This window comes from Amaranthus tricolor, chromosome 5 (genome assembly GCF_026212465.1).
Source record: "Amaranthus tricolor cultivar Red isolate AtriRed21 chromosome 5, ASM2621246v1, whole genome shotgun sequence".
Taxonomy (NCBI): Eukaryota; Viridiplantae; Streptophyta; class Magnoliopsida; order Caryophyllales; family Amaranthaceae; genus Amaranthus; species Amaranthus tricolor.
In genome coordinates this window covers 11914509-12058687 of record NC_080051.1, presented here as the reverse complement: position 1 = coordinate 12058687, position 144179 = coordinate 11914509, and the positions used below count along the sequence as shown (strand labels likewise).

At 34.3% G+C, this 144179-nt stretch overlaps 5 protein-coding genes and 1 long non-coding RNA gene across 6 annotated transcripts in view; 3 read left to right on the top strand and 3 right to left on the bottom strand.

Annotated features, from left to right (window-relative positions):
- LOC130814226 (TATA-box-binding protein 2) overlaps positions 1–5650 on the top strand; it is a 20133-nt gene extending 14483 nt beyond the window's left edge. Inside the window, exons 5-10 of the mRNA XM_057680306.1 lie at positions 209–259; positions 369–413; positions 558–650; positions 4336–4437; positions 4512–4585; positions 5414–5650. Of these exons, the coding sequence (XP_057536289.1) occupies positions 209–259; positions 369–413; positions 558–650; positions 4336–4437; positions 4512–4585; position 5414 (366 nt within the window). The 3' untranslated portion in view covers positions 5415–5650. The remainder of the gene's footprint in view (positions 1–208; positions 260–368; positions 414–557; positions 651–4335; positions 4438–4511; positions 4586–5413) is intronic.
- Positions 5651–62301: 56651 nt separating this feature from the next.
- Positions 62302–84394, top strand: LOC130814224 (uncharacterized). The gene is made up of 12 exons (XM_057680304.1): positions 62302–62547; positions 62698–62848; positions 62968–63045; positions 65382–65497; positions 71672–71725; positions 72439–72526; positions 72650–72742; positions 82208–82248; positions 82360–82413; positions 82502–82665; positions 82804–82873; positions 83754–84394. The coding sequence occupies exons 1-12, from the start codon at positions 62449–62451 to the stop codon at positions 83877–83879; spliced, it is 1134 nt and encodes a 377-aa protein (XP_057536287.1). The 5' UTR covers positions 62302–62448; the 3' UTR covers positions 83880–84394.
- Positions 84395–85012: 618 nt separating this feature from the next.
- LOC130814225 ((+)-neomenthol dehydrogenase-like) lies at positions 85013–98430 on the bottom strand. The gene is made up of 5 exons (XM_057680305.1): positions 98194–98430; positions 97836–98079; positions 86335–86412; positions 86055–86240; positions 85013–85511 (listed from the first exon to the last, which is right to left on the bottom strand). Exons 1-5 carry the CDS (start codon positions 98217–98219, stop codon positions 85134–85136), a joined length of 912 nt encoding a protein of 303 aa, XP_057536288.1. The 5' UTR covers positions 98220–98430; the 3' UTR covers positions 85013–85133.
- Positions 98431–120285: 21855 nt separating this feature from the next.
- Positions 120286–120768, bottom strand: LOC130813430 (uncharacterized). The gene has a single exon (XM_057679264.1). The coding sequence runs from the start codon at positions 120766–120768 to the stop codon at positions 120286–120288; it is 483 nt and encodes a 160-aa protein (XP_057535247.1).
- A 20-nt stretch (positions 120769–120788) lies between these two features.
- LOC130813429 (uncharacterized) lies at positions 120789–121825 on the bottom strand. Its single transcript, XM_057679262.1, has 3 exons — positions 121672–121825; positions 121107–121610; positions 120789–121027 (listed from the first exon to the last, which is right to left on the bottom strand). Exons 1-3 carry the CDS (start codon positions 121823–121825, stop codon positions 120789–120791), a joined length of 897 nt encoding a protein of 298 aa, XP_057535245.1.
- A 9638-nt stretch (positions 121826–131463) lies between these two features.
- On the top strand, positions 131464–131833 carry LOC130814223 (uncharacterized). Its single transcript, XR_009042335.1, has 3 exons — positions 131464–131482; positions 131556–131705; positions 131796–131833. It is a non-coding gene; the product is annotated as an uncharacterized LOC130814223 (long non-coding RNA).
- Positions 131834–144179: the final 12346 nt, after the last annotated feature.

Below are 144179 nucleotides of genomic sequence, written 5' to 3'. Positions count from 1 at the left end.
TTTTTGATATCACTCTTCTGGAGCTCATCTTTTGACAGTTAGGGGATGTTTGTTCGCATGGGGATTGTTCTTGTAAGCATGTTGCTTGGTTTTCATTATTGTCTAAATAACATTGAGGACTTCATAAAAAGTTTACTTTTATGAGTGTTAATGTGTTATTTAATGCTTAGTTAATGTTTAGTTGATGTGTCATTCTCTGTCAATTCAGGTATGCACTGGAGCGAAGAGTGAGCAGGACTCAAAACTAGCAGCTCGTAAGGTAAGCCGTTATAGAGATGAAAAGTTAGTTCTAGTGTCTATGTACTTGACTATGGAATTTTTTGTTTTTCCATCGGCTGTCTCTCTATTCCATGCTGTTCTCTTTTCAGTATGCGCGAATCATTCAGAAGCTGGGTTTTCCTGCCACTTTCAAGGTTTATTATATTCTCTATATTTGCACGTCCTCTTGCCTCTTTACATATGGCACGATTTCATTTGCATCTATAAATAATCTATCATTTCGTAAAAACGACTCTTGTATATGCAAAGTAACTTACAGTTTTGGTCAATTTTTGCAGAATTTCAGAATCCAGAACATAGTGGCATCTTGTGATGTTAAATTTCCTATCAGATTGGAGGGGCTTGCCTATTCTCATGGTGCCTTTTCTAGTGTAAGTAATTTTACTTTTTTGTGTTTAATGATTAAATTGAACGCTTAGTAACAGTTATATGGCTGCAGATGTCATGGTTTTGACCATGGTGATTTTGCTTATCTATATAATTTCCGTTCGTGTTGTTGTTGTTAGCCTAGAGGAAAAAACTGTTACTATATTCTTTTTCTCTTGGTTTATCTTCATAATGTCTCTGTATTTAGGCACAATGATACCATGCTCTTAGAACATATAGGCAAACAGGCGGGCTAGTCAATAAAAATAGATGCTAGCGTCCAATAGTTATACTGGTTCAATTTGGCCTGCTGATAAGGAAATTCTTATCCTTCATGATACTGTGTATAAGTATCTGACCGTTTGAGATGCTAAAGTTATCAAGAAATTTGTGTGGTATGCTTTGGTGTTGATGAGTGGTTTATGAAACCTGTTGATGCCAATTCTAATTTCTTATTTATTGTTGAAGACTTGAAGTCACTACCTAGATATATGTAGCGGTGAAAGTTCGGAGTACGGTTTGTACTTTTCACAAAACCAAATCAAACCTTATTTAATTCGGTTTTCAGTTTTGCAGTCCAAATCTAAACCTTATTTTTTCGGTCACCAAACCACATTTTATTGGAGCAAACCGAATCCAAACCGCTAAACCAAATTACATAGACCACATTTTGCTTACTTACACCGAATTAACCATCTTAGAACAAATTCTGAAAAATTTAGGCAAATACTTGATTTTTAAATTGAAAGTAAGACATAAATTTGTAAAATACGAAGCCTACAGCAATTAATTACAATAAATCGAAACTTCCAAATACAATTAATATATTAGCTACTAACAAGTTCTTAATATCAAAATTTTTCAAATTGCACGATAGACATCAAATAAATTAGAACATGAACATCCTCTTCTACTATCATTCGCTTTCCATGAGCATCCTTTTTTTTAGGTCGTTGAAAACTTGAGGTATCTGACTTCAGTACAGACTGAAATACAAATTAGAACAAATCTTAACTTCGTAATTTGAACAGATCTCAACTTCGTATGTACAATCGTGAAATACAAAGGATCATCAACTTCTTAAATTGAACAGATCTCAAATTAGTAGACTGAAAGACAAAGGATCATCAATTAGAACATATCTCAACTTCGTATTCAATATAATTGTGAAATGCAAGTACAAATTAACAAAAAATGGGAAAAAAAACACAAATTAACACAAAAAAAGGAAAAAAGAAAGCACAAAAACCAAAAGCATAAAAACAGAAGAAAAACACGAAAGAATACAGATTATAAACGTGAAGATTAAAGAACACATACAAGAAAAAACATGAAGATTTAACAACACATACAAGATTAACAACACATACAAGATTAAAAATACGAAAAACTTAATTTTAATCAAAAAAAGAACAAAATAACGGTTTAAGATGAATAGACCTTTAAGAGTAGAAGGACTAAAAATCAAAGGTGAAGATGAAGAGATTGGAAGATAAATAAGGAAGAAATGGTGAGTTTAGATGTGAGAAATAAGGTATGAGTGAGAGAGAAATGATAGGAGTTCATGAATTAGGTTTTGGGGAGAGAGAAAACTAAATGAGGGAGTAGGGGCAGAGAGAGGATTAGGGTAAAGGGAGTGTGACTGGGACGACTAGAGTTAGTTTTGGGCCAAATTTAAAAATTAAATGGGATGGGCATATCTCTAATCTCGGCAATATCAATTATTTCGGTCCTACTATTTGGTTTTCAGATTTCGAAATTCCAGACCTAATCCAAACCTGATTATTTCGGTTGTTGAATTTTCAATCCTAATCCAAACCATATTTGTTATTCGGTGAAGTTTCCATTACTGTTTCCAGGAAACAGTAATAAAATTAAAACATTAGATATATGGTGATGTAGTTTTTTTATGGTAATGTATTTGGATAATGTTGATGCAATCAACTACTCATGAAACATAATGTTTTTAACTGTATTTATGACTTACGTAGATTCAATTGAAGGTGTGAAATATTTGCATTGACAAATACTTTATCTCATAAAAAAGATTTAAAAAAGCAAATCACTGAAGACCAGAACAACGTTGTAGAACAGTCTGGTCCGGCCTAGGGTGGTGCTTTAAAAGATCAGGTGGTCGGTGGTCCAAACCAGAATTTTTGGCTTGGTTTTAGTGCACCATGTGCTCTAGGATGGTAACTTAGTATCAATCCGACCTGATTCCGGAAAATAATCGATTTGAATCCGAGAAAAAGAAGTCCGACGTTGCATCCATTTATATAGTCCGACTTTGAGTAACGATTTGAATCTCGGAAGAACTGGACTTCGACTAAACTACGATAAAATCTTACATCTGATTTCGACTTGTTCAGATGTATATATTTTTTTATCTAGTTTATTTCAAACAAATTTATATTTTTAGGATTGATTTAATCTTATAAATGTACCATTTTCGAATATTATTTATGTGTTTTTTTATTGGCGGTAGAAATATTGGATCTTATCATAGAAGGATTTTCCCTGAAACTTCAACATTTTAAAACTCTGTTGTGCAAGTTGATTTGGTTGAACTATATGTATATGTTAAGTAAAATGTGCGCAAATCATAACCTATCAAAAGAGATTATTTCTATTTATGTAATGTTAAAAAATTGTTTTTTTAAAAAATTTGTCATAATCCGACTTCGCTGGAGATTCGAAATCCAAGTCGAAGAAAAGCCAGAGGACATAAAATCGAGTCCAAGTCGGAGGTGGGGGTGAAAAAAAAAGTCCAATATTTATTCAGGGTAAAGTTGGAGTACGCATAATCCGATCTGAGTCTAACCCTTTGCCATCCTTTGTGTGCACCCAGACTTGAGAAAAATTGATCCGAAGGGTTGGAACCCGAAAATTTTGACCTGAACCCAAAAAGTTACCGAACCCGAGAAATCCGTTAAAAATGGATTGGTCGAGTCAGGGTCGGGTTGGACCATTGGGTTGTGCAGCTGTTTAAAAAAGGGGATACATTTCTCCGTTTGGGCGCAGAAAAGAAAAAAAATTAATGTTTTTTTTTATTTTACATGTTCTTTACTGTTGTACTCTTAATATTTAAATTGTTCTTATGTTTGAGTCATTTGGATATTTTTTCTGTACTATGATGCATTTTAGACTTTTAAATGTTACATAAATTATTATTATTTGATCGTCTAAACATTGTGTTGCTATTTTATCTTGATTAGGCTAGGAGCCATACTAAATAATTTTTTTGAAAAATGATTTATCTATTTTCAAATTCGATGATAAAATAAGAAATTCAACAAATATTCTTAAAGTTAACCTAGTGAAAAATAAAATGGTAACCCGTAGGAGTCAATCCGAAACCGTGCAAACCCGGAGTGATCCGATCCAAAAATGACCCGACAGGAATTGATCCGACTCAAAACCTGAGCGATCGACTGTTTTCCCAGGTCTATGTGCACCCCTAATTCACCTAATTGACTTGGAGTGTGGTTTGGCTGGAATTGTTGGGCCTTTGAGGTTCCTGCCTCATTAATATGGCCAATATTATGATGGTATTAACAAAAATAATGAATTCCATGAATTATATCATGAACAAAAAAGGACATCCATGATATGTTGTGTTCACAAAAAAGGAATTCCACAAAAAGTTGTACTAACAAGTCGGGAATTCCATGAAATGTTTTTGATTTACAGTACGAACCAGAACTATTTCCTGGTCTGATCTATCGAATGAAACAACCAAAGATTGTGCTGCTTATCTTCGTCTCTGGAAAGATAGTTCTTACAGGAGCTAAGGTGAAATTTCCATTACTGTTTCCAGGACTAATCCCATGCTGTAAGTTTGGCTTACATTGTCTGATAATATGCAGGTGAGAGAGGAAACCTACACCGCCTTCGAAAACATATATCCAGTGCTTACTGAATTTAAGAAAACTCAGCAATGGTACAGAAAACTTAATCTAATACTTGATATGTGTTATTTTTGCTTTTCATCCCCAGTTTGATAAGTATCTGTATTCAACTTGATTTCTGTTCTACAGAGTCTTGAAATCTCGAGGTTTATAATAACATCCTAAATACTAGAGTGGTATAGAACAACTTTAACTTTTCCACAAGTTTTGTACGTTCATCCCATCTAAGTTTTTCTTAAAATGAATCCTGTAGGATTTCTCCGAAACCCTGAGAGGCTGGGGTGGGGTTGGGACGATGGCATGTATCCTCTGGCCAATAGTGAAAGTGAAAAATTAAAATAGTGGCAACATTCCGTTACACAAATGTTATTAAGTTACTCCTGCCTAGGCTCGCAGCTAAGAGATGGATTGGGGGGGAGTTTTGTTGTACACAAACTTAACCCTTAGAAAAAACAACATTTGCTACTTTCTTATATACAAAGTGCATATGCTTTATTAAGTCGTTTTAATATAGAAAATTGAAACAGATTTTGAGTGGAGCCGGAACTAAGCATTGGGTAGGTAAGCGTTCTGTAGTAAGACCCCTGTACATCATCCCCATAATTGAGAGAAAAAACCCCACAAGTCCGTAAGTTATCCTGCACTTGGAAAAAAAAAAGTAGGAAAAGGAATACATATAGTGATAATAGTAAATAGGAAAGAAAATGAAAATAGAATTAGTTTCTTCGTGTTTATATATAAGAAAATGATAAACAATATAAAGAAACTACAATTATGTTGTAGAATAGCATGATTAATACGTTTTGTGCTATAGTGTTGGTGTTTTTTCTTCTATTGAAATTGGTTTTCCATGATGGCAGAATTGGTCATAGAACTCTGGCTGGCGTTGTGGGAAGTGTAAGGTCTACAAGAATTTGTCTCCCATCCATGGATAATGTATCAAGATTCTTAAGTTGTAAAATCAGTGCTGTAAAACGAGTGTGCTACAGAACCAGAAGCTGCACATCTGAATTTTGTTTTCATGTTTCTTCTACCCTTCAATGTTGATAAAATATTTCTTATAACAAGTAAAAAACTGGTTATTGAATATCACAAAAGTTATTTCTATTATAAAATCTTATATATTCAACAAAATACTTTAATATTTAATAACTTATTAAATTTTTCTCAAAAATATTTATATAGTAAATAAAACGTTTTTTAAAAATATGATAGTGGTTCAATGACCTACGAGTACTTTTGGCCATTTTTTAAATAATTAACATAATCACTAAAAAATAGATTTTTTTATTTAATGTAACATTCAGGATGAGTTTTTGGATCAAAATGATGTATAATAACAATAATTTAAACATAACCATACTTAGGCATGGCCACGGTCCGGGTTGGGCCGGTTCCATCTGGTTCCGGTTCCATTTGGAACCTGTCGCGACTGGTTTCGGTTTCGGTTTCGAGCGGTTCCAAACGGTTCCTTGGCGGTTCATGAGGCGGTTCTGGCGGTTCCAACTCACGGGACGGGCGGGTCGGACCATCGGTTCCATTTTTATTTTTTCTTTAAATATTTATATAATAAAAAAATACTATAATATTGCGGACGTACCTTTGATAATTACTTGATTATTAGCGAAATTCATTGCTTGTCAAGTTGTCATCGTTATTAAAATATTTACTAAAAAGAATGAAAAAAATAAATTAATAAGAAACGAATCAATGATAATGTCGATAAAGATGATTAATAGAAAAAGAGGGAGAAAATGGACTTGAACCTAGTACCCAAAGGAATACTAAGCTGCCTACGTATCCCGAAAGAATCAAAGCCCACGTAGTTCTGTCATACCTTTTATTTATAGTTGTTGAATGTTGATTTATCGTTGTCCGATTGATCCTATTCGTCTTCGTCATCATCATCTGGTTGGTTAGATGCTTCCGCTGACTCTCCTCCTGACGATGATGCAGATGTATCCATCATCATCCATGGATCATCATCATCGTCTTGATCATCATCATTCCTTAGTCCTTGTGTTCGAATCTCCGCTTGATCCCAATCTTTCTTGCAAAAACATATTTAAATACTATGTGGAGCAAGACGAGATCTCTTTTCGTCTAAAACTCTTCTACCTGCACTAAAAGCAGACTCCGACGCAATCGTTGACGCAGGAATTGCAAGGATATCCTTTGCAATTCTTGATAAAATGGGAAATTTTACAGATTTTTCTTTCCACCACTCTAAAATATTATAGCTACCTTGGTCAATTTCAAAGTGGTGTTTAAGATAATTATCTAATTCTAGATATGAGGTGGAGGGTGAAGAAGAATATGATCCTACAAAACTATCATCTTGACTCATTATATTAGCTATTACCGAATTATAATAAGAGGGACGTGCCGAAACGCTAGCACGCCTAGACGTATTGCGTTTTGGGTTATATATATTAGCATAAAAATCATAGAGTTCTGCTAAATATTTTTACATGTTCCAACATAATTATGTACATCAGTAGGCGGGCGATCTAACGATTGGTAGTAAAATCCTATTACTTTAGTAAGGACTTCAGTTTTAAAACATGGGTCTAAAATGGTTGCAATTCCATAAATATAAGGAAAATCGGAAAAATATGCCTTCCATTTTTCCATCATATCTGCAAGAATCGGCTTCAAATATGGGTTAGTATCATCATGCGTATGTTTAAGGAGATGATAAAAAATAGTAATACACTCACTTATTACTAAGTGAACGTTCGGTTCATAAACATATGAAAAATCTTAGTTGCGTGGTCATACGCTTCTAATATTTTATGTACACCTATAGCTAATCCCAAGTGTCATCAGCTATATAGCTATCTGTACACTCACTATACAGTTGTGTTATAACTGGACGATAAACAATCGCCTTTCTTAATAAATCGTTGGTTGAGCCCCAACGTGTAGCAGTATCTAATGACCAATACACTTTTTTTAGTTGATATTGGTCACATAATTGTTTATATCGTCTCTTTATCTTTCCAATCCTAAGCCACTTCACTATATCTCTAATTGGATCTAATAAATCGCTTAATTGTTTTATACCTGCTTGGCAAGATAAGTTAACTATATGCGCACAACAACGTATGTGTAATAAGCTACCCCCAAGGATAAAACTAAATGCAGGTTCGTTATACAAAAGTTCTATACATTTAATGTTAGCGGTTGCATTATCAGTAGAACAACAAAATATCTTATCTAATAAGTTCCATTCTCTACATATCTCTACTAATCTATATTTTATGTTTTTACCGGTATGTCTTTCTGGCATTGTCTCAAAAGCAATTATTCTTTTTTGAATAATCCAATTTTGATCTATCAAATGTGCTGTTACACACATATAAGATTCTAAATGTGGGGGAGCAGACCAAATGTCAGTTGTTATGCTAACCCTACCATTAAAAGATTTAAACATTTCAACTAATTCATAGCGCATTGATTCATATAATTTAATTGTGCGTCTTTTAAGAGTGCTCCTAGGGATTGCTCTATATTGTGGTTGCAAAGTTTTTCTAGTGAAACGCTCGTGTGCCCTACTTTCACTGTGGTTAAAAGGCAATTCATCACAAATTACATACTTAGAAAATTCATCAATCATATCATTACGATTATATTTAAAAGGCATACCTGTGCTGGGAATGTCCCACTGTTGGCTTCCACTTGTGGTCCCGCTGCCGCTTGCTACATGAGTTTCTTTTGTGATTTCATGCTTCTTTGCCAAATGTTTGTTAAAAGATCCCGTACCACCACCTAACACATATTCACAAAACACAATAAATAAATTTTTATAAAATATGAATATATAATGTATGTATAAAAAACTTAAAAAGTATTTACCTCTGGCGAAACTGTATGCAACTAAGGGCTTTACTCCTTGACTTTCACAAATTTGACAAGTGCATAAGAAAACATCTGGATTGTCAGTTGGTTCTTTTGTAAAATACGACCACACATGTGAAACAGCTCTACCACCAGGAGGTGACGTTGTCGGAAAAGGTTGTCTTACTGGTTCATGTTCATCTAAATAAATAATTTAAAATTATAAAACTATAATTAAATAAATCAATAATTTAAAACTTAATTAATTTGAAGAATAAAATTATAAAACTAACCGATAGTTTGGAAATTGACTCGTTTACCACGAGTTTGTCTTTGTTGTTGTTCTTGTAGTTGTTCTTCATGTGATCTTGTTGATGATTGTCGAGATACATGTATCCCACTAGGGGTCGTTGGTTCCTCTTCTTGTTCTTCTTCTTTATCAATTTGTATTTCTCTTTCCACTTCTTCTGCATAATTATGTAATTCTGGATCGTACCCTTCTGGATAATTTGGTTCATAATTATAATTACTAATCGAAGGTGTTGTTGATACCGACGGAGTAGAAGTGGTCTTTCTTTTGGAGGACCTGGAACCTCCCAATGATTTTGCCACTTTAGTAACTTTTTTGAGGCTTTTTTCAAAAATGAAGACATCATTGATAATATTGTAATAATAATAGAATTAAGAAATAAATAAATAATTAATAGACTAATTATGTAATTAACTAAATTAAGAAATAATTAAAAGACTAATTATGTAATTAAGAGAATAATTGCGTAATTAAAGAATTAAGTAGAGAGAGTAAGTAGAGAGAGTAGGAGAATAGATGAGTTGTGAATGAAAATGATTGAAAGTGGTGGGTATTTATTGAAAAAATTGCAACGGCTAGAACGGCTAGTTAACGGCTAGTTTATCACGGTTCCGGTTCCATGGAACCGGAACCGGTTGGCCGGTTCACCCGGACCGGTCCCGGTTCTGGTTCCGGTTCTGGTTCCATGGAACCGTTGGACCGGTTCAACCGGACCGGTCCCGGTTCCGGTTCCATGGAACCGTTGGACCGGTTCACCCGGACCGGTTCCGGTTCCAAACCGCGGTTCTTAGGTCCGGTTCATGTAGTTTTTTTCCGGCGGTTTCACGGTTCCGCGGTTCGAGGCGGTTCGGAACCTAGCGCAAACGGTTCCGGTTCCAAGCGGTTCGGGACCGGTTCGGTTCCGGGTAACCCGCCCCGTGGCCATCACTAACCATACTTAATAATAATATATACATAAAATAACACACAACTTATTAAACTTATCTAAAGGCTAGCTATTGAAAATAATGTGATTATAACATTCTCAAATATGATGACCTTTATAATATAACACATAACTCATAAACTTTTCAACTTATTTTATGAATTTATTACCTATTCTTATTGAAATCAGATCAGATCATATTAGATATGTCCAAATTATTATTATTATTATTATTATTATTATTATTATTATTATTATTATTATTATTATTATTATTATTATTATCATCATCTAATTAAGAAATTAATTAATTAATATTGTTAATTTTTAATTTATTAATTAAATAATTAATTAATGAGAATATCATTAGTATTATTATAATTATTAATTTCTTATTTATATATTATGATTAAATTCATTAACTATTTAATTAATAAATATTGTTAATTAATTAACTGATGAATATAATAATACTATTATATTATGTATATTATTAAATATATTATTTATATATTTATTTTTTTATTATTTTATTAATATAGTAGTTAATTAATTAATTAATAATAATAAAAATAATAATAATAATAATAAAAATAATAATAATAATAATAATAATAATAATAATAATAATAATTATAATAATAATAATAATAATAATAATAATAATAATAATTATTATTATTATTATTATTATTATTATTATTATTATTATTATCATTATTATTATTATTATTATTATTATTATTATTATTATTATTATTATTATTATTATTATTATTATTATTATTATTATTACTATTATTATTATTATTATTATTATTATTATTATTATTATTATTATTATTATTATTATTATTATTATTATTATTAATACTACTACTACTGCTACTACTACTACTACATAATAATAATAATAACAACAACAATAATAATAAGTAATTATTATTTGATTTGATCTAATTTGGTCTGGTTTGATATGATCTGATCGAGTCTGATCTGATCTGATTGATCTGATCTATTTTGGTCTGTTTGAACTAATCTGATCTGATCTAATCTGATCTGAATTGATCCAATAAGAATAAGTAATAAGTTCAAAAAATAAGTTGAAGAAAACAGGGCCTTGATGTCCTAATTAAACACAATAACATATTTAGTAATTTGCATATTATTATTTAAATATAATATAAAATTCCACATGAAGAGTAAGTTAAAGAATTATACCATATATGACCATGAATTAGTACAAAGTACTAATTAGGAATATGAATAAGAATAAGATCTTCCGAAATAATGTTCCAAAATAAAGTTTTCCAAACCTAAGAGGACTCCAAAAATGATTGTCTTCTAAGCTCTCAATATAATTACCAATTCCAAAATAATGATCTTCTAAGTATCCAAAACAATTTACTAACTCCAAAATGCAAGACAAATGATAGTTTATGCTCTTTCTTCTTAAATTTCTTCAACTAATCCAATTAAAATTTTAGTAAGTAATTTTATGAAGTAAATTTAAGAGGAAAAAGTGAAGATAATGCACTAAAAGTGCATGGCTAAGAGGGGGAGTAATTCATGGTTTTTGCTCCTAAAAGTGAAGAATTTGGATAAAAAAAATCATGCTTCATATTTAAGTCCATAATCATCCAACATGATGGTAAGGAGAAATTTGATGTAAGTGAATCATACAACCTATTAAATATACTATAAAATGAAAGATGTCGTTTTTTACAGCAACCTAGCCAAATGAAACCTTCTTATTAAAAGAGTTGTCTATGAGGAAGAATTATTTCAGATCTAGTGCTTATTAGGTTAATCTATATATTTTAATCTAAATTCAGTATTCATACCTCTTAAATTGGGTAATAAGTAATTATTGATTCACAAATTTTAGATCAATCTATATCAATTGATTCAGAAATATGGTATACATACATATATATATATATATATATATATATTACTTTCTTATGTTAATAATAGTTGATTGATGCTAATTTAGATCAAAAAAAAAAAAAAAAATCTGTTTATATCAATTCAAAATTGAGAATATTGGTACATCGATTGATGCGGTTAATCTTAAATTAGGTAAAAAATAAAGCGAGATAAAACAGACTAGATTCAATATTCTGATTTTTAATTCTCTAATTTGAGTAGATCCAATATCATGTATACAATAATTATGGGCATGCTCTGTCATTATAAATCCTTGATTAATACTAATTAAGATGAAAATTGTTAGTTCGTTTAATTGTTTGGTTATTGTTTTATTTTAATGTTTAACACACAATTCATTCAATTTCGTGGAATTAGAGAACATATCAGGTCATAAGAAGCTCCTTTTTATTTTAAGTATTTATTTCACATACATTATACAAATTACACATTCTTTTTAGTAAAATCTTAAACAACTACATGTTTAATATTATTGGTTCTTGAGGCTGATTCAATGCTGGAAGATACAACTGACTTAACTCCACTTAAAAGACAAGTTGATTAAGTAGACTCTAATAGTGCAGAAATGTCTTCAACAAAACAACCAAAACTTGAGAAGTGGCGTTTACAAATTAAATTTCAGTTGAATTATATTTTATTTTTTTAAAAATTGCTTTTAAAAAGGCTAATCTATAGCTGGTCTACAGATAAAGGGCTAACTTTTAGTTTATTCTATAAAGAGCCAATCTTTACCTCCTATTTGCAAAGAAAGGGTTATTTTGCTGGTAACCGGGAATGTCTTTAATGAAAGCTCCTACCTACCCAATATATTAGTCAATACTGTAAAACTAAATTAGAAATTTATCACTTCTTTCTCTCACATGCAAATTACCTTCTTCAATCCAAAAACTTCTATGATCAACTTCTTAAACCTTCTTCAATGGTGGATCATCATTTATGGGTTTGAAGTTCGGTTAAGATAAACGATTTCGTGGTTCTGCACAGTAATTTTCGAGAACATCCTTACTACAGTTACAACTACTTGCGGGGATACTCTTATTCCATTCCACCAATGGAAGGCCCGAGATTTTGGCCAAGAGCTGTTGTCGCCCTAAAAGCTATATTGTACCTCTAGCTTTGAATTTTGTCTTCATTTCATCTTCTATTGCATTGAATTTTGTCATCTTCTCAACCAACAAACTACATTGTGTCTCTAGCTCCTCTAATCTGTGCATCAAGTTGTCTGACTTATCAGGATATATGAGTTCCTTTTCTCATTCAAAAAAGCAACAATCATCGTTCTACAAAGCAAATAAAAAGAAAACCGGTAATTATAGGTAGCTGTTACTTGAAAGCCTTTTTTTTGCAAATAGGAGGTAAAGATTGGCCTTTTGTAGAATAAACTAAAGGTTGACCCTTTATCTATAGATCAACTATAAGTTAGCCTTTTAAAGTAATTTTTCCTTTATTTTATTTAGCTAAGTTAGACAAACATCGTTTTGTGTGTTTAGTTTTTTTATTTAGTACTTTGAGTGGAAGCATTGTTTTTGTTTACACTAAAAGATGTGAACTAATTATCATAAAATTATTTGCACTAATATTTAGCATTACAATAATTATTTTTATTGTTTTCTCTTTTAGATATTTAGCACTACAAAAAATGCTATTTAGTACAAAAATAAGGATATGATTTAAATTTAATGAGTTTATATATTATTACTAATAATAATAGTATAGATTTTTTATATTAAAACATGTAATAAACTTACAGTGTTATTCAACTAATAAACCAAAACATTATTGTAAACATAGCCAAATAAGTATTTTAATTATTTACTTGGCAAATAACTAATTAAACTAAAACAATACATGGTATACATAACTAAAATATTTTTTTTTTAATATTAAGTAACATAGATTATATAAGGAAGCATATCAATTATTTACTTAGAAAATAAATCCTTTTTTCTAGAAGCTGTATGTTCCAAAAAAAAATTTATTCTTTCCCAATACAAAATTACTCATAATTCTTAATCAAATGACTCCAAAAATAATCTTGAGACAACCTAACCAAAGGAACATTATTTTTTAAAACCAGTTATTATCATAAAAGAACTAAATTTTTTAAAAATGTAAATTTTAAACCTTGAGTACAATACGTTATTCCCTCAAAAAACTGGGTACAATATTTTACAAACAAATAATTTAAATATTTAAATTAGTATTTTACACCAAATGACTTCAAAATTATTAATCTTACAATTGTCATTTTTTAAGAATATTATTTTTTTATATTCTACAATGTTCAATTTTATCTTTAATTTTCTACAAATAAAATGTAAAAAAATTTCATATTAACTTTTGTGAACAGATTGTGTAAGTAAAACTAAAAGTAAAAGATTTTATAAATAAAACTTCTATGCATTAATATTTAATATGGAAGTTAATTGTTTAATAATCAGTAACATATGCATATCACATATATTATACAAAAAATTATCTCATATATCTTCTTAACAAATCAATATACAATTTCTAACATTGGTTATATTGTCAAATATTATTTAATATTTTACCTAAAATATTTGATTCTAATTAATATTTACTTTAGTATTTAAGGATATTAACTTTGTCCATAATCGAATGTCTTATATAAAACCTAAGATACACAACTAAACCCAACATGCATTATATAATTCAAATCAAATTATAATCATAAAACTTTTAAGTTCTTATTACAGCCCCTACATAAATTTGTATAATAATCTTAAACAAATTTCACATATATTTACATAGAATTCTATGGCAAAGGTATTAGAAAGGTACTTAATAGTTGTGTTATGGTAACATTTATTTATTTAATTATAATTGTAAAATTACTTGAATATCCCGTCACTACGAAAAAATGACACAATTTCGACTAAAAGTTTCCGACTAAACAAAACAGTTGGAAATTTCCGACTGATTTTTCGACCGACAAGCGTTAGTCGGAATTTCCGATTAAATTGCTACTAAATTAGTTTTAATTGGAAAAAAAGGAAAATTTTAAATGTAATATTTCCGACTAATTTCCGACTGAATTTTAGTCGGAAAAATTTTCCGACCGAATTCCGACTAAAATTCAATCGGAAATGTTTTTTACAATTTTGTGCGTAAAATGGTTTGTAATGATTTAGTCTGTAACTTGTGTTTGCCAACTTATTTTGTCATGGGTTTGTAAGTTCATTTGTTTAGTTAATTGGTTTTATAATTTTTGTTTGTAATTTTCTTATTTTTTATTTTTTTTTATTTTTTGAGAATTTTGTATTTATTTACTTTGGTTTGTAATAAATTATTTATTTTGTTTGACTAAAATGCACAACTCCTATTTATTTTGTTTAACTTGTTTTAATAGTTTAATTTGTCGGAACTCGAAAAGTATACTTTATTTGATTAGTTTAATTTATCTTGTTTGACTCAATCTCCTAGTGTTTGTGTATTATTATTTTGTCTGTCATCATTAATTCACTCTAATTAATAATAATAATACTACTCTAGTACAACTAATTATAAATAATACAACTAATAAGATACTTATACTACACTAATACGACTAATAGTATACAAATACGACTAATAGTATATTAATAATGCACTAATACGACTAATAGTACATTAATACGACTAATTATATACTAATAAGCTAATAATACACTAATACGACTCATTATATACTAATACAACTAATAATATATTAATATTAATACGACTAATTACATACTAATACTACACTAAGCCTAATAGTTACGACTAATACTACATTTAATAATAATAATAATAATAATAATAATAATAATAAATAATAATAAGAAAAATGATATATGCAGTCTTAAGGGCTGTGTATAAACAAGAATCTATATTTAATTTATATAATTTAATAATATTTTTGCTTTGGAAACATAAAGATTTAAATATACTTTATTATTTTATTATTTATTATTTCTTGGAAAGTTAAACTCATTATATAAAATATTAATTGTTTTTCAATTTCTAGATTAGATTCTCTTGAAAATTTAAAATTGTTAATGATAAAAACAATTTGTAAATTTTTATGTACAGCCCTAAGGGTTGTAAATATCATTACCCAATATAATAATAATAATGATAATAATAATAATAATAATAATAATAATAATAATAATAATAATAATAATGATGATTGGACTAATACGAATATTTACATACTAATACTACTAACAATACACTAATACGACTAGCTAATACTACACTAATACAACTAATTACATACTAATACTACATTAAGATGACTAATTACAGCTAATACATACTACATTTAATAATAATAATAATAATAATAATAATAATAAAAATAATAATAACAACAACAACAACAACTAATACGACTAAATACCTAATAAATTACTAATAATGCACTAATACGAGTAGTAATATACTTATATAACTAATAATAACACAACTAATAATATACTAATACAACTAATAATAATACTAATACTACACTAATACAAAATACTAATACTAAGATGACTAATAATACTAATACTATTCACAATACACTAATACGACTAATTATATGCTAATAGTACACTAATTTGACTAATTATATATACTAATACAATTAATATTATACTAATAATATACTAATACGACTAATAATGCACCAATACGATAATAATAATAATAATAATAATAATAATTATTATTATTATTATTATTATTATTATTATTATTATTATCATTATTATAATAATAATAATAATAATAATAATAATAATAATAATAATAATATACTAATACGACTAATAGTAACTAATTCGACTAATATGGCTAAATAACTAATAAAATACTAATAATCTACTAATATGAGTAGCAATATACTTATACAACTAATATTATACTAATGATACACTAATACTAAAACAGCCCAAACCAACGTAAACAATATAATAATATTGTCTACAAAGCATAGCGGAAGACTTATAGAAGTCTGGACTGAATCCAACCTGTAACTCAATAGCCGCAGTAAACCAATATCAAAGTATTTAAAACTTTTTGCATAATTAAGTGATAATTTACAAAACATTATAAAATCATTACAATTTAATTATACAAATATCTAATTTACAAAATGTATTTCCAAAAGAAGTCCTCGCCTCGTCCGAAACACATAATACATGTAGGCATCCTTTCCACCAAAGAGTTAACCTGAAAATGGATTACGGGGATAGGCCCCATCAAAGACTGTCAATAATTGAATTGTTGAGTAATCCAACAAACTACTATATTTTGTATACAAGTCGTTAACATACATCTTCAATTAAATTTTTTATTTGCTCAATTGGTAACTCTTTATAAAAGATTAATTTATAAAAACTCAAACTCTTTTAAAAGACCGTTTGGTATTGATGTAAATACGACTAAGAACCTTTGGTTCATAGTGAAATCAAAATACGGCTATAACTTTACAACTTAATAGCGAAAATCAAAATGCGGCTATTACTTTACAAGTCAATAGCGAAACAATACGACAAATGAAACATATGATTTCATTTGCGAAACAAACAAAACTTTATATGCTAAACGTATTTATTCAAATCTCATATTAAAACAATGATATAACAACACTTAAAAATGTGGGAATATATGGACCGTCAGGAAGTAGGCTTGATCAAAATCCTGAGAATGCGGGTGATCGTCATCACCGAAAATACGTTCTTGCTAGAACGAAACGGGATCAGGGGCTTGAGACCGATCCGAATAACCATTACCTATTATTAAGCTATAGGATTTCACAATAATCCGGATATAAATATCCGTTGCCAATTCCCAAAAACGGACATTTTTCAATGTCGAACATTTCAATATAAAATGAATCAATAAATCACTTGATTTTCTTTGAAATCAATAACCATAGCTCGGAGATCTACAAATCTTATGAAGACACCAGAATCCAAAAATAATCACAACTGACCTGAAAATGGCCAAAACAGAACACTCAGTTTCTGTCAATATCCAAAATACTAAATTTTATACTAGAAACCAAATAACCCAATCAACCAATACTAATCAACACTAAAAACAACCCAATTACTAATTGAATTCATATACTCATCTTAAATTTAAGTTGATTCTTAAATTTGAATCAAAGACCCAAATTGAATCACAATTACTAAACTACTTTAAAACATTCAATTAATACTTAAATGGAATAGTCTGTGGATTACCTTTGAGCAAGATTAATTCCAAACAAAATTATATTTATTAGTGTCAATTAAATTAATTTTAAAATGAAACTAAATGAATAAAAATAGTAAAGTTGCTTACCACAATATCATCCAATAGAGAGTTCTTCAAACCCTCTGGAACCTCGTTCCATGCGTACAATATGAAAATCTTACGGATATATATGCCGATTTGTTTTCCATATTGCCTACGCCATTTGCCACAAGGTTGACCCGATGCATTGTATTCCAAGTGCATGGGTTCTGTGATTTTGAGGCTTTTCGTAGGACCTTGTCCTTTTCTCTTCTTAGAACCAACGCTAGTAGTGGTAGTGGGAACATCCATTGGTACTATTTCTATCTCCGAGGGATATGGTGGGGCGTCTTCAGCCATCCTCTCGTGTCTAACGTATGGGTCGTCATCCTCTTTGTCATCCCTCTCTTCGTCATCAATTATGTCCTTCTCCATCTCGGAATCATAGTCCTTATCCGACTCACTATGATGCTCATTATCAGAAATATCAATCTCGGAGACAATTTCATCTCTAAAAAGGTGCATTGTAGATGAGTACCTGAATGAATGTGAATAGAAATATATTAGAACATAGGAATGTAATTTCAATTCTAACTATTTCAACACAATAATATATACCAAATAGTGTTGTGTGCCAAATTTCATGCAAAACAAACCAAGTTGAAGACTTTATGCAAAAAAGTGCCAAAAAAGTTTTAAAAACCTTAAAAACGTAATTTAGCACGTAATATCTAGCATATGACTATTGTTTTCAATTCTAACCATTTCAAGGGTTTAGTGAAGAAAAATATGAAGAAATGAAAGTGTTTTAGTTACAGTAACTCATGATTTCATAGCTTTTATTTGGCTTTGTTAGTTAAAAGTTAGTTACAGTTCTATTTTGTTAGTTAAAGATTGATAGTTTTAAATGTTTGTTAAAGTTAGTTAGTTGAGTTGTTTTGGCCGGAAAGTTTGTTATGTTGGACTCTTATAAATAGTCCTTGTATTCAGTTTGGAATTCATGCAATAATAATACAAACATAATTCTGACTTCCTAATTCTCAATTTCTCTCTAACTCTCTTCTCTGATCTCTTCTTTCTTTCTTTATTTCTCTCATCTCTTCCTTCTTATCCTGGGCACTGCCTGAACTCAACCATTGAGTTCACTACAGACCACACATTGTAGTTGCTGTTCCATTGGTATCAGAGCCAAACCGTGGCCAATCTCTGATCCCAGTTAATTCCTTGACACATTTTGGTGTAGTTTTGATTTTTACCACCAAGAATTCAGTCTGGCTCCTGCCAAGGCTCATGCTGCTGCTCTTAAATGGATTGCATGGAGGAAACTATCAAGAATTAGAGGAAAAGTATGATAAATTGGTCAAGATGATGAAGCGTATGGAGGAGCAGGCAAGCTCTTCAAGAAATGCAGGAGAAAATGGCATTCTTGGTCCTCCACCATCTACTCAAAATCGAGTAATGGGTTGTATACCCAAACTTGAGTTTCCTGTCTTTGATGGGAAGACTCTTAGGACTTGGATAAGGAAAGCCAAAAAATACTTTCACTTATGCAAAATTCAAGAAGAACAAAAAATGGACGTTGCTTCTATTCACATGATTGGTAAGGCAGAAGCTTGGTTTGAGGGCCTACATGGCTGCTAGAACGCAGGTTGATTGGGGTACTTTTTGCTTGGATGTATGTGTTAGGTTTCAAGATTGTAGGGGAAGGAATGTAGTTGAAGAATTTAATAAATTGAATCAGGAGGGAGCATTGGAGGATTATCTTGATTGCTTTGAAGAACTGAAATCCTTAATGATTCAAGAAACACTCCAAATCCCTGAATCTTTCTTTCTAGACAACTTTATTGGTGGGTTAAATCCATCTCTTAAGCACTTTGTTCGAGCTTTCAATCCACAAAGTTTGTATTCTGCAGTTGAGTATGCAAGACTCAAGGAAAAGAATGATGAGGCCATGAAGGTGCCTAATTCCAGCAAACCTTCTGTACCACAGCTTGTTAAGTAACCTTTTCTTGACTATAAACCTTCCTTGGACAGAAGCTCTCAAGGAACTGGAAGGCCACAAGGGTCTACCCCACCTAATTTTGGCAATAAAGATTACTCTAATATGGGCAAGCCACCTATGAACTCTAGTAGTTCCAATACTGATGGTTATATGGGAAACAAAAGGAGTATTAACTTGTCTGATGTAGAGAGAAGGCAAAAACAAGAGAAGGGTCTTTGTTACTTTTGAGACAAGCCTTATGAGAGGGGGCATGTTTGTCAAATTAAAAAATCACAAGTATTCACTATAGAGATTCCTGGAACAGATGATGGGGAGTTAGAGTGTATAGGTGATAATCTTACTGAAAGAGTTTGAATGCCTTTGCTGTTCATTATTCTTTTGAGCCATATATACATGTTAGAATGTATGAATATATATTCTAGTTTTGTATATATATTTTTGTATATTTATTACCTTTATTAGGAGATTGATTTACTCTGATATCAATCCCATAATTATAGCTAGTCCATTGTATTTTTGGATAGTGAATCCTGTATATATGGACTAGCTATAATTATGGGATTGATATCATAGTAAATATATTTACTGTGATATCAATCCCATAATTATAGCTAGTCCATTGTATTTTTGGATAGTGAATCCTGTATATATGGCTCAAAAGAATAATGAACAGCAAAGGCATTCAAACTCTTTCATGGTATCAGATTAAGGTTTCGACCTTGGCTTCATTATCTCCCTAACAAACAGCCTATCCTCTTTCTTCCTTCCGCTGCACTATGTCTTCTCTTCCTAAATATCATCCTGCACTCACAGTCACAAATGTCAAATCACTCGTTCCTGTCGAGTTAGACACCGAGACTGGAATGTACCATTCATGGGCTGCGTTATTTAAAGTTCTTGTTAGGGTCCATGATGTGTATGAACACATCATCCCTCCTACGTCAACCGAGGAGGTTGCTGCCTATGAGACATCGAAGGCGGCCGATTTATCACTATGGAAGCGCCTTGACGCTGCAGTTCTTCAATGGATATACGGCACTATATCCAATAATCTTCTTCTTGCTATTCTTCTTAAGGTAATAAATATACAAAAATATACAAAAATATATATACAAAACTAGAATATATATTCATATATTCTAACACTTACCTTGGATTCTGAAGGGGGTCAAGATGAAGAAGTAGTGGAGATGAAGCCTTGTATATCATTAAGTGCATTAAATGAAATTAATGGATTTCATACTACGAGAGTAACAGGATATGTGGGAAAAAGACCTATCAACATACTCATTGACTCAGGCAGCACTCATAGCTTTATTGATGAAGCTTTGGTGAACACATTGTAGTTGGTGAAAGAATCTATAGTTCCTCACTCTGTGACTGTGGCAGATGGCAGTGGTTTGCAATGCACATCAATTTGTAGGGGATTCCAGTGGAGTTTGCAGGAAGGAAGATTTCAGTCAGATGTTTGGGTGATTTCTTTTGGAAGTTGTGATATGTAACTAGGGATCCAATGGTTGAAAGGCTTAGGAATGGTGAACTGGAATTTTGCTAATCTCATTATGGAGTTTGAATATGACTCTAAGCTTCATGTTATTAAGGGGTTACCATCTCAGAAAAGCAAAACTTTGACTCAACATATTAACCCAAAATTGATGAATTCGCAAGTCAAATGTTCATGCTGCAGCTTATATTACCCAACTCAGAGGAAGTCAACAAGGAGAAAATGTCACTATTAACCCTTACAAATGATCAGTATCATGGGGAGGAAAACATTGCTGGTTTACTCAAGAAGTTTCAAAGAATCTTTAAGGAACCTCCTTCTAGGGGTCACCTTGATCATAGAATTCCCCTACAGTTTGGTGAAAATCCAGTTAATGTAAGGCCTTATAGGTATGAAGCAAAGGGATATCATTGAAAACTTGGCTGGGGGAATGTTAGAATAAGGCATCATCCAAGACTCTTGCAGCCCATTTGCATCACCTGTGGTGTTGGTTGGCAAAAAAGATGGTTCATGGAGGCTGTGTGTGGACTATAGAGCATTGAACAGCAAGACAGTCAAGGACAAATTTCCTATTCCAGTTGTGGATGAACTCAATGATGAGTTGGCTGGAAGTTGGGTATTTAGCAAGATAGACCTAAGAGCTAGTTTGCTAAGGAGGATGCGTACAAAATAGCTTTCAAAACCCATAATGGCCAGTATGAGTTCTTGGTCATGCCATTTGGACTCACAAATGCACCAACTTCATTTCAATCTTAGATAAATTGTGTTTTCAAACCCTTCCTTAGGAAGAGTGTCTTAGTGTTCTTTGATGACATATTAGTGTACAACCCTAATATGGAAAGACACATCCTCCATCTAACACAAGTGTTTTAACTCATGATACAACATTCCTTAATTGCTAAGATGAGCAAGTGTTATTTTGGTAAAGATAAAGTGGAGTACCTGGGTCATTTCATATCAGATAAGGGGGTGGAAAGTGATCCACAAAAGATTGAGGCTATTCTTAACTGGCCTACCCCAAGAAGTGTGAAGGAATTAAGGTGCTTCCTAGGGCTTGCAGGATACTATAGGAAGTTTATTAGGAGATATGCTTGGATTAGAAAACCCTTAACTCAGTTGCTTAAGAAAGGAGGGTTTAATTGGTCTGAAGATTCCCAAGTTTCTTTTGAACAATTAAAGAGTGCCCTTAGCTCCACCGTAGTTTTGGCTTTACCGGATTTCAGCCAACCATTTGTCATTGAAACCGATGCTTCACAAGGGGGAATAGGGGCAGTATTAATGCAGCAGCAGCACCCCATATTGTATCTCAGTAAATCCTTAAGCCTTAGGCGGTAGAAGCTTTCAGTATATGAGAAGGTATTGCTTGCTGTGGTAACTGCAGTCCAAAAATGGGAGCAGTACTTATATAGCCAACATTTTGTGATAAAAACTGACCAAAAGAGCCTTAAGTGGCTCTTGCAACAGAAAATTTCAACACCATTCCAACAATTTTCGCTATCCAAATTGATGGGATTCTCATATGAAATTCAATACAAAAGTGGCACTGAAAATAAAGTGGCAGGAGCTCTCAAGAAGATCAGGGGCTGAATTACTCACTATGGCCCTTAGTGTCCTACATTCTGATCTGCAGAATAAGATAATAGCAAGTTATAATTTGGATATTAATGTGACACAGCTGATTCAGAAGTTACAGCAAGGGTTGGTGGTTCCTAATTTTGCATTTCAGGATGGCTTGTTTAGAAGGAAAAATAGAATTGTTGTAGGGCCAGATGATGAATTAAACGGCTATATATTACAGTGGATGCATATATATTTACAAGGGGGCCACTCAGGGAGAGATGCTGCTCTTCAAAGGGTGAAACACATATTTTACTGGAAGGGCTTGACTACCTTTGTTACAAATTTTGTTAGACATTGCGTAGTTTGCCAAGCCAATAAGAGTGAAAATGAAGCCAGCTACTAGACTGATGTATAGACTGATGAATCAATGAACTTTATTACAGGTTTGCCCAAATCTGAAGGAATGGAGGTAATTTTTGTAGTGGTGGATAGATTGAGCAAATATGCTCACTTCATGGCCTTATCTCATCCTTACACAGCTACTAGTGTGGCCCAAGCTTACCTTGATGGGGTTTTTAAACTGCATGGGTAGCCCAAATCCATGGTGTCTGATAGGGACTCAATCTTCCTCAGAAAATGGCGATTGACAGTACTATGCGCTACTCTACATGATCCTCCTATTTTCTCCATTTGCGAATACTATTCACCAATGCGTGTGTGCTTTACAATGTTTCTGTCAGATTGTAGTTTAGTATTGGTCTCAGGACACCAAACACAACAAGATCAGCTAGATTAGGTTTCGAACCACCTATTACAAGCAGATTTCACACTAACCAAAACATCATATACATGTTGATTGTTAATTTTCAAGAAACATATAAATCTAGTCACTCGAACTCTTCATTTTATTTAAGTATTCATGTTGGGACCTCAATACTCAAACGTGGATAGTACACTTTGACACTTCATTTTTGACTAAATTTGGAATTTCCCCAAGATTTAGCCGAGTATGTTTCTTGTGTCGAATGTGAGCTCGAGTGTTCGGGTAACATAGGTGATTGGAATGTCAATTGTTCATGGAAAATAAAATGAGTACCAGGATGTACTTAGTGAGAAAAGGTTGGTCCTTTAGGGCATTTACCCATTGTTTCCGCAGCTTTGTACGAGGATTCATGTTCATCAGTGATGTTATACTTTTTCTTCAGTTTCTTGGATACAAAATACATGGTTGTAGCACGAGCATACTTGGCCATAATTCTCACCATGAAGTCAAAGTTCCCCGCACATTATACAAACGATTTAAAACCCAATATCACAGAAAAAATAAAACATAAAAGAAACTCTTAACAGCCCACGATTTCCCTTGAAACAAAAGTCGTTGGAACTTGGAACTCCAGTGTTGCCTCATGCAGTTTCTTAGGATCTTTATGGTCATCATTACTCCAAAAAGATGCATCTAATGGAAGATTTGATCTCTGTAATCGCAAAACAGAAAGTACATTATTTGACATAGAGAACCATGTTTCAATCATACAACATTGGTGAAAAGGCAGAACAATTTTACAAACCCAATTATTATTTTTCGTCACCCTTTTCATTTTATCTCCACCCCAAATAAAATTACGAATTTGCCCCTAAACGTAAAAAAATTACAAAAATGCCACTGCACTTAAAACCTCTATAAAACACTTCAAATTTACTCGATAACACTCTTATCACTTCCAAAATTTAAAAATCTTCACATAAAATTAATCGGAGCTAAAGTTTTGCAATCGAAGTCATTAACAAAAACTCGAGGTAATTTCTAAACAAATTCATTCGAAATTTAAAAAAAATAAAATAAAATATTTTCAGTCGCACAAAAAGTGCGACTGTACCTAGGTGGAGTCGCACTTTTTGTGCGACTGAACCTAGGTACAGTCGCACTTTTTGTGAGACTGGTATGAACAAATTTTTGTTTTTTAAATTTCGAATGAATTTGTTTTGTTTAATTAATTTTTTTTTAGTTATTGTTATTTAATAAATGTTGTAATATATTATATTATGATAATGCTTTTATAAGAAGTATTTTTGAATATAAATTCGAAATTAAACAAAAAGAAAAAAAAAATTCAAATCAGTCGCACAAAAAGTGCGACTGGTTTGAATTTTTTTTTCTTTTTTTTAAATTTCGAATGAATTTGTTTTGTTTAATTAATTTAATTTTTAAGTTATTGTTATTTAATAAATGTTGTAATGCATTATATTATGATAATGTTATCGTAAGTAGTTTTTAATTTAAATTTGAGAAAAATATTAAAAAAAAAAAATTTAATTCCAGTCGCACAAAAAGTGCGACTGTACCTAGGTACAATCGCACTTTTTGTGCGACTGGAATTAAATTTTTTTTTTTTAAATTCGAATGAAAAATTAATTTTTTTTTAAATTTTTTAATTTCGAAAGAATTTCTTTTGTTCAATCAATTTATTAAATTTTAGTTTTTTAAATATTTATGAATATAATAATTGTTGATTTGTTTGTAATTGTGAATTATTTTGGTTGTTAATAATTTATATGATTGTAAGTGTTTATATTAAATTAACTTAAATGTTTATTAAATTAATATTGTAAGTGTAATTAAAATGAATATAACTTAAGTTAATTTTTTATGCTTTTAAATTTTTATTAATAGTAATTAAAATATGAAAATTGTAGTAAATGGCTGGAAATCAAGGAAAAGGAAAAGAGTTTTTTAGAGGGTTATTGAGCGGCAATAGCTCTAGACCGACTTTATTGAGAGGGGATCCCCATGAGAGGGGGGTCCCCATGAGAGGGGGGTTACGGGATCTGCAAGGCGAGCAAGGCAAGAACAGGCGGCCAGACATAGTCAGGCCCAACGTTCAACTACCCTAGACCATGTACGTAGTCGCTTTGAGTGCCAGAGTAGCCTGCATAGTCATACGGTCGGCTCAAGTGACGATGATACTGATTACGAAGCATCTGTTAGTCGAGAAGAGTCTGTCGGTCAGGATGAGTCTACCGGTCATCCTGTTGATTGGACGCTCGTCAGAGGGCATGCCGGTTGTTAGCTACATTTTATCTTTATTTTTACCCCTATAAGTGGCTTGTTTAGTGTGAGTAAACTACATGTTATTGCATTGGTTTATTGGATTTTACGCTTGTTTTGTTGCTTTGGTATTTTATTTCATTTCAGGATCTAATCATATACACCGAGCACAAACTAGCCCCTCTAGTTGCATACATTGCTCACCTAAACACCGAGGATTCAAAGAAGCAACACATCATGAGCCAAGCCACAAGAACAAGCCAAAATAGATCCGCTCGACCAGTCGAGCAAGATGGCTAGGGTCGAGCGAAGTGCATTCACATTTCCAGAAGCTTCTGATCATCAGCAGGATTTAATTTAGGAGCACAGTACATCTGCTCGACTGGTCGAGCACAATGGCTCGGGTCGAGCGGAGTTGATTTTTACTTTCTGTCCCATTCTTGAAGTCTCTGATGTTGAACCTGAAGGTGGCTCGGCTGCTCGAGCGGGATTCGCTCGGGTCGAGCGAAAGGGGTGGCAGCAACATGTGCGATCTTTTTAAAGCATAATTCGAGGTCCAATTATATTTGTTGCTTCTAATTGCTGCTGCCAAGACTGCCAGCCACCCTACCCTATCCACTAGGGGTGGCACCCCCCTTCCTATAGCCTAGGGTTGGTGAAGCAATCATGAAACCACCTCCCCCCACTTGTTTTTGAAGCCTATAAATAGAGAAGAGGAAGAAGAAGCTTGCATCTCAGTTTTCAACCTTTCATCTTGAGTAATTTATGTATTCTTCATAGTCTTGCTTTCATTTCAATTAAGAATTAGTGTTAGCATAATTTCTATTTCAATTCAATCTAGTATTTTCATTTTCCAAATACAATCTTTACTTTATCCTTTATTGTAATGTTTTGCAATTTGGGATTCTTCAACCATTGATGTACTATTATTGAAGCTTTTGGAAGGTATTACTTTGAATCATCAATTCATCTTGTTCATCCTTGGATTGAGCTCAAAAGAGTAACTTCTATCCTTGCTATATTGTTTTCAATTCATGTCGCTTAATCCCGTTGATTGTTTGCTTTAGTTTCATATATTCATGCTTGTAGTTCTTCAACTTATATTAATTCCATCTCTTTAGGATACTCTAGCTTAATTTGTTCATTCACGATTCTTGACTTGCTGCATTCTACAATTTCATTATGAGTATGAGTAAGTAGTTTGTTTTGGCTTAGGCTAGGCATTATCACCATGAATGTAGTTTGAATTGCTTTCTTTACCTTTGGTTTGTTTGTGTTGTTTATGGTTTAAGATGGATTTTGCTATCATGTTGTAGTGTCGTTGAATTGAGGGCGAGAGTTGATTTTTAACGATAATCTATGCTTAAAAGTTAAGACATCTCCATGAGAATAGGTAGATGCTTTGATTGGAAATGTTGAATGTGTGCTTCATGTCTTAAATCATGTATTAGCTCCATGAGAATAGGTAGTTGAGTATGGTTAAGAAGCTTTTGTTGCTCGAAAGAGAACATTAGTACTTATGATACGTTCTTCCCCATAACAAAATATCCATGACCTTAGGTTAATGTTTAGTAAACACTACTTTGGTGCGAAAGCCTAGTCTATGCCTCTTAGTTTTTTTTGATCATTTTATCCTTGCTTTTAGTTCATTGTATCCTTATTTACTTTGTTAATTTGTTTTGATTAAGTTTCTTTTTTTTATTGCTCATTTTAATTTTCTTTTAATATCTCCAAACATCATATTATACGTTTTCGAACACACTAATCGATTGAGAAACTATTAACTTAATTCCCACTCCTTGTGGATTCGACCCGTACTTGCCGACGTACTACGCTACGCCGTGCACTTGCGGTATTACTATTGAAGGACATAAAGTCCCGATCACCGGTCAGTTTAGGATTAGAGGGCATAGCGCGGTTAGCACTTCTAATCACGCAGGAGTCGGCCAAGTTAAGGATGCGGCTCCACGGGGAAGGAGGCGCTCACAGTCCACGGACATGGTCTGGTTGATCACATCACCCCAACTCGGGGGCACTGTTGACACCACTTTAATACCCAACTACAGTGGGCACGTAGCAAAGGTTATATTTGAGGGATCGGAGCGCACCCCTTCGAGTTTGGAATGTCGTCCTAGGAAGAGGACGTTGGATGCAATCATCAGACTTCAGGACATGTCTGATGAACTGTACGGGGTGTTACCTGCCACTCCTCTTGGTCGTTTGCCGTATATAATGCACCAGCACATTGATAGTGCTCTCATTACGACATTTTTGAAAAGGTGGCACCCTGATACCAACACCTTCCACATACCGTGGGGGGAGATGACCATAATGTTGCACGACGTGCAACGCATCTTAGGAATTGGCATTGACGGTTCACTTCCCGTTGAACCTGCTGATCGTGGCAGCTTGGCCTAGCCGGCTTGTTTGGGGAGCCATTGTTGGAGCTGCGTGGGAAGGGGCACTTCACCAGCGGCAGCATTAACGTTGGTGCACTGTTGCAGCTATGCCACCGTTCTCAGTCTATGGAGACTCAGGCTACTGCGTACTACATGGCTATAGTGGGTTCCACGTTGCTCGTGGATAAGACTAGAGTCGGGATGCGGCCTCACCCTGTTGTTGCTGTCATTGCTTCCTCGCCCCCTAACTCTGTGACGGCAATAGCTCTAAATCCACAATTACCGTTACCTATAACATCAATCCAATCAAACAGATACGGCGGAAGAATAAACGGAATGTGATTTGACCACGGAAACAGTGAAAAATCACGACCTGCTGAACCATCTGAAAAAATAACAGTATATTAATATCATTCAATTGATCTAAAACATATATGACGATCTATTGTACTCAAACGCACTTTTGTTTCTCCTCAAGGTTCTGCTTGTCGTTGGTCTTCCCTTCCTCGGTGGACTTGCTTGTGGCTCAGGTATATCGTTAATATCAGAGTGTAGTTCATGTTCAAGTACCTGAGACACGCGTCTTACAACTGAGGGGTCGGCTTTTAAAACTTCATCCACCAACGATTGAAAGTACTCTTTATCATCGGCGTTTGCGTGCCGTACTTCTTCGTTGGCGTCTTCTTCTGCCTCTAAGTACTTTAACGTTTTCCATAATGGATGTATATCGTCCAAGTACAAAGCACCATGAGACCTGATTGACAAGTAACAGTAACACGCGCATGGTAATCCGTGGTTTTTTGAATGACACAACCGTATTTTTCAAAAAGACAACTACCCAAGTTTAACATCCGGTTGTGCTCCATCATCAATTGTTCCAAGGAAAATATGGAAACATGACGATACAACGGTCTTAGAAAATTAAGTCGCGACGTACTTGAAATGGAATTCATAGATTCCTCCAGAGCTTGTCTTATCCTCGATTGCTGATTCGTTATTTGTGCGTGTGCCCTTTTAAAGAGCGTGTCGAATGAGCTGTTACCGCTACCCAAGTAGTACTTGAACGAAGAGTGTTGGCTTTCAACTCTACTGGTAGTCTGGTTACCCAAGTGCATACAATCATTCGTCCACACACGCACAAATTTCTCTTTGTGAAGAATCTATGTTCCAGCCAAATATCGCACGACCCTCCTGTTCCTAGTCGACCAAGTAGACACAATCCCTTCCCATCTGTTTTCAAATTCAGGGATCGTCAGACTGTTAACCAAGGGGTTCCATTTTGTTTGCCTGAATATCTGCCCCTGTTGATTTTTCTTGCCGTCGCACAATTTATCGACCATGTTCTCCACGTCATTGCTAATATGCCATACGCATAATAAATGTCGTACATCTGCATTAAACATAAATTTAAAATTAATTGAGATATATATATATATATATATATATATATATATATATATATATATATATATATATATATATATATATATATATATATATATATATATATATATATATATATATATATATACAAAAATATAGATCGACAATAATTAATAATTAAAACCTGTTTGCCTGGAAAGACAACACGAATAGCTGCAGACAAACCCTCATCCCAATCCGTTATGATTACATCGGGCGTCTGGACTTTGCCGTAAATATCCCTCAACCTCTCCAACACCCAAGTATAAGACATAGCCGCCTCATCTCGCATCAAACAAAACGCAACCAAGAAGTTATGATACGTTGGCGTCATTCCAATGATTTCGCAAAGGGGCCACTTTTGCTTATTCGTTTTGTACGTTGTGTCTATCAACACAACATGGGGCCACGAACGTATCATCTGGATAGATTTTGGATTCGCAATCAATAATCTACTCAACTGCCCTTCACTATCCAAATCTGTCCAGACTACATAATTATGCTCCGTGGCCATATATAGACAGTGTTCAAGAGGAGTCCGACCATCCATCTCTTCTCTCCTTATTGATTGTCTTACATTGTAAATTTGATTCATACTAGCAAAAAAACCAAGAAAATTCTTTCTAATTGAAGTCATTATAAACGCTAGTTGCATGCCAGTTGCATTGAGATCTTGTATGTGCTGCCTAATATCGACAGTCATCTTATTTACTCTTATTTGACCATCTCTGTACATGAAGAACGGGTGGTTATGTCTTCCTTTTTCACCAGGAAACACTCTAACCGTCCAAGGTCTTTCCCCTGCTTTACGACTACTTCCTATAATCATAAATTTACGCCCACAAGCCGTACTTTTGGAACCAGGTCGGGCAGCATTGTCTAAGTAATGCAAATCACCCCTTGTATTATCGTAGCGGTGACATCTTAATTACAAACTCACTCTAGAACGTCCTTCCTTTTGTTTGTATGAAACACGTGTAAATTGAAAACCAATTGTTAGTGCTATCTCATCAGCCCAAGCATGTAAATCATCTACAGAATCAAATTCTCTATCGGTAACAAATCTATCAGAATAATCTACATCATCCAAGTCCTGCAAGTAATAATTATAATAACAATTATCGTAATATAATAATATATTAAAGTATATGAGTAAATAAAATCATTTACTTTAATATTTAATAAATAATAATAACTTCAAAAATACTTATAACAAATAAGAAGAAATAATTTTTCAAAAAATAAATTAAACATTTAAATAAATTAATCCCTCCAATTCAAATTTAATTATTATAATAACATTATCATAATATAATAATACATTAAAATAAAATAATATATTACAACATTTATGAAATAACAATAACTTAAAAAATAATTTAATTAATCAAAATACATTTTATAATTCGAAGTTCAAAAAAAAAATTACAAAAAAGAAAAAATAAAATAAAATTTTACCAGTCGCACAAAAAGTGCGACTCCACCTAGGTCCAGTCGCACTTTTTGTGCGACTCAGCCTAGGTCCAGTCGCACTTTTTGTGCGACTGGTATTGTTATTATTTTTTGTTTTTAATTTTGGAATTTATAATATTCAACACTATTACACTAATTATTATAATAACATTATCATAATATAATAAATTAAAATAAATTAATTTATTACAACATTTATTAAATAACAACAACTTAAAAAATAAATTAATTACACGAAAGAAATTTTATAATTCTAAATTCAAAAATATAAAAAAATAAAAAAATATAAAAAATTTTTGAACCAGTCGCACTTTTTGTGCGACTGGTTCAACTGGAAATTTTTTTTTTTAATAAAAATTTCGAATCAATTAATTACTTACCGAATCGTTATCATGCTCGTTTTGGTATGCCATTGTTGTTCGATGTAAAGTTCTAGCTTGTTTAAGTTAACGTAGTGTTTTTAGAGAGTTTTTAGAGACATTGTACCGTATTTGAATTTGTATATACTACAAGAACGCCTCTGAAAATTCAATATATATATATATAGTTCCGATAATATTGTTATTAAGTGATAATTGTGTTATTAAGTGCGATTTATATTTGTTAAACATGTTTTAAGTGCAGTGGCAATTTCGTAATTTTTAAAAGTCTAGGGGCAAACTCGTAATTTCATTGTGTGGGGGGGTGGCGATAAAATGAAAAAGGTGGCGATAAATAATAACACCCTTTTACAAATGCACTCCCTCCATCCAAATTTGTATTTTTTTTTAATTTACTAAACAATAAATTTGAGTCATTTTAGATTTCAAAATAAAATCATGGTTCATAAGAGAAATTGAGATTTTGTCATATTTATCAAATCGACTAAACTCTTGTTTTAAAGACGAATTTTTTAAAGCTCTTTTTGATATGTTTCAAATTGAACAAATCTTAAAAGAGGAAAAGAACATATTAGGAAATATAATTCATCATTATGCCGAAGGTTTTGAAAACCTTATAAAGAAAAATGAATAGTTCATGGCTGAAGAAATTAAATTTGAAGATATTATCAAAGTCTTGAAAGAACAGCATATAAGTCAAATAAAAAAACTCATTGATCTTCAGAATAAAAACTGTGATCTTAAATCTGATCCAAAGACTTTGAGATATGAGTCTGAGAAAAGTTTACAATCCTTAACTAAGCTTAATGATTCTGAATTAAAATTTGTAAAAATGCTTACTCAAGAAAAAGGATCTAACGATAAACGTGGTATCGGTTATAATAATGCCAAACATAACTATAAGAGTCAAACCACATTTGTTAAAAGACGCATGCCTACTTGCTCATATTGTTGCAAAAATGGACTTCTTAAGTTTGCATGTCCCTACAAATGTAAGGACAACTATATCATCAAGAATACCTTCCCTTATGAACTACGTGAGCAAGTAAAACAAATATGAGTTCCTAAAGGGACAAGACCACCTAACATGGTCTATCATGAATATGCTTGTAACACCCCGCCGTTTTTGTACTAGATAAATAATAATAAAAATAAATAATATAATAATAAAAATAAATAATAAAATAATAAAATATAAGTAATGGATAATTAATAATAATATAAAGTATGACACAAGTTGTTTGTTTTACGTTTCACGTCACGTTTTTATAGGGCTCGCGTATAACGTAAATGTAGATTTAAAAATTAAAATTAAAATAAAATAAATATATCATGTCTAAAATTTAAATATGGCCGGTTATGGGGGGATTTATGGAAAGAATATTGCCTTAGTTAGAATGAGTAAATTTTACATTAAAGTAATCAAGTGATATTTGATAAAGAAAAAGGTGTTGTCAAAAATCCTAAGACCGGAGATACATTTATTACCGCCCTTAGACATAATGATGTTTATGCTTTGAATACTAACGATATTGCAGCTCAAAATTTCAAGTGTTTAAAGGCTATAACGGATGATCCAAAGCTATGGCGTAGAAGGCGTGGTCACATCAATACGTACACCATGCCTAAATTAGTAAGCAAAGATCTAGTTAAGGGACTTCCAGCTCTTGACTACAAGCAGAGTCCTTCATGTAATGCATGCTTTAGAGGTAAACAAGTAAGAAGTACATTTAAACCGAAGAAAATAGTAAGTACTACTAGATCATGTGAACTTCTACATATTGATCTATGAGGTCCAATGCATGTAAGGAGCATAAGAGGTAAGTCTTATATACTAGTAAAAATTGACGATTTTTCTAGATTTACGTGGGTTGATTTTTTGAAGGATAAAGGCAAAGCTTTGAAACCGTTTTCAAGGCGTTGTAAAGAGATGCAAACTCTGTTAAATCTAACAATTGTTTCGGTTAAAAGTGATATGGGAAAGAGTTTGATCAATTAAGCTTTGATTCCTTTTGTGAGAAATATAACATAACCTATAATGTTTCAGCTCCTAGGACACCACAACAAAATGGTGTGGTTAAAAGGAAAAATCGCACTTTAGAAAAATGGTTAGGACTATGCTCATAGAAAATGGATTAGCCAAACATTATTGGGCCGAGGCAGTTAATACAACAAACTATGTCTTAAATAGGTATCTTATTAGACCTATACTTAAGAAAATTCCCTACGAACTATTTAAGGGTAGAAAATCAAACATTGCCTACCTTAGACCATTTGGTTGTAAGTGATTCATCCATCATAATGGTAAGAATATTCTAGTTAATTCTGATGCTAGAAGTGACGAAGGTATATTTATAGAATACTCATTAAATAGTAAGGTTTGTAGAGTCCTAAATAAGTGAACAAGTATGGTTGAGGAAAGCATACATGTGGTATTTGATGAATCCGACAATGGAATATTAAGTGAATGTTTTAAAGAGTTAAACCTTAACGAACATTTTGATGACGTAAGTGATGATGATTTATAGTCAAATGATCTTTATGAAGATGAAATGAAGAATATACAAGAGCCTATACAAAGTCTTGATGAAAATTTATGTGCATTTTTTGCTTTTGTTTCTCTTGTAAAACCAAAGGATATAAAAGAAGCCATAATAGAACCAGAGTGGATCATTGCTATGCAAAGTGAATTAAATGAATTCAAATGAAACAAAATTTGGGATCTAGTTGAAAGACCACTAGATCATACAATTATTGGAACTAGATTGGTCTTTCGCAACAAGCTCAATAGGGATGGAGAAATCACAAGAAACAAAGCAAGGCTAGTAGCTCAAGGCTATAATCAAGAAGAAGGTATTAATTATGATTAAGCTTTTGCACCTGTAGCAAGGTTAAAATCTATTCGAATTATGCTTGCTTTTGCTTAGTATATGAACATAAAATTATATCAAATAGACGTTAAATGTGCTTTCTTAAATCGTTACTTACAAGAGGAAGTATATGTTAAACAACTACCTGGTTTTGAAAATCCGAATTTGCCTAATCGTGTGTTTAAACTAAACAAAGCATTAATGGCTTGAAACAAGATCCAAAGGCTTGGTATGATAGATTTAGCTCACATTTACTTGAGAATAACTTTCAACATGGTAAAATTGATAAAACACTCTTTATTAAAACTAAAGAAAAATATATTCTTGTTGTTCAAGTAGATGTTGATGGTATATTGTTCGAAGATACTAATGATTCTTTATGCGAGGAATTTTCTGAAATTATGTGCAAAGACTTCGAAATGAGCATGATGGGAGACTTAACATCCTTTCTTGGACTACAAATAAACCAAAATAAAGATGGCATATTTATTTGTCAAAGTAAGTATGCTAAAAATCTTTTAAAGAAGTACAATATGCATCAATGCAAGAGTGCTAATACGCGTATGAGTGCAACACTAAGTCTAGATCAACATATAAATGGTAAAAGTGTTGATCAAACTTCTTATAGAGGTATGATTGGTATATTATTGTATATAACAGCTAGTCATCCGGATATAATGTTTAGTGTTTGTTTATGTGCTCGTTTTCAAGCTAACTCAAAAGAATCTCACTTAACGGCAGTAAGAGAATCTTTAGATATTTACATGGGACTAAAGACTTTGGTCTATGGTACCCTAATTGTGGAAGTTTTACTTTGATTAGCTTTTTTAGATGCGGATTATGCCGGTTATAAGGCGGATAGAAAGAGTACTTCAGGATCGTGTCAATTCTTGGGATCAACTTTGGTTTCAAGGCATTCTAAAAAGCAAAATTAAGTGGCTTTATCAATGGCAGAAGTTGAATATATAGCAGTCGGTCCATGCTATTCTCAAATATTATGGATTGCACAACAGCTTTGAGATCTTGGAATTAATCTCAAAGGCATTCCAATTAAGTGTGCTAACACAATTGCGATTTGTATTACTAAAAATCCAGTACAACATTCATGTACAAAACACATTTAGGTACGTCACCATTTCATACGTGATCATGTTGAAAAAGGTAATGTAACTTTATCTTTTATTGCTACGGAAAATCAATTAGCGGATATATTTACAAAGCCTTTAAGTCCTGGTCGTTTTGCATATATTCGTATGGAACTTGGAATGTTGAATGATGTTGCATGAACTTAAGGGGAGTAAGGATTTAATAAATATTATATTTAGGGGGAGTAATTTAGATAATTACTCAAATATTTTGTAGGAGTAGTTTACGTGAAAAATTTTGATATGATTGATTGTGGCTATGTGTGTTTACGTATAATAATATATATTTAAGTGTTGAAAAGTTAACTTCAATACCTTAAAATATATTTTATATATATAAATGAAATTTAAAATTAAGTATCTTTAATTAATAAAGGCTATTTAATTGTATTAAACTAAATTTAAGGGTTTGAAAATAAAATTTGAGAATCAAACTACATCTTAAATTTTAGTTCATGAACCTTGCCTTAATTCAACTAGACTTAAATTACCCTCATGATTATCGTCAAATACACTCCCTGACGTTAGTAAACACAAAAAAATTGTCCATATTCTAATTTCCTTCCCTATTCATTATTATATTTTCCCTAAGTTGTCATATCACACTTTATGGCTTTCACATCCAGTGTACTTATTTTTCCTTTTTAAAACCCTTTTGAACCGTCATTTTCATTCTTACTTCCATTTAGCCTTCTTGCTTTTCCTTTCAAAGAATCAATCCTTTTTTTTTCAATGCTTTTCAAGAACTTATCAATGGCACCCAAAAGAAAACTCACTCGATCTGCCACCAAATTTGAGAAAGGTGAGTCATCAAAGACTCCAAAGGTTGAAACTCCCAATCCATCCATTCCCTCACCCTTGCTACTGTAGAAGTGCCTAAGACTTGGTTCGAAAATCATACAGCTTTTGGTAAGTGGATTGATGTTTTTAAGCACCGTTCCATCTCTTTTGTTGACATCTTAGGTTACACATTTTTTCTGTTTGAGGATTTCGAAATTATTTCTTCATTCATAGAGTCTTCACCTGGAAAACTTTTAGACCCTGGTTTTGTATCCTATCCTACTTTGGTTAAGGTTTTCTACTGCAATTTGTCTTTCATTACTGTTAATGGATCTCTTGCCTTGAGAATTTTTGTTTAAACGGCAAGAAATTGTTATTTTCAAGACCCAAATCAACGAATTGTTTAAGTTCACCACAACTGTTGATGACTTTTACCCCAAACTCCGTAGCATTTCAAAATGCTACGGATATGTTTGTTCTATCTTCTCATCTTGATTTTTCCCTACTCGTCAGTTAACTCATAATGGATTAACTTTTCCGGGAAAACTTCTTCACAATTTGATCACCAAAATCGTTTATTTTAAGGGTACTTCTTGTGAGTAGGTTTCGAATGCCCATTTATTTTAATGTGGAAAATTGCTGCAAGAAAACCCATATATTGTGCCTCTTTGATCATCTCCACTATGCGTTTCTACAGTTCAAGCTTTAGAAATTTAGCCTTACCATATGCAAATCTCCTCTCACTGATTTTTTATCACTTAAATCTCATTTCTGACTTAGAAGACGTTGATTATTCTGGTCCTCAATCCTTTTTTGATAACATTATGTCTTCTTTAGGGAACTTTAAAGTCAATGGAAAATATGATTTATTTACAAATTTTTCAATGCCAGAGAAAGAGGAGTTACAGAAATTCATGGGAAATAGATTGTTTGTCTAGAACCTCATTCTAAAGACAACCTCCCTACCCTTCTCGTCTCGAGTCCCTTGACTCTTGTTCACACAAATATCTCAATATGAGTGAGTTACCGCAAGTGCACGGTGTTGTAGCACATACGGGTCAAACACATAGAGCAAAGCGTATGCAATTTTCTTTGTGTATTAGTCGGATAAAAAGGGGGTTGTTGAATACAATAACAAAAAGATATGCAAAATAAATAAGGGGTTATCAATCAATGAAAAAGAGGGGGTAGGGTTAACTCATTCATGATGACTTTTTGATGGCGATACACTAGCTTCTTAAGGGTCATTAAAGGGGTAGCTAATCACACTAAGAAAACTACTCACTCTTAATCAACCCAAAATCAACTAAAGTTTCATCATCATCAAGTTATCACAAGGCTCAAGTTTACCCCAACCCTAGAAAACTACTCACTACTCAATCTATTGCTTAAAAACATCGTAATGGATAATATATAAAGATATTGAATAATCAACAAACACAAAAATCCAAATAATAAAGCTATTGAGCAACAATGGTGAAAACCACAAATAAGCATATAAACAAAAATAAACTATCAATAATAACTAAGAAGAAGTATTAGAAAATACCTACAAAAGATGAGATTTAGAGAACAAAGATATAAAAAAAACCCACAAAAATATTAAAGCTTAAACCTTCAACAATATAGGTTGATGAAGAAGAGAAGCCCCAACTTGTAATAAACCAATAGATTGAACAACTATATAACAAAATTAAACTTTGATTGAAGTATTTTTGTGATTTTCAATGTTGATTGTAGAAGATAAAAACATAGGGTTTAAGAACAAATATGAAGAAAGAAACTAAAAAGCATAAGATGATTCTTGAAACTAGGCTAGAACAAGTAATGTAAAAGATAATGTGTTCTCATATTACAAAACCTCTCCTTTATATAGTGTAGCTTAAGAATGATGTGACCTAGGTCTTCCCAACAAAGAATAATCCTTCAAATGATGTAAAAGGGCCGTCAAGTGAGTAGCTAAGCCAAAAAGCCCATCTTCGAAGAGGGAACGATCAGTCGTTCCCATGGGAACGACCATGGTCGTTCAACTTTCTGATCTCTTCTCTTGAAGATGTTGTTCAAGGTTTAGGGAACGAGCGGTCGTTCTCTTGGGAACAACCATGGTCGTTCAACTTTCTGATCTCCACTCTTCAAGTTGTTGTTCAAGGTTGAGGGAACGGGTGGTCGTTCCCTTTTTAGATCTTCATTCTACAACTTGTGGCTCAAGGTTAGGGAACGAGTAGTCGTTCCCTTGGGAACGGGTAGTCGTTCCACATTCTGATCTTGCACAATAGAGAATGGGTGGTCATTCTCTTGCTGAAATCTTGTTTTCTTCCTTGTCTTGGCTTGGATTCTCTCTTTCTATGCTCGGCTCGATCTCATTCCTCCCTTAAGACCTCCAGGGTTTAGGAACCACCATCCCTAGCATGTTTTGGCTTGGAAATACGTGCGAAACATGCAAAGACATGAGCAAACACATGTTACCCTCGAAGAGGGTGTAAATCCAACACAAAGATATAAATATGAATGGAAATCGAGTACAAACAAGCCATAATAAGCTACAAGGAAAGGTCAAATAAAGGGTTTATCAACTCTGAGGTTAGTGAAATTAAATTGTCCCTACTTGAACTTCACGACAAAGTATCCGCTCTTACTTTTATGCTAGATACTTTCATGAAAGTGATCAAAGGGATGGTAGTGGAGGATATGGTCGTGGAAGAAGAAGTGGAAGAGGAAAATGCTGATGAAAAGAAGGAGGAGGTGAACAAAGAAGAGGCTCAGCATGTGGAGGAAGAAGTAGAGGAAGAAGAACAGGAGGAGGAGAAGAAAGAAGAAGGGGTTGTTGTTCCAATAGTTCAAGCACCACCACCACTTGTGAAGACTACACCTTCCCTGGTAAACCAAAAGCTTCTAAGAAAAGGAAAAAAGGAAGACTAGGTTTAGGAATTAACTTGTTAAGATGTTAGTTTGATGAACTATATTTTATATTTCGGCAAACAATTTAGTTTTTGCAAAACAAATCCCAACATTGTTAATCCCTGTTTCTTTTTGATGAAAGTAAAAAAAAGGGGAAGAATATTTAGGTTTGTAATAACTTAGATTAGTCGTAACTTATGGTTTGCATGCTGCTTATTTTTGTTGGTTTGCATGCTGCTTATTTTTGCTGCTTATTTTGCTGGTTGTTTGCTTATGTGCTTATAGTTTGCTTATTGTTCATGTTCATTTGGTTCATGCTTGATTATTTTGCTCATGTTGATTATTGTGCACATGCTCATGTTCATACTCATGATACATTATTTGCATTTTGCATTTCGTGATGATGATGATGTCTTAATATGTGCTAAGTCTTAAAATTTAAATTTGATATATTTGCATGAGTTATGGTTGGTTGTTTGGTTGCTTGTTGTTTTGATAAACCTTGATTGATATTAGAACCGTTGCATGTATTCTTATTTCATACATGTATTGTTATTGGTAGACACATATTTAATGATATGGATATATTATGATAACTGTTTTGCTTTAAGACAGAGTTTAAAATCTTGAAAAATTTCTATCTTATGCTTAATGATGATATTACATGGTTTATAAATCTGTTTAAGTGTTTGTTCTTATTATATTTTTAAATTATATCATTGTCACATAGTAATATGAATTAGGAAAATATGGTTTTGACTTTCATCAAGGGGAGATTGAAGACTCAATTCCTTTAAGTGATGATATTCAAAACGCGTATTAAATTAAACAGATAAATTAAGTAATTATATTTAGTTGTTTGATAGGTCAAAACTCACCCCCTCGTTCTTTTTTGTTTGTCCACTTTAAGTTTTTCCACTTTATGAGAGAGAAATTTAAATTTGATTTTTGAAGTATATATTCAAGACAAAATATATGCATGTGGGATTTTGTTAGATTCCTCTTGATGTAAAGAATTTTTATATATAGTTTTTACATTTTTTAATTATGCGTACTATGAAATATCGAGACTCGAATTTTGCTTTAAAATACGTGAAAAGTAAAGTAGACACACAAAAAGAAACGGAGAGAGTATTAAATATAAAATGTTAACCTGATAAATAATTTAAGTCCAAATACCAAATATTTGTTGAAATATGTTTGATGTAAAGTTGACTTAAGTTTAACGTTTTATAAGATAAATAATTTAGACTAAGTAAAACTTATGTTTTAATCACACGGTTTATAATGTTAAATTAAAATAAATAATTTGCTTAGTGATCAAGTTATTTTTATCATAGGTTTTCCTATTTACAAGGAAGTGTTTTCCTAAAAATATGGAATTGTTTTTTAGTGCAACTAAAATATAGGAAAGTCAAATATAAGTCAACTTATAATCATAGAATAATATGTGGATTATCTAATTTGCTTAAGTTGTTTGAATTAATAAATATCCTATACTTGGTATAAGTATTAACGTGGCAGGACCACAAAGTTTTGGAGAAGCTAGAAAATAGCAAAACATGCTTGTATTGAATAAGTCAAATTGGAGCATCTAAATTACTTGTTGACCAAGGCTTTGAAGATAAATTTAGCATAACCAAATAAATCGGAGAAAATTAAGGGAATGAAGTTTTAATATTCTTAACGGCTATTTTGAAGGCGTAACTTAAAAATAGAGGCTTTATTCAAGCATTGAAGAACATCAACACAACACAATTTACATTTGAGCTTTCTAATTACTTTGAGACTTAAGATCAAAAAGGTTGTAAATTTAGTTCTTCATAGTTCATCCAACTCTCTCATTTGTAATAGGATTTAGAGTAAAAGAGAGTTAGAATTTTATTTTCATTTACGCCTTAAAGTTTGGAATACTTTTAAAAGTATTCATTTGTTTTCTCTTTTGTGAGATTGGGATTAGAACATTTATTAATGGAACTTGTAAAATATTCTTCAAGGGGCAGAACGTGGTGAGAGAAGATAGAGAGATCTTCTTAGTCATCTAGGGTTCATTAATAAAAGGCGTTGAATCCTAAGGGTTGGAAAAAAACCCATTAGCAGGGAGTAGGCTATTGATAGCTGAACCTCGTTAACAAATTCCTTTCTCTTACTTAAGTTTTTTTCGCACTTAGTTTTTAGATTTGTTATTCGACCTAAAATGGCTTCAAAAAACTGTTTTGAAAGGTCTCCTAAGCTCTTGAGCTCACCTTCCAAAGAAAAATTTAAAACGGGCATACTCTTTATTCACCCACCTCCTCTAGATAGTATTCGATCTCCTATCAACCTTCAACACACACTTGGAGATCGAATAAACATCCTACATAATTTTAAACGTCACATTACTCGCACTAAATTGACTACTTAAGAGTATATACTCATCATCAACCTCAAAATCAAACATGCAAAACTATACCAAAACTTTTGCATGCTTACATCTTAGGACTATGTTGATTGGATCCTTAAAATACAAGTATATAACTTAAGCTCTTGCTCATAAGTGTCCATGATATCACCTACGCATATATAAAGACATTCAAGTTCTTAGATGAAGTTTGAGTGAAGAAAGAATCGAAGAAAAATATTGGAATTGATCACCCGAAAGTGTTCTCCTCAAATATGATTCCAGCCTTAGATGATAATTTTTTTAGCTCTGAAACGAAAGCTCTAATTGGCAAATATGTATCTCACAAAAGTTGTTTGAATGTGAGTCTAGATTATCACATAAAACTTTGAGGGGTATGTGTGTATAGAAAATTTGGCGAAACAAGGTAGAAAGAGTAGAGTGTCAAGAACTAATATGGGCGAAATTCAGGAAGGGGTTGAAAGAATGATATGTATCTCTTTGTTTTCTGAGTATTTTTTACCAAGTACGGTGTCCTTAGAATGGTTAAGAAGTTAGCTAAAATCCCCAAGCAATAGATCTCAGAAATATAGACATTTGGATGCTCATTTAGGTCCAAATGTTTAGATATACAGTCTAACCGAAATTCTGATGACCCATTTGTAGAGACTAGAGAATGAAATGATTGCTCTTGTTATACTACAAGTTACCCTTCATTTCAAGCTTGATTATCCTTAATAACACTTAACCTAAGACATATAAAAATGTGGGAGCATAAAATGACCATTTAATATTTTAAATTGATTTTATGAAGTGACTTTAGATTTTGAACCAATTTCTGAAATCATACTTTTTATGAAGTAATATAGTTTCTTTGAAAACAAAATCAACTCATAACCAAAAGTTGTTTTTAAAATACCAATGAACTATAATATCTTTATAAAAGATATTTTTATAATATTTTATAATTACGCAAATATATTTTCTTTTGGATTCAAATATAAATCATTTTATTCTGGACATAACATAAGTTTTTGCTTATAGTTTGTGAAAATCTTTTGCAAATACTATAAAGTTTTATAATAATCAACTTAATAAATATGTTTATCAAACCAAGAAATTAGAAGGAAATATAAGTAACTTAAAGTAAATTCAATTAACCTTTAAAGAAACAAAATGCATTGAAATCTTTACTCAATATAATACCAACATTTCACAAAAGAAGACTTAATTTATTATTCAAACTTAAAAGTTAACAAGAACTCTCATTTTTGGCACTTAAGAATAAATATCTCGAGAGGCTAATGTCCTTAATCTATGACTAAGCCTACTTAAAATAGGATTAAGAGAAGCTTAAAAGCAGGGCTATTACATCTAGATTCTTTGAAAACATGTTTTACCAACTCTCAAGTGCCAGAATAAACACCTAGGTTCTAATACCAATTGAAATGCAACAAGAATAGGACCTAAATTACTAACATTATCCTTAAAACACCCAAGAACAATAGTAGGAAGATACTTGATTCAACTAATTACTTTTGCAATGAAATAATAATGAAATGATAAGAAAAAAAGTGCAAGAATAACCAAAAACACAAACTTTAACGAGGTTCATCCAACTTGGGCTACGTCCTCGATGGTCACTAACTTTTGATTAATAATAGAGAATCAATGGGTCCAAGGAGCTTAATCCTTGGAGGATTACATTATAAGATCATGGTGCAAAATCGCGATAACGGTTCGATCGCGGATTACAGTAAGGGAAAAAATTGGGTTATCATGGAATGAATCACAGTTGTTATTGATTTGTAGAAAATTACTTTTTTTAAAAAATATAATTATTTAAAACCAAAATAATAAAAATAAATATTTAAATATCAACCAAAAATACAAATAATAATAATAATAAAATATAAAATTTACCCATTCTACCTAGCACCTTTGATTTAAGAAGTATAGATGTAGTCATATCTGACTGATAATAAATTAAAAAATGAACACTCATAACCCTTCCGAAGGGTAGTCATAAAAAGTGAACATATTAAGAAGAAATTCTGACAGTTGGTGGCTTGGTGCATTAAATGCATTTGGCAAAGAAACAATAAACTATTTCCCTTTGAACAACTTTAAACCAGTATTCTAAAAGTTTGTAAGTATATGTACCCTCTTTCTTTTCTAAGAATATCAAGAGCTACTCCAAACTCCAAAGAATATAGAGTATGCAATTTCAATTAACCTTTACATGTTCTTTCTTTAAGCCTTTAATGGTGGAGCTAGAGTCTTATACTCTTCTTCATGCTTTTGTTTTCAATCATCTAGATGTGTAAGTTTTGTTGTTTGTTCTTACGTTTATTTTTTTCTGGGTAGAATCTTGGCCTACAAACTCAAAAATCTTCGGTGATAAACTCTAATCTATGGTATGATTTGGCTAAACAGTTGGAAAGCGTGTTGACTCGCCGTTTTTCCATACATTGCGACACATCATGATTTCTCAGAACAGCTAGTTGAAAATCCGTGTCAACTCGATTGTTCCAAGTTAACTCGGTCGTGTTTTTGTACCATGTATAAGATGGAAGAATTGCTATGTGTTTAGGGCTTAGGGTAAGAATAATCATATGATTTATTTGTAAATGTCCCTTTTAGTAGGATTGAATGAAAGGAATAATATAAGCCCACGACAGATGGAAAACTATAAAAAAAACAGTGTTTAGGTTGTATAGGCCTTCGTTGAAGCTACCAATTCCTCGTCAGAGCTCATTCCATACACCAAGGTGCATACTCAAAGACTTAAAAGTCACCAACAATCAACTAAAATGCCAAACATAATAGAGGTGTTCAACGGGTCGGGTTAAAGTCTTAATGAGTTGGGTCATTGTCAAATATTAATGGGTCGGGCCGTGTCAAAGCCCTTTTGACCCGGCCAAAACCAACCCATTAAAAATTTATTTAATCTTATGGCTTGAAATTAGAAAAAAAAGGAAATTATATAATAAGTTTTTCTAAGCTGTGAAATTACTTCAGAAGTTCTCCAAAAATACAAACAAAAACTTACATAACCTAGTACAATTACATTATAAGTCTTGGACAATGTTACTATAAGCTTTCAAAAGTTACAAAACAGCTTCTTTGTTTGTAATCAATCATAGCGAAGTACTATAAGCTTTCAAGTGATATATCAGCTTCATCATCATCCTCAGCTTCTTTGTTTGTCTTATCAAAAGAGTAATCAATTCTGATGTCCAAATAAAACTCATCCTCCTGACGGCGCCAATCTTGCACACATACTAAGGCTTGAACCGTTTTCGGCTTTAATGAGCTACGATTAGGAGATATTGTTTTCCCTCCAATGCTAAATGCAGATTCCGGTGCTACACTGCTAACAGGAATACTAAGTAAATCTCGTGCCATAATCGAGAGCTCAGGGTACCTTATTGAAGAAGAGCGCCAAAATTATAATACATCCAAATCGGAATGGAAATCAACACGTGGTTCGACTAAATACATATCAAGCTGTGACTTTCTAGATTCAACATTCCTACTAAGTGACGTAAAACTTTCAAAGTGATGAAACATAGTATGCTCATCAACCTGTCTTAAAGGGGGAACAATGGGTGATATTGAACCTTGTAACTTATACTCATTGTATAAAGTCCTCAAGGTAGTCAACACTTCTTCCACTTGTTTTAAAGCCACATCATTTCCTAACCCCTTACTCAAGCAATATTTAATAAATTTAACCTTAAACCTATGATCAAGGACGGCCGCACATAAGATGTTGATGTTATATTCGGACTAATACTTGTCAAATTTAACCAACATTGGTTTAACTATCTCGGCCAGATATTCATAAGGACTATTTTTTACCTTATATAAACATCTATGCACCATAAATGCGCCTTTCATATACATATTTGAGGTAGGGGACTTAACCAAAGAAAAAGTGCATGTCACCTCAATTATCTCTTATCATTTAAATGGAGAGTAGTTACCTTGTCATAAAATTCTTTACTCCTAGAGGGAGATTTTGTAACCATTTTCACCAATTTTCTTATCATCTCTAAATTCTCATCAATCAAAGTTAAACCGGCTTGAACAATCAAATTGATTATATGAGCACAACATCTTATATGAAAAAATCGACCGCTACCCACCAACATCCCCCTCCCCATGAGACGAGACTTTAAATGGCTAATCATCAAGTCATTATATGAAGCATTGTCTACATTTAAACTCATCACCTTATGCTCTCAATTCCATTGATTTAAGAACATCCAAATTTCTTCAGCAGCATTTTTCCCATTATAAGGAGTTGATAAACCCTTAAATCTTAGGATTCTTTTGTTCAACTTCCAGTCTTTATCTACAAAATGTGCAGTTACACAAATATAATGTTGCTTTGAGTGTGATGCTTTCCAATTATCAGTAGTCAAACTGTAATACCCCGATATTTTTTTCCGATATATTAAATGATTTGCTAGTAATATTATTATTATTCTTTTTAGAAGAATATATTTTTTTTTATTATTTATTTTGTTAGTAAGTTAGATCATGAGACTTCAACTTTTAAGGCAATTAAAACTATTTTAAGTCCAAACCTTTTTCCTAAACTATCTTTAATTTCAAAAAATAAAATGGGAAGTGAATGGATTGGCCGGCCATATGGAGTATTATGGGGGATTTGTAACTTCTTAGGATATTGAAAGATTAAAGAGTTATTGGCTTCCATAAGTATTGCCTTAATTTTTCCTTAATTGCCTTATTTCCTTAATCTCCTAATTTTCCTTACATCTTCTCATTTCAAGTCATTGCAAGTAAGAAAACACTCCCAAAACCCTCAAAAACCTCACGCCTAATCCTCCTTTTGGTTCATCAATTTTGGTGTTTTGATCTTTAGCAATTGTGAGTAATTCGTAATCTAGTTTTTATTTTTAAGTTTAATTTAAATTTCTATGATTTTTATGTGTGTTATTTTATAGTTATGATTTGTTCATGATTTAAAAAAATTCATGTGTGAAAATATGATGTATTTTCTATCTAAATTAATGTATGGTTTTTTTTTAGGGTTTTGGATATGTTTACATATGTGTGAAAAATTATTTGAAGGATGATTGAAAATATATATATATATATATATATATATATATATATATATATATATATATATATATATATATATATATATATATATATATATATATATATATATATAAATGGATGTTCATAGAAAAAAAAAGTATGTGGTGTTAGAAATTTATTTATTTATTTTTATTGAATACTAGAAGGGATTTATAATGTTGGTAGAGAAAAAAAATATATATATACATGTAAATATGTGATGTGTATGTGTGTATACAATTGTGTAAAAAGAATTATTTTGAAAAAAAAATATATATATATATATAATAATAATTCATTAAAATTTATTTTTATGTAAATTTTGTTGTTTAGATTTAATAGGACATAAAGCGTTGATATTTATATTTTTGTGATAAAAAAAATGATGGAATGACAAAATCCCGTAGGTTTTGAAAATGGTGAAAAAAATGTGTTTTTGGAACATTTTTGGCTTTGAAATTAAGTTAAAAATAATTATACTATGTTATAAATTATGAAAATTAGTACCCGGGGGTATTGACGCCTTCCGGACGCAACGGTGAAATCGGATTTTCAATTTAACAGTTTTAAGTTGAGTTTCTGGACAGATTGTATAGGCTGTCCTGTTTTGTGTATTTACCATGTTATAGTATGTGATGGATGTTCATGATTGTGTGTAGTATTCTAGGTATGGATGTGATTGTATTTGTATATGTGTGTTATGGATAATTTGAGAAAATGTGTATGTGTGCTTATTTCCCGAATACGATTGAACCTTGTAGGAAGTCGATTCGTGACCGGGAATTGATTAAGACGCTTGTGAGTTGGTTATCTTGCTTAAGGTATGTACACGCAGCGTGGTTCGCATTAGTCCGATGTATCATATAATAATGGTATACAAAAGTAAAGTATGGATATATAGTACGAATAATGTTATCTTTCGAATCAATAATTTTTTATACATTGTTTTGATAAGCAGAGGTAGTATGACCTCACTAACTTTAAAGTGGACGTAGTATGACGTCAATTGGTGGAAATGAATTACTCGCGGTTTATGAGGGCATTATGAGCCACCGCGGGGGTATGCATACTTAACCATAGGCACCAAAGTAAGGCGAGTGTCTATGGTAGAGACTTGCTTAGGGGTTAGCTCCCCCTAATGTATTGTCTCACTTATGGAGTTTGGAGTGTACCGGCAGTATGGCTAGATAGTACAGCAGTATGGCTGACTAACCTTTACATGAAAATAATTATTCATATTAGCATGATCGAAGCGTAAGGTTCTGTGAATTGTCAGCTAATAAATTAAAACTTTCTCTTGTGTTATTATTTATTTGGTATGCGACGTTTGCTGACGTGTACTTTTGGTCTTAACGACCCTGCGATGATGTTGTTTCCTATCTGGGCAATAACTAGCAGTAAGTTACTACAGGTCTGGGGAGTGAGAATTGACCCTCGAAGAAATAAATCTTTAGAATATAGAAGTTTGATAAGAAATAAATCATTAGAATTTCTAGTTAAGTTTGAAGAACGTTTGGTTTTTATGAGGCGATTTTCGTTCTCAAGTTGTAATAAGTAGATTTAACTTTTCGTTTTTATCCGCTGCTAAGAATTTCTTATTATCTATTAGTTCTTAACAACGGTAATAGAACTCGATCCGCACGTTTTCCTTAACTTCAAAAGCGTTTTAAACTGTTTCTAACATCCCGGTTTGACTCGGATTATAGTTGCCTCGTTTTTAAAAGGTCATCTTCTCTTTCCGTACGACCCGAGTTATTCTGAGATGTTACACAAACAAATATGACCGGGTGCCTCAAGTCAATCCTTTTTTGAACTCTCCCACTCCGAATAATAGTAGGCAAAAAGATCCCTAGTCAACATGGCTCGATCAAACAGAACAAATTTAGGGGTTGCACTATATAACATGCGCCTAAACCCTTTTTCATCAACAATTGACAAAGGGTGTTTGCCTTCCACAACATAGAACAAAATATTGTTTTTTTAACACATTCATATCAAAAGCAAAAGCATCTCCATCTTCCTCATCACCCCCATCCCCAATTGATAAGCCCTCTGATCTTTTTGGACACCTTAACACATGTCGTTTTAAATGAGATGTGCCACTATTAGAGCCGGCGACTAAAACTAAATTGCAATGTGAACACTTTGCAGAAACTACCATACCTTTTACATCAGTTATTTCTTAAAACTCAATCCAAACCTTAGAATTTTTTTCCTCCTACGTACGGTATATTCAATATAACCATCTTCAACTTGTTGCTCCCCTTCTATATGAAAACCTGAACACATAATTGTTATTGTAAATTATCAAGAAGCTAAACAATATCAATCCTAGAGTTGTTCAAATTTTGCCCAAAACACATAATAATAATAATAATAAATTTGCCCATAATGATAATGATAATGATAATAATGATAATGATAATGATAATAATAGTAATGATAATGATAATGATAATAATAGTAATGATAATGATAATGATAATAATAATAATAATAATAATAATAATAATAATGATAATGATAATGATAATGATAATGATAATGATAATGATAATGATAATAATAATAATAATGATAATAATAATAATAATAATAATAATAATAATAATAATGATAATAATGATAATAATAATGATAATGATAATGATAATGATAATGATAATAATAATAATAATAATAATAATAATAATAATAAGTTTAAATAACAGTGATGAATAGATCGAAAATCAACATTAATCCAAACCAATTTCAACCAAGATTTCAAGACTGAGACATGTAAGCAGTATCAGAAACAAAGTATGCGAGTAGAACGAAAATCAACATTAATCCAAACCAATTTCTACTAAGATTTCAACGAATAAATGTGTATAATATGCGAATAGATCCAAAGAGAGAAATCACAAACTGTAGGTGTTCAACGAATGAATGTGTATAGAGTCTTTAAAAACAATTACATTGTATTATTAAGTGAATTTTCGATCGAATTTGGTAATCCAAAAAGTATGCGAGTAGTTCGTGGAAGGTTAGGATTCTTTATAGAGCAAAGTCTAATTAGCAGAAAAATAATTTGGTAAACACTGAAAATCATACCTTCAGTGAGATTAATTAATTGAAATTTGCAAAACTAGGGTTCTTGCACTAGTGGAAAAAACCTCATTTGCTGCGGTTTTTTGGCCATTATTTGCTGCGGTTTTGGCCCCAAGCAATAGTGATAGCAGCAAATAGCCTATTTTAAATGCTGCGGTTAAAAACCGCAGCAAAAAATGGTATTATTTGCTGCGGTCATGGAAAAAACCGCAGCAAATAAGTGGGGCATTATTTGCTGCGGTCATGGGCAACACCGCAGCAAATAAGTGGGGCATTATTTGCTGCGGTCATAGGCAAAACCGCAGCAAATAAGTGGGGCATTATTTGCTGCGGTTTTGCCACTAACCGCAGCAAATACTTCTATTTTTTTTTCCATTTTCCGTTTTATCCTTATAATAATCCAATAATAATACAATGTAATAACAGTGATTAATCCAATGATAATCACAGATAATCAACAATAATCTCTTTGTAATAATAAACTCTCGCTCGTATATATAATATAATATTATGTACGTACATATATATATATATATATATATATATATATATATATATATATATATATATATATATATATAATATACATTAAAGTATAAAAAATAATCTATACTAATTACAATTTATCAAGGACAAATATTAGCAAGATACGCGGCAATCTTGTCTTTTAATTCGCGCATCTCTTCACTTCTCAAAGGGCGTGTTTCCCTCGGAATGTCGTTTAAAACCTATATATAATATAAAAATAAAAGATTAATATAGAAACATTAGATTTTACCAATAATATATTTAATTAAGAACGTAACAAATACTTACGACATCTATATTTTCGACTCCAAAGTCCTTCACGGATTTTATAATATCATCCATATACTTCAGCACGTAGTAGCCGCAGTCAACGGAAGAAGAAGGTTGTTGAAAGCACTAAGAGAAAATAGATGTCAAGTCAAAAACGGTTAAAAACGCATAAAATCGGAAGTTAACACGTAAATTCTAGAATATGACTATGATTTTCAATTCTAACAACTTCTACACAATAATATATACCAAATAGTGTTGTGCGCCAAGTTTCGTGCAAAACAAACCAAGTTTGACCTACTTTACGCGCGAAATTGACAAAAACGCTTAAAAACCCTTAAAATCGCAACTTAACACCTAATTTCTAGCATATGACTATTATTTTCAATTCTAACCATTTCAACACAATAATATATGCTAAATAGTGTTGTGTGCCAAGTTTCGTGCATAACAAACCAAATTTGAGCTACTTTACGCGCGAAATTGACAAAAACGCTTAAAAATCCTTAAAATCGCAACTTAACACCTAATTTCTAGCATATGACTATTATTTTCAATTCTAACCATTTCAACACAATAATATATGCCAAATAGTGTTGTGTGCCAAGTTTCGTGCAAAACAAACCAAGTTTGACCTACTTTACGCGCGAAATTGACAAAAACGCTTAAAAATCCTTAAAATCGCAACTTAACACCTAATTTCTAAGATATGACTATTATTTTCAATTCAAACCATTTCAACACAATAATATACGCTAAATAGTGTTGTGTGCCAAGTTTCGTGCATAACAAACCAAATTTGAGCTACTTTACGCGCGAAATTGACAAAAACGCTTAAAAACCCTTAAAATCGCAACTTAACACCTAATTTCTAGCATATGACTATTATTTTCAATTATAACCATTTCAACACAATAATATATGCCAAATAGTGTTGTGTGCCAAGTTTCGTGCAAAACAAACCAAGTTTGACCTACTTTCCGCGCGAAATTGACAAAAATGCTTAAAAACCCTTAAAATCGCAACTTAACACCTAATTTCTAGGATATGACTATTATTTTCAATTCTAACAATTTCAACACAATAATATATGCTAAATAGTGTTGTGTGCCAAGTTTCGTGCATAACAAACCAAATTTGAGCTACTTTACGCGCGAAATTGACAAAAACGCTTAAAAACCCTTAAAATCGCAACTTAACACCTAATTTCTAGCATATGACTATTATTTTCAAATCTAACCATATCAACACAATAATATATGCCAAATAGTGTTGTGTCCCAAGTTTGGTGCATAACAAACCATGTTTGAGCTACTTTACGCGCGAAATTGACACAACAGCAAACTAGTGACCAGACCACCTTGCACGACACGTGGAGACCAAACCTATGCATCCAGGACCTAGGCTAAAGTGGAAATGGAATCTTCGTACTTGGATCTAGCTATCAAGGTCCTAAAACCATTCTAACAATCCCCGTGGACTCCTAGAAGCTGAGCTGAAGGAGGGCTGCTCGACAGTTTGCTAGATCAGAATTGTTTAAGTGTTTGTGGTTGTTTCGTGTTCTTTTCATGATCATTTGTAGTTTTTGTCTGTGTCATTAATCAAAGCTTACGCACAACATTAATCCTTGCATAACCAAGGCCTTAATCAACCCTGGTTTCGCATCAAAACCAAGTTTGAGCTACTTTACGCGCGAAATTGACAAAAACGCTTAAAAACCCTTAAAATCGCAACTTAACTTCTAATTTCTAGCATATGACTATTATTTTCAATTCTAACCATTTCAACACAATAATATATGCCAAATAGTGTTGTGTGCCAAGTTTCGTGCATAACAAACCATGTTTGACCTACTTTACGCGCGAAATTGACAAAATGCCTAAAAACCCTTAAAATCACAACTTTTAAACATATATACTTAACGAACTCTAACTAACCACAAAATTAAGTAATAATCATTCATTTAACACAAATTAACCCAAATAATAATACAATGTTTTTTAAACTGTCCAAATGATGTTTATTGTAGTAACCATAATTAATATTCATATAAAAACAATAAAAATAAAATCACATTCATAAACTTGGACAACTAATTAACATTCATATCAACAACGCATTCATTTAACCATAAACAACCCTAATTAAACCTAATTTACAAAATAGAAAAAAAATTACGATAAATTTAAAACTTAAAAACCACACACATCTGAATTTATATTGATGGATAATTCTTCTTGAAAAGGGCTCTAGTCATGTTAGAAGTGAGCTTCACGAAATTTAATTTCAATTAAGATTAAGTGGTTTAATGGTAATTAAATTAAATAATAGAAATGGACTTTTGAAGTTAATGTTAAAGATTACTATTCTAAGCTAGTTCAAAAGTTAATACATACCTCAATCATGAATCGATGGATGAAAGTTTCGGATGATAATGTGTTTATTAATGTTTGAATCATTATTGTCTCACTCATAGCTATTAGTTTTAGATTATTGGGTAAACTAAGAAAAGTAAAGATTAGACGAAAATCGTTTTAAAAAATTTACGTAAAAAGTTATTTTTACTCTTTAGCTGATACAAGAATCAACTTTCTATATATTAATTTTTTGATTATAAAATCTCTATATATTAATTTTTTGATTATAAAATTTCAAAAAATTTGAATTACAAAAATATAAACTATTTAAGATAGCATAAATTTGTCTTTGTTTATTCTTTTACAAACTTTTAGAACTTAATACTTGGATTTCAGATTTAAGACTACATAGAGTTCAATTCCAAATTCCTTTTCTAATTTTATTAGTGAATGAATAAATACTTGTCATATTTCTAATTCCTTTAGTCATGAGTTATACCAACTTATTCCATTTCCATTCTAAATTATTGTGCATCTTTCTTAATATTTTTTCGTTTTCAACTTAAATTACTTGTATTTAGCATTTAGACATATAATTATACATGTAACTTTTCACTTTATGTAAATTATATCAATTTATTTTCAAGTCTAATCTAGTCTAAATCAAACCAATTTTAAACTGCAAACTAATTAAAAACCAGATAGTGAATTAAAAATTATTGAAAATCGTAGTAGCAAAAGAAAAGTTGAAAAAATAAATTAGCTTGAGTTATAAAATAAAGAATGATGATGATGATGAAGAAGAACACGTACAGTAGATGAACAGAAGCAACAAGAACAGCAACAAGAACAGAAGCAACAAGAACAGAAGCAACAAGTAGGTTTATGAAAATTCGAAGTTGGTTCAAAATAAAAATAAGGTAATTAATTTAGGTTTTTTTTAGATATTTATCACATTTACGCACAAATAAAATGAAGCTAATTTGAATATTTATTTTTCAAGTCTAATCTAGTCTAAATCAAACCAATTTTAAACTGCAAACTAATTAAAAACCAGATAGTGAATTAAAAATTATTGAAAATCATGGTAGCAAAAGAAAAGTTGAAAAAATAAATTAGCTTGAGTTATAAAATAAAGAATGATGATGATGATGAACAAGAACACGTACAGTAGATGAACAGAAGCAACAAGAACAGCAACAAGAACAGAAGCAACAAGAACAGCAACAAGAACAGAAACAACAAGAACAGCAACAAGAACAGAAACAACAAGTAGGTTTATGAAAATTCGAAGTTTGATGATGAACAAGAATAGAAGCAAGGATTTACCTTCAGAAACCGTTTTGAAGATGAATAGCAACAAGCTAAGAATGATGAACAGCAACAAATGACCATATGTGAAGATGAACAGCAACAAGAATGATGAATAACAGCAAATGACCGTTTGTGAAAATGAAGATGAACACAAGAAATGAACACAAATGATCTTGATGCTTAATCTTATACGTTTGTGAAGATGAAGAAGAGGAACGAAGCAAATGAAGATGAAGATGAAGCGTTTTTTCAATGAGGAACAAAGCAAACTGTATAACGTATTTGAGAAGATATGCGAATAAAAAAGAAACTGGCGGGTTTTAACAAAATTACTTTTTGTCCAACGGTCATTTGCTGCGGTTCAAAACAAAAACCGGACCAATTAATCAAACTTTGAAGAAGTATTTGCTACGGTTGTGGAAAAACCGGAGCAATTAGTGCAATGTGAAAGGTTATTTGCTGCGGTTCAAGCATAACCGGAGCAATTAATCAAACTTTGAAGAAGTATTTGCTGCGGTTGTGGAAAAACCGGAGCAATTAGTGCAATGTGAAAGGTTATTTGCTGCGGTCAACTGCAAAACCGCAGCAATTAGGATATATTTTTTTTTTCTAATACATTTTCCTATTTTTTGCTGCTAATACACAAAAACCGCAGCAAATGATGAGCAGCAAATACATTTTTTTCCACTAGTGTTGATTGGTTAATTTGGGGGAAAAATCTGAAACACATTTTGGTAGAGCAGAAAAATAGTTAAGAAGAAAAGTAAGAGCAATGAGGAGTATGTGGAAGGCTAAATAACAATGTATATAATTAAATTTTTGTATTGTTAATTATTATATCTTTTTTTAATGACTCGATCCTATTATGACCCTTAAATGACCGTTTAGTGATCCATTATAATAAAGCCTAATATTGACCCAACCCAATGAAAATTTGAAATACCTAAGCTAAAAAAAAAAATTAAATAAATAAGTTAAGTTTTAAAAAATTTCCAAAAGTAAGCGTGAAAATCCCAAACTTGTGGTTTGGAGCTGTTCACAGTTACTAATTGCGAACAGCTAATTAATATATTTTTTTTCCTTTATTTTTGAGTTGTTATTTGTTGTATTTGCACTAGAGACATTAGAATAGGTAATTACGAATCGATGTTTGTTTAAGGCGGCATGATTCATCGCCAAAACTTCGATCATTCATAAGTCACAGCTTGGAGGCTATGATAAAGTAATTAAACATATATATACAACAAAATATATACAAATGTATGAAATATACAACTCAATTAATATATATATATATATATATATATATATATATATATATATATATATATATATATATATATATATATATATATATATATATATATATATATATATATATATATATATATATATATATATATATATATATATATATATATATGTACATAGTCGATCCAAATATACAAAAATTAAATGTTAACGCTCACGACCCACTTCTACCCTATCCAACTGAGTTGGTCTCCTACGCCTCCTACGATAGTATGAGGCGTTCGGGTGTCGCTCTGGCAGTGGAGGGGACTGGTACTGTGATGGCCCAGCCTACGAGATCCCCGCAACGTCAACGGGGTATGAATGATCCATCTCCTCCAAATGGTAGTCATAAGTAGGAGATGAGACGTGCGTATGTGCGGTAGTCGGTGAGGACTCTGCTGCGACTTCCGGTATTAAGTGCTGGAACTGCGAGCAGACGAGCATGCCATGCGCAATCTCCCTCACCGGCTCCTCGTGGTTGTATTGCATCACGTCTGCCGCACCTTGTGCCTGCAATTAATATTTAGTTAATGTAACATTATAATATTTATCGGCAACTTAATCATATAAATGCAAATGAAGACTTACAAATTGGGTCATCGTAGGCGCAACAGGTGCGTAATGTGTTGCTGCGAAGATGGCAGGTGGTGTCATCCATCGGCGCGTGATGGAGAGGAACCATGAACATTGATCGGCGCACCTTGTGCCAGCAGCTCAAGTCTACCATCCCAACCTGATTTTTGCGCGAAATTAGGTGCAGCTGGGGTTCAGTGTCACAAGGCAGTGGAATGCCCTGTACCAACCCATATTGGCGCATTACGCGCTCTGGTATATGTACTTCGACAATGTCGAAGCATATGAGTGGTACAGAAGCCCTCCACGCACCTGAATGAATCCCCGAGTGTTCGGGTACAGCTGCGTAGGCTTCCGCAAGGTATGGGTCCCACAAAAACTAGAATATATGTTATGAAAAGGTAAGTGATATGTTGATTAAATTGTACTAATGTTAATGAGTACTGAAATGTTTACCTGGTTGGGTCGTAGTAGGTCTAACTGATCTCGGTAGAATCCTAGACCACTGCCGGTGTGCTTGTGCGTCCGGCGTGCAAAATTTCACCTCGAATCGTACGCAACATCTGTTGGGGGTTGTGGTGGAGGAGCAGTATCACCACGACCAACGGTTCTGTAAGGTTGGCCGATAAGAATATGCTCCCATGCCCACAACTAACGATCGTAAATGTAATTAGTATGTAATTCACCAAATGTGGATTAAAATTAAATGTTATTGTTATTACCTATAATATGACTAGTGGTTCTACAATCTCCTTGAGGTTCTGATGGGTAGCACCACATAGCCTCCTGTACAAGTATCCTAGGGCTGCGGAGCCCTAGCTATACTCGGCGATGCGCTCCCAGGGGTCGTCAAGTAAAGTTAAGTGTATGAGTTGTATTTGGTTGCTTGTTTTATCAGCAAACAAGACAGCTCCTATCAAATATAGGAGGTACGCCTTGGCGTACCTGGAAATGGTGCCTTCATCAGTGTTGGCCTCTTAAGGTTTTGATGATGACTTCACTTTTAAATAAACAAACATATTTTTAGAGATTGTTTTGTAGGTATATATCCGGTTTAATTTGAATCGTTGATAAAGCCTATGACTTGATTCGTGGAAGTTGTACATGTCTCAAATATCCAAGAAGTTGGGCAATTGCTTTAGAAGTCAGTTTACTGTTCCTAGAGTTGAAGTCCTGACGAAAGTTGTAGATGGAGACAGTGCGCTGTTCCCCACAATACAGGTCTGAAGAAGACATTGACTGGAAGTTACGAAAATTATGTTTTCTGTTTTTAGTTAATGTAAAAGGTTAAAATTTAATTAGTTGCTTAATTAAATTTATTTATTAATTGGCTAAATGTTTTTAATACGCCTAAAAACATGGAGAAGACTAATTCCTTGTTTATCTCCTATAAACTCGGACATCCAAGAGACTTGTTCTCTACTTTGAATTAGTCTCCTACATTTTAGGATCTTCCTTTAACCCATGTAATATTAACCGTACAGCAGTTATGTTCCACTCCTACTTTCAACTAACTTCCCACTTTCTTTGGGAGCAAGTAAGTTTATGGAAGTCGTGGGATAAGTGCATCTCATGGAGAACGTGGGCTGAGTGCACTGACGGCTGTTCCCTTTATAAAAGAGGGAAGCTACGGTTAAGCGGATAAGAAGAGAGAGTGTCCATTTAAGGGAGATCATTCAAAGAAAAATATTTTCTGTTTTTGAATGCCAATTAATTCATTATATTTTTCTTGAGCAACTACTTAATTTTAATCTTCATGAGAATTGGCCTTGTAAAGGGTAATTGAGTGTTTTGTTGTAATTAGACTTATGGGAAGTCTAAGGGAATAGAGAATAGAATCGAGAGAAGAGAAAGAGAAGGAGAGAAAGAGAAGAGAAGAGAAGTAGGCCTAAGTAGAGAAGCTTTGAGTGAAGCATTTAGAGAATTGAGAAGCTTCAAGTGAAGCAAACATTGTTTTGTGTAATTGTAATTGATTGCCTTAACATAGTGAGAATTTTGAAATCCCGGGGGGTCGTGGTTTTTCCTTCTTATTAGGCCAAAAAGGTTTCCACGTAAAATCTTTGTCTCCTTTATTATTTTTCTTTTCGTTTTTGAGTTTAAGTTTTGTTCTTTACTTGATACAATTCCGCAAAAATTAGAGGCAAAAATCTTAAACCTACTACACAACAATTCACCCCCCCTCTTGTTGCATTCGATCATCCATTAGCATTCCTACAATCAGCACCTTCGGGGAGATGCGAGAAGGTCTGAACCAACCATGTGCATCGCAAACCGCTCCCCCTGATCACTTCCGGTGGAGAGCGCTCTCCCAATATGCGATGCACCATGTCACGCCAGCCTAATAGCTGGCGTCCGCCTGTACACACGACATGTCCCTCGATGGGAAGCCACGTTAGTAAGGCTACATCAAGCAATGTGATGGTAGCCTCACCTAAAGGGAGATGAAATGTATGCGTCTCCTGACGCCATCTCTCGACCAGTGCTGTGATAATGGCACGGTCAACTCTGCCATATGCGACGAGGTGAAAGTCGTATAACCTCGTTAGCTCTAAGTATGGGATGATCCTATCATCGATCACCCATGGAACGGAATCTGGATGCCTGGTGCCCAGCATTTCCGCATCAGACACCTATGAAGATTGAAATATAAATAAGTTACCTATATGTTAGGATTAGTAAAATGTAAATTACAACTATCGTACACCTAACTTGGGTATCCCAAAGAGGAGTACTCCTGTGCTGATGCTGCATGGTCAAGACACTAGGATCTAGGGGTTCTGGAGCTGCTGGATCCATCTCCTCTACTGTTGTGTTCGCAGTAGCTTTAATTAATATTACTATTATGTAATAGTATAAAATATATATAACATATTACCTTTAGTTGCAGATTATCATTCTAGTATTATATATATAACATATTACCTTGAGTTACAGGTTCTAGTGTTGTGACCTTCGCTCCCACAACGACGACAATTAGATCGTTTTGGTCCACCCTCATCCATTTCGTTGGCAATTCTCCTAGACTTAGGCCTCCCTTTACCCCGAATTTGATCGGAATCGTGTCTAAGTTCAAAGTCCGTGTATTGCGGCCATGACCTCTTATCGATCATTGGCATGAAGTAATGTTCGTATGTACTTGCATAACTTTGAGATGTGTAGCATGGATCCACGAACCTCACATATGAAAGGTGTCGTTTGATGCAAACAGCAAGTATGTGTGAACAAGGAAGGTGGTATATCTCAAGTTTGTTACATGTGCACTTCATTTGATTCAAGTCAACATGTTGAATCTTACCCCCCTTGGACGATCCTCTAGTACCCCTCCCAGTCTTAACTTCGAATACACCACTTCTGTAATCATGACACAACGACCACTTAGACATATCACCGACGTCATCAATCCAGAAAATTGTCTCTCGTTTTGCAGTCGCAATTGCCTTTAAACCATTCATTACCTTAACTTGTTGTCTTTGCTCAGCTGTTTTACCAAACAACTTCTTCAACTGCACATTACCTATAGCACGATTAAAGTTGCTAAGCAAATGGCGTAAGCAAAACCTATGATAAGCATTAGGTGGTTGCCACTCCGGCTCATCCATGGTTGCTAAAATACCAGCGTGTCTATCAGAAATAACGCATAAACCCATCCTCTGTGTGACATGCTTACGAATACAAGCCATGAACCAGGACCATGCACTTATATTCTCCTTTTCTACCAAGGCAAAGGCCAATGGAAAGATTATCTTATCACCATCTTGGGCAATGGCAGTCAATAAGGTATGACGATATTTACCATACAGGTGTGTGCCGTCAATGGCGATAAGAGGTTTACAATAATTGAAGCCTTCAATGCAAGGTTTAAAGGCCCAAAGGACACGTTGGAAGGTCCTAATATTAGGTCTAACATATACACCCGTGTCATTGTCCTCCTTAAAATACCACTCAAGTACTAACTTCGGGTTGGAATGTTGCAAAGCTTCTAAAAAGCGTGGAAGGAGTGAGTAAGAACCTTCCCAAGTCCCGTAAATGACAACAACGCTTGTTGCTTTGCACACCACGCTCTCTTATAATTCACATCCACACCAAAACGATCTTTGACCATCTGCTGTACGAAAGATACCTTAATGGATGGGTCTTTAGCAACACAATTTCTAATAACATTGTTAATGACAGAAGATGTCAGGTGAATGTGTCCAGCCGAAACAGTGTCACTACCCAATACACAAGAACCATGCTTACCCTTATAGGTAACAATACGCCATGAAGATAAATAAGAATCAAACGTAGCCCTAAGTTTCCACGAACAACCCCTCTTGCACTTCAAGGTAAGGACAGTTTGGTTCGAGGTCTCCGTTCTGTACTCCACATTTCTGCGAATATGATACACTCTGATAGCTTCCAACAACGATTCCTTGCTATCAAATATCATACCCTTCTCAAACTCTCCTTCTTCGGTGTAAGTGGTATCACAAACCCAAGTCCTCCAGGAGTTGTCCTCCTCATACTCGTCTAGAGGTGGACATAGGGCATAAGGTGTAGGAGGAATGATTGTAGAAATGTTGCCTAGGGTCATGTCATTTGCTAGCGCATCCTCATCGACATCCACATCGTCCTCAGAGGGATCGTCAATGAGCTCATTATTCTCATTTCCATCATCCCAAGGTCCCATCTCAGCAATTTCTCCTAAGTTAACCATTGAATCAATTGAAACTTGATTCGTAGGGGGTTGAGAAAAATTACAAGATGCGGAAGAAACGACGGGATTTACAGTTTCCTGAGTTAATATAGGCATAGGGGTAGGAGTAGGATTAGAAGCAACTACATTCCCTAATGGTACTTCTTCTACGTATAACTCTAAAGAGGGAATTTGGGTGGACTTTGAATGCTCCCACATAGCATCTATAGCCTCATCATCCTCAACAGGAAAGGCAAGCAATTCTCCACTCATGTCATATTTAAAGCTTATATTTACGGTACTTCTAGTAGGGTCCAAACCAATCTTAGAAGATATAAAACGTTTAAAGTGGTTCAAATCCATGTTCGAATTGCAAGCAAACAACTTACGTCTTCCCCCAACATAATAAACTTTGCCACTACTTTCTCGAATACAGCCACTACTTTCTCGAATACAACCATTCCAAAAACATACTATAGTCACGCGAAATGATGCCATTTTCTACATTAATACAAAGAAAATCAACATCAACATCAACTCATGCCCATACAATTACATTACATTCATTTGATTATAATCTTTTTTGGTCTAAAAATTATTAAAATCCAAAATATAACTAAGTGCATACATATATAATACACATAAAATCCAAATAATAAATCAATTCATAAATAATATTTCTAATACCAACATCAACATCAACATTTCTAATAATATTATCAACATTGAATTCCACTAATTCACAAACATTAATTCAAAAAACAACACAAAGCTATCAAAACAATTGAAAATTACCTTCAATACTTATGGATGATTAAGAATAGTCTTGATTTAACAACTAGTAACCTACATTTGAAATAATAAGCAAATTGGGTTAAAACCATAAACAACTACATATACACCAAAAAAACACAAAAATGTTTACCTTTGAGCAAGCTAGAGTATCCCACACTAATTTTATAGTGTCAAATTGAAAGAGGAATGCAAGAATTGATGGATTGAATCAATGGTTTTAGAGGGAGAATGTCGAATGAAGTTAGGGTTTTGAGAAATGGGTAAAAATGTGAAAAAATGAAACTGATATGCGTATTTGTGGATCGGGGCTATTCGCAGTTAGTAACTGCGAACAGCCATAAAAGACAAAATAGCTGTTCGCAGTTACTAACTGCGAACAACTATTTTGTCTTTTTATGGCTGTTCGCAGTTACTAACTACGAACAGCTCCAAACTATAAGTTTGGAATTTTCGCGCTTACTTTTGGAAATTTTTAAAACTTAATTTATTTAATTAATTTATTTTGTTTTTGCTTAAGAACTTCAAATTTTCCCATTAATAACCCGCTCGATTAATGATCCGTTAAAATTGACCCGATCCTTGACCCATTGCCCCGTTGAACACCTCTAAACATGAAACACCCGTGAATAGCCTCCTCATTCAATACGCTGCAGAACCCCAACATTCCAACTTCCAAACTTCAGAGAATCCATCCATCTTCAATCTTCAATCTTCAATCCTCAATCTTCAATAAAACAGAGAGTAAAATGAAGAGCATTCCAGTAATATTAATGGGATGCGGAGGTGTTGGCAGACAACTTCTTCAACACATTGTATCTTGCAGAGTCATCCATGCACAAAATCATGCATGTTCTTCCCTCTTCATCTTCGTCTTCAATTTCAATTTCAATTCGATTTATTTTGGGTTTAAATTGATGGGTTTTCTTATTTAATGATTTAAATTCAAACCCTCTTCTCCAATTTGATTTATTTTTTTAAAATTTTGTATGTTGTAGGGAGTAAGATTGAGAGTGGTTGGTGTTGCTGACAGCAAATCTTTGCTTTCTGTACCTGATATTTTCACTACTGAGCTTGATGATCATTCAATCAATCAAATTTGTCAACTTAAATCTGATGGCTTTTCTCTTTCTTCTCTCTCATCTCTTGGTGAGTGAAAAAGATTACATTTTTAATTCTTTGTTTATTCAGTTTGTTTCATAATAACTATGCAATTTTTTTTGTTATATAGTGTATGAGTAATTTTTTGTGGGTTTGTTAAAATGTAGGTGACTACCAAGTATTTTCCAATTCTGAGACTATTGCTAATATTACTGAGATTGCAAAGCATTTGGTTCGATCCACAGGTTTGCTGCTACTCAATCTCTATTCTTTCAAAAGTAACGACCCGTTTGGCTGTTGAAATTAATGGTGGAAATAGTATTAAAAATTTAAAGTAATTTAGCTAAGAACATAACTTGAAAGGTTGTGATCATGCTTGTTCTACTCATCATATTCTTTTTACAAATTTATTTGTATTTATTACCACTTGAAAGAGTGGTTTTAGATGATAATAGAAACTTCTGAAGGAAAACAAATATTTGATGATGAAAGCTTTATTACCATAGAAATGACATATCTTGCAATTGAACACTAAACTTAATTCCCATTACTATTTTATTAATTTTTATATGATCAAGTACCATACGGGGTCTAAGGTTGATGCATACCAGTTAAGGACTTGATGGTCGTTATATGGAGAGATGTGATTGGTTGTTTTTGGAGTGTTCAATGGTGTAGCTCTGGTATGTTTATGTTACAGCATTCATTTCTGTAATGGTTATAAGTTATGTATAGGATAGTAAAAAGGGAATCGAGAAACAAGTAATCTGTAATAAATGTATATTAAAAAGTGGATATATCTGCTCCGATATATAGAGGTTCCAAAATCTAAACTGCTTGTTCACAATGCATGTAAGTTCATTGTAGTTTTGTTGGTTATAAGATATATAATTACTGTGTTTAGTTGAAGTAGTGTATTTAGGAAAGTTAGTTACTTGAATGAACTTTCAGGTACAAACAAAAAGACATCACCTTGGATAAGTGTTTTTCACCTTGCATCTAGTATAACAATACCACTTACATAAGGATTCAAGTGAGTTGTATGAATTAATTTCTAATGGTTTAATGCCTCAAAATGCATAATTTTTACAAGGTGTAATAGCCCCGTAAATTTAAAACACAATTAAGACATTAAATAATACTTATTAATAGTGGAAGATGATCATTTACACGTGGTTTTAATCATATATTTCAGTTTAATTAAGCTTCCCTTAAACATGTTAATACACATATTTTAGAAGAAGGTTTTTGGTTGGAAATGTATACCATGGTTTATATAGAATAACGACTCAAAGAACTGAAGAAGGTGTCGTTACGGCCTTCAGTTTCATTTGAAACTTCTCCCACTATTAACATTCAATTAGCATATAAAATTAGGAATCTTTAACAGAATAGTTAAGAAATAAAAATGGTAGTGTAGGATGAAGGTGAAGACCTTACGCTAGTTGATTAGTTGAGAGATGAAGAGGCAAGAGTGAATTGTTGTATTGAGTGTGATTCAATGGCTGATCTTTTGGGCGTTAATTGCACAGAAGCTGCTGGGTTTGTTTACTTGAGATGATTGCCTATTGTTTGATTTAGATAAGGATGATATAAGGGTGAGAGGTGACCTTCATAATCTTAGCATAATAGGCTAATACTCACATGGGTTGAATGGTAGATGCCAACAAAATTAAGTGCAACAAAAGCTTTCCTGGTATACTCGTCCTTATGACTTCTTAGTTGCTAGGTTCTTAAGTAGTGTTAATAATATTAGTAACTTTACCTTTCAATTAGTTAAGAAAAAGATAAGCTTGATTTTTTTTTCTTTTACAATTATTATTAGTAGTAAATACTTAAATACAAAATTTTAACATTTTACAATAATATTAATAAATTCAAATTAACTTAAAATATTTAAAGTAATTTGACAAAATATGAATCTTTGAACTTGCAGCTCATACGCTCACTTTTAGCCAAATAAACAAGGCCATGTTGTTCACATCATATATTAATCTAACTCACTTATGTGTCTAAATGTATACAGTCTCAACAATATTGATGTGTCCAAGTATTTAACTCAACTATTTTATGAAAATTTTTTTTACATGGGTGCTTGGGGTAAAATGAAAAGTGCAAGCTTCCTAGGGGCCATCTGTATTAGATATAACAACTTCAACATCATTTCATATATATTGTGTAGCATACCAATACTTGCCCTCTCCAACAAATTGAAAAGAGGGAAACCTCTGATTTATGAGTGGAGGTTTACCCTGTATGGTATTTTGAATTAATGGGTTTCTGCTGTCTAGGAACATGGATGTGTATATTGTATGAACCAAAATAAGTAGTGATCTTGTTACTCGGCTCTTAATCATATTTTCAATTACCCTCTGCATTACCGTATAGCGACTATATTGTAAATATTTTTAAGCTTACCGTATAAGTCAAGACAAAAGTAAAAGCCGCTTCGCGAGCATGATCAAATTCATATCTTTGCATTATGCTATTTATTTATGTATAAAATCTCATCGATTGTTTAGCACATATATAGCTTCTCATAGACCCTCAATTCTCAGGATTTTCATTCTTGGCTTGACAGGATTAGTTGTTGTAGATTGCTCTGCTACTTCAGACACTATTGGTATATTACAGCAAGTGGTTGGTTTGGGTGGGTGCATTGTACTGGCAAATAAGAAGCCTCTGACATCTTCACTGGTAATGTGACTGTTTTCTGTCTTCTCTGATTCATAAAATTCAAATAATTGTTGTCATAGGTAATACATAGCCACATTGTTTATTTATTTTCTTTTTGTTTTGCATTCCTCTTTCCCCCTACATTTTACATGTTATGTATGGGATTGTATTCTATTATAATTGCCTGATATTTATACATTTCCTTTTACCTCCTTTAATGTTTTAACTTTTTGACTGTTATGTGGTGAAATCTTTATTTGTCCAAATTTTTTATTTTGGTTTGTTAGTTGGTCACATAACCAACAAACTTGTCGGACAAAATGTCTTTTAGCTAGATGGCTTTAAGCCAAATGAGAAAGTAGACGAGTAACTTTTTCACTGACTTATGCTTTGTTGACCCACATTTTCTCTAACAAACAACAATAACAAATACCATAATCTACTTAACATCTCTATAAACAGTTGGGTTATTCAATTAGTTTAAAAGCCAATAAAAACATGCAACTTTTTAACTTGTCAAACAAGCCAAATGAACCGGCCAACAATGACCAAGAAACAACCATTTTCTGAATAACTGTTACAAATAATAATGCTAATAAGTATACCACAAAATGCAAGGTTATGTTTGCTGTCTCCTTTGTATGGAAATGGACCACTTCCTTGATCAACATCAAATGGACAAATTCGAAGATTAGTTTTTAACAATTAAGTCGCTCGATAACCTGATAATTGATTGTAGTTATACATAAACTTTCCTTTTGTGATATTTCTCCCATAAAGGTACTTGGGTTATGATGTAAAAATTCACGATGAGATACAAAAAATCACAAGTACAAAGTGAGTAATCTAAATGTCTATGTGTCTTAGAAAGATTACAAAATCCGAAAACAAAACAAAGAGTTTGATCAAGTTCTTTATTTCATGTGTACAGAGATAAAGTAAGAATAATTCCTTAATAGATTAGTGTACAATGTAAATAATCCTTATGAATGTCACTTATTTATAGTGTATGTAAATACATCCTTTCATCATGATTTTGTGCCCCTTAATTGATGAGTTAAATATAAAACAATACTAAATAGAGCAATGCTTTACAAAAAGGGTGCTAAGAATGACTTGCTGCCTCTGGAGAAAAATGATCGAATGAGCACATCATGAGCTCGAGCGAACGCCCTTGTGCTTGAAAGTTCACAACTCGGGGCGTTTCCCTTTTGTTCGTTTCATCATTTCATTCATGCTTTGTAATGCTAAGCACTTAATTACTTTTCCATAAGCTTTATTGTCCCACACATTGTAGCACAAGTGCTAGGGCTTTGTATGCTAAAGTTTACACTTTATTGTTTTGCGCCATGTGCGCTTTCAATAATGGTTGTGAAAGCTTTGCCATGGAATGTATGATAAAAATTATCAAGTTATGGATTCGATAATCTTAATTTGTTGGATGAATTTTCGAGTTAAGGGAAGATTAAATTCATTTTGCTTTATTTTGAACTTAGGCAAAGATAGAAAAGCAAAATCCCAATCGATATGGGCTAAGAGAAGAAAATATATAATTTTGTGGTAAGGGAAGGTTGGCGTGAGATAGAACAAGAAATCAAATGTAGCTTAATTACCATAGAAGTTTGCTAAGATAAAATGGGAAAAGAAAGAAAAGACATATTTTCAATGAAGACGGGGATGGCATGTAGAAGTAGGGGTGTTCAAAACCAGAAACTAGATCATGTCCAATCCGAATATTCGGGTATCTGGTTTTCCATATAATGAAAATTGTGATATGGTTCCAATTAAAGTACACTAGATATCCGAAACCAGATTCATTTTTTTTTATTTTTATATTTTGAGATTTTGTATTTTTTGATTTTTTTCACAATTTTATACACAAACATTTATGTCCAATTCTTTTTATTTCTTTAATCAAAATTATTTTTATAATTTGTAAAAATTCATTTTCGCCATATGGTTGGATGTTTAAAAGCCAAAGTTAACTAAAAACTGATAAGTTATGCAACTTAGTTATAGTTGAAAACTGTAAATATTAGCATCTTCATGATTAAAATTTAAAGGTTTAACTCAAGCTATATTTCAGATTTTTACCTTTTAATGTATGCTATTTTAAAATCTAAAAAAATTTGATGTCCGATCAGAATTCTCTAGTTTGAATTATTCAGTTGTTGAAATCGAATTCCAAACTTAGTTTTAAGAGGCATGAGGTGCAACAAGGTGCAAAAGGTCCTTTTTTTGAGATGCAAGGGACAAGGCAAAGGCGTATGCTGTTTCTATGTGAGGCAACAATTTTGCTAAAAAGCTCTAAAATTAATTTTATAACATATTTAACACTTAAAAGATAAAACAACATGAATATTATAATAACATATAATTAAGCTAAACACTACTTTAGCACAAAAATTCATACACTAAGTCGATAACATAGTCTTGAGTTAACAAAATAAATAAAAACTAAAACAAAGACAAAGGTAAACAAAGAAAACAATGTTTGCTGGTGCTTGAAATGTTTTGTGACACACTTAAACAAACACTTAAATCCAATACAAAATAATATGTCAACCAGTGAAGATGGCAGCATGTCAAGGTTATTTTTGTCTTTCGTTTCTCACTCTATATTTTATATTTGCTTTAGGGCAAGAAATGGGGCATATTTTTTCTTTTTGTCGTTCAATATACATCTAAGAATTGGGGGTTATTTTCAAAAATATTAGGCAAGGACATGTTATTTATCAAAAATGACGTCTGACATACACGAGGTGCGCGAGGCGCAAAAAGGCACGCTTGTGAAGAGCATCTTGTATCGCACTGCACCTAGACTCAAGGAGGCGTTTAAGTGGTCGCCTCTTACAGCCTCATGCCTAGGCACGCCTCGGGTGCACTTGTTAAAACACATAATTCTGATAGGATTCTTATGCACACCCCTATGTGGAAGGGAATTATTTTAGATTTGTTGTGAATTTGAATCTAGAAAAGAAAGAGGAATTAATTCTAGTTGTTTTACGACTAAAATTAAGATACTCCCTCCGTTCCTTAAAGAAGTTTTCATTTACCATTTTGGGATGTTTCATTTGTTGTTCCCATAAAGAACCTTTCAATTTATATCATAAATTTTGGACAAAAATAACCTTGTTCATCCTCATTTTAATATTTTAATAACGCTTATGGTCCCCACATATCTTCTTGTAACTTCATTTTAACATTTTATAAAAATTTATGGTCCCCACATGTCTCCCACTAACTTTATAAAATCATATTTCTATTAGTTATGATCCCCATATTTTTCGACTAACTTTTTTTTAAATATTTTTTAGTGTTTATGGTCTCTAGTTCTTCTCCATCAAATTTATTATTCGATAAAATAATATATTTTTACCATCTAAAGTATTTTATTTTATTGACTTAATAACTTGTTAGTCTATATAATTAAATCCAATAATAATATAGACATGATATAGACAAATCAATATACAAAACCAAAGAATACAAGTTTCTTATGGTATAGTGCATAATGAACATGAATATTTAGTTTTATTGACTTAATAACTTGTTAATCTATATAATGAATGATTATGGTAACAATGTGAAAATATTAATTAAAAAACTAATGAACTTGATAGTAGATTACGTCTTAAAAATCCTCATAAAATTGATGAAGGTAATCTTACTAATTCAACTAATTTCATAGAGTAAGAAATAATCACTTAGGCTAAAATTTGATCATCAAATGTATAATTGCATACCCGAAATCTCGCGTACCTGATAACCCAGTAACCCAGTAACCCAGATACACGGGTATCTAATTTGATAGCCCATGTCCCAACCTGGATTATCCTGGTATCCGAATAATTCAGGTCGGGGCAATAGGTACCTAATTAATCATGATTTATTTATATTTATTTTGTAACATTTTAATTCATGTGTAATTGTATTTTGATTACAACTTATAAATTATAGCTAATACCACTATAAACATATTGTAATAAGAGCGTTCAAGACCGTTTGATGAAATGAAGATGAAATGAAATACATATTATTAGGATGTGAGGAATCAAAAAGGATGTCATTTGTGTTGCCCGTATTATACAAAGGGAAGCCTTCAGCGGGTTTCAATATAGTGATATTTTAATTCATCTAGAGTACTTGGGGAGCCACATACCAACAATCTATAATACTTTTTTCACATTTGAAGCAAAGAGCCGAGAGAAATCATCGATATTTTGAAGATTAAGAGTCTTATTAGGTCACAAAATTCGGTCCATGACAACCCGATAAAGGCGGGTTGAATAGTTTATATATGTTGTCTAAAAATAACATGTCATCGGGTCATCATGGGTTGAGGTTTTTTACACCTTTATTCATTTCTTTAGCTCAAATTTGTAATATGCTTATACCCACTTGCTTTATTTCATATTGAATATGAAAACTTGTTAATGATCATTGACAAGAAGATTTAATTTGCATATAAATTTTTCATCAAAATCAAACACAATAAACATGTATCTTTAATAAAAAATCATACTATAACATCATACGATTCGATATTACTTAATGGAAATAAATAGGTAAGCAAATTAAATAAGAGTAACCAATTAATCACACTTGCATAAATAACATAAGGCATCACTACATCACACATATAACATGATACACGCACTTGGAGTTAGATACTAATCAAGCTTTAAAAGATTAGAACACACTAATATTCCAAATCACACACTTAAACAAACTAGTTCAAGATATGATGCATCTTACGGCTTCAAATATGTACGTTTGAGCTTCTAGAATCGATCACTAAGAAAAATTTCATCCTTTAGTAGGATTTTCTTTGCTTGTAGAAAGATGACCTTGGTTGTTCAAATCTTTTACATGAGTTTGAGGTTTCCACATTCGTACACGTGTTTAGTAACTTGTCTATAATGCTAGACACAACAAATATTTCATCCATATATATGTTACGTACTTTCATGTCAGTAAATATCTTTTGAAGTTCATGGAATTGATCCATTGTGGGTCGGTTGTCCATGACTTTATAATTGTTTAAGTGAGTTTAATGAACTTTCTAGAACTAGCATCTTCGGCGTTGTACTTGGTCACTAAACTTTCCTAAAGTTCCTTAATGGACTCCTCAAATTAATAAATTTCAAAGAGAGAATCATTCATACCATTAAGAATGTACCCACGACAAATGAAATCATCATTTTTCCATTTGTTCCGCTTTTTGTTTCCTCCAAGGTTTCATCCTCCTTTTCTTCCAATTTTGAAGTGCTTATGATATATACAATGTTGAGGGAAGTCTATAAAATCAACTTCTTTTGCCGCATTTTAAATTTCATACCCAAGAACTTTTCCAACTTGATAAAGCTAGATGTGAGATCCTTAACGCTTTCCATGCTAAGAAAATTATCACAAAAGAATACTACAAAAATAATGTAAATAAGTATACTATAAAATACAAGATTGTGTTTGTAGTTTTTCTTTGTGTATGGCAATGGGCTTCTTGCTTGATGAACATCAAATGAACAAAACTTGAAGATTAGTTTGCAACACTTAAGTCGCTTGGAAACAGATAATTGTATCTAGGTGTAAGGGATTTTTTCTTTATGTGATATATTCGGCAAATGTACTTAGTTATGATGTAGAAATTCATAATGAGATACAAACAATCACATTAAAAACTGAATACAAGCAAGTAATCTAAATGAATGTGTTTCAGAAAGATTAGAAAATCAAAACAAAATAGAGTTTGATCAACCTTTTTATTTGTCCATGTATAGAGAGAAATATTTTGAATCATTTCTTAATAGATTTGTGTAAATAATCCGCATGGATGTCACTTATCCATATGGTAAGTGCATGCTTTCATCCCATGCTTTTGGGTCCCTTAACTGTACAAACAACACAACCTTACAAAATAGAGCAATGCATTTGGGACCCGTCAGCTTTATTTGTCCTACTACATATGTAGCATATGGATATTCTAATATACTCTTAATAGGAAAAAAACAACCCGATAATTTCCTCCACGATTCAAGGGTGCCGTGTTCCAAAAACAATTTCCATTAATCAACTTACTCTTTCAATTTTTTGGTATTCTGCATTTAGAGCACTTCATTTTTATAAGTCAAAGTTGAAATTTCAGTACTTCATGGCTGGCTACTGCAATCTAATGAGATGCTCTGTTGAATGCAGGAGGATTATGATAAGTTGGTGTTACACCCACGTCGTCTTCGACACGAATCAACTGTATGTTCTATTACTTTTACCTTCAAGTGATTTTTTGTATGGAGAATGGCATGTGCAGTCTGAATATTTGAGTTTATCTGACCAATCCCCTCGTGTTACAGTTTCTTGTATATCAAAGCATGTGGTCTTGCTCTTCTTTTTCTGCAAGCTTTGTCCATCCTCCCTTTCTGGTTTAAAAGTTACCTTAATAACATTTGTATTTACGTAATAGCGGTGTTAGGTCTATACTTCTTGCCTCAAAAAGTTGTTTAAACACATGATTTAGTTAAAAGCTCGGAATATGCTAAGGAAAAGCACTTTGGTCATAGTATATGGAAAGTGACTGAATATATGTTTAAGTAAAATTTAAAAAAAAAAAATAGTTGGGCCCCTTTCTTTCCCTTCCTCTTTTCTTAAAATATGCATCACACTTATATTTATGTATATGGTAGAAACTCTAAAACTTCTGAGTTCCAGTGGTTGGTAATATTTGCTTTATTCCCCAGTCTTGTTAGCCAGTTTATTGCTTACATCATTTATCTCTTGCCGGTTCATCACGTCCTTGTGTTGATTCATTGAATTGGTATACCTTGATATTGTTCCATCATTGTATTTATTACATGGAAGTCTTCGATAAATCTTACATTAGTGCTTTAAATGACTATTGTTATTTCAGTTCTAAATCTATATTATGCTTGCAATGTGTCTTTATGAGGGTCCTGTGTTTGTGGTAGGTTGGTGCTGGTCTTCCAGTCATAGTGTCCATTAACCGCTTGATTTCATCTGGGGACACCATCGATCGTATTGTAGGCAGCTTGAGTGGTATTTTGTTGTGCCACACTGCTACTCTGCAGTTTCTTTTTGTCGTGCTTAAATTTTCTGTAGACCTACGTTAGAGCAGTCTGTGCCAAAAGATTTCAAGTCAATCTTGTCTTTTTCGTACAGGTACATTGGGGTATGTTATGAGTGAATTAGAAGATGGGAAACCACTTAGCGAAGTCGTGAGAACTGCGAAAACACTTGGTTACACTGAACCAGGTGTGTAGTTATTCGTTTCTTCCGTGGAACATCACATTTCTTAAATTTCTTAATGCTGTGCTAACGGCCCTACACTTATCCCAGCATGGTTTAGCTATCACATCAATCAGATGATAATTTATTTTGTCCCATGGAACTGTTTATAAATGTAGACTTTAATTATCTCTCGTTTCTGTTTGTGATGAGAACAATACATAAAGAAAGATCAGCTCAGATGCGTCTTTGGGGAATTATGCCTTCTAGAATTGTTAATGAGTACAGATGAAGCTAGTACATAAAAGTATAGGTGGTGGAAACATCTGTTTAATCTAGTTCTTCACTTTTCACTGTGACATAAGAACTATGCTTATTACAAGATTAGAATACCATCTTGACTTTGGTAAGTCATGCTAACACGCTGACTAGTCTAGCGCAAGACTCTTGTTGGACTGTATTTTGAAATGATTGGCATGAGACATGGGTTGGTATGGTTTATCTATAACTAGTAAAAAAGGAACATGCTTGAGGTTGCATGTGGCCAGATTGGTGTGTTAACGGCTAAACTACCATTCTCGACCATGATATGGCTGGACTTGCACGAACATCATGCGCGGGATATAGAGTTTTGGCCACCATACCATACTATTGCTATGGCTATGCCACATGTATATGGTTTGTTATGGTAAATTGTAGGAGTATATCATGACTCGGGTCAAAGGGTCCAAGGGCATTATCAACATTTCATATTAATTAGTCCTAGTACTTTGTAATTAGAATAGTTGTTCTCTTTTAATTGTCTTTTGGGAGCTTAGGCTATATATAGAGCCACCCTTGTAATAATTGTTTAGCTTTTTGGATAATAATAATAATGAGGAATTGGTCTTTCGGGAGTTAGTGGACATACTCGAAGTGTCTACTATCTAGTTTTGGTAACAGTTCCGACTGATCTATTACAATGGTGTCTGAGCGGTACGATTCCGGTGACCGGAGACTCGCCGGCGACGGCATAATATGGGAGACTGACTATTTGAAAATTTTGAAGCAATATAACCAGTTAACTATAGCCTTGCACAAACATATAAGGGAAGGCGTTGAAGAATATAGGAGTATGAAAGAAAATGTGAAGAACATGTTTCAAGAATGTAAAGAACTGGTTCCCAAATGTGAAGAAAATACTAGGGATAAAAGTGTGAGAATCCTCAACGGCAATGGCCAAGTCTCAATTAGAAAAATCAGAATATGGAAGAAATTAGGGTTTCAGCAGACAAAAAAAAAACAAAAGAACATCAAGAAAGAAAGAAAAAGAGAAGAAAGTGAGAAATAAAGAAAATGAAGAAGAAAGGGAAAGTTGGGATAAAAAAAAGTCGGGGAAAGAAGGAAGAAGAAAAAAGGGGTGCAGAGCAAACAAGGCAAAGAAAGAAAATGGAGAACCGAGAGTGGCGGCGCATGGAGACAAGCGATGATAAAGGACTGGAAATGCCCATATAAGAGAAACCGCAAGAAGAGAAAGAAGATTGGTGAGGTTCATACAGTGGGAAAGCTAGGTCAAGTATGCAATGGATCCGGGGGAGGACCGGGCTTGAGTAGCCGGAACACCGAAAACACAGTAAAGATGAGACAGCGACAGAATAAGTATGCTCATAATCCACTGGTTCATGGTATGAAGGAAGGTGGAAATTCTGATGACGGCATCGTCGCGAAGAAGCTTTTAGGACAGTCACGAAGACATGGAAGAACAACCAAGAACGGTAGTCATGGGGAGCAGAGGAGAGAGAAGTCAGTTGGAGAAATAGAGGTGGTAATAGAGGAAGAGGCGGCGGCGGCACAGGCTGGAGTGGTAGCAGGGCGCTCGATTGTGGAATATGAAGAACTGAGCAGTGAGGGAGAAAATAAGGTTGGAGGCAGCGTATCTTGGGCGGCATAGGCGACGGAAAATTTTGTGGGGAAAGTATGGCTGCTGACCGGCAGGAAGCGGCTGACACTTGAGGCCATCATCTTTGAAGAATCTGAAATCAAAGGAGAGAGAAGAGGAACAATGGAGAAGCTTAGGTATTTAGGGTTTTACTTGGGAAAGAGAAAAGGAAAAGTAGGGCAGCCTATGGCTGACATCACTGACGAATTAGTGGGCCTGGAAATTATTGCTGGGTTTCAGATGCCTTTCTCATTTTCAATTGAAGGAAGAGTGACAAGTTTCTTATTTTCAATAGGAGGAATAGTGACAAAGAAGCTTTCACTGTACTCGATTTGATTCATTGGGCTTGCACTGTGGTGCTCCTGTTTTTGACGATACAAGTTGCCCAAGCTCACTGTACCCATAAAGACTTTGATCCGAGAGCTGCACAAACATAGGATAGAGTTAGTGTGGAAGGACCAATTATTTTTTATCCCCCTTGAGGGCAAGGTGGAACTTCAGGCGGTCGGTAATTTCATGACTCGGGTCAAAGGGTCCAAGGGCATTATCGACATTTCATATTAATTAGTCCTAGTACTTTGTAATTAAAATAGTTGTTCTCTTTTAATTGTCTTTTGGGGGCTTAGGCTATATATAGAGCCACCCTTGTAATAATTGTTTAGCTTTTTGGATAATAATAATGAGGACTTGGTGTTTTGGGAGTTAGTGGACAGATTCGAAGTGTCCATACTATCTAGTTTAGGTAACGGGTCCAACTGATCTATTATAGAGTTTAGGTAGTGAGAAAACGAAAAATTGAAATCAATAATATAATTTATCAATAAAATGCACGAAATAAGATAAGTTTCAACTTATTTCCAAAAATAAGCGTGTAATTCCCAAACCTTTGGTTTGGGGCTGTTCGCAGTTACTAAATGCGAACAGGTTAAAGCAAAGGAGCTGTTCGTAGTTATTAACCGCGACAGGTGTTGACTTGTTTGACCCTGTTCGCAGTTACTAACTGCGAACAACATCGCCCATAATTACACCAGCAACTCCCTTCTTTCCCATTTTCCCCAATTTCAAAACCCTAGCTTAAACAACTCGACATTCCCCTTACAAAAACCACTATTAGACTAGCTTCAATCCATCAATTCTTACATTCCTCTTTCAATTTGGCACTTCAAATTTAGTCTGGGATACTTTAGCTTGCACAAAGGTAAACTTTTATGCGTTTTTTTGAGTATATATATCGTTTTTTAGGGTTTTGATGAAGTTTGGTTATTTTCTCAAATGTAGGTTACTAGTTCTAAAATCAACACTCTTCTTAATCATCCATAACTGTTCAACGTAATGTTTAATTGTTTTCATAGCTTTATGTTGTTTTTTGAAGTATTGTTGTTGATGAGCATATTCAATTAGTTGAATTTTATGTATATTATATATTATTAGAAATTTTGATGTTGTTATTAGAAATATCATTTATGAACTTATTAATTGATTTATTATTTGAATTTTATGTACATTATATATTGTTAGAAATTTTGATGTTGTTATTAATTGATTTATTAGTTGAATTTTATATACATTATATATGTATGAACTAAGTTACTTTATGGACTTTATATTAATTTATAGACCAAAAAGATTATAATCAAATGAATGTAATGTACTTGTATGGGCATGAAGTTGATGATGATGTTGATTTTGTTTGTATTCATGTAGAAATGGCATCATTTCGCGTCACTATAGTATGTTTTTGGAATGGTTCTATTCGAGAAAGTAGTGGCAAAGTTCATTATGTTTGGGGAAGACGTAGGTTGCTTACATGTAACTCGAACATGGATTTGAATCAGTTTAAACGTTTTATATGTTCTAAGATTGATTGGATCCCACTAGAAGTACCGTAAATATATGCTTTGAATATGACATGAGTGGAGAATTGCTAGCCTTTCCTGTTGAGGATGATGAGGCTATAGATGCTATGTGGGAGCATTCAAAGTCCACCCAAATTCCCTCTTTGGAGTTATACGTAGAAGAAGTACCCTTAGGGAATATAGTTGCTTCTAATCCTACTCCTACCCCTATGCCTATATCAACTCAAGAAACTCAAAATCCTTTTGTTCCTTCCCCATCTTGTACTCTTTCTCAACCCCCTCCGAATCAAGTTCCAATTGATTCAGTGGTTAACTTAGGAGAAAGTGATGAGAAGGGACCTTGGGATGATGGAAATGAGAGTAATGAGCTCATTGACGATCTTTTTAAGGATGATGTGGATGTCGATAAGGATGCGCTAGCAAATGACATGACCCTAGGCAACATTCCTACAATCATTGCTCCTACACCTTATGCCCTATGTCCACCTCTAGATGAGTACGTAGAGGACAACACTTGGAGGACGTGGGCTTGTATAACACTTACACCGAAGAAAGGGAGTTGGAGAAGGGTATGATGTTTAATAGTAAGGAAGCGTTGTTGGAAGCTTTTAGAGTGTATCATATTCGTAGAAATGTGGAGTATAGAACGGAGACCTGAGACCAAACTGTCCTTACCATGAAGTGTAAGCAGGGCTGTTCGTGGAGACTTAGGGCTACGCTCGATTCATTTTCATCTTCATGGTGTATTGTTACGTACAAGGGTAAGCATGGGTCTTGTGTTTTGGGTAGTGACACTGTCTCGGCTGGACACATTCACTTGACATCTTCTGTCATTAACAATGTCATTAGAAATTGTGTTGCTAAGACCCATCCATTAAGGTATCTGTCGTACGGCAGATGGTTAAAGATCGTTTTGGTGTAGAAGTGAATTATAAGCGAGCGTGGTGTGCTAAGCAACAAGCCTTGTTGTCCATATATGGAACTTGGGAAGGTTCTTACTCACTTCTTCCACGCTTTTTAAAAGCTTTGCAACATTCTAACTCCGGCCTAGTAGTTGAGTGGTCTTTTAAGGAAGATAATGGCGTGGGTGTATATGTGCGACCTAATGTTAGAACCTTCCAACGTGTCTTTTGGGCTTTTAAACCTTGCATTGAGGGCTTCAATCACTGTAAACCTCTTATCGCCATTGACGGCACACACTTGTATGGTAAGTATCGTCATACCTTATTGACTGCCATTGCCCAAGATGGTGATAAGGGAATCTTTCCATTGGCGTTTGTCTTGGTTGAGAAGGAGTGCATAGGTGCATGGTCGTGGTTCACGGCTTGTATTCGTGAGCATGTCACACAGAGGATGAGTTTATGCGTTATTTCTGATAGACTCGCGGGTATTTTAGCAACTATAGAAGAGCCGGAATGACAATCACCTTATGCCTATCATAGGTTTTGCTTACGTCACTTGCTTAGCAACTTTAATCGTGCTATGGGTAATGTTCAGCTGAAGAAGTTGTTTGGTAGAACTGCTGAGCAAGGACAACAAGTTAAGGTACTGAATGGCTTGAAGGCAATTGGGGCTGCAAAACGAGACAATTTTCTGGATTGATGACATGGGTGAGATGTCTAAGTGGTTGTTGTCATGATGGAGGTCATAGGTATGGTGTTACTAACACGAACTTAGCTGAAGTTTTTAACTATGTGATGAAAGATGTACGTTTCTTACCTTTGACAACACTTGTTGAATTCACCTTCTATCGGGTAAACGATTATTTTGTTCAAAGACGTGAACGTGCTAGTGCATGGTTACTTGGAGGATACATGTACACATTGCATGCCACCAACATTATCAATAGGAACACTAAGAAGACAAATTTTCATGAGATAATCGCGTTTGACTATAGAAGAGGTGTTTTCGAAATTAAGACTGGGAGGGAAAATAGAAGATTGCCTAAGGGGGGTAAGATTTCGACATGTGGACTTGAATCAAAGGAAGTGCACATGTAACAAACTGGAGATATACCCCTTCCTTGTTCACATATACTTGTTGTTTGCATCAAACGACACCTTTCATATGAGCGGTTTGTCGATCCGTGCTATACTTCTCAAAGTTATGCAAGTACATACGAACATTGCTTTATGCCAATGATCGATAAGAGGTCATGGCCTCAATACACGGGCTTTGAACTTAGACATAATCCCGATCAAATTCGTGGTAAAGGAAGGCCTAAGTCTAAGAGGATTGCTAATGAAATAGATGAGGGAAGAAAGAAACGCAATAGTTGTCGTCGTTTTGGGAGTGAAGGTCAGAGAACCTGTAACTCCAGGTAATATACTATATGTATTATAATAGTATAATACTCTATAACATATAGATACAACTACAAAATATAATATTAAACTTATGACACAAATGTAGATACATAATTACATAATAGTAATATTAACTAAAGTCACTGCGAACACAGTAGTACAAGAGATGGATCCAGCAGCTCCAAGACCCCATGACCCTGTCTTCCTTAAAAGACCACTCAACTACTAGGCCCGAGTTAGAATGTTGCAAAGCTTTTAAAAAGCGTGGAAGAAGTGAATAAGAACCTTCCCAAGTTCCATTTATGGACAACAAGGCTTGTTGCTTAGCACACCATGCTCGCTTATAATTCACTTCTACACCAAAACGATCTTTAGCAACACAATTTCTAATGACATTGTTAATGACAAAAGATGTCAAGTGAATGTGTCCAGTCGAGACAGTGTCACTACCCAAAACACAAGACCCATGCTTACCCTTGTACGTAACAATACGCCATGAAGATGAATATGAATCGAGCGTAGCCCTAAGTCTCTACGAACAGCCCCGCTTACACTATTAAACATCATACCCTTCTCCAACTCCCCTTCTTCGGTGTAAGTGGTATACAAGCCCACGTCTTCCAAGAGTTGTCCTCCACGTACTCATCTAGAGGTGGACATAGGGCATAAGGTGTAGGAGCAATGATTGTAGGAATGTTGCCTAGGGTCATGTCATTTGCTAGCGCATCCTCATCGACATCCACATCATCCTCAGAAGGATCGTCAATGAGCTCATTACTCTCATTTCCATCATCCCAAGGTCCCTTCTCATCACTTTCTCCTAAGTTAACCACTGAATCAATTGGAACTTGATTCGGAGGAGGTTGAGAAAGAGTACAAGATGGGAAAGGAACAAAAGGATTTTGAGTTTCTTGAGTTGATATAGGCATAGGGGTAGGAGTAGGATTAGAAGCAACTACATTCCCTAAGGGTACTTCTTCTACGTATAACTCCAAAGAGGGAATTTAGGTGGACTTTGAATGCTCCCACATAGCATCTATAGCCTCATCATCCTCAACAGGAAAGGCTAGCAATTCTCCACTCATGTCATATTTAAAACATATATTTACGGTACTTCTAGTGGGATCCAATCAATCTTAGAACATATAAAACGTTTAAACTGATTTAAATCCATGTTCGAGTTGCATGCAAGCAACCTACGTCTTCCCCCAACATAATGAACTTTGCCTCTACTTTCTCGAATAAATCCACTCTAAAAACATACTATAGTGACGCGAAATGATGCCATTTCTACATGAATACAAACAAAATCAACTTCATGCCCATACAAGTACATTATATTCATTTGATTATAATCTTTTTGGTCTATAAATTAATAAAGTCCATAATGTAACTAAGTTCATACATATATAATGCACATAAAATTCAACTAATAAATCAATTAATAACAACATCAAAATTCCTAAATAATAAATAATGTACATAAAATTCAAATAATAAATCAATTAATAAGTTTATAAATGATATTTCTAATAATAACATCAAAATTTCTAATAATATATAATGTACATAAAATTCAACTAATTCAATATGCTCATCAACAACAATACTTCAAAAAAAAACAACATAAAGCTATGAAAACAATTAAACATTACGTTGAACAGTTATAGATGAGTAAGATGTGTTGATTTTAGAATTAGTAACCTACATTGGAGAAAATAACCAAACTTCATCAAAACTCTAAAAAACGATATATATACTCAAAAAAACGCATAAAAGTTTACCTTTGTGCAAGCTAAAGTATCCTAGACTAAATTTGAAGTGCCAAATTGAAAGAGGAATGTAAGAATTGATGGATTAAAGCTAGTCTAATAGTGGTTTTTGTAAGCGGAATGTCAAGTTGTTTAAGCTAGGGTTTTGAAATTGGGGAAAATGGGAAAGGAGGAAGCTGTTGTTCGCAGTTAGTAACTGCGAACAGTCCCAAACCGCAGGGAATTACACGCTTATTTTTGGAAATTAGTTGAAATTTATTTTATTTCGTGCATTTTTTTAATAAATTATCTTATTGATTTCGATTTTTAGTGAGAAAACACCCTCTAACTTCCATAGACCTTTCATCCCAAAAAGTTTTGTTTTTAATCAATTATTTCGCTATGATATGGTGCCATAGTGCATGCTCTAACAAAGTACCTAAGGCATTAGTTAGAATTCAGGAAATAATTTTTATTTTGGAAGTTAAAGTTTTATAAAACCAAAACAAATAAAGTACAAGGCAAAAGCCCAAAAAGAGACCCAAAAAGTACGATGACTCTACCAACAAAACAAAAGGCATCACAAGGAGAAACAAAACAACCTATCATATGCCATACAGCCAAAAGAGCAAACCTGCCTAAGAGAAACAATAATCTTACCAAATAACTACAAAAGGCACCAAGCACAAGGTTCAACTCCACCAATCTAACTACAATATATACAAAACTAACAAACAAGAAATGGAAACAAACAGCTCAGGGGCAGAGAATAAGAACCCATCAGCCCAAAACAAGAGGACTGCTATCAGCAGATGCATAGGTTAGGACAAACAGAGTTGGACCAGCATACCATCAAATGCTGGCTGAGACCCTATTCCACTGACTGTGCAACCCAACTCAGCAAAGACGCCCCCGCCAGAAGCCACGCCCAAAACACTGAACAGCATTATGATGATCAGCCACGAGAAATGATCAACAAGCCTCAGAGAAGCAGTCTCCAACTGTATTCTCATCAGCAGTCTGCAGCAAACAGAACTTACCCTTGATGAAGACAGCAGCAGTGACCGACATAGACCTGCTGTAGGAGGACAGGCCACCAGTTGCACCTTGGATCTGGCAGAACTAGCAGCACCAGAACCTGTCCAGTCCTCACCACTCAACCAGCCCACTGATCCGCAAGAGAAGAGCCCCCCTGACCAGAAAACATAGCTCACAAGAGCCTATCACATCCACAATGCAGAAGGCAGCAGGGGTAGGCAATACACACACCCCACCAGAAGCTACCTCCCATGCAAAATACTACTAAAATGATCTCCACCTCTCGTCGCAGCCCTAATGAGAGTGTCTTTACGCGCTCTTGATGCGTAAGTATTTACACACACCCTCTCCGCGAAGAATAGATACTTTGATTTCATGTAAATGCATTCTGTCCACCCAACAATAATTATCTTCTTTCTCCAATTCTTGCTCTTACTAATCTTGGTCATGGTAGCTATCTCATCCCCAAAGTTATTATCTATACGAGTATGGTGGAGACCTTTCATTATGTGATTGACTAGAGACAATAATAGTTTACTTTCCAGAATGAAGATTCATGGTTGTTGCATTTTGATCACTTGTATTGATATTTATGCTGATTGATTTCATTCTTATTATTACAGATCCTCGTGATGACTTGGGTGGAATGGATGTTGCAAGAAAGGTGTGTATGTGCTGTCACGTAGCATAATTAGCCAATGATTTCTATACTTTTTTTGTATAAGTTTGTGACCTTTCTTTCATCTGAAAGCTATTTTTGATGGATTGAACGCAGGCTTTAATTATCGCACGACTTCTCGGACAACGAATTGAATTGGACAGCATTAAGGTTTTTCTCAAATTAGTTTTATGAAATCTTCATAATTATGTCTTTGTCCAAGGCTTGATAGAGCTCCTAATTTTCCTATGTTGTATAGGTTGAAAGTTTATATCCTGCTGAAATGGGACCTAATTCAATGAGCGTGGAAGAATTTCTCGCTAATGGTGTTCCACAACTTGACGACCATCTTGCAGAAAGAGTTGATAAAGCTTCTATTCGTGGGAATGTGCTTCGTTATGTCTGTGTGATTGAGGGCTCTAGGTATTATTGTACTTTCTTTTTATTCCTGGCCTTTTTTTTGAAACCTTCAATGCCTTGAAACTGATGCTTCTGAACTTGAGATTTATACAGAGAACTGAGACTAAACATGTGTTGATACTACTATATTACTCTTTGTAGGTGTGAAGTTGGAGTTCAGGAACTTCCCAAAAACTCCGCCTTGGGAAGACTGAGAGGAAGTGACAATGTGGTAAGTGATCTTACGTCTTCAACATGCTTGACCGATTGGCCCTTGTCTATAAATGTGCAGCTTTTATAGGTTATAGCCCGAAAACTCTCGTCTTGTTTTGTCTTGGACTTGTCTATAAGTGATCTTTTCTAGAAATGTTTCAAGAATTGCCTTTTATAAGAATCGTGTTTTTAAAAAAAATAGTATCTTATATTCTTTTCAAATTACAATTCAAATGATGCTCTACAACAAGCTTAACCGCTTATTCCGCTGTTGGCTTGCACAGAATAGTCGCATTTTCTTTCTTCAACATTCCCCCCTCGAGTGTGTGACACCATTGTCAAGATTTTTCTATTGTTGGTTTGTAGGTTTATTAGACAAAACCTTGCAGTTTAGAGTTTTGAATGATTACCATATGCAGTTTACAAGGTCAAATGTTATCATATGTACTAGTGTCACCTGTTTCGCGAATATACTTGTGAATCGAATGGAAAAAATAAGAATGATGGTCGGTTTTGGGCTAATTTTATGTACTTTTGAGCGAATCACGAATTCAAAAATCGATTTAGTTGACGAATTATGTTACACTGATATGTACATCAATAATGGAACCAAACTGTCAAACTGAATTAAAATTGTCATCAGGAGTAATGCCTTCTGCTGGTTACTGGTTAGGTCATTTTGCTTCACCCCTAACTGGCTAGCCCTGGCCCCTTCCGTAATAGTCATGTCATGCTTCTGTGGCCAAGCGCCATCTCTAAGCATTTTTTAATCTTATTTGTGTTTTATGATTTGTTATTGAATGGAAAATGTTTATGCTCCTTTCAAGCTTTTAGTATGCCAGTAGGGGCGCTTGTATACCCCTGGCCCTAACCATTAAAAGCTTTGATATCAAATGCAGTTGGAGGTGTATAGCAGGTGTTACAGCAAACAGCCATTGGTCATCCAAGGTGCTGGAGCTGGCAACGACACCACAGCAGCCGGTGTCCTTGCTGATATTCTCGACCTTCAGGATCTATTTACTTGATCAAAAACATCCCTTTTAATTACTGATTAGTACGGGTGATATCACTTGCGGTAACACCAAGTTGGAGTTTCCAGGAAATGGCAAATTACATGGCTTTTGAGGTACTACCGCATAGAATAAGAGTAGTCGGGGAAGAATGACTTAGGAGCATTTTATTTAATCCAATGTAATCATTTATGGTCTGTTCGGTATCATTGCCAGTTAGCTAAATTTCGGTTTTGTCAAGTTTCTAAAGTTTTAGATTGTATAACCAACTTAAAATTAGTATACATGTACTTATGAAAGAATCACACATTATTTCCAATAACGAAAATTTTTGTGAAAGACGGTCTCTTTAAGAGACTATCAATTTGGGCCGATCCATACGTATTTTTTAAAATATTGTAACTAGACATTAAAAATAATGTAAGTAGACATTTAAGATATTGAAAGTAGGCATTAAGAATACAATAAGTAAGCATTAAAAATATGATAAGTAGGTATTAATCTTTAATGAGCTGGATTTGAGATACGTCTTTTAAAGAGATGGTCTCTAAAGAGACTAGCTGTTCCAATATATGTTGTACTTTAACTTTACGGAATAGTATATACGTCTATTTATGTTTGGTTTGCAACTCATACCTTTTCCTGATCATATCATCATAATAATGAAAATTTTTAATTAAATAAAAATGAGCACTGATATAAACAAAAAGGCACGGCAAGGGCCGGGTACTTGCGTGCCTCGTTCACGATTTTTTTAAAATCATGGTTATATGCTTAACTAATTTTGAGAATAAAAGTAAATTATAAAAGAAAGTGATGAGAGACCGTCTTTTAGTGAAACGATCTTAATAAAAAGCTTATATTCTTCTAATTGTTTGATATTTAACCCATGTATATAATGCATTTTTCAATAAACCGTCTTGTACAATAATCTGTGTAAAAGAAAATTGTGATTTGCGCCTCACGGCATGAACTGACCTGCGTGATGATTTCACATTTTTCTCCTAATCTCATCAGTAAATCCATGCATTATGCTTCTCATTTGCTAGGTTCTCTAATATACAATCTATTGGGTATTTCACCGCATTTACCCATTCGCTCAACCAAACAAGATATATTAGGAATTTCTAAAGATTATACAATTTCTCTAAATTTTAAGAACACATTGTTCATTATTAATGAAATACTTAGCGTGATGACACGAAGCATATTCTTGTATCTGACACGAGTTTTTGAGTTCAAGTAACATAAATAACCTTTATAATACGATCAGAAACTGGCTACATTCATCTGGTCGAAGTAGCATCCTGTTGGGCCACCATCAGGTAAGAGGGCCAATCTGACAGGTGCTTTTGCTCCATCTTCGGGACTCATTGGTCCAGTATGCCAACTTAAATCTGTATCCACATATCCCGGATGCACACAATTTATGTACATTGTAGGATGTTTCTTAGCAAGAAGCCTGGTGTAGGCATTCACTGCTGTCTTAGAAATCCCATATGCAGGCAACATCAAGGGCCATCCATTCTCTATCAGTCTATTTTGTTTCACATCTTGCAAGAAGCTTTGCAGTAATTCATGAATCCTCTGCTCAGTCAAACTCTCTATGCTCAGAAATTCATTTCTTATCTTTTCATTAGGAATTCTCTGCATAACATGAATTCATAACTGCATCAGTATTTATAGTTTTGAGGAGGCCGTCCCTAACCCAAGGCAAGGTAGACATTTTCCTAGGGCCTAGAGCAAGAAACGGCCCAGTATTTGAAATTTTGGTTAATGAAATAGACACTTAAAATTTACATTTTTTATTAATTATTTTATTAATTAAGAAGTATATGACACGCTTAAGCTACATTTATAATGATACTTATAATACATTCAGTCAATCTTTGTTATTTTTGTCAACCACTCGTTAAAGTTCAGAATCGACATTCTGTAAAGAGGGCCTATTTCATTCAGTTTGCCTAAGCCTCATATAATGTCTGGAACGGCACTGGTTTTAAGGTTTATTAACTAAGCTACCGATCATGATGAGAACCGAAGATGATTTGGCTGAGACCATCAGAATGCTAGATTTAAAAACCTTTACAACTTGACTAATGCAATATGATGTGAGTTTATTTTTGCACTATGATCCCGATAAGTAAAGATTATTACAAGATAATTAATAATGTGCATATAGACACATACCCATAACTCTCCTCTAAGGGAAGAGACATTAACAATCCTTGCGCGGTGAGTTGAAAGGTTTAACAATGGTAGCAGAGCTTCAGTGAGTATTTTTGTGCCATAGTAATTGGTGTTAAAGCACTCTTCTGCTTTCTCATATGTTGTTTGCATTACATCTTTCACCAAATTGGCTGCTTTCCCAGATATCTAATTAATTAGAAGGCAGAAATTAGTATTACCAATCAGGTTCTTTTATATAATTAGTACAAAACAAACAAGGAATGAATTAGTAATACATTACCCAAGTGGCTTGATCAATGTTTAAGGCCCTTAATCCTTCTTCATCAACTTCCATCCCAGTAGTACCTGCATTGTTCACCTGTTCATATGCAATAATTTACACAATTTAAGGTGTTCATTTGGATGCTGGTTTTAGTTTCGAGTTTATAATTAATTATATTGTCAATCATGTCCTTTTCAGGTTTTTAAGTGACCTTAGTAGACATAGCAGTTGTTTTAGTTATACATATATGAGTTGTTTCGAGTTGGATTAATCAGAGCATAATGGACAGTTATTGCTACAGCTTATATCAAAAGCGTCGAATCATATTTGATTCAAATAAAATGACAAGGAAGAAACAGTTCGATCAAAACATATTTAAAATTCTATAACCAATTCGACTCGATGTATATTTAGCGGTCAGACGTATGTAATGAATTATTAGATAAAAGTCGAGTTGGATTCAAATAAAAATAAGTTATTAAGCCAACTTTTTAAAATAGAAAACATTCTTAAAAGGGTTCAAATCCATTCGAATTGACATGATTGTGTCCTTCTCAAAGGGTCGAATCAAGGCCATCAAAGGGCCGTTGTCCCATTGCACATGTGTGGTAGTGGCATAAACAAATTATTTTTCTTAATTATTTAAACTAAAATAAAAACATCAAAAATTTCTTATATATTTAAATGTTAAAATTTAAACTCAAAAGAATCAGAGAAATTAAACTACTACTCCTTCCAATTCAGCATTAACGTCCCATTTACTTTATGCATTCTATCTAATACACTTATTCAATCCTTAATATCTCTAAATGTGCATTATTAAAAATATGAAAAGTTGATATGAATAACATTGCATTGAGACGAATCAAATAAGATCCCACAGGACTATATTTTAACTCGTAGATTAATAATAAAATACAAACTAAGAGTAAGAGATGAATAGCATTTAAAAAACAAATGGAACTTTAGTGATGAATTGGAGGGAATATAATTATTTCGGTGATGAAACGAGGAAGTGGGATACACTTGAAATACCTGGAGATAAGTAGAAGTGTGATCAAGAGAAGCGACTTATAAGAGGAAGCGACCTGAATTCCTGCAACACAACACGTTAGCCTTGTCCGGGGGGTGATCTCCCGGAAAACCCCTCCGACGCTCAAGTTAGAACGTAGATCGGAAATTAATGAACGACAGATTGTAGAATGAATGCAAGAAGAGTGTGATTGAGATTGCTAAGGTTTATGCTAGGGCTCGGGAAGGCTAAGGAAATAATGTAATCGAGAATACTTAGAAAGCTATTTCCGATCCTCTCCTCCTGTTTAGTAGCTATCCCTATTTATAATGGTCAGGAAGGGAAGTTGTATCTCAGAGGGAATAAACTATCATAGGAGTAGTGGGAGAGATGGGCAGTTATCAAGCCTGAAACAAGGAGAGCCAGGCATGATTGAAGAGTGGAAGGTGGTGGGCAGTTATTCTCCTTAAAAGGAGGATGGCCAAAGAAGATAGATGACAGGGAAGTTAAGTATTCTGAAGGTAAAAAGCCCATGGGCCCTCCAAGGAAGACGGGAAGTCCAGCAGAAAGCCCATTGACCAAAAGTCAAAGTCAATCCGGAAAGGTCAAAGGGTATTTTAGTAACATGATGCTAATTAATAAATAAATAAAATAATTGAGTAAACAATACCATGACATTTAGCCCCACGCATGAAGGATGATGTGAAAAGAGAGCCACAACGACTGGAAACATCCTCCTTTATGCGGAAAAACAGGTGCCCGTCGGAGCTTGATTTAATGATCGTAGAGAACATTCGAAAGCCCCATGAGGTAAAACATATACCCAACCTGGCGAATCTCCTCATGGATCATGAAAATTGAGCTTGCAAGCTTCGAATCGACAGTTCATGTGCTGAATTCCGAGTTGTAATGAAAAAAAGATATGACCTTTTTAAGCTTGTCAGGTAAGAACGTATTGAATCCGGGTCAAACAGGCATATGAAGCCGCGGCTTGAAGTATGCCGCGGAGTAGCCCCAGACGTGTTATAACACAACAGCGAAGTAGTGAATGTGGGATCTTGATTCCGCGACATCATGTCTCGGCCCTTGCTTCACTGATATCGCAGAAATCCCCACACTTAAAATGTTTTCAACAAAACACCAAAGGAGGGTCCGACTTATCTACTGTGCGGATTAGATCAACTGTCTGTTTTGAACTGATGCCGCGTAATGCCAAGGGTATTTACGAATCGAATCCCTAGTAAGGACGCGGCATAGCATTCTCCTCAAGATATTTCTACACCTATGGTTGAACTATGCCGCGAACTAATAGTTTGCCTCTTCACTCGCAAGTTCAGCACGAGAATCCCTCTTCAACACTAAGAATATTTTGAGAAAGAGAAGGACCACCTGGGGGTCCGACTTATCGACCACACGGATATCCTTGATATTTGTGGAAAAATAAAAATGTTCAGTACTCCGTCAAAGCAGCCCCCTTTATTCTAGCATGATACGGAATGAGCCCCATAACTCGCATCTTCGATCCCACGGACACACATGAGAGGTTCTATACTTAGAATTTTTCACCTGGACTAGGGTCATTTGGGGGTCCGACTTATCTACCACACGGATGAATATGGGAATCAGCCACTTTACTTTTCACTCCTCATCTTTTATGACGGGGAACCAGCTCGCAGACCCGTGTCTTCAATCATACAGAAATATGGGACTTCTCTCATACTTAGAATTTCTACATCATGACTGAGTGCACCAAGGAGTCCGACTTATTGACCACACGGATTTCCTTCGCCCTTGAGATATTTTCATATTTCCTTCCATCACATTTCATCCGCCGTGTCCATAAGTCGGACGGTTGAATGCGTAATCTCTATACTTAAAATGATTTTCCTTCCTGGAGGTTCAGTTTAGGGTCCGACTTATCGACTCTCCGGACATATTCGAGTGCTAAAGGACTTGAATAATTATCTGTTCCACCCCTCCCTGGGGGTCTGACTTGTCGACCCACCGGTTGGATGGCTTTGACACTCAAACAAATTTATGACGTTCCTCTTTAATTGGGGGTCCGACTTTTCGACCTTCCGGCTATATTCAAGAATTAACACTTAGAAAAATTTCGCAACATTACCCTTTCAGCTAGGGTCCGACTAATAGACTTCACGGTCATTACTAAACACTTAAGAAAAATCTGTCTTCCCCTTATTGGGAGTCCGACTTATCGACTTCCCAGCTTTCCTCCGGAATTCCACCCTTTCGTTCGAATGCTCAAGTCCCAAGTGAAGCATTTATTGCTGTAATAAATAGGGTAGTTGGAATAGTTCCATTTCACCTAATCTTCATTAACTCCCTCAAATCTTCAAATTGCAAGAAAGAGAAAGTAGAGAGAGACGCTCGGACAATCTTCATCCCTCCTTCAAACTTCTGACAAATCCTTCGAAGATCTTCAAGGTTTCTGACAGATCTTCATCAAGTTTCTGACAAATCTTCAAATTTCTTTTTAAGGTATTCAAACTTTTCCCAGATTTTTCGGATTTCTTCAAGTTATTCTTCAAACTGTTCTTGAATGTTAGCCTAGAACTTTGAATTTGTTTATGAATTTAGTCTCTATTCTTTACAAGTTTCGACTACTACTTTATTATTAACATGGATGTCGCGACTACTCAAGAGACTATAGCTAACTCAGACACTAACCCTACTAACTTGCCGGAAACTCCTTTGATAGTACGTAGACGTCTTAATAAAAAGGGGTTACCAATGAATGACTCGGATGAAAGTAGTTCGGTGAGAATTACCCCCCATTATGAACCAATAAAAGCTGGGGATGAGTCGTCTGTATCCCCTATATACCCTCAGGAGATTATGAAAACTGCTCCTTGGGAAGTGAGCATTGCTTTCTTTCCAAATTACTTGCCGCGAATAAATCCTGACCTAGAAGGGTTATTGTATGTAGATATGGAAAACCTTGAAGGATCAGCCGAGTCTTCTGGAAGGGAGAGTGCAGCGCCAGTTCCTCCTCCGTTCTACATTCCAAACGGCGGGCCCCTAAACTACTTCATTGATTTACAGACCAAAAGAGATCTAGACAACCGTCGGGAGGCCATCTCTCAAAAATGGGGTTTGAAGGACAATATAAACATTATTACCCCGGGGAATTATGACACCGTTAGGTTTCCTCCCCCACATTGTATAGCTGTATACTTTCCTTCTTTTGAATTAGGGCTTAGATTTCCTCTTCACCCGTTTTTTAGGGAGGTGTTAGAGTTTTTGAACATTTCAGTGCCCGAGTTATACCCAAACGCCTGGGGTTGTATGGTGGCCTTTTTGATCTTATGCAAAGTTTTGGCCGTGCCACCAACACTCACAGCTTTTAGATATATATTCAGAGCCCGCCTATGTAATTCGCAATCATACGGCTGTGGCTGGATTACTTTTACACACCGTCGAGGACTGAAGATAGTCCAAGACCTCCCCGATAACCAGAAGGGGTATAGGACGAAATTTGCATTTTTATATAACTCAGAGGGATGGAATATCAAGACCTCTTTTGACATTAAACCCAACGTCGCGGGTTTTAATAATGGGATCCCGCAGTGTTCTTTTAGTGACGCGGTGATCATTGAATATGCAAAGATGGACGTTCAATTGGGAAGGAAACCAATGAACGTCCAACTTAATTGGATACCCGGTCGTCCTGAGTTGGAGAACGAGAACCTCCTCTCAGCATTTGGCATCAGCTTGGCTATCGATCGGAGTAAGAGTTGCCGGGTTTCTTCCTTCTCTTTTCTATGACATGTTTAACCGTTTCTAACTCGCGGTTTTACAGGGATAGCCAAGGAGAATCTTCGAGCGAAGAATCCGGAGCTGATGAAGAAATTCAGCGTTCTAAGACTTGCTCAAGGGGCCATCCAGCGACCCGAGGATAAGCCTCTTCCCCTTCCTCCGAAGGTATAACTTCACAAAGTTCTTCGTTATGAAAGACTTCTGTTGATTCTTCCTAACTTTTTCTTTTGTAGGACTCGGCGACTGTAGAGAAGGGTCGGAAGGACGTGCCCTCAGAGCAAGAGGCTCTCCGACTTCTCGAGGAGAGAAAACAAATTCACATCCCCGATGAATCTGAGAGGGTGATTCCTCCACAGACGAGGGGGGTGAAAAAGAGTGGGAAGAAGAAGAGGAAGCGGGATTCTTCTTCCCACAAGGAGAGCTCGGCCAAGAGGCCCTCTGTGGGTACGATCCCTACGGCCGTACCTCTCCGCATAAGGTCGGTTGATGAGGAGGCGTCGCCCCCTTTGGACTCTCCACAGCCAGCTTCAAACAAGGGGAAGGAGAAGGTGGGGGAGTCTTCCGCGGCTCCCTCATCGCAGTTTGCTGAGGTTTATCGTCGTCGGGAAGTTTCCCCTTTTCGACACGAGACACCCTTTCCGGAGTTGGGGCATAAGGGCTTAATTGTTCGTTTTAACAGGGCGACGTCCAACTTAATCAGCAAGGTGGACGTCGACCTACTAGAGTCCATGCCCCCCCGTGATAGGGTGCGTCAGGCACAAGCTTCGGCGGCAGAGGTAATGACTTTTTGTGCTTAGTGGTGTGATTACTTGGTTTCCGGATTTCTTTAGTAGCCGTTCCTTTGCAGGCGTTCATACGGTTGGCTTTTGAGCTCGACGCAAACCGTCAAAGTGCCGCAGACCAGGAAACCATGGCCGCCCTTACCTCCCGCTGTGAGGAGCTGAATGACGAATTATCAAAATTGCGGGAGGACCTGCCGGGCCTAAAAGAGAAACTGGCCAAGTGTTCTGAGCTGAAAGAACGCTTGGTCAGGACCGAACAATGGCGGGAAAGGGCAAGGAAGCAGCTGGACCAGACCGTCGAGAACTTAGATGCTGCTTCCACCAGGTCTGCGAGCCTCGGCCATGAAGTCGACTTGCTGATGGATACCCATGCCAAGCTCGTTCATCAGAACCAACAACTTATGCAGCAAGTATCGACTGATTCTGCCCACTTCAAGATGATCCTATCCGCGGCTAAGGTGTATAAACTGTGCTTAACCAGGAAGGCCCGGATAGCTCGAGACTGGCTTCTTTCGGATGAGCCGGAAGCGTCGAAGTTTCTTGGAGATCTAACGGCGGAGATGGTGAAAGCCGGAACCCTGATCAGTGACGAAAAGTATCGTTTGGCTGTCGCAGAGTTGGGCATGGATTTTACCTCCCTTCAGCAAACTGCTGATCAGAAGGGGAGTGAAGCCTTGTCCAACCTTGCTCCTGTCTTGGACGGGGAGTCGGCGGTACTGGTCGACGCTGTCTGGGATGCGGAAGAAAAGAGAGCCTGGTCCGAAAGGATGGATGCTGAGGCTGAGAGGGAGGCTTTATGTCTAGACTCGGATCAGCTGGCTCTCTCTTCTCCTCCGGCGTCAGATGTCCCGGAAAACTTGACGCTCTCTAACCTGGAGGTTTTGTGCCTTGATCTATCGAATCTTATTATTGACGAAGGTAGGAACCTCCAGGGCTTGTCCCGAGAGCTGTCCGAGATCGGGGTGGAGCCGTTTAACGTTGAAGATTATGTAAGCTTCACCCCCAGTCTTGAAGAGGGAAGGATCGGGTCTCCTCTGCCGCCGGATCAAGACGTCGAGGCTTTTTTGGAAGATGTATAGTCTTGCAATTTTTTAATTTGATTTTTGCAAACATTCAACTCTGTATTTTGAATATTTTGATGTATATATATTCCTGATTATGGAGTTTATTCGTGGTATCCATGCTTTTGTTCGTTGAGCCGTGGCTTCTCTCGTCTGAGGCCGCGGAATATTGCTTAATCGTATTAGCAGAGGGCGTGATTTGTCGATGTCACGCGCAGGCGACATCAAGGAGATTTGTACTTAGAATATTTTCAGCCCTTAGACCCCAGTAAGGGGGTCCGACTGGTCGATGTCCCGGTTGGGGGGTATCTTAGTGGGAGACTTGGGATTTTTTGAACTTAGGGACCCCAAACTGGGGGTCCGACTTATCGATGTCCCGGTTGGGAAACATCATTGCGAGAAACTTAGAATATTTTGAACTCAGGGACCCCAAACTGGGGGTCCGACTTATCGATGTCCCGGTTGGGAAACATCATTTAGAATATTTTGAACTTTAAGGACCTCAAACTGGGGGTCCGACTTATCGATGTCCCGGTTGGGAAACATCATTGTGAAAAACTTAGAATATTTTGAACTCTAGGGACCCCAAACTGGGGGTCCGACTTATCGATGCTACGAACGGATGTCAAATACTTCAAGTGATTTTTGGTCTTGGAACCCTATCCTAAGGGTCCGACTTATAGGTATCACAAGTTCGTTAGTGACAGAATAATTTGATAATGGGACCCCTCTCAAGGGGTCCGACTTATCGATATTACTGATTTAATAAGATTTGCAAAAGAATTTTACCAAATATTTGCGAACATAAGAGCCGGATAATCTGAAAATAAAACCTGTTTATTAATGATTGATAAGGATACAAGCGATGATTGAAGTAATTTTGAATTACAACGCAACTATGTTGCGGAATGACTGTAGTCGCGGATTGGTACTGATGAGTCTGTCACTGATGAGGCTGTTTATGCTGATGCTTACCGATTGCCCCTTGCAAATTTTATTAAATGAAGAATTTTTTCAAATGGTCTCCATTCCATGGTCGAGGTAGTTTTTTCCCTTTCATGTCTTCTAGTTCGAAAGTTCCTGGTTTGATGACGTGGGTGACTTTGAAAGGTCCGTCCCAGTTGGCCCCTAACTTTCCTTTCTCCACAATCTTTCCCGTAGCTTCTATTTTTCGGAGGACCAAATCACCAATTTGAATGCGTCTGGTTTTGACGTGGCGATTGAAGCTACGGATCATCTTTTGTTTTTGTGCTATTGATCTCAGCATTGCGTTTCCTCTTGTCTCTGGCAGCAGATCTAAGTTTGCTCTTTTTCCTTCCTCATTTTCGTCGTGTGAGTAATAGGTGACCCTTGTAGAGGGTACGCCTATTTCAACTGGGAGCACGGCTTCAGATCCGTATACTAAAGAGAAAGATCTTTCCCTACCTTGATTTGTTTCCCCTCGAACATGTCTACTTCCTCGTATCGTTCTATGGGGCGAGGCCTTTCATGCGTGCTGGGATTTTCCTTGTACACGCTCATGACAGCTGGGACATTGTCTTCCCTTTTTCTTTTTGCAGGTGTCTCGGAAGACCCGCGCTTCAGGGTGTTGACGAGGCATTGGCGAGCCGTCACCTGGTCTCCCTTGAGAATGCCAACTTGTCCATTATCTGTCTCGAATTGCAGCAAGAGTTGATGGGGAAAGATTGCTGCCTTGATCTTATTAATGAGTGGGAGCCCCATGATAGCATTGTAGGGGAAGTTGAGATCTACCACTGTGAACCGTATGGGCATGGTCCGGCTTTCACTTCTCTCCCCTACCCGTACGGGGAGAATGATCGTGCCCAACGGAATGACCTGACTCCCTCCAAACCCAATCAGTGGTTTGTCTAGGGGTTGTAAGTGTTTTTCCTCGAACTTCATCTTTCTCAAGCACTCCATTGTAATAAGATCAGCCGTGCTTCCCGTATCTACCAGCACCCGTCTGACTTTCATTTGCCCGATTTTAAGAGTGACCACCAGAGGGTCGGTATGGGGTTGTTGCAGCGGTTGGGAGGTCGTGGCATCGAACTTCATGACCGGTCCCTTAGATGCGGCCATGGGAGGTCCTTTCAGCAAAGTGTGGACGCTGTTTTTTGCAGCGCGGATAGTGGGATATTCCTCAGTGTATCCCCCAAAAATCATGTTGATAGTTCCTTGAGTGTCGGAACTTTCGCGTCTGGCTTCGTTCCTCTTGGGGGATTTGCGTTTTTGTTGCCATGGCCTCCTTTCCCCTTCTCTTCCTGCAACATAATCCCTCCTGTTGAGGAACCTGGACAGTTTTCCCTCGTCAGCCAACTGATGCAAGATGCGCTTTAGTTCGCGGCATTGTGCCAGAGTATGGCCGTGCTCTTTGTGGTAATCACACCACAGATTATAGTTGCGCCTATCAGAGGGGGTGGTAACAGGAGGTGGAGCTGGCAATTGATCTCGAATAGCGAAGAAAATGTCCCTCCTGTTTCGATTGAATATGGGGTCGTTTCCTCCATCTCCCAGATTCCGCGTCCTAGTTTCTCCTTCTGTAACATACACGTGTCGGGCTCGTGGAGGTCCCATATCAGATGGCGGTGTAGGACGACGCGGCATGTAATTCTTCTCTCTCCTCGAAGAATGCTCCTCCCTGTTTCGTGAGGATTGATGGGAGGGCCCGACATCTTTTTTCTCAAATTTTCGCCTTTTCGGATCATGTGCTTGACATATCTCTGAGGCCGTGACATAACTTTGGCATTGTTTCATGGCCTCTGCGTACGTCTTTACTTGACTTTCAACCAACTGGAACTTCAGCCGTTGGGCCTTCATTCCGTTGATTAGGGCGTTTAGCGCAACCGACTCCTCCAAATCAGTCACTTCCAGCACTGCCTCATGGAACTTCTTAAGATATGAGGATATGGACTCTCCTTCCAATTAAGTGACACTAAGCAGGTGGAAGTTTGATTTCTCCTGCCTTCTTGAGGCTATAAAGTGGCCCAAGAACTTGCCCTCTAGTTGGGCAAAGTTGTGGATGCTTCCTCCGGGAAGGGAGGTGTACCACGTCAAAGCTACTCCTGTAAGAGTAGTTGGAAAGAAATTACACCATAACGATGAGTTGGTGGTGTACAACAACATAAGATTCTTATATGCCGTCAGGTGCTCCTGCGGGCATGACGTGCCATCGAAAGCAGCCATGTTCGGTACCTTTATTTTCCCGGGATTGGGAGTATTCAGTATCTCCATGGCCAGGGGAGAGACTAATGATATGGGCTCTTCAGGAAGGACACTCTTGTCGGCCTCATTCCGCGGTATGGAGGTGGGAGTGAGGGGACGGCTAGACCCCGCGAGTTGCGCCTTCTTCCTTTCCTCCCTTCTTTTATCTACCAGGGATTGGACGCTCTCAGACGTCTTTCGTTTTTTGCTCTCTAGGAAGGTTCGGGCATCTGGAGTGGCGGTTTTGGATTCGCCATCTCGTGTATCTGTCTTGCTATGGTGCGGGTAAGTTCTGGACCTTTCCCGCCTATTTTTATTGCGTCTACTGGAATGGGAAGTCCTCGAGTTCCCATCTTGAGATTCATGAGATTTTGGTATCTCTTGACGGGGCTCGATTCGTTCCTTTAAGTTCTTTATTTGGTTCGCCATGTCTTCCAGTACTCGTTGTTGAGTAGGGGTATTGTTTATGACGGCGCGGAGTTGTTCAGAGAACGCGGCCGTGAGATTTCGCGCTAGCATGTCCAGATCACGGCGAGTCACGGCTTGATTATTAGCGTGACCCGCTGAAGTGTCTGTATCTGTGCTATGCACGGTGGCGATTTGAGTCGGGTTCTTCTTGGGAGCCATGACTTCTTGTACTCTCCCCACAGACGGCGCCAAACTGTTTCGGTGATGAAACGAGGAAGTGGGATACACTTGAAATACCTGGAGATAAGTAGAAGTGTGATCAAGAGAAGTGACTTATGAGAGGAAGCGACCTGAATTCCTGCAACACAATACGTTAGCCTTGTCCGGGGGGTGATCTCCCGGAAAACCCCTCCGACGCTCAAGTTAGAACGTAGATCGGAAATTAATGAACGACAGATTGTAGAATGAATGCAAGAAGAGTGTGATTGAGATTGCTAAGGTTTATGCTAGGGCTCGGGAAGGCTAAGGAAATAATGTAATCGAGAATACTTAGAAAGCTATTTCCGATCCTATCCTCCTGTTTAGTAGCTATCCCTATTTATAATGGTCAGGAAGGAAAGTTGTATCTCAGAGGGAATAAACTATCATGGGAGTAGTGGGAGAGATGGGCAGTTATCAAGCCTGAAACAAGGAGAGCCAGGCATGATTGAAGAGTGGAAGGTGGTGGGCAGTTATTCTCCTTAAAAGGAGGATGGCCAAAGAAGATAGATGACAGGGAAGTTAAGTATTCTGAAGGTAAAAAGCCCATGGGCCCTCCAAGGAAGACGGGAAGTCCAGCAGAAAGCCCATTGACCAAAAGTCAAAGTCAATCCGGAAAGGTCAAAGGGTATTTTAGTAACATGATGCTAATTAATAAATAAATAAAATAATTGAGTAAACAATACCATGACAATAATATATCCTTATCTTACATGTGTTCGAAATCATAACATATTATGGCTTATATTTAGGGGGTGTTTATATGTGGGAATGGAAATTTAGGATGAAAAAATTGGAATTAGGGTTGAAAATTATTTGTTGGAAATTGTTAACATAATCTAAAATTTTTTTTAAGATGAAAATAAATTATAAATTCATTATTTTGCCCATTTTAAATAAAGTAATATTCCTATGTAGATTTTTTTTTTTTTTTTTGTTTTCATTTTAATTCACACACTCAATTACCAACCCCTACGGTAAACAACCCCCTTAATGAAAGATAGACGAAGGAAAACATACCAAGATATCTAGTCTTCCAAACTTTTCCTTAATGAAACCAACCAATGATATGATGTTATTAATATTTGTAACATCCACTTTATAAAACACCACATTTGAAAAGCCTAGCTTATGAAGCTTTGAAATAGCCTCAAGTCCCCTTCCTTCATCTCTTGCAGTCAAAACCACCGTTCCTTTAGCCGCCGCCAGCTGCGTCGCAATTTGAAATCCAATGCCCTTATTAGCTCCGGTGACCACCGCAATCCTACCATTTTTATGTTTTAAAATCAATGATTTTATTGATATTCGACATTCATATCATACGTACTAAATTTGGACTTTTTATCTATTTAATCTAAGCTTGATTTAAATGATTTACCTCTCGTATTCATCTTTGGAAGCCATTTTATTCTGTGTTTTCGGAGTTGAAAGATGAGCAAAAAGGTCGAAAATATCTGCTAGGAATTTTATAAAGTAGCTCACTAGCAAAAAGGGGCAATTATTGAATTCAAGTAAACCGACTAGCAACTAGGGGCAATTATGAATTGATAATAAATTAACAATTAACAAGAAATCTTGTAAGAGACCGTGACTAGTACAATTTATTATCTTATGGAAATTTATAATTTATGGCAAGTTCTAATCTTGTTATAAAAAAAAATAGGTCTCAATATAATATCAAGATGTTAGCTAAAATTTATCCCATAGATATAATATAACGTGACAAAAAAACACTTGTGTCACGAATTATGCCGCGGGTAATTATATATTGTGGCAAACAAACACTTGTGCGACAAATTATACCACTGGTAACTATATATTGTGGCAAACCAACACTTGTGCCATGAATTATACCATAAGTAAATCTATATCGTGGCAAACAATTGCTTGGGTCACGAATTATGCCATAGGTGAATATATATCATGACAAACAAGAATTTGTTCCAAAGATTATGTTAAGAGAAGATATTTATCATGATCAAAAAATCATGGGTCACTAACTATGCCATAAGTTGGTACCATGTTTGATATCTAGCTTTTAGAAAATACTAGTTGGTGGGGCGTGCGCGTCCCTCTAAGATATTCTATTTTCCCAAAAAAATCAATTTGAAGCGAAGACATTTACTATATATTTGATTTTATCGACGTTATCATTTTATATTCTGATATTATATTAAGATTATAATGTTGTATTAGAGTATGTTCTGCTTATTGTGTGTGCAGGTTACTAGGTGATCTGTGCTGGTGTAAGTGCTGGTGAAGGTTAATGGAATGTCAAGTATGCTGCTGTTCAATATCCTTGTGCCAAGTCTTCTGTACATTAAAAGGATGCCTTTGATCTAAATAGTGATAAGAAGCATTAGTACTCTGTTATTATAGTTGTTTCTTGTATGTGTTCTTTAGCACGTGGATTTAGAGGTTTGTATTAGGTTGTTATAAAGGTTGTTAGGTTCTTATAACAACCCTTCTTTTGTCTTTTTCCTTTTCTTGTTTTATCTTGTAAGCTATATATACATAGCTTCCTTTTGTAAAAATCTTAATTATGTGAGAATAAAAAATCTTTCTGTTTTTCTCCTTTTGTTCTTCTTTTGTTCATCTTTTCATACATTGTTAATTTTGTCCTGAGAGTTTTACTGTGAGTAAAACATTCAAACCCACAAAAAATACTCTTCAATGGATTAGTGAGTGAAGCCATATTTGAGAGTGAAAAGTGTGAAGTCTTCAGTGTGTGAAACTGAGAAGGTTTGCAACAAGATATGTCCATATACTGATCATACAAGAGTTTTCTGATTGAAAATTGTGTGTACAACTTCTGTTGCATTACTCAATTTCAAGATCCTTTTTAATTTCTCATTTTTTTAAAACCTAACTTTGCTATTAACAGTTTTCATTTTAGTTTATCTAAACAAAATGTGAATCAAACCTGAAAATGAAATGCAAATTAATGAAACCGAAACTCTAAACCTAAATCTTGTATTTACTATTCAACTCATAAGAATTAAAATTTTGTATTGAACTGAAAATTAGATTTTGTATTTAGCTTAGAAGAAATAGAATGAAATAGAAAATGAGATGAGGAATGTAGTGGAGAGTGAATAAAAGAGAAAGAAAATGAGAGAGAGTGTTCAAAGAAAGTTTGCAAAAACCATTTTTGATAGCTTGAAGTTACATGTGGAATAAACAATCACATACGCAATAGCACAAGAAGCAAGAGATTTCGCATTGCTAACAAGCGCATAGCTAGGAGTTTTAACAACTTCAGTAGCAGCATTTACCTCTTCCACTGAATTTACGATCGTAGAAATTGTGGCCTCACCTCGTTGTTTCACATCTCAATGAAAAAGACTAAGATTACAGAGGGTCTTAAAGCTTGGCCTCGCATAGGTAGGAGGTAAAACAACTTTTGTCTTTTTAAATGTCTAAAAAGGTATAGGCAAACGAAGATGATAGAGGGTCCTAGAGCTTGGCCGCAAAGCACAAATGTGGCATGTGGGCACTAAGTAGAGGTTTCTTTTAAAATGATGTGTGGTGCTTCAAACATGACATTTTAAATGTGGTTACATGGATAGAATAATCATTTTTAGCATCAGATTTTGAGAAAGGATAATAGGGTGATTGCCAATAAGAAGAAAGGGTGCACAATGACACATAAAAGGAATAGAAGGAGTACACAACATGATTGAGTATTAAACAATTGCCTATCAAGAAGCAGGTCCACAATAGACCTTTTTGCATTGTACAACTGGCTGCTGTATTTTACTACAGGCAAATAATTTACTTAAAGAATAAGTCTTAGAGTAGGCATGCAATAGAGAAAGGCAGTAATAGAAAAAGCATTGTTGTCTAAGAAAACGTGAATAACATAAGAGACAGATATTAGAGCAGGCATGCAACAGAGAAAGATAGTAGTACGTCTAGAAGAGTTATTGTTGGCTAACAATACATGAGCAACAGAGAAGGGAAAAGGGGTTTAAAAAAGTGCTGAGGCACCAATAAGAGAATGAAGATTCAACAACCAAGTAGTATCTAGATTATTTATAACAACATCAGCACACTATGAATTATACAGTGATAAAGTAATAGGAGTAATGACTAAAGTAACAGTCTCTAAATTGAATCTAAAGGTAGCCAGTTTATGCATTTAGCAACTACTTTAAAATTTGTAGATTAATGTAATAGTCACTCTATATAGTCACTAAGGTTTATTAACTAACGGCAGTCACTAAAGTAATAGTCACCTTATATAATCCAGAACAGTGTCATAGTAACTACTTCAAAATTTATAGATTAATGTGAGAAATATTCAAAAAATGCATTTACCAAACAATCATAATATTACATTAGTTATATACTCCGTATAAGCAGTTAGCTATTTACTTATGATGTTATAATGTACTTGCAAAAGTCCTACATCAAAAATCAACATCAAAATCCCTGCTTTTAACCCAAAAAGTTTCTGCCTTTTTGAAACCAATCATGATCATTTTTCCTTAGAGCTTCACAAAAAGAACATGGATTGGTTTAAAAAATAGTAAGCATGCTTAGCTGGAAGAATCAGAGTCATGCATGATAACGTATGAGCTCTCGCGCGAAATCACATCTGCAGCTTCATCATAGTTTAGAAGGGACACACTGACCCGGTTAATCTCCTCTTTCTTAACCCAGTAGTGCTTCGTGCAAACTGGGCAGTGATAATAGAGTCGGTTAAGATTATCAGCGCCACGTGAAACTAAGAAATCTGTAAGTGATTCTGTAACAGACTCAAAATTCTTAATCTTAATCTTCCGATTAATTATTCCGAATTTTCAATTCCAATCTCTTATCCTTTGAATATCTATTTTAAACCATCTTTAATTCCTAAACCTTTTCCGATTTTGTAATTTCTTTCAAATATTAAACTTTAAAATAGTGTTTTGTTTAAAATTTTTTTATAAGCACTAAAATATTATTTTATTATTTTATAGTACGAAAAGTAAAATTTTATTATTATATTCAAGATTTTGTAAAAACGTTACATTTTAACTTTCTTCCTTAAACTAACATTACTACTTATTATTTTAACTTTATAATTTTGATTTAATTATTTTATACATAAAAATGAGTCGTATTTTATTATTAACATTAAGTATAGTTTAAGCAAAATTTTCTAAGTAAACTACATATTTTCATGATCAAATTTACCCTTTATTTTAAAGTATATTCACTTGTACATACTAGAACAAAAATTTGATGAAGCAAAATCCTTTCTATAGTAACCCATGATGTTCATCACTTACAGAAACTATCACCATTTCTTTACACAAGCTACACTCCAAACTCTTACACATTCACTTACACACTCCTACTCTTACACATTCACTTACATACTCTAAATCACTTACACAAGTTAACCTTCTTCTATACTCCTAACACTCTTTTTCATACAATCTAATGAAGTACAAAGTTGCCCAAACCCATTATAAATACCCCCCTTAACCATGAGATCACTTACACCACCATTATCAAATCTTTCTAACATTTTTTCTTATATTTTCACTTCACTACAATCTTACTACATTAATACCTTTATTATTAATTGAAGAAATTCAAGAACATGGAGCTTAGATTACTCTTTATTTAGCTTAAATCATCATCATTATGGAGCATTATTGGGTTATTACATTGGGTACTTATTGTATCATTATTTTTGGAGTTTAGATTTAATTATTTTGGGAGCTTAGAAGATCATCATTATTTTGGGAGTTTGGATTAATTATCTTTGGAGCATTATTATCTATCTTGGAGGGTCTTATTTCTTTTCCTAATTAGTACTTAGTACTAATCCTTGGTGTTAGTATGGTATAACATCTTACCCTACTTTTTTTTGTGGAATTTTATATTATATTTACTTTGTAATATGCAAAGTATGAAATATGCTAATATGTTTTAGTAGGAAGTTAGTTTAATGAAATTATGACAAGATTATATTAAGTATGTGTATGCTAAAAGTATTTTTAGTATGTTAATTTAATAATCTTTGAACAAGTTTAGGAAGTTGGGTGCAAAATTATATTCTAGTGATATTAAGTATGATTCATGTTATAAACGAGTGCTAGTATGTTTATGAGTTATGTGTTACATTAGGAATGTTATTATATTTATGAATTTTTATGTTAAAACTTTATTAATATGTTTATGTTAGCTTTCAAATTAGTTTATAAGGTAGTAAGTTATTTTATGAATTTATTTTTTTATTAAGTATGGTTATATTAAGAATATTGTTATTATACTTTATTTTGAGATTTAAGTTTATCCTTAAAGTTATAGTATATTTCTAAATTATTTAAATCTAGGAATTAGTATGATATATTAAATTAAGTTGTTCTTTTTATGTGAAAAAGGGCCCAAAACACTCATCGGCCATTCGACCACTATTATATAAAAAAAAAGAGTTTGATTTACTATTTTAAATTATTACAACTATTTTTGTTATAATAATAAAATAACAATTTAAAAAGATGTTTTTGAGAAATTTTTATAAGTTATTAAATATTGAATTTTTTTTCTTGAATATATGAGATTTCATAATAAAAGTAACTTTTAATCACTATTTAGTACAAAATATTTATTTGCTAACTATTTGACCAAAATTTATGTAAAATGATGTAAAAATATTTTTAGTATACTTGCCGCCCAAAATATTGATTTTGTGAGATTACAAGTTTTACTTGTTTTATAATTAGAAATATTGACTTTTGTGAAAGTTATAAGTTTGACTTGTTTTAAAACTAGAAATATTGATTTTTGTGAAATTATAAGTTTTATTTGTTTTATGACTAGAATGTTGATTTTTGCAAACCTAATAAGTTTACTTATTTTCTAAACTTGAAATATTGATTTTTGGTTAACTTATATAATTTTGTAAACTTATCCAAATGATGCAATTTTAACTTGAATTTTAATTAGAGTATTTGATTTTTTTGAAGAGAATAAAGTTTTATTTATTTTAAAGTTGTAAATGTTGATTTTAGGAACTTATTTAAAGAGAAATATATTTTAGTAGCTACTTGTGGAAAATATTAATTTGGAGACTATTGATAGAATATTAAGTTATTAGTGTGAATTTAGCGAACGATTAAAAATAAAGTTATAAGTAAAATTTAATGTGTAAATATTTAATAATGAATGTATAAAGACATTAAGGTTAATTTTATGTTATGATTAAGAATTTTATTGTATAAAAGAGGTTATCACCTAAGTTGATCAAAGTCAAAGTCAAAGTCAAATTGTAGTAATAAAAATGTGATGTACTTGTGTGAATGAATATTGATTGAATGACCCTGATAGTAACGTAATATCAAACCATGGACCGGCATGTAAAATCCCAGCACCCGTGTTGGCTGACACGTAAAATGCGGTGTAAGACAGGGGTTTAGCTACCTATCCTGTAGAGCTCGAGCATAAATTGTATTGGAGGGGTGACGACTCCCACTACAGTTAGAGTTTAGGACTATGGTCCTCACCTAACCAGACCCTTACATATATTAGGTGTTATATTGATGTGCTTGTTGATAAGTGATAAACTTGAATTGTGTTCATGCTATGATGCATGCTACGGTTATGAGTATTAACTAAATGAACTTACTTAAGAGTTAAGATTACGAATTGTATAAGTGGCAGTAACGTACTTCTGTCAGGATTGTGAATGACTTAAAAGTATGTAACAGAAAAAGAATATGATCAAAGTATACGGTGGTGTCAATTAATTATAAGTTCGTACTTAAGTTATTATTTTGTAACTATAGCGTATAATTTTCGTATTTTGAGCTGGATAGGAAGTTATGCTCGACGTTAAACGCTGACCTATTCAATCAGCTGTCATTCGTATCATGGATGACAACATTTTGCAGGATTTAGTTCAGGTTCCGATCCAGGCCACAACAATTACTATTTATCGAGAACTTAGCTGCTTTTTGTATCTTTATTGATGACTTGATGATGATGTATTTTTTTTATTTTGAGCAAACAATATTTCTTATTAGATATAATATTTTACTTTTGTTTTAAACAGTTTCAGTTTTTATGATTTGAATTTTTTTTTAACAGTTCGTCATTTTGAGACTTCCGCAATATTTTTGTATTAAGCATTATTATTATATGTTAATTATGTATCGAGATTGTCGCTCCTGTTACAGACTCGTTGTGCATATACTGACCAAAAAGTAGCCTAATGCCATAAAAAAGCTCCTCATCACTATAAGACTTAAAGAAAGTGATAAGACTTAAAGAAATAGAAAAATTAAGAAGGTACAAATTATGATATGCTTAAGAGGTGAGGGATTGCTATTAAAGCTGCCTAAAAATGCAGTGTAATCATTAGGTAGATTTGTGCAAATGCAGTATATTGTTCATTTGTGTGTGTTTCTAATTACTTGTTATGATCAGTTTATAGATTGTGATTTCAAGAGTTTGAAGGACATTGTATGTTTCTAATTACTTGTTATGATCAGTTAATAGTTTGTAATATGAACAGTTTGTACATTAATTTGGTTAATTTTATCAATAATGTCTAAATACATTGTAATTGGTTTCTTAAATCAATATATGTAAAGGCACTGTTGGAATGTTTTGAATAAATTATATAGAAAAGGATTAACTTAAATTTTATTTACCGAATTTATCTAGAGATAATAGGAGAGATATTAGTACTTTGAAATTTTAGTGATGTTAAAGAAAAGATGTTTTAATCACTGTTTATAATTAATACTAATTTAGTAAAGTATTTAATTGTGTTAAATTAGAAGCGTCCATTAATTTAATTAGATTTCTTATATAAAATTATAGTCATAATACAATAGTGTAATATTAATTAAAGTGAAAAGATACTCAAATTAAAAACAACAATTCAAACACAATTTTAAAATACACTTTAATTTAATTAAAAGTGTGATTGATCAAAGTTCTAAAGGTTTTGGGTTTTTTACTTTTAAACAATAAGATAAGATCTGATTTAAAGTTGATTTTACGTAGCTTAATTGTAAACAATTTAAACACTATTTAGAAATACATTGTATTTAAATTAGGACTAAGATTGATTAGAGTTCCAAAGTTTAAAAGTCTTTTATTCGGTAAGAATAAGATAAGCTCCGGTTTAAAGTTAAGCCTTAAAAGTAGGTGGAAGCTGGAGTAAATAAGTTAAAGCTAAAGGAACTAATTTACAGTGCTTCATTTAGCACTTCACGGTAAGTTAACTCTTATTTATAGTACTCTAATGATCATGGGTGAGGCGATTGTAATGCATTGATTCTTAATAGTAACAATATCTTAAAACTACAGTTAGAGAGTAAGAATGAATAATGAGTTAAGAAGGGCATGCAAGGAATAATAAATGAAGGAAGCACTAAGAACTAAAAAGAAAAGCCTATTTAAGAAGTTAGACGTAATAGAACATAAGAAATTCCTATTTAAAAGAAAATCCAAATAGAACCTATTGTTTGTGAAATCCATAAAGTAGGTTAATGAAGTAGAGTACTTGTAATGCCTCGAATTTTCTCTATGGCATAATTTCCATTTTATTCCTCTTTCTAGTTACTTTTCTTTAAGTCTACTCTTTAATTTAAAATAATTTATTATGATATTATTTGTGATTTATTATAACTATCTCTTTTATGCTTTATAATGTGATTTAAAATGTGCGTAAGTTATTATTATTATTACTAATATTATTATTATTATTGTTGTTCTTGTTCTTGTTTAGTTAATATATTATTTTAATTAAATTTATGTACTACTATTATATGTCCTAGGTTATTTATTTTTTTGGACCAACTTGTGGTAACAAGTTTTAAATTAGGAGGACTAAATATTTGTTTTTAGTGCATTATTATCATGATAGGCATGTAAAATTAGTGTTTAATTAGGTTAAATGATTCTAATTCATGCTTAATTATTTGGTACATTCTAGAATGGAATAAATGCATGAACATCCTTCAAATCTTTTCATCTTTCTTTTCCTCAAGTTGAATGAACTTCCTAATGCTCATAAATTTTTAGCCATTATGAGAAGTCTTTTGGGATGGTTTTTTCCCCTACTATAAATACTAGCTTATTGTTATGTAATTTTTCATTCATTCATAAACTAGCTCATAAACTTTCTTTCTCTCATTCTTTTCTCTAAAAAAAAGGAACATAACAAAATACTTGCTTTATTTTTCTTCCAGTGCCAAAATATTATGATTGAATTCACTCGGAGCGACTGGGGAATAAGACTGGGAGAGTGTAGGGTTACCTAGAACATTAAGTTGAAATTTAGATGTTTTATCTTTTTATTTATGGGAGTGTTTTACTCCCTGGATTATTATGTAATGACTTTTTGATTTAGTTTATTCGAAGTTATAATTTTTTTTTGAAAATTTAGTGACCCAACTTAGTGTATTGTTTCCGCCAATACACCCTATATTAAGACGGGTCATTACAGTTGGTATCAGAGCTGAATGGTTCCGAGGCTTGCTTGAGTAAGTTACTTGGAACCTAAGGAATTGACTTGACCATAGAGTGAGGATTACTTGGGTAGTAAGAAATGGGAATTATTTTTAGAAAAGCAAGGAAGTATGTAAGACTATATATAAATTTTTGTTTTGTAGGATGCCTCCTAGAAGAAGAACCTCTGCTGAGAAAGAGTCTTCTCGCCAACGTCTGAGAGCTCTAGAGAATGCTATCATTGCCCTCGCAAATCGATCCACTAGTCCGGCTAACAACCAGTCTGTCTTTGATCAGTTTGATCGTCATCATCCCCCAGCCTATGAGGGTACTGCCGATCCTGTAGTTCTCGAAGGTTGGTTGCGTCAGATAGAAAAACTCTTTGACGCAACCGGCTGCCCGGATGCTGAAAAGGTAACTATTGGCTCGTATTACCTGAAGAAAGAGGCTGACAACTGGTGGGGTATGGTTAGAGCTGAATGTCTTGCTACCACTGGCTTTGGGTGGGAACAATTCTCCACGAAGTTGAAGGAGAGATTCTATCCGGACGAGTTGAGGTGGCTGAAAAGAGTTTCTCTCTCTGGAACAGGGTTCTATGTCAGTGCAAGCATATACTGACAAGTTCACAGAGTTGTCTCGTTTTGCTGCTGTTTTGATCCCTTCTGAAGCTAAGAAAGTGAGGTTGTATGTGAGGAGGTTAGACGCCCGGATTAGGGTACCAATGATGTGTTCAGGTGCTGCTACTTTCCAGAGGGCTTATGAAGTTGCCCTTAGTGCTTATGCTGCAGTTCAGGAGGAAGAAGCTGCTAGGCGTGCTCTCACAGCCAAGAGGCCCCCTCCGTCATTTCATACTGCAAACCCCTCCAAGAAGTCTAAGCTTATTCTTGCAAAGAAGGAGAATACTTCTAATTCTAGGCCGAAGAAGTGTTTCAAGTGCCAGAAAGATTGGCACCCTGGCAAAAATTGTGATGGTTCTGCTGTCAAGTGTTTCTATTGCAATGGTGAGGGTCACCGTTCGTACTCTTGCCCTAAGAATTCTGATGCAGGCAAGACAATTATTGGTGGAAATGCCCCTCTCCGCAACAGGGTTTATAGTATAACCGAAACCGAGGAAGAATCGGATGTTGATGTCATTGCCGGTACTATTCTCGTAAACTCTATTCCTGCCTATGTTTTATTTGATACTGGTGCTACTGCTTCTTTCATCTCTTCTTCCTTTATTGAAAAAGCCAAGTTGAACTCTTCTATGTTTGTTAAATCTGTGATCTCCCTTCCTAATGGGGAGAAAATTTCTTGTCATCGCGCTTTTTGAAGCATTCCTGTTATCATTAACGAGGTAGAATTGACTGCAAATCTTAAAGAGTTCCCCATTGACGAATTCGATGTGATATTCGGCATGGATTGGTTGAAGGAATACCGAGCTGTATTCCATTGTAGGGATGAGAAGGTGGTGTTGAGAAACTATAAAGGGGAGAGAGTTTCTTATTCTAACACCAAGGCAAAGCCTGGTGTGAAGATCATCTCTGCTATGAAGATGATGAAAATACAAAGGAAAGGGAATGAAGTTTTCTTGTGCAAAGTGACTGAAGTCTCCGAAGGCGTTAAGCTTGAAGACATTCCCATTGTCAGAGATTATCCAGATGTATTTCACGAAGAATTACCTGGAATCCCTCCCGAAAGAGATGTAGAATTTGGGATTGATTTGATTCCAGGTACCGCTCCTATTTCTAAACCTCCCTATAGAATGGCACCCTCAGAAATGTAAGAGTTAAAGACTCAGTTGCAAGAGCTTATCGATAAGGGTTTTATAAGGCCCAGTGCTTCTCCTTGGGGTGCTCCAGTTCTATTTGTGAAGAAGAAAGATGGTAGTATGCGGCTGTGTGTTGACTACCGTGAACTGAACAAGGTAACTATCAAAAATAGATATCCCTTGCCAAGAATTGACGATCTTTTTGATCAATTAAAGGGCCGCGGGTGTCTTTTCTAAGATTGACCTTAGGTCTGGTTACCATCAGATCCCTGTAAGGGAACATGATATTCAAAAGACGGCTTTCCGGACTAGATATGGGCATTATGAATTTGTCGTCATGCCCTTCGGTCTTACGAATGCCCCTGCTGTGTTTATGGACCAGATTAATAGGTCCTTTCACGAGTTATTGGATGAATCTGTAGTTGTCTTCATTGACGACATCTTGGTATTCTCAAAGCATGAAGAAGAGCATGTTAAACATCTAGAAATGGTGTTAAACATTCTCAGGAAGCAGAAATGGTTTGCCAAGTTCTCAAAATGTGAATTCTGGCTTAAAAAAGTGGCATTTTAGGCCATGTTATTAGCAAGGAAGGTGTGAAGGTTGATCCAGCGAAGATTAAAGCTATTCTAGAATAGGCAAGTCCCTCTAGTGTAACTGAAGTTCGAAGTTTTCTAGGACTTGCAGGCTATTATCGAAGGTTTGTGCATAACTTCTCTATTATTGCTCAACCTCTGACAAAATTGATGAAGAAAGACTGCAAGTTTAGATGGTCCAAAGAGTGCGAAAAGGCTTTTCATTTATTGAAAGAAAAGCTCACATCTGCTCCTGTCTTAGTTTGCTGACAAAAGGAGAGGAGTATGAGGTGTTCAATGATGCCTCGAAGAGTGGACTAGGGTGTGTGTTGATGCAACGGGGTAAGGTTATTGCCTATGCTTCAAGGCAATTAAAAGTTCATGAGAAGAATTACCCTACGCATGATCTTGAATTGGCTGCAGTGGTGTTTGCATTAAAGATTTGGCGACACTATTTATATGGTGTTCCGTGCAAGATTTACACTGATCATAAAAGCCTCAAGTATATTTTCACTCAGAAAGAATTGAATATGCGTCAGAGGCGCTGGCTCGAGCTTATCAAGGATTATGATTTGACCTTGGAGTATAAGGAAGGAAAGGCTAATAGGGTTGTTGATGCCCTGAGTCGAAAGCCTGGACCCTTGCTGAATTTTATGAAGGTTCTCTCCAAGGACTTATGTGAGGAATTCCGCAAGATGGAAATTGAATTGGTATCAATGGGTGGGGTTAAAGCTCGCTTAAGTGCTATGAGTTTTGAGCCTGCTCTTTATGCTGAGTTAAGAGAGAAGCAACAAAATGATCCTAAGCTTCGAAAGATTCGAGCTGCAAAGGCTCAAGGACGAGCTGAGAGTTTTGATATTGTAGAGGATAGGAGTATGAAGTTCAAAGGGCGGTGGTGTGTGCCTAATGATCAGATTTTGAAGAACGAAATCATGAGTGAAGCTCATAACACTCCTTATTCAGTGCATCCTGGAGGTTCGAAGATGTATAAGGACCTCAAGCTAAGCTTTTGGTGGCCTTGTATGAAAAAGGAGGTTGCTGAATTTGTTGCCAAGTGTTTGGTGTGTCAGAAGGTGAAGATTGAGCATCAAAGGCCAGGTGGTTTGTTACAACCCCTTCCTATTCCAACATGGAAGTTTGACTCCGTTTCCATGGATTTTGTGATGGGGCTTCCTAATGCCGCTGGTGGCTTGAATGCAGTCTGGGTAATAGTTGATCGCTTGACCAAGGTTGCCAGATTTATTCTTATGAAGAAGACTTGTTCAATGGAACAAATGGCGGAGGCCTATTCAAATGAAATCATAAGGTTGCATGGTGTACCTAGGGAAATTGTGTCCGATCGTGATCCCAGGTTCTTATCTCATTTCTGGTCCTCGTTACAAAAGGCTTTTGGTACTAAGTTGAAGTTGAGTACTGCTTTCCATGCTGCAACTGATGCGCAAATGGAGAGAATAATCTAGACTTTGGAAGACATGCTCCGTGCTTGTGCCTTGGAATTCCAAGGCTCGTGGGTGAAGTCTTTAAGCCTTGTAGAGTTCTCTTACAACAACAGCTATCATGCGAGCATCCAAATGGCTCCCTACGAGGCTCTTTATGGCAGGAAATGTCGTAGTCCTACTTTCTGGAGCGACATAAGTGATTCGTTGGTGTTGGGACCCGATCTTATCCGATCTACTGTAGATAAGGTCAAAGTTATTCAAGCAAAAATGAAGGCTGCCCAGGATCGACAAAAGTCTTATGCCGATTTGAGTAGGAGACCTATTACTTATGATGTTGGGGATAAGGTGCTTTTGAAGGTATCCCCAATGAAGGGAGTAATGAGATTTGGTGTGAAGGGCAAGCTCAGCCCTAAGTATGTGGGTCCTTATGAGGTACTTGATAGGATTGGTGAAGTGGCTTATAAGTTGGCTTTGCCAGTCGAGCTATCTAAGGTTCACAATGTGTTTCTTGTCTCTCAGTTACGGCGTTATTGAAGTGACCCTTCGCATGTTATAACCGTAGAGTCGGTAGAGGTCAACCCTAATTTGACTTTTAAGGAGAAGCCAGTCAAAATCCTTGATCGTCAGGTACGTTCTCTGAGGAGAAAGGAAATGCCATTAGTGAAAGTGTTGTGGCGTAGTCAAAAGTATGAACAAGCCACCTGGGAAACTGAAGAGTCAATGCGACTTAAGTATCCGGAGTTGTTTGTAGTGGAACAAAGGTAATTATTTCGTCCTTGTTTCCTTATCTTTCTCTTTGTAAGTTTCGAGGACGAAACTTTTTATCAGTGGGTAGGATTGTAGTGCCCCGAATTTTCTCTATAGCATAATTTCCATTTTATTCCTCTTTCTAGTTACTTTTCTTTAAGTCTACTCTTTAATTTAAAATAATTTATTATGATATTATTTGTGATTTATTATAACTATCTCTTTTATGCTTTATAATGTGATTTAAAATGTGCTTAAGTTATTATTATTATTAGTATTATTATTATTATTGTTGTTGTTGTTGTTTTTGTTGTTTAGTTAATATATTATTTTAATTAAATTTATGTACTACTATTATATGTCCTAGGTTATTTATTTTTTTGGACCAACTTGATGTGGTAACAAGTTTTAAATTAGAAGGACTAAATATTTTTTTAGTGCATTATTATCATGATAGGCATGTAAAATTAGTGTTTAATTAGTTTAAATGATTCTAATTCATGCTTAATTATTTGGTACATTCTAGAATGGAATAAATGCATGAACATCCTTCAAATCTTTTCATCTTTCTTTTCCTCAAGTTGTTTGAACTTCCTAATGCTCATAAATTTTTAGCCATTATGAGAAGTCTTTTGGGATGTTTTTTCCCGTCCTATAAATACTAGCTTATTGTTATGTAATTTTTCATTCATTCATAAACTAGCTCATAAACTTTTCTTTCTCTCATTCTTTTCTCTAAAAAAAAGGAACATAACAAAATACTTGCTTTATTTTTCTTCAAGTGCCAAAATATTATCATATTTTTGGGCTACTTTTGAAGACTTATTTTGAATTATTCAAGCTTACTTCAAGGAATTTATTTTGCAAATTATTTGGGAGATTTTCTTGGAGTTTTCTTTAATTTGAATAATGGCTTAAACTAGTTAATTTGAATTTTGTGAATTAATTACAGTTAAGAGGAATTAAAATCTGATTTAATTTATTAATTTATTATTTTTGGTCATGTACCTAATTGCTTGGTTATGTGTTAATTTCATGTACTATTTATTTATTTAATTAGATAGTTTATGACCATTTGTTGTTAAAGTCATGTAAATAGAGAACTTGACTTTGGCATTGACTTTGACCTTGACCATTGACTTTTGTTGACTATTATAATGGTTATGTGATTTTATTTTGATGGTTTATAAAATTGTTTTGTTGCTTGTCGACAAGTTTATACTTAAGAATAAAATAGCATTGTCTGTAGTATATTCTTGCCAAGAGTTGTAGTAAGGTGTATTCTTGATTAAGTTCGAATTATCCTTATTCCAAACTGAGACATTACAACTTAAATTGTATGATTTTAATCTTGATTGGTTTTGAACTACTCCTTAGGAGTTTTGGTATTTTGGAAATGGTCATTGTGGCCTTTGGGTTCTTAAGGGTAAATCCATAGTGGTTCCTTATGAACATTTGAGTTGGTTTTGGAATTTGACTTTTGGGTTCTTAAGGGTAAATCCATAGTGGTTCCTTATGAACATTGGTTTTGTTGTTATTTGGAAATCGTTGGGTAAGTCCATAGTGGTTCCTTCGATTGGACAGCACATCTATAGTAGATTGGTTTTAGATTTAGTTATCGTTCTCGTTATGCTGGATCTTCAGAAAACGAGAGAGATTGGCCATTCTTAGACAGGGTTATATCATTGTGGTTGACCCGATGTTCGCCCTGACTTTATCTAGGCTTAGTGGGCCGCGAATTTGTTCACTGCGTCTGTTCCAAGTACGACTTGAAAATATTGTTAACTTGACATTCTTAAATTGTTTCGGAAAAGTTATCCTTGGTTTTAATTGATTTGGTTATCCTACTTTGGTATTAACTGAATTGATCAACATTATTTGACTTAATTGGTTTGGCTTGTATCGTTGGATCGTTGTTAATTGATTTGAATTTTAATTAAGCCTCGCATTAGTTCTTTGTTTAACTTTGAACCTTTGTGTTAAGGACAGTCTAGTTACTGGCCACTAAATGGTAATTTGCTGTTTAGTTGTTGCAGGTGATGATTGAATTCACTCGGAGCGATTTGAGAATAAGACTGGGAGAGTGTAGGGTTATCTAGAACATTAAGTTGAAGTTTAGATGTTTTATCTTTTTATTTATAAGAGTGTTTTACTCCCTGGATTATTATGTAATGACTTTTTGATTTATTTTATTCGAAGTTATAATTTTTTTTTGAAAATTTAGTGACCCAACTTAGTGTATTGTTTCCGCCAATACACCCTATATTAAGACGTGTCATTACAGTACTTCATTTCAGTAGTTATGCACTAAGTTCAAAAGAGTTTTGATGCATAGTAGGAAGAGTTTTCAAAAGTTATGGACAATACAGCTAGCCTAAAAACAAGCAAAACATAATTTCAGTTGATGTTGTCATCTGAAGCCGAGGCAAACTCGAGCTGTTCAAAGTCTATCCGCCAACGGATATGAAAATCTTGTTCTTCCACACTTGGTGTTGGTGCACTCACTGAGGATGGTGAAGCAATCAAAGATAGATTAGTACTGGGTGTCTGTGAGATAACCTGATCAACAGTTGAGGCAGGAGTCGAAAACATCTGTGTACTGGCTTCCTTCGAAGGCGGTGAAGAATCAAGAACATCTTTTTCTTTTGGCTCTACATTCTCTGATGAAATGCTGTATTCGATTTGCTAGTTGTGCCTGAAATTCTTGGGATGCAGCAGGTTCAAATGCAATCGATTTCAGCACCCACTTTAAGACGCCATTTTTTGATAGCGCAGTTGTGGGCCTTAATTTTATGCACATTGCCTTATCTTTTAATGAGTTTGCTATCTCTTCATTTGCAGTAATTTCGTCCTGATTATGTGAACATGTATATATATTAATACTTATGTTTATGGCTAAGCATTTTAAAAATGTAGATTTAGGATTCTTACCTAGGTTGTGGGAGCATATAAATCATCAATGCCTTTTCCAAATAGCTTTGCAACATCATTATTAAAGGCTGTAAGATTAATACAACCTGTGTTATCCACAACATCGAATGTTAGAGCTAACCTGTAATGTGTTAAAAGCAAAAGTAATTGCAGGAAACATGAACATCAGTTCCAATTCCATGTTAAGCAGTCAACGGGAACGCAAACGATACACATCAAAGGTAAATAGTAAATAATTAACACAGTTGTTAATCTAAGGCAAGTTTAATTATGCAGAAAGGAAAAAATGTAAACAATAAACATAATGAATTTCCAAATATTATGATACCTAGGTACAGAAACAACGTCTTTCTTGTGACACCATTGACAGCTAAACACTTTATACTATTCGGTGTCTGTCTTCTTGTTGCATGATTCACATCCTAAAAATTTGCAAATGTCTCATATTTGCAACTTAAGATGAATGCTTTGATAAAATACCGCTCATCTTGGATTGTGTTCTGGGCCTACACAGTGTAAAAGCATTGTATCTTCTTAGAGTTTATTTATTTCAGAAGTAAAACAATGCATCTGTATTAACGGTGTAAGTACTCTAATCGTGGTTAAAAAACTTATATTTAATAGTTAAGGTAGCTATGATAAGCAATGGAAATTATGAGGTTGTACCTTTTTGTACTTAATATAATCAACTGTTGTGCAGCGGCGCTGTTGTGGTTGTGTTCGGGTTTGCTGGTTCTATGTCTTTCTTTCATCAAGTAAGCTTTTATTTGTTAAGGCCCTATATAAAAAGGAAGTCTTATTAAGATAAAGCATTGTAGTTTAAGTAAAGGAATTGTTTGAGCCTAACAGCAATAGTGGTTTTAATAAGTGTACATTAAGTGAAACCAAAATAGCATGCAGTATTTTAAAAATGAATAAACAAACTAAACGTAAAACTAACCAATGGCTGAGGTGTTTTGCCTTTTCCCCAGTTGCTGTCACTATGAAGGTGGAGGAAATTGTTGTTGATAAGCCAAAGCCTATTATGGTTAAAAGAAAGGTGGCCATGACAACAAAAAGAGTAAATACACATTGTTACACAAGAAAGACATAGAATATAACTACAGTTGAGTAATGCTTAACCTTTGTATGAAGTAACTTTTAGAGAAGTGAATCCAATAATAGGATATGTTGATGGTTTTTCTTTAAAAAAATCGGCCATATCATTCCATGCAGAGACTGCTAAGGGTTGATGAAAACTGTTTTTTTAAATAAACATGAAAACACAATGTACGTTATTAGTATTAATCCATGAAATGAAAAACCACTTCTGGTTTATAGAATACCTATGATCTGTAATAAGAATCTCACACACATTGTTTTGCTGGCCAAAAGCTCCATGTACTATGCGTACATCGTTAACAAACAAGACAATCCCGAGTACATCTGAAAAATAAAAAAGTGTCATTTTTCTGTAAACATTAACAAAGAAAACAACATGCTGAGCAAACACATTTTAATAAGGGAGTAAAACTTAATGTGTTGGTGTTTTAAATCTACTTATATGTAAGGAAATGCTATGTGTCTAGGCCATTTCTGTCATAAGGAGTCGCAGCACGAGGAATTGCTGATAATGTATGGTACGCTGGTCCAATGGAATAGGAAGAAGAACCAGTGGGTTGCACGATGGTTCGGTTATTGAACGTCATTTGAAACTCGCTAGCCTTTGACTGGTATTTTTCAGCTACATCGCGGATTGTTGAATTGAAGATTATGTATTTTTGACTTTGCTGAATTAGATCCGCATATGCTTTTATATCCTCTTCGAACAAGGTTGCCTTCACTAGATCACCTTAACATCATACATAGTTCAAAAATGAATATCTAATGCTGTAAAACCTGTGCGTGTTGCTGTAACTAATTATGTTAATAAAATCTTCGCGTACATTTTCGTCTTGAAGAAGTAGCCTCTGGTATTTTTTTTACCGGGTGACTGGAACGGCCTAGATTTCTCGATGACCTTGCATTTCATCTTGTGATCCGATTGTTTGGTGTTAAGCTCATTAAATTTGACGTATTTTTGCTTCATGCTTGTCTAGCGCTGTCTAGATGTGTAAGCCATTAGCCCTAAGCTTCTGTATTAGGTTGAGTTAGGTTGAGTGCTCACGAAAAGCGCAAAACCAATATTGGTGTAGAATTAGAATTTGTTATACTGTATGGTTAGCAACTAATATGTGTGCATCCGTGCAGATAGAGACTGTATCAAAGTTGGAATGTCTACAACTATTGAGCAAACACTACAGTACACCAAATGTTTAAAGTAAATGTATGTGATTTACGTTGGAATGTGCATAAGTATGTTTTCGAATATCCTTTCTTACCTCAATAAATGCAATCAGCAAAGATCAGTGACACAAGCAAAAAAATAACAAAAAGAAAAAATAGAGAACACTGTTGCAGAAATTTAGCTACCATGATACAACCACCTTAGCTCAACCAAAACAGAACAAGAATAGATGAAACCCCAAAAAAAAAAAGGAAACCTAAAAGATCAGTAACACAAGCAAAAAATGAGAAAAAGAACAAAGAAGCCATGATAACTTTAAAAGTCTACACATTATTAGAAAAAACATGGAGTTGAAGAAGAAATACTTTATAATACTAAACAAATAATAGAACAAAAGGCAGAAGTGCAACAAAATCAAGGGTGCAATCTTTTTAAATAAGCAATGGAATCAGGATTGTCAAAAACAAAAGAATATTTAAACAATATTCAATCAGGCATAAAAATCATTGTTGTTAAAACATGTTGATCTGATTTAGCTCTTTGCAATATAGTTGTTTGACTGATGGTATAGATTGCATGTTAATATCTATGCTCTTAGCTAGTATCCAAATAGTATTGATTGCATGTTAAAGATGTAAACTATAAAGGAGAAGTAACACTTACTAATGAAGCAGAGAGCTGCTATTAACTAACCTTTTAATGTCTTCCTTGTAGCTTGTTTGAAGTGGTATCCTTATCTGTTATAAAATGCAAGTGTGTTTTCTGTGAGTGATAAATGGCTTTTATTAAGTGAGCTTTCAAAACAAAAGGGTTTAGGAATAGGTAGAATTGAGAATTGGAAAGAAGCGTGGAGTAATCATTGCATAAAGAACGGAACAAGATTAATTGAACTTGTACAAACATCTATGCATGTCAAGAAGTACCCGTTTTGCATGCAAAAGACTTAGTGAAGCTGTAAAACTAGAAACATATGTCAGCAAGCAATAGTTATCTAATCACACAAGTTAATTAGCTGACACAATAACACTGTTGACCAATTATTAAGCAATGGGTTTTAACCTACACTTATTTGTTTCATTATTTAATAAATTGTTGCATTATATTATTAACCTTAAAGCTAACTTCCTATAAATTAACTACATATATAATCTAACATATTATTAAAGTCTTCAATGTGACTAATCGAGAATAGAAATTAAAGTTACCAAATTACATGTGATTAGTGTTAGATAAATGACTATAACACATATCATGAGTTATAAAAAATGTCATAAACACAAATTAATATAAATGTCACATTGAATAAGGTTTGGAAAATAAAAGAAAGATATGGAGTTATAATTAACAAAGAAAATGTGTGATAATGTTGGAGTATTTATATGATCGGTAGTTGAGAAAATGGTTGAGATACTGTATACCTTAGCACTGGCTAACTGACAAAGAAGATCTTGATAAAAACACAAATAATTAATTATAGCTAGATTAAATTTGTAATACTCAATAAATACAAAATGACTTGACATTGCAATTAAATATAGTAGCTGAAATATTCCATTGTGATATAAAACAGGTATACTGTATGCTTCTGCTGCTTATGTGAGACCCGTTATGCTTCTGCTGCTTGAGCTCTCAACTGCTATGCAGATTTTGCTGTAAAACCGGGGTTTTTGTTAGCTTCTGGTCAAATTGTGTTGATAATTCACGCTCGTCTATGCTGCTACAGCTGTGTATGTTTGTAAAATAGGATGCAGTTTAAGCGTAGATCCTTGTGAATAGAAGGTAAATTTGTTCCCATCATATGGTGTGTGCCACTGCCACTGAATTTTAGTCCCATGGGTGACTGTCTCAAGAGGTGGCAGAAGAAGATAGTCGCAGCCGATGATGCACGGATGATATTTCTACAAGTCTGATAGTGTTTCCCATTATATACAGCAATTGATATGCAATCCTATTTCATTTCACATGCAAACTCTCAAAAGCCAATTTCCTACCTGTTTTCCTACTATCCCCAAAACGACAAAGAAGATAAGACGTAGATCGCACTTCCTACATAAAGCAACTCCATGTCACATGACACGAAATTATAAGTGTTGCTCAAAATTCATAAGTCTAACAAAGGTTCAAAAAAGGTGCACATTATGTTTTTTTCTTAAGGTGCAAAGACCAGAACAACTCCCAGGCTAGTTCAAAAGATGTTAATTGTTTGACATACTTTTTTGCTAAAAGAACCAGCAAAGTAGCACTAAATGTTCGTGTCTTCCAAGGAAAGTAATTGCTTAAAGAAGTGATATTTGATAATTATGACAAGAAAAAAATCCTTACATGTTAAGAAGTTGCACATTGATGCATGGAAAAAGCTGCATAAAGATCTCTTGTACAAGAACCAGTGATTTCGAACATTGATTGAATTGCAAAAGTATGGAAAATGGATAAACTAAAGGATCTGATACAGCTTTCAAAATACCAAATACATCAACTAAACTATAACATTATTTCAAAAAGCTACAATTAAAGTGTTTGTTTTAATTGAACTCTTTGCAATAAATATGTTCACTAATCTAAACCTGTTTAAAGGAAAATATATTGATTATCAGTTTAAGATTGCCCTAGAATGCGATTGATGTGATCTAGCATCTATTTTATAGGTCTACATTAAAAACCGAGCATATAAGAGAAGACTTACAAGCAATTCTTGATCATGATGCTAACAAACCGCAATCCTTGATTTTGCTTAACATCAGTGCTTCTTATTCATCTTTAAGCATCACAGGCATCAACACATCAAGATATGGTAATCTATATACATTTTTTTGATTGTAGAACTTTTAAGTAGGTGTTTTGTGTTGATGAAGTATAGATGAACATCCATACATGTAAACGAATGCCAGCTAAAAAGGATGCAGCAAAATCCACAAATGCACATGCATTGCACAAACACATTAAGCATACAACAGAATAAAAGAATTTCCACAGCTAAAGAAAAGATGCAGAAACCTTTAAGCAGTAGCGCACAAGATTCAACGGCAATAGAACCGAAGCAACAAACTTGCCAAGGCTTGAGGAGGGCGGCACAACATAAGTGCGTAGAACTGCAGCTTAATAGACGTTAGTGTAACATTCCACCTATGTGTCATCTCAATAAGGAAAGAATGCAAAACAATTATGACATATCACCTGAGCCTGTAGCATATTGAGTCTTGAGATTAGGGTAGCTACCATTTGTTTTGCGTTCCACAAAGCTGCTACAATGATGAAACCACTCTTCAATAAATAATACGAATATGAAACTACCTTCTCATTAGTGTGTTATAAAATTCCAGCTTTTGCTAATAAGTCATAGGAAACAACATTATTAATGGAGGGTGGCTTGTTGCATTCTTGTTGAGAATTTTCATCGAGCATCCAAATAGTGCTTGATTTTCTTGCTCTTGAAAGTGCAACATAAAGTTGGCTATGGGAATAGCACAGTTGGCGAATATACTCTCCGACTTGTTGTAGCGTTTGTCCCTGTGATTTTATGACTGTAATGGCAAAACACAGTTTAATTGGAAATTGCATTCTTTGGAATTGGAATGGATAGTCTGCTGCATCTGGTGCCCTAAGCGTAATTCGAGGTAATAAAACAAACTCAACCTTTGAAAACCTAGTAGAAATTTCACATTGAATAAGGTTTGGCATGAATTTCCTACATATTAGTCTTGTTCCATTACATAAGCCACTTGATGGATCAAGGTTTCGCAATAAAATAACAGGACTATTTAGCTTTAACACCAATTCATGTGGGCTCATTCCTCCTGGGAAAAGTGTGTTTAAAAATTATGTCGGATATATTTGCAATGGTCATCAATCACTGTGTCAAAGCTTTTATAACAATAAGCATCTCCGAAAAAGCTTTCAATGAGTTTTGAATTAATCAAATCAACATCTTCATTCCTTGGTGTCAATATAGCCCTTTCTGCAAAAAATTCCAGCTTCACACATGTATTTGATATTTGAGGATATATCCTTTCAAGCAAATCATCTAGTGTACCATGGACCTCTCCATTCGCTAAGCATAATGCATTAGGAATGGTGATCAATTCGTTTTCCATTGATTGTAATGCATCGTTTCCAAGTGCAATCAAAACCCTTGAAAATTGTGAATCCTCGCGTGCACGGATGTTTAATTTCAGTTAAATGTAAGCGAGTAAACAGAGGCCACAAGGGTGAGCACACTAATCTGTATTCAATGACTTCTTGCTGTGTTTTCTTAGGAACAACAGGCATAGTTTGACGGAAATCGCCACCTAATACGACGATCTTACCACCAAAGGGAACATTCGGCAAGCATAAATCTCGTAAAAGCATATTGAGCGCCTCAATGTTCTCTCTATGCGCCATAGAAGCCTCATCCCAAATGATCAATGAAGCTTCTTGTATAAGCGATGCAAGGCTTGACTGTTTGCCTACATTGCAAGATAAGCATTGTCCACAATAAGTTGGTATCTTGAACCTCGAATGCGCAGTTCGACCAGTGGGCATACTAGACGCCGCAATACCAAAAGTCGTAGTTGGTAAGATAATTTGGTTAAGCAACCACACTTTCGCATATAAGGCGTAAAAGAAAGTTTCTCCAATTCCACCTGAACCATCTATGAAAAAAAGCCCAGGTTATTTTTGCTTAACATGAAAAGTGATGCGCTTATACGCTGCCTTTTTGTTCAATGGACAGCATTTTCCTTGCTGCCATGCATGACGCAAGTATTGGAGCATCTAAAGCATCTTGTACAGCGCACGTTCTACGTATTGAGACATCTGGATCCATATGCAGATGTTGTACGCCATAATGCGTAAGAGATCTGCCCATGTTTTCTATGAACACTTCAATAGATCGTATAGTAAGCCCCAAAATCTTTTGCGTTCATTAGGATGCCTCTACGCAAAGTCCTCAGAAAGATGGTTGAAATAACGATTCCATAGCTGCACCGGAACGGATGGCTCAAGGAAAATAAGGAGTGTAGCAAAAAGCCGTCGCAAAGCATGTGGCATTTACACTTCGGCAACTTCGTCTAAACACTTTGTTACTAAATCATCAGGCTCAACCAACCCCCGTTTCAGCACGGCTTCATGAAATGTTGAACAAAGATGATTTTTGACACTCATTAAGGCATTAAAAGAGCATGGACCAACAACATGCTAATAACAATCTTAAGTAGTACCGTTCACCCTCCGAAGGCGCAACAAATGTGAGCCTACCAATAATCTTGTTACGCTTCCTTTTAGTCCAAGTCTTACTTTGTGAATTCCAAACATAGTGTTCGGTAAACTTAGGAAAACAATACTTTGGCTCCAACGGATGTGATGCATTGTATGGAAACAACTCAGTTAAAGACGTTTTTGCCCTCGATTCACTATGTACAACATGCTCGAGTTTTTCATTATCTCTAAAGCAAACACTTTGCTTGTTCAGTAGATGCACCTATAAGGGCATAACAACAGGCTGCATATCATATAGATCAAAATCAAGAATTCTCCAAACAGCCTCCGGAGGGAAACCCAGCGACCAGACTGAAAGCATTTAATCTCATCAACAGCATGAACTTCACTATCAGGAACAACGTTGACCGCTAACTTATCATGTCCTTTGTAAACATACTTATAAAGGTATTTAACAACCTTGATGATTGAGCATATCTCCACATTCATATGGCAGTCAAAAGACGCAAGGAGATATGGATTATATGGAATAACCCACCGATTATCTAAATCAGTGCCTCGAATGCGAACCGGCTCACCGATATAACGCCTCCTGTACAACAGATAACCATCTTCAGACTTCTTTGTGAATGAGGTGAATTCCCTAAAATATTGGTTTCTACATATGCGTTTACAACTGTACTTCACCAGACAAGGATTCTCTGGGTTAAACAAACTACAAGGGCCATGCATCATATGACGCATAACAAGGCCACGAAGATATGGCTAGGATAGTGGTGGAATCTCTGCACACAAACAAACTTATCAAATTGTTTTGGTTGCCTAATCTTTGACCCATGCTTTAAAATAATTAAGAAATGACCATGCGGTAGACCTCGTTTCTGGAATTCAATCACATGTATCATAGCTGCAATCTCACCAAAGAACTTTCATTCTCATATTATTTTTTTCAAAGCAAACAATTTAGCCCGAAAGATTCTTGACACTAAATCTGGCCTATCTTGGGCAAGTTCGCCTTCTGCTAGTTCTTGTTGGATCTCAATCCAATTAGTGTTGCACGTCATGGTTAGGAAAATATTGGGCTTCCTATATCGTTGAAAAGCGCCATCGCATTCAAGTAACGCTTTTTCATATCTCTTGGACCACCAATGAACGAAGGTGGTAGAATAATGCGGCGACCAACATTCACTGCATTACACTCACCACTAATCATCGTGTCCATAATCCCTTGATATAACTCTGCTCGAAGTTGAGACTGGTTGTGCCGCACAAAAACTAAATGGGTATTTTCTATCTTTACATACGTATCCACAACAAATTGTTGGAATAGACGACCAGCTCTTAAAAGGTAATTAGTAACGCGTATCTGAAGTCTGTATGCATAGTATTCTCGACAAGAGACTCTGTCCTTTCGATCCTTTAATCCATCCTCAGCAACTACAGTCGTGGAAAAAAAGGCTTAATCACATCATATAGTACAAATATTTATATTTGCTCTGTGTAAAAAAAATAGCCTAAAGACACTTACCACTTGCTTCATCTAACAACAATTCCTCCGCACTCTAAGTTATATATGGAGTAATAAGGTTACGATCATTTAGACGCGCACTTCGATGACCATCGGGAACTTTCTTTAAGCCCTAGTGCCATCCACAATCCCCAAACGGAAACAACAATGGATACTGCAATGGATCATAACATCCATAGTAATGATATTTACGGTGCGACACTGATGATTGACCCCACACAATGATATAAGGACTCCTTGTCTCATTTGATGGGTGATCATCTATCCAGATTGCAGCCACTTCATCTGATGTTAGCAAATCGTACACACGTTGATCTAACTTTGGATTCTTACTAAGCAAAACTTTGGTATCCTCCGTCAGATCTAAATGACAAAGCGATCGAAAAAAGTGTGCATACGGATTGCGTTGCTTGATCTCCATAAGCAAACCCACAATAGATGTATTTATTTCAGGAAAGATGCCACATCGGTTCTCTTTTTCATGTTGACCATCAAAAAATTAAAGTTGTAGAAACTTGGGTTTAGAAAGACCATCAGGCAATAAGCTTAGAACATTGATAAAGTTGGCAATGTAGCTTAAAGACATAAATGCCTTTGTGGGTACGGGCATCAATTGAACCTCCTAGTGAACCGAATGCGAACATATTGTTGTATAGACGACAACACTTCCTAAAATGCATTCCAATCTCAGTTCCATCAATGAAAAGGGCATTAAGTAGCGGAGGATACTCATTCATAGAAATTCTAATTTTGCCTTCACCACAACAAATGGATTTAGTTTCATACGCAAAGTTCTTAGCACTGCAATATGTATAGAATGTAGCATCAGCGAGCTAATGGCAAAAGGCAGACAACCATTAACAGATATTACTTAATTTTTTTTGTTCCTCACCTTTCACAATGTAATTACCTTAAATCTAAGACATTATGTGCTTATCGATGTGGTTACAACATATTCTAACACAACAGCATATAAATCAAGATTAAATGGAAAAGTGAAACTTACACATGAATAATTCCTCATCAGAAGAATTTCCAACTATAGACTAATCTTTGCTAGAAAACCTCCCTATCAACGGAAAAACACAAGTGCTAATTAAAAATCAATACCCGCGAACACTATTTAAGATGGAATTCAAAATCGAGTGAAAAAAACACCTTTTTGTTTGCGTTTCTTTAAGAGTGTTGTAGAAGTAGAAGGTTGTGAAGAAATGCAGTAGGCTTTGACAGTGTCATCCGCAGGCCGAATAAGTGAAGAACTGCAGCCTTCAGCCAATTCTTCAAGTGGAAGAAGAGAATTGTGTACTATGCATTTACTCTTGTATTCACGTTTGCTTGAAGAAGCATTTCGAGTTTGTTGTTTTTTTGGCGATGATAATCGCATGCTGCGATATGAATTCATCATCATATAGTCTTTTATGATTCCATCTTCAGCTCTCAACAAAACACTAACTTCAACAGGTAATGCACAATTACTGTACTTTAATTCCAATCATAGATCAACATAATCAGCAATTAAAATGCAGACGTGCATGACAGTGAAGAACCACAACTGTGCAAATAAAACAATGTATTAAATAACCACAAGCACACAGAACAAAGTGCATCCATAATACACAGAAGTATTTGCTTGGTACTAAAACAATATAATCACAAGCGCTAGGTAACACAGTCTCCCAATGCTACACATATGCCCTATCAACAGCCACTAATACCCAAAACTAACCAAAATAACAGTTGGAAGTAACAAATCAAACACAGCCTACGAATGCGTATAGTTCAGCGACTAAATAATGCAAGTAGCAATCACAGACAATATACTGAACATATCTTAGCTGTACACAATTAATATGTGCCTCTCATATTGTGACCTAAGTTGTGAACTGGAAAACACAAATAGTAGATTATATAAAACCTGTTAATCCAAGATCAGTGATAGTTGCAAACCATAAATACAAATTATAAGCTTAGCACTTTAAAAGTGTACAGATTCCACCCAAAAAGCACAATAAAACTAAATGGCAAAGAGATACGACTACTGCACATCGTACTGCTCTCCATGGAATGCTCTACAACAAACTGCCAACAACCAAATAACATAAAGTATTGAAGCTATACAACATTTAAGCCAATGCACAAGCAAACTACATATTATAATCCCAAATAACCAAATTTTATTAAGCTGATAGAAATAAGCGTAACAGTACAACAATTACAAAAGAGTGTTGTCCTTATACATTTAACAACACATAGCCTAATACAAAAAAGTAATTACTACAAGATAGCAAAATGATGGCCCATCGATATCAATCGAGCGCACACAAACTAAAGACAAATGGAATAAACCATTGACCTTTTTCTCTCTTTTCAAACAAAGTAACAACATCAGGAGGAAGCTTAATAAGTTCAATAGTGCGCGGTAAGACCACAAGAAGCCAATGCAATCTACGTTTGTTTGAGGGAGGAGGAAGTGCACCAATGCAGGGAATTAGAGACTCAACGTCCATAGGAGTAACGCACTCATCTCTTGATTCAGCTGAGATGCCTACAACATACCCCGCGCATAACCGCAAACTTGTGGACCTAAAACTCATAATTTCTCTACACCTCCCTTGAGTGCGTGAGTAAAAGAGTGAGCATGTTTCACATAAGTCAATCGTTCCCTTCCTAATATGCGCAACTTAGAAGCCAAAATCCGCAACCATAGCATGAAAACAATGCGTAGCGGCCGATTCGTCCAAGGCAATTAGTTTCTTAGATTCTCTACCAACTTTTAAATATGTAATTCCTCCTTCGTCTTACCATAAGCGTCCCATAAAGTGGATCAAGTAAACCCAAAAGCCTACTAACATGATTTAGGAGTCTCTTGTAATAAGTTGCAATTATTTTCTCACAGTCAGCCATGACCTGTCACTTAAAAGCATAAGTTCCCCTCTAAATTACATTCTAACTCACCCAAAAATACCTTCAGTGCTTAAATAAGAGCATGTAACTCACAATAAAACACAAAGCCTTAACTACTAGAATAATATAGGCCTCATAGTCAATGGTAACAAAGTAACCTTTTTAAAACACTGTAAACAAAGGAAAACACAAAATAACAGCAAATAAGAACTCCACTTTTCCTAACACAAAAATGATCAGTGACATGATCAGCAAACAATAACAACAAGAATGAAAAGCACAATAGATGTAGACCCAAAAGATCAGTGACACAATAACAAACAAAAACCACTCAATGCAAGAAAACATGGTTACTCAGATTCAGTTACCATGACACTTTTCTATACACATTAAGAACTTCTTACGTTTCTGATCAAAGTATGATCATTCACTTGATCAAAAAATAAAAACAACAACAATGCAAAATACAATAAATGTAACCAACAAAGATTAGTCACACAATCCAAAAATAAAAAAAAGAACCAAAAGTACACTATTATTAAGATTTAACTACCATAACACAGCCATCTAAGCCCAACAAAACCAGAACAAGACCAAATCAATCCCCAAAAAATGCATGGAATAAATGTAAACAAAAGGATCAAAGCATGATCATAGACATAATCAGGGAATAAGACAACACCAATGTAAAGCACAATCAATACAAACTCAAAAGATTAGTAACACAAACGAAAAAAAAGCAAATAGAACAAAGAAGACATGATTGCCAAAAGTTAACTACTATAACACTATTAACTCAACCAAAGAAAACCAAAACATAACCACATTGTCACTTTAAGAAAACACATGCAATAAGTACAAACAAAATAAAAATTAAAACATGATCAAACAAAAGCACAATGCAAAACATGATCAAGTTTTAGAGCATACCAGTGAACTGAAGATTAAAATTAAACATCTAATCCGAAACAAATGAAAACCAGTTTGTTGTATCCATTATAAATACATATATTCCATGCATAAACCTTGTGTATTGCTAAAGCAAGCAACCAAGAAAACGCTTGCTATGGCTGCCTTAGAGAAGGGAAGGAGTGATTGGATTCAATATAATTAACAACAATTAGAATCCTAAAATTCAGAATGTGGCTATGATTGATGATATATAAACAACCTAGATGCAAAAACTACATGTAAAAACCACATGCAACCAACGACATGTGTAACCCCAAATGCACATGACAAAGCCAAAGCAAAAACTACATGCAAAAACACATGCAACCCACGACATGTGTATCCCCAAATGCACATGACAAAGCCAAACAACCATCCTACATGCAAAAAGCAATTCAAAACCCCAACATAAATGCAATCAACCACATATGTGTAACACCAAAGATGAAGTGGAAGATGACTAAGCAAAAACACTATTCATTTCCAAAATGTGAATAGTGAAGAAGCCTTAGACTCTTTTTATTTATAATGGATTAGGTAACAATTTTATAACAATTTATCTTTTACTAACACAATCATGTAACACTTTTTAGCTAGATATGTGTCTAATATCTAGCACTTTAAAATTTGATAACACTATATAAATATAACACTTTTGAAATTGATAACACAATATGTAACACTTTAAAAATCAATAAACACTAATATGTAACATATACTTTAAAAATTGGTAACATCCATATGTAAGACATTTCAATTTGATAACACTAAATATGTAATATATTTTATATTATTAACACATTTATAACAATTTTCTATTTAATTATTTTTTTTATTCTACAAATTAAAATTCACAAAATAATTAGCTTTAATTTTTACGTTTCTTTTATATTTTTCTCCAATATTTGTAACGGACTATTCTTTTCTAAATTGAGTTTTAATATAATATAATAGTGAATAATGCTATAGCAAAAGTCTACTAATTTTTCGAACCGTTATTATTGCTAAAAAACAATAATTTCAAAAAAAAACTTAAAATATTAAAATATAATTTTACATATTACATCTTATGTTAATATATAATTATAGTTATTACATACCCATTTTATAAGTTACATAGATCCTATAACCTAATATTACATAAACGATACAATAGTTTCTTAATAACCTCATGTAAATTCACCCTGCAGCATCTGCTCCCATAATAAGAGAACAGCCGATGGGAATCGATTAGCTAATAAGCCAAGTATAAAAAATTGCTAACAATTATACAAGTATATAAATATGTGCATTGCAATAAGTAATATGCAAAAATAAGTGCATCACAATAAATAATATGCAAGGTGTTTTATGCAGTATGTGGATTTATTTTTATGTTAACAATCATTCGCTCATTGACTAATATTATATTTTAGTCTTCAGTTCATTCTGACACTTTATTGAGCATCATAAACTTAAATATCTATCATATAGATTTCAAAATATTCCGACTTATATATAAATGTTCTTTCATTTATTCCTCTCTTTTCTTTTTTAAAACTTCTAGCCCTTCTGCTTGAGTACCAGAGCATTATTTTCTTACACTTCTGCTTGAGTGTTGAAGTGTTAGGGCATAGGATCTGATTACTTATTAAATGAATGCAGCACATACAATCTTTGTTTGATATAAGTAATGGTCTGTTAGTGTGAGGTAAACCAACACCCCTAACTTACTAAGAGTCGTCACCCCTCCAGTACAATGTTGCAAGAGCCACAAATCGGGTTAAATAACTTTATTGTGTTCACCGTATTTTACGTGTCGGAAAACACATCCCACATTTTTTACATGTTGGAAGCATTGTTCGACATTTCTTTACTATCAAGCCTTTTGATTATCATGTTACTATTTTCAGAAAAATACAACATTTCAATAATGCATATAATAATAACAAAATTATAACCATTTATACATAAATAATCATTCATAATTAATAATTACTATAAGACTAAATTAAAACTTTAATAGGTCTTGAGTATTTATTTATAAATTAACTTTTAGTTAGCTTTATTAATATCTTAATAATCAATTTCATATTTGGTTTATTATAGGTCCTAGCCCATTTATCCAAATTTTAGAATGATTTAGTACTATTTTAATTTTTATTATTTCGGATTATGTAGTTTTAGGGAATTAAAATGAATAAATCAGATAAATTAATTTACAATGACTTAAAACAAAAAAATTTACAGAAAATTTAAATCATATATTAAAAACAAATATAGAATTTTATAGGCATAATTTCAGGTAAATAAATGTATGTAAGAATTTATACCTAAATAATTTCACTTATAATCGGTTTCCTTATTTGTAGAATTTTTACCCATAAAATTAGCTTCCTCACCTTCAATTTCTTCAATTAATACTAAATAATATTTTTAGGGAATTTTTGAGGGTTTTTAGGAATTTTTCTATGGTTTTTACTGATTATTTATGAATTACCTGTTTTTTCGTGAAATTAGATGATAAATTTTTTATTTCTCCTCCAATTTTTTTCTTTCTACGGCTGCTAATATATAGAACATTTATTTAATTATTTTTCTTTATTTTTTTATTTACTTTTTTACTTAAATAATAAATAGAATAGGAAAACACTATATTATGTTAGTATAGATAATTTAGCTAGATTTCATATTTAAATACTTTATTATTATTATATTGAGAAAGAAGAAAAAAATATAATAATAATAATTAAATAATTAAATATAATTTTATTTTTACACTAGTGGAAAAAAACGTATTTGCTGCTTAACATTTGCTGCGGTTTTTGCATATACGCAGCAATAAATAGGAAAAAGAGTAAGAAAAAAAAAGAACCATTAATTGCTGCGGTTTTCGTCTTCGACCGCAGCAAATACACTGTATTACACTCAATTGCTGCGGTTGTATGTGTGCCCGCAGCAAATAGTCCTTGAAGAATTCATATCTGCTGCGGTTATGTCTGTGACCGGAGCAATTAACGGTATTGAAATGGCGCCTAAAAGCTTAAAGTTTATATTTTCATCAGACATAACCCTTAAGCTTCTGTTCTCTCCTTCCCTTAAGCTTCTGTTCTCTCCTTCATTCTTTCATTCCATTCCAGACGCACAAACCTTCGTTCCATTCTCGCTCCTTCGTTCATTAACTTCAAACGCACAAACGAACAACAGTAATTCCTTCATTCTCCTTCATTCCATTCCAGATTTCAAACGCAAAAACCCTTCGTTCCATTGTCCTTCGTTCATTAACTTCAAACGCGTTCTTGTTCATTATCGTACTGCTCTTTCATAAACAGTACTGCTCTTGTTCATCATCATTTCTTCAAAACCGTTCTTGTTCATTATCAAATTAAACTTCAAACTTCGAAAATCAAGGTAATACATTTGAAAATTAAACTGCAAGTTCAATATAATACATTTGAAAATTAGTGCTAATTTATATTTTCTTTGTAGATTATTACATAACCCACGAAATCAAGGTAATTTCTATTTGTTTTGTAAATTTGCAAGTTTATATTTTTATTGTTTCACTTGTAATTTAGTAATTTAGTTAAAAATGTGATTTGTTAATTAATTATTTGCATATTTAGTAATTATTTGTGAATGAGGTTTTTGTGGTTTGTTAATTATTTGCATATTTTGATTTCGTTTTCTTTTCATGTTATTCATTTCATTTTCTTTATTCATGTTCTTTGCTTTTCTTTTGTTCGAATTCTTAATTTCCAATTAAACTTACTGTTAGATAGTATACGTTAGGCAGGCCAAGTAATGTATGTTAAAATTCTTTTGTTCAATATAATACAATATGTTGCTTACCCGCAGTTCCGTAGATCTTATACTTGAAAGGTTGTGTTTAGAAGGAACACGAAGGTAGGCCAAGTATGTTGTACACTCTCTGTTCTATACAAGGTATTTAACTTATTGTTTACCTTGTATTATGATTATGGTTTTGCATAGCTAATCTCTGTGATTGTTTTTGCAGAGGCTGGTTGATATGTTGGATGAGAAGGCACATTTGCCTACTATACTGCAGTCACTTGGGTGTATAGCACAAACTGCAATGGCTGTCTTTGAAACTAGAGAAAGTGAAATAATAGAATTCATTAAAAGCAAAATTTTGCAATGCAGTAATGTATGTTAAAATTTAATCTTGTAGCCTTTTACTAAATATTTTGGTTTTGCAATGTTGTACCTATTATCAAATTCATCTTCATGCTTCTAGAAAGGACAAGATAAACCGAAAGCACGGTGGCGTGATAGGAGTGAACTTTGTCTTTTAAAGGTTGGTTCCAGTAAAATAACTTTCGTTGATATTTGTGGCTTCCATGTTTTCCTGGACTTTTTTTTATATGATCATATGTTTTCCTTGACTTATTATGCTTTAAAAAGTAAACTAAATACATTTAAGGATTGCTTATTCATATATTGAGCTAAATGGAGTAGTTTTTAGGAAAAATTGTTACCTTAAATTAATTTTTTGTTTAAATAACCACCTTATAAGGTACTTTTGTTTTTGTAACACCTTAATTCGTTTCCTGGATGATTATGCTATGTGGGCCTTTCTTTAATTCAACAATCAGTTTTACTAATTAATTTCCCTTGATTTTTCCTCGCCTTTCCTTCCTAAACCTCAATAATACTTCTACTTTTTAACCTAACTCAAGACACCAAATTGAGGTTAGACATATAAGGTGGTTATTGATTACCCTTTTCTGATAGTGTCATATGGGAGAACATCTAGTTTTGTATTTGGATACATGTGTATCATTCTTCGGTTTTTTTTTTTCTGGGCAGATTTATGGTATTAAAACACTGGTCAAGAGCTACCTACCCGTTAAAGATGCTCTCTTCGAGGTGGAATCGATGATCTCATAGAAATTCTTAGAAATATGCTTTCCTTTGGAGATTTTTTGAAAGAATTAGAATCAAGGTACGGTGGAGGTTGGTTGTTAGGTATGCTTTTTGTGCTACAGTTATACAAATTTTGCTGTCAATAAAATACTGGTGTTTTATTGCAGTTCTGTGGATAAGGCTCACTTGAAGCTTGCTTCTGCCAAATCCATCCTTCGCCTGTCAAGATGTTGGGATACTAGTATACCCGTTGACGTCTTCCATTTAGCTTTAAGGACAGTTTAGGTAGGAGCTTTTGATTAGTATACATTTGTTAAATTTTTTGATTGATATTCAAACTCTCTTGTACAGGTTGGTTATTAGTTTCGGAATTTAATTCTGTTTTCATCGTTGCATTATGTGAAACTCAGATAAATTTCCGTCAAGCTAGGAAATTGTTCCTCAGCAAAGTTCATCAGTACATCAAGGATCGCATTTTGGATCCAAAATATGCATGTGCTTTTCTAAAGGATATTTTTTCTTCCAAACATGCAGCAATAGATGAGGTATCAGTCAATCGTATCAAACTTCAATTCCTGAATATGATAAATTTTTATTGCGGCTTAGCTTGTTTGAAATTGTCATGCAACTGAGCTTTTATTTCATGCTCTTTTGCAGGACAAACGTAATTTTGGTGAAGTTATACAGATGTGTCGTCAAATAAAAGCCCGGCAGCTTTCCATGCAATCTGATACAAATTCTCTCATGCTTTATCCAGAATATCTAGTACCTTACCTGGTGCATGCTCTAGCACATCACACTATGTGCCCTACTTTTGATAAAGGCATGGATGTTAAAGTGTTGGAACCTATTTCTCGGTATGTTTTGTGTGAGGATGATGTACTATCTTAATAAACTTTTTTCCGTAGCATAAAGCAATCTGCAATAAGCCTTTCTGTACGTACATATTATTAATATTGGATTATTATTACAATATTGGATTATTTGTGATTATTTGTGATTATCATTTGATTTATTATTGGATTAATCATTGTTATTACAATGTATATTATTATTGGATTATTATGAGTATAAAACGAAAAAAGAAAAAAAATAGAGTATTTGCTGCGGTCAGGGGCAAAACCGCAGCAAATAATGCACACTTATTTGCTGCGGTTTTGCCCCTGACCGCAGCAAATAACTCTTCTCTTTTTGCTGCGGTTTTGCCCAATAACCGCAGCAAATAATGCCCTTTTTTGCTGTGGTTTTTAACCGCAGCATTTAAAATAGACTATTTGCTGCTATCACTATTGCTTGGGGCCAAAACCGCAGCAAATAATGGCCAAAAAACCGCAGCAAATGAGGTTTTTTCTACTAGTGTTAAAAACTAATAATTTAAACCCAAAATTTTAATATAAGATAAATAAATTGTTAAATAGAAATAATCAAGAACTTAAGAACAATAGAAATAAAATTCAAAAACGAAAACATAATTAGAAATAATTAAACGAAATGATAATTTATTTTGTCAAAATATTTAAGATAAAGAAAAAGGGTTTGTTAAAACTATTCCCCCTAACAAAGTTTTGACCCGAAACTAGAACCTAAAAGAACAATTGGGTATAACGTTCTCTCATATCAGCTTTCTTTTCCCAAGTTGCTTCTTCGACATGATGGTTTCGACTATAGCACCTTGACTTAAGGGATTCATTTATTCCTCAATTTTTTCCCTTGACTATCTAGAATTCGAATTTGTCTTTCTTCATAAGCCAGGTTTTTATCAATTTCGAGGGGTTCGTGAACTAACACATGTGATGGGTTGTGGATATACTTTTACAACTGAGAAACATGGAATACATTATGAACTCTAGCTAAACTCGTGGGTAAATCTAGTTCGTATGCCATTTCTCCTACTCTTTTTAAAATTTCAAAAGGTCCCATAAATTAAGGGCTTAATTTCCCTTTTATCCCAAAGCGTTGGACTCTTTTTGTTGGTGAAATCTTCATATATACTTTATCACCTTCATTGAATTGCAAAGGTCAGCGATAGTTATCTGCATAACTCTTTTGTGTACTTTGTGCTTTCTTCATGTTCTTTTGCACCACCCTCAAGCTAAAAATAGAGTCTTGGATAAGATCTGGTCCTTTAGGCACATTTCGGTCCATTTGATCCCAACACAATGACAAATCGATATTTTCTCCCGTATAAGGCTTCATTTGGTGCCATCTTGATGCTGGTTTGATAGTTGTTGTATGAAAACTCTATCAAGGGTAATTTCTGCTCCCATGAACCACCAAATTCAAGAATACATCTCAAAGATCCTTTAACATCTGGATGGTTCTTTCGATTTTGTCATCAGTAGCCAGATGAAATGCGGTACTTAAACACAGTTTAGATACAAAAACTTCTTGCTGCTTTTCCCAAAATCATGACAAAAACTTTGGATCTCTGTCAGACACAATTGTTCTCAACACTCAATGTAATCTTATAATTTCTCGAACATAACCGTCAGCCAATTATTTTACTAACCATGTTCCCTTCGTTGGCAGGAATTTTTGCAACATTAGTTAATCTATCAACTATCACCAAAAATTGTATCAATTGCTCGTTGTGCGCTTGGTAATCCAACAACAAAATCCATGGATATGGAATCCCATTTCCATTCAGGAATTTCTAGTGGTAGAAGGAGTTTAGAACTTTTTTGCCTTTCAAATTTCACCTTCTGGTAAATCAAACACTGAGGTCAAAAAATCTGCTACATCTTTTCTCATACCTTTTCACCAAAATAGTTTCCTTAATTTCTGAATCATCTTATCTCTACCAAGGTGTAAGTGAAACATCCCCTGGTGGGCTTCTTTCAAAATCTCATCTTTCAGTCTGTCTTGTCTGGTATACACAATCTCCCGCTCATTCTTAGTTCACCTAAGTCTTTCGAACAAAGTGTGTGGTATTGTCATTGCTTCTAAATTCTCTACAACTTGATAATGATTAAAAATTTCTAGTTCTAGCTTTTGGATTTCTCAATATAGTTCTTTAAGGTACCGTCATTATAGTATTTACATATATCCTCGACCTTCTACTCAATACTTCTGCCACTTTATTTGCCTTTTCAGGATGATAAATAGTGTCAACTTCAAAGTCTTTGATGATTTCAAGCCACCGTTGTCTTTGTGGCATATTTAGCTCATTATGATTGAAGCAAGATTTTAAATTTTTATGATCCATGAAGATCTTGCATATTACTCCATGTAGATAATGCCTCCATAACTTAAGGGAAAAAATTAGTAGGTTCAAGTCTAACATTAATTTGTTCACACCTTTCAATGGTAAAATACTCACACTAGCTCTCAAATCGGTAAGTGCTCTCTTATTCTCTAAATCATTTAGCTTCACCGTAGCAATGAAGCTATGGGCGTCGCCTTTCTCCATACATTTTTCTTTTCTTCGTCCTCCTTGGTCAAACTCAACCTCAAACAAGTCAATTTTAACATCACTCTCACTCATGATCCAACTAACAATTTAATTTACTCTCAACTTCTCTCATACCCATTCCATTACTCAGAAATATAGCATTCACATGTTCATTTGTTGTGCCATTTGAGCCATTTGATTTGGTTGTGGGCTTGCATTTTTTGGATGGGACTGGATGTGTTTCCCTTGAATTTTTATTGTGAAGCCATGAATGCCTCCATCAACACCTTAGAGTTGGATTTTAGTGGCGTGTTTTGGGGTTGTGGGTTATATAATGGTCTTTGAATTCTAGGTGGTTGTTGGTTACAAGTAAATAAAGGGTTATGGTATGTTGGCAGGCTTTGATGCTGCGTTTCAGTTCTTGTAAGAAAATTTTGGGTGTTGTTTCCATCCCTCATTATATGTATTGGGATAGGGATTGAATGGAAGTCTCCTTGAACTTGAGCCATCATTGACTTGATGAACAGATGATGTTTTAGCTATTGCACACTCAGATGGCAAATGCTTTTGTATTCCACACACTTCACATGCTTTACTTGTGGCCACAACAGTCATTTGGTCCATTCTCCTTGCCAATGCTTGCACTGAATTCTGAATAGCAAGTAATGCATCAACTTTGTATTTGCCACCCTTCTTTCTGCTCCTCTTGTCACTCCAATGAATTTGGAGGCCATATCTTCAACAATTTGTTTGGCTACTTCCGAAGTCTTTGCCATCAAGGTACTGTTAGCTGCGGCATAAACTACAATCAGAAATTCATCCTGGAGCCCCATAAAAAAAATCTAAATCAATAGCCATTATATTTGGAATACCATGGTGGGGCATTTGCGTTGCAAACCCTTATATCTCCCAAGCCTCATATAATGATCCTCCTTCTTAATAAACTGAAGTGATATCATTATGCAACTTTGTCTTTTTGGCAAGTGAAAAAATCTGTAAGTAAAGCTTTGGATAATTCCTAAGTGCAACCAATCTTGTGCTTCACCATAGAGAGAATAGGAAAAAAAAATCAACTTCATGCTCTCATTGGAAATCCCTTTATATTGCACGGTGCCACATTTATTCACAAACTCGTCTAGGTGGTTGTTTGGATTCACCATCACAGTGCCAACAAATTGATTATAAACAATAAATTGAAAGAAAGTCGTTTTGATCTCATAGTTGGCGGTTGTGATGGTTGATTGTCTTATGCTTGACCCTAGACTTCTATCAGGCATGGCATACTCTCGAAGAGATTTCTATGTTTCTTTGTCTCGTTCGGGACTTTACGTCCTTCAACAGTAATACTGCAAGTGCACTACTAAGTGTTGTACGTTAGAAAATACATAAAAAATCCATCGGGAGTGAGGTATATATCAATGGTTTCTCAATCGATTGGTACGTTCAAAAAATGTATAATTTGATGATTGGTGGTAGAAACAACTTAAGATATAACTAAGCATAAAATAAAAAAAAAAGAAAAAGAAAAAGATGAACTAGGAAAAAACCATAAATAATACTAAGATAAGATGATCAATAAGATAAAGAGGCAAAGGTTAGGCTTTCTCGACAAAATAGTTGTTATTAGTCTTCAACATAAGGACATAGATATGGGTTATGGGGAAAAAATGCATCGTGTATACTAGTGTTCTATCTCAAGCAACCAAAGCTTTGGAAAACATGCTCAACTACCTATTCTCATGGAGTTAAACACATTTCTAGACGTATGGCACACATTTAATAATTCCAACTAAAACATCTACTTATTCTCATGGAGATTATACAATTTTCAAGCATGGATTATCATCAGAAATCTACTCCCGCCCTCAATCCAGTGACAATATGGTAAAAACGACTTACCAAATATCAAAACCAAAGTTGAATAAAGCAAGACGACATATATGGCGATAATGCCTAACCTAAGCTAAATTGAACTACTCACTCAAATTACACTTGAACATAACCAAAGGGAATGAATTCATGATAATAACTTGAAATAACTAGCAAGAATAGTAAGTTTAAAAGTAATAAAGTATAAGAAAAAAATTACCAGCTTGGAAACAATCCAAGGAAAATAACCAAGTGGAAGATGAAGAATTATATAATGGCATTAATAAACTTCATAAAAGCTCAAATTAGAATTCAAGTGTTTGATGAAATGCTTCATAAATAGTTGTTTTAATCTATATATACAAAAGTACCAATTGATCTTCAATGAATTAAATCACAAACTTTAATATCTAATAATTGTTTAGAGGAATATTTACAATAAGAGTTGAATGAACAAGATAAGTTACGGAAGAATACCTAAAAGAGTATTTCTAAACTAAAAAACACTGGAGAAAGCTTGAAAGACGAGAATCGTCTTGTAAAAGGATAATTATTGATGGTCTTCTTCTTCTCCTTTTATAGAGGGAGTTCAATTGATGGGTGGGGCTCTCATGATTTCTCCACCATCCGTATTTGAAAGATAGATAGGCTTTAGATGGGTGACAAATAGGGATGGTGGGCTGCAGAGTAGGGGAGGCATAGTGTAGAGCAGAAATGACTCGTTTAACAACTTTTAAAAATGTGATTATTATCAACCGTTCAAAACGCTCGACCTAAGCAAATCTACTTTACATGGTCAACCATTATTAGGTATGATCTACAGAAACATCAGAATTAATCAGAAGATCGTAAGCAGCTCCGCTCGACCCGAGCAAACTTGATTGACCCGGTTGAACAAACTCTATACTGTTAGAATGAATTCTTCCAATTCACATAAGCTACTGGAAGAGAATCTTCAACTTGCTCGACCCAAGCCAACTCACTCATTCTGAGGCAACTCACTCAACCCAGTTGAGAGACCTTCAAGATGGCCTACATAGCTTTTGCTTATAATGCAAGTCTTTGGTACACTCGAGCCAGCTTCTCTCGAACTAGTTTTCGGCCCGAATGGGCTTACAAAGGCCTTTTTAGGCTCTTCCTTGGCTTGTAGTTATTGCTTTAGTTTATGACAAGTATAGTATTTTACACTTATTGCGCCTTATTTGTGGTTTATCAAAAGCTTTAGTTAGCCATTTGAGGTTAAATATGGTCGTGATTTGCTAATTTGAGTTCATTTGTTGTTATATCCTTTTTATTCCTTAATGTTTGATATTCGAGTTGATTCAAGAACATTTGTAGCCGTTTCGGTCCTTAATCATGTCTACCGATTCTTAATGATGTGTCATTGCATGTTTGGACACTATTCCGTAGCTCATGAATGGTTTCATCAAAGATTACGAAAGTTCGAATGTCATTCGGGCAAGTTTACAATGCCTCCGGTCAAAGCTCTACTGAGAGCAAGGTTCTGGATTGACCTGCATTTAATCTCGGTAGAGACTAGCATGGATCCAGTTGAAGCGACGGTTAATAAATAGGGTGGTTTTACTTTGTCATAGGGAAGTTATCATTCTCATAGAATAGTTTTTAGGGAGGTTATCATTATCCTAGTTTAGAACTCTTATTTTTAATTTATGCTTTTGTTAATCATTCCTTTGATCTTGCTTTAATTTTAATTAGCATCTGAATCTTTATACAATTTCAATCCTTCCCATTATAAAACTTTGTTTTCTCCATTTATAGCTGTCAGTGGTAAGTTTATGGTTTTGTTCTTCATCATTCTCCGGTGCTAAGGTATCATTACTCTTCTAATCCTTTCATTATGTTTAGTATTATTATTTATGTTTGTTTATTAAATTTAATTGCACTCATGAATCCAAATAGTTAGTAGTTTTCTTCCTAGGGCTTGCTCTGAACCTTTATATGCATTTGGATTAGCTTAGTGATGAATTTGTTTATTGTTGTTGTCTAGGGATGATTGAATATGCTATAATCCACTTAAGTTAAAATCTTTTATACTTTTCATGTTCCGAAATATGAAAGTTATGGTAGAAATGTGTATTAGTCTTAAGTGTAAAACAAGTTAAATCCTTTTATCGCCATTCAAAATCACAAAAGTTGAGAATTCGTTGTTCATTAGTCTTGTTAAAGGTTGAATGAATCAAAATCACGAAAGTTGAGATTAAGAGAGAATGTTATTTAATCCATGATTAGTTGATTAGCATCCCGAAAATGAATAATTAACTCTTCACCTAAAACCTTGCTAACATAACCAACATTGAACTTAACTGTCTAATCCTATGCACGTTAGTAGGGATTGCCATTATCCTAGACTTTTATCTTATTGAATCAAGTCGTTTTTATATCATCACAAAGGTAGTTTAGTTCAAACTCATCATTATTTGGTTGTTCATTAGCAATTAGTTGACTGAATTACTCTAAACACGTAGCCTCCTTGTGGTTCAACCCGTAATCGTACTGCAACGTCCGTATGCTTGTGGTATACTCCCTCCTATTCTTTTTAAATATACAATTTCGTTTCTCAACACTATTCATTAATACTCTTATTATGGGCATTGTTTTTAATCTGTAAGTTAAAATATAGTTAGGTGGGATCTTGTTTGATTCGTTTTTATGTAAATTTTGTTAATATAAACTTTTTATAATTTTTACTCAAGCACAATTAGAGATAATTAAGATTGAAAACGTGCATTAGTAAATGTGTCAAAACCAAATGGGACATTTAAAGTGAATCGGAGGGAGTATTAAAATAAAACTCCTAAGAAGTTTTTTGCGCTGTTGCCGTAGATACGAAGTTGATAGTTTACTTTAGTTCCATTAACTTTTCTATATTTTTATTCAGTCATGCGGTCCTCTTTATGATATGCCAAGTTTGTATCCTCCTCAATTTGAACATGAAATGTTTTAAAGGTATTTGAAGAGGCTTGATAATTTTGTTTAACCTAATCATGGGATTGAACAATGGGATATGTGTCAGTGTGTATATAATGGTTTATATTTTAAAACTTGGGAAATTAGTATAGTCTATGAGCAATTATGAGTTTCAATGGCTAGCACCTGAATATGCCTGGAGTTACTTTGAATGGTTGTCGGATGACACTTATAATTGGGAGAAGATTGTTCAAAACTCTCCCCTGACCATCACTTATCCTCATTAAATAGCTTATATGTGATCCGCGTTGGATGTTGATGGAGGAATTTATCCAATTAGACTTATTGATTACAGAATTCCCTTACACCTTCGACTATAAAATATTCCCTTAATAATCAATTCAGGATTTTTGTGCTGATTATAGTGATTACCTCTCTATTCATAATCCTGAGAATATTCTAATTGGTGTGGATAATATCTTGCCTAGTAATGTCTGTAACCCCAGTTATTTTGATTTGCCTTTAATTTCTTTTGATTTTCCCCTTTCCCCTCTTTCTTTGTTCTATTTTAGTTTTTCTTTTTCCAAATATGGGGTTACGCATGATTATATGTGCGCTCTTTTCTTTGTCCTAACTTCTATGTTTTGGTATATGCTGTTGTTGTATGATTTTTGTGGAAGTGAGTTCGGCAAACTTCTCCGTATTTTGTCAAGCTATTTACTAGTATGCGTCGGGCTGATGACGTTAAACATAGTGCTTCCGGGAGGCAATCCGTTTTCGTTAAGTTTTCAAAACTATTTTCTTATCTTCCTTGTTTTTGTCTTTTAGAATAGATTTTTATTTTTTTTGTTTTGGTTTACATAGTACTGAGTAAATATTTTCACTTGATCTTTTTGTTAGATGATTTGCAGGTAATTGAGGAATAAGGAACAACCGAAGGCCAAAGCTATAAGCATATACCCCAAAATTTTGGGTTTTTCTTGTGTTGAACGGTTAGGGTTGATAAGTATTTATGTCTTACTTGCATATTCTGGTTGTTAGCTTGTATGTTGAGTTTGATGCTTGCTTGAGGGTGATGGAGGAGGTGTGAGGGTTGTTTGTTGCTTGGTAACATTGTTTTTCTTTGTACTCCTTGCTTTTCTTAGGCATAGGGGTGTTGAGGGAGATTTTATTAATCTAAGGAGTAAAACCTTTTTAGTCGAAGTCATTTTACCCTTTGCTACCTAGAGGAGTTGGATATATTTGTGCCCACCTATCGACCTTGGTCCTTTCACACATTGAGGACAATGTTCATCTTATGCAATAGGGAGGGAAATGTCACCATTTCTATGTGCATCCTTTTACTTTTAGTTTTTGCATTTTTATCTCGTTTATTATAACAAAAAAATAAATAAAATATAATAAGAAAAACCATAAAAAAAAAGATTTGAAAAGGAAGAACCCGGCTTGACATTAGGTCAAGGCAAAAGTCAGGTTCGAAAATCAAGAGAGAAAAGCTTTGTAAACAATTATGAAAAGAAAGAAAACAATGAGTGACTACATTAAAACCTGCAAGGGCGATGTAGGCAAAAGGAGAGACTTAGAATAAACTTTCATTATTCTAGCGTAGCGTCATATGGGACGTTTAGAGGCTTATTTGGGTAGGTCACTCATTTGATTGTTCGAAATTATGAACAGGAGCTAGGATAGAAAACCTCTACAAGAAGCATTAAGAGGAGTTGTTGTTTCAGAGGTAAATCCTCAAAGCGATGGTGTTATCCCCGGTTAGTGCTTCTTTACAGGGAGCTTAATCAAGGCATTCCCTATAGTGATTGTGAGGTAGAGTGTTTGGACTTGGAGCAAGCCTTGAGGCAGACATGGGGGAGGAGTTTGTTTATCCACTATGTCTGTTTTGTAACCTATCTCATTCTAGAGTTCCTTGTACTTATTTTTGGGTCGGGAGTTATAAGGACATGTTTTGATTGTGTCTATGGTTACGCTTGTTTTGCTCGAGAACTAGCAAAACGTTAGGTATGGGGGAGTGATAAGTGTGGTATTTTATACTTCTTCCTCTTGTTTATGGTTTATCAAAAGATTTAGTTAGCGTTTTGTAGTTGAATGTGTTCGTGATTTTCTAATTTGAGTTCATTTGTTTTTATATCCCTTATCGTGTCTTAATGTTTGATATTCGAGTTGATTCAAGTACATTCTAGCCATTCAGGTCCTCAATCTTGTCATCGATCTTCAACGATGTGCCATTGCATGTATGGACACTATTCCCTAGCTCATGAATGCTTTCATCAAAGTTAAGGAAAGTTTGAAGGTGACTTGAAGAGATTTCAAATCATTTAGCTTGATCTCGGGCGAGTTTACAATGCCTCCGGTCGAAGATCTATTGAAAACAAGGTTCTGGATTGACCTGCACTTAATCTGGGTTGAGACTTGCATGGATTCGGTCGAAGTGACGGCGGTTAAATACAAGTGTGGCTGATTAATTTGAAGCTTCGGGTGAAGTGTTGTAGTTCGGGTGAGACAGGTGCAGATTCGGTCGAAGTCAGTGTTTAGATTATGTTCTGTGTTGTTCCACGTGAAACTTCGAGCTAATGGAATGGAAGCTTCAATCGAAGTTGCCCAGCTTCGAGCGAATCTTATGAAGCTTCGGCCGAAACTGCTGCTTCTCCGATTCTTTCTCTTCAGTTTTGAATCCCATATCATATAAATAAAGGTGGTTTTAGTTTTTTTTAGGGAAGTTATCATTCTCATAGAATAGTTTTTGGGGAGGTTATCGTTATCATATTTTAGAACTCTTATTTTTAATTCATACTTTTGTTAATCTTTCCTTAAATCTTGCTTTAATTTTAATCAGCATTTGAACCTTTATGCATTTTCAATCCTTCACCATTGTTTAACTTTGTTTCCTCCATTTAAAGTTTTCATTGGTAAGTTTATGGTTTTGTTCTTCATCATCCTCCATTGTTAAGGTATCATTACCGTTCTAATTCTTTGATTATATTTACTATTATTGTTTTTGTTTGTTTATTAAATTTAATTGCTCTCGGGAATCCAATTAGTGAGTAGTTTTCTTCGCTTGGTATGGACCATAATATGCATTTGGATTAGTTTATTGAAGAACTTATTCGTTGTTGTCTAGGAATGATTGAATACCCTATAATCCACTTAAGTTAAAGTCTTTATACTTTTTATGTTTCGAAATATGAAAGTTGAGGTAGAAATGTTTATTAGTCTTAAGTGCAAAACAATTTAAATCCTTTTATCGCCATTCAAAATCACGAAAGTGGAGTGCTGGTTGTTAATTGATCTTGTTAAAGGTTAATTTAATCAAAATCACGAAAGTTGAGATTAAAAGAGAACGTTATTCAATCCATGATTAGTTTATTAGTTGACAGAATTACTCTAAACACGTAGCCTCCTTGTCGTTCGACCCGTAATCGTACTACGACACCCGTACGCTTGTATTATATTAAAGTAAAACTCCTAATAATTTATCGAGATTTTCCTCCTTGAGCCTCTGGAGCTTAATTGGTGTGTGCGTCAAATGTACTTGGTTTTTGCTCGATTTTGACGAGT

Coding starts and splice junctions, on each gene's coding strand:
- LOC130814224 (XM_057680304.1), top strand. CDS start 62,449: ATGAAGAGCATTCCAGTAATATTAATGGGATGCGGAGGTGTTGGCAGA. Junction 62,849..62,967: donor TTCTTCTCTCTCATCTCTTG/GTGAGTGAAAAA, acceptor GTTAAAATGTAG/GTGACTACCAAGTATTTTCC. Junction 72,527..72,649: donor TATTGTAGGCAGCTTGAGTG/GTATTTTGTTGT, acceptor TTTTTCGTACAG/GTACATTGGGGTATGTTATG.
- LOC130814225 (XM_057680305.1), bottom strand. CDS start 98,219: ATGGCTTCCAAAGATGAATACGAGAG. Junction 86,413..97,835: donor TTGGAAGACTAGATATCTTG/GTATGTTTTCCT, acceptor GCATATGAACAG/GTGAACAATGCAGGTACTAC. Junction 86,241..86,334: donor ACATTGATCAAGCCACTTGG/GTAATGTATTAC, acceptor CTAATTAATTAG/ATATCTGGGAAAGCAGCCAA.
- LOC130813430 (XM_057679264.1), bottom strand. CDS start 120,768: ATGAGCCCACATGAATTGGTGTTAAAGCTAAATAGTCCTGTTATTTTA.
- LOC130813429 (XM_057679262.1), bottom strand. CDS start 121,825: ATGGGCAGATCTCTTACGCATTATGGCGTACAACATCTGCATATGGAT. Junction 121,611..121,671: donor GCTGTCCATTGAACAAAAAG/GCAGCGTATAAG, acceptor TTTTTTTCATAG/ATGGTTCAGGTGGAATTGGA. Junction 121,028..121,106: donor AGGATTCACAATTTTCAAGG/GTTTTGATTGCA, acceptor CATTATGCTTAG/CGAATGGAGAGGTCCATGGT.